Source organism: Triturus cristatus, chromosome 1_2 (assembly GCF_964204655.1).
Source record: "Triturus cristatus chromosome 1_2, aTriCri1.1, whole genome shotgun sequence".
Taxonomy (NCBI): domain Eukaryota; kingdom Metazoa; phylum Chordata; class Amphibia; order Caudata; family Salamandridae; genus Triturus; species Triturus cristatus.
The window spans coordinates 1168553637-1168697815 of record NC_140580.1 but is presented as its reverse complement, the minus strand read 5'-3'; the positions used below and the strand labels follow the sequence as shown (position 1 = coordinate 1168697815).

At 48.5% G+C, this 144179-nt stretch overlaps 1 protein-coding gene across 1 annotated transcript; it reads left to right on the top strand.

The window, feature by feature from the left end:
• The first annotated feature begins 92076 nt into the window (after positions 1–92076).
• Positions 92077–138067, top strand: NTMT1 (N-terminal Xaa-Pro-Lys N-methyltransferase 1). Its single transcript, XM_085614004.1, has 4 exons — positions 92077–92334; positions 99652–99939; positions 130078–130330; positions 137018–138067. The coding sequence occupies exons 2-4, from the start codon at positions 99778–99780 to the stop codon at positions 137272–137274; spliced, it is 672 nt and encodes a 223-aa protein (XP_085470130.1). The 5' UTR covers positions 92077–92334; positions 99652–99777; the 3' UTR covers positions 137275–138067.
• Positions 138068–144179: the final 6112 nt, after the last annotated feature.

Genomic DNA, 144179 nt, shown 5'->3' with positions numbered 1-144179 from the left:
AAAAGACATTTCCCCCTCTCGGTCCCGATTAATGGACTGATTTGTCTTAGCACAGTATTGCGCAACATCATTGGCGTAACGGTTTCCAACCGTGATAAAATCTTCTCCCTGTCCATGGGCAGCACATTTTACGACTGCTAACTCTTTAGGCAGCTGTATCGCCTCAAGCAATTTACCAATCATTTCAGCATTCTTTATTGGAGTTCCACTCGATGTCAAGAAACCTCTTTGTAGCCAAAGCTGGCCAAAATCATGCACAACTCCAAATCCATACTGACTATCAGTCAACACAGTCGTCCTCAAATCCTTCCCAATTTCGCAAGCTTTTGTCAATGCTATCAATTCAGCAACTTGTGCAGACTTCACTCCTTTCAATGGTGATGCTTCCATGACCTCTGAAACTTTGCACACCGCATATGCTGCACATAGCACACCATCATCATTTCTCAGGCATGAACCATCCACAAACAACATATGATCACTCTCATGCAAGGGAAGATCCCTTATGTCTGGTCTCGGTTTTGTACAGTACTCAAGCACATCCAAACAATCATGATCATCTTCCATTTTCACACCCACGTTTTCAATATCCGGCAAGAGTGTCGCTGGATTCACATTCACACATCTTTCAAGAGTCACATTTGATGCTCCCAGAATCACTTTTTCATATTTAGTCAACCGACTATGTGACATGTACTGGGTTCTGCTTCTTGTCAAAAGAATTGCCACATTGTGAGGTACGAATACCCTTACAGGATATCCCATTATGATTCCCTCACTTTGTTCCAGACTCCTGCATGTTGCAGCCACGGATTTCAGACAACCTGGTAAACCCACAGCTACAGGGTCAAGTGTCGATGAGAAGTACGCAATAGGCCTTCTCAGTAATCCATGTTTCTGAATTAACACTGAAAGTGCACATCCATTTCTCTCACTGCAGTACAGCTCAAATTCTTTTTCGTAGTCAGGCATACCCAAAGCTGGAGCCTCACACATTTTACTTTTGAGCTCTTCAAATGCTGCCATTTGTTCCGCATCTAGATCCAATGGATCTGTCATCTCACTTTTTGTCAGTTTAATCAGTGGCTTTGCTATCAAGGAAAAATTAATTATCCACTGACGACAATAACCCACCATACCCAGGAACATTCTCACTTCTCTCTGAGTTTTTGGGGCTTTCTTTTTTTATTTTTTTTTATTTCGGTCAGTGACCATAAAAGCACAGGTAAAATATGTACAAGCATAAAATACATAAATAATTCAGGATTTAGATAAAAAAATTATTAAACAGCAGTTATCAAAGTGAAGACAATAAGAATTACAGTATACATATTCGATCTCTAGTATAAAAATAAAAACATTTAAGAGGGACCCAACGCCTTTAAAATCCGGTTACGCGTGTGCCAAACATTGGTCAGAAATTTTGCTAATGCAAAAACACTTGGGCCAGAGAGATCAGTTTTTAAAATTCTATACATTGGTGCGTATTCCCTGCAACCCATATTCCTTATCAACGGGAGAAGCCAATATTTTCGTGCTATTTTGTAGGCTGGGCAAAAAAGAGCCACATGCAAATCAGTTTCCTCCGTGGCTTCACAGGCCGGACACTGCTTTAGGGTGGGAGCCGGCAACCAGGTGCTTGTGAAAGACCGGAACGGCAGTGTGCCGTATCTCCATTGGAGGAACAGCTTCCGTGTCAGTACGGGGGAGATAGGGTCCAACACCCTCTCAAATCTATAGAAATCCTTGCTCTGCATAAACACAGAAGCTAAGGACCCTTCTGCCTGGGTAGCTTGAGCCCTGGCTAGTTTGTATTCGTGATAGACCTTGGCCAGGGCCTTTTTAGATATATTTAGTGCGGCTTTCGCTGGCTCAATCCATAAGTCGGGGAGCCCTATTCCCATGCAAATGGCTTGGATATTTTTGACCCAAGGGATATTAAGCGCCATTGGGTGATTCAGAAGTTCAACCAATTCCGCCCTATAATCTACGAGATCGTTGCTGCTCCACAGCCTACGCCAGAATGCTAAAGGTCTCAGGCTTATTTCGTCAGCTAACGGTTGTAGGCCCAGATCAAGCCTCAGGGGGAGGAGCGGAGTACTGGGCGGGAGTGCGGCTATCTGTCTTATAAACTTGTTTTCCACTAATGACAGACTCTGGCAAGACGTGTGGCCCCATATTTCCGCCCCATACATTATCGCTCCCCTAGCCTGTGCCTTATATATCTGGATCAGTGCCCCCAATGGGCGATATGATGAACCAGTCATCATCCGGGCAATACCCCCAGTGATTTGCGTAAGTTTAAGGTTAGCCCTGCTCTGATGGGATCCCCAAGTCATGGTTTCATTGAGAGTCACACCGAGGTATTCAAAGGTGGTCACTCTCTCAAGCCGTCCAGCTCCCAATTGCGGATTTGGCCGTAGTTTTTGCCTCGGATTCAAAACCATGAATTTGGTTTTTGCCGCATTAATTTCCAGCCCCCTATCAGTACAGAAGGCCACGAAGGAGTCAAGAATCCTCTGAATACCCATGGGGGTTTTGGATAGCAGCAGGGTGTCGTCCGCAAACATAATTGCGGGCACCCTGCTGCCGTTCAATTTCGGGGCGTCAGTATATTCGGTGGCATTCAGATGGGTGATTACCCCGTTGACAAAGAGGCAAAACAGGGTCGGTGCCAACACACAGCCCTGTCTTACCCCCCGGTCAACGGGGAATCTGTCGGTCAGTTCCCCCGACCTCCCACACCTCACTCGGGCGTAGTTATTATGGTGCAATCTCTGTAAGATCAATAGGATGTCCGGGGGGACGCCCATCTCTGCCAAGATGCTCCAAAGTTTCCCCCTGGGCACCAGATCGAATGCGGCCCGTAAGTCCACAAAAATTGTGTACAAACTACCGCCCTCGATTTTTGCTGCCCGCCAGTAGATCAGATTCAATCTAAAAACCTGGTCCACTGTGGATACCCCCTTCCTGAATCCCGCCTGGTAGGGACTAAGGGCTCCCGCCTCCTCCATCCAGTCCTGGAGCCTATTCAGCATCACCCTACCAAACAGTTTCTGTGCCACATCTATCAGACTGATTGGTCTGTAGTTGGCTGGGAGGAGAGGTGAGCCCTTTTTAAAGATGGGAACCACCTCAGCCCCCAGCCAAGTACTAGGGATTTCCATGCCACCGAGGACTCCGTTGAAGAGGGCGGTAAGATAAGGGGCCCATACAGTAAGTTCCTGTTTAAACATATCCCCTGGTAAACCGTCCAGTCCCGGTGCCTTTCCAGAAGCAAGTCCTGAGATGGCAGCGGTCACTTCACCGAGCGTTATCGGCTCCCCTTCATAGTCCGGGCGGCCTACCCCGTCAACAGCAGGAGATTCTCCCGAGTCAGGACTGTATAGGGTCTGGAAGTGAGCCTGCCACACCCCTGGGGCAATATTGGGCTCAAATGCAGATTTGAGGTTCCCCGACCCCCCATTCACAATCCTCCAAAACAACCGTTGGTTTTGGGTCGCTAGTGCCTTGGTGAGTTCTTCCCACTGTTTTTCCTCCCATTCTGCCTTAGCATGGGCAGTGAGTTTCTTATAAACTCGTCTGCTTTGTTTTAGGCCATCCCCACCTAAACCCTCCTTGATTAGTTTAAGGAGCTCTGTTTTTGCCCTTCTGCAAGCAAGGTTGTACCATAATGTTTTGCCTCGCCGCCCCCCATTTGTTTTTCGTGGGCTACAAGTGAAATGAGGTGCCGCAGCTTTTATGAGTTCCTCATGGGCTTTGAACAGTTTACCCTGGGAGTCTTTGTTGTATGGCTCTGTGTCCAAGCAACCCACAGTTTCCAAAATGGGAATTATCCCATCATAGAGCCTGGGGAGTTTATTCTTGCTTGTAGCCAGGTGCTCCCACCTGATCCTTCTCCTATTGTTGTCAAGGAGAAGCGCCGGGGTGTTACCTACCACATTATTCACGGGAGCTTGGGGGCCAGGATGGACAAGGTCGAGCTCAAGTGCGTTATGGTCACTATCGGACCTTTCCATCACCCTGAAGTCCTGGATTGTCGGCCACTTCACTATTTGAGCCAGGACATAATCCAGACGGGACTCTCTTCCCAGTCTGTTATAGGTGGTTTTGCTGGGTATATCAGATTTTGTTCGCCCATTACAAGCTCTGAGTCCAAACTTCAGGGTGAGGGCTGTGATTTGCACCGCTAAGGGGGTCCACGCCTTTGAGGGTGGGGCTTCCACCATAGGGACTGCCCATCTAACTTCTTCATCAGACGATAGCCCATCCAGAAGACCAGGGAGAGGCTCAAAGTGAGAATTTAAATCCCCTCCCACAACATAGTATGAATCACTCGGTAGGTCAGCTAAGAAATTATAGAGTTCATCTATGGTCGGCGATTCCTTTACATTCCCCATTGGCCTGGAATAAATATTAATGAACACCAGTTTAACTTGGTTGGGCCATAATAGAGAAATCGCAAGGATGTCCTCAGAGTTGGTCGGCATCCGAATTGCCACACAGCCCCGATGAGATGCAACCCAAGTCGTAAGCCCTCCTGACGGACGGCCTTTGCCTTCCCATCTCGCTGGAATGAAGAATGACATGTATCCTTGGTGACCATAGTCCTCTCTGGCCCAGGTTTCCTGGAACATACATATGTCTCCAGTCTCGATATAGTTTGTCCAGTCCGAGTCCCCCAGTTTGTTAGCGAGGCCAGCAACATTCCAACAAATTAGCCTCAGAAGTCCAAGGGTGTTAGATGCCGGGCCAGAAGAATTGGAGAGTGTGATTCCGGACTCTACTGCAATCGGGGATTCTAACGCACTACCAGCAGTAGGGACCGGTAAATCGGAAGGTCTACTGTAGCCATTCTCCACCAGTGTTGGGTCGATCAGAATTCCAGAGGCATTGGGAACATTATGGGCCGACAAATTGTCCAGTACCGCCCGGTTGTTCAGTGGTCCATGAGACTTAACAGCTGTCGAGATAGGTAGCTTGAAAGAACTACAGACGCCACAATCCAAAGCCATTGGCGTATGAGCGGAAAGTCAATCAACCCCATCCAAACTATTCAGGCAGTTAAAGCGATTGGGATGGAAATAGGGCCTATCCTGCACTTGGAAACTTGGGCGTTGTACATAGTCCTTTTGTCTGTATCTGTGTTCCACCCTTACCCACTCGTCCTGCGTTGGAATGTGGTGCATACGGGTAGGGGGGAAAAAAAAGGATACTGGAAGGGTCTGAATAGTAGAATCCAGTGATCTATTTGTTCCTTTACAGATGTGCAGCACAGTGCCTGGATCCTTAAAACTTGCCAGGATACAGTCCCCTATTATTGTTTTCCTAGTCTTGCCTAACCAGGGGACCCTTCTGACCATAATGATCTAATTGTTAAAATGAGAAGGTAAAGGTCGATTCCAATTTAGCCATTTAATGACCTTATTCTTTAGTGATTGATAATCTTCATTCTCCCCTAATCTTAAACGGGGGGCACCTGCTAGGACCACCGTTAAACTATTAGCCTCTGGCGGCAAGTCTGGTCTCCGAAGACTTGGGGCCGGCCGGCCCGGGGAGGGTAGAGGGATGCCACCAGCTTCCAGGTGGCCGCCATTAATCCCCGACTGGGGACTTTGAGGGGCAGAGTCTATTGGGTGTAAGGGCCTATTAAATGAATTACAGCGCGGTGCCTGATCTAAGGTAGCCATTAATGGCTGCAAGGGAGGGGCAGTGGTCACACTCTGGGGAGAAACTTTATTATCGCCCTTTGTAGTTCCTTTTTTAGTAGGGTTTCCTGCGGGGAGGTGAGGTCCCATATTATTGGATTGCTTACTAACTAAGGTGTTCAAGGTAGTAAGGGATGTTTCCAATAGGGTGAGCCTGCTCTCCACTTTATTCAAGCTATCATTGATGGGCTGCAGAAGGGAGCGTAGTAGCGATTCTATGCTCCCTAAAGATGTAAGAGGGGAATTTCTATTGGATGTGTCGGCCACTAGGTCATTTGTGTTAGCAGCTCTATTGGGACTGAGGGCCTTAGAGGGAAGAGCAGTAGGGACAATCTCATTTTCCCTCCCAGGTTGTGGTACAATTGTGTATTTTTTGCCAAAATCTAAGTGGGACGATTTGGCTTTCCCCCTCCCCCCCATTGACTTTCTGCTACGTTTACTCGGTGGGGGCCTATGCAACTCTACCACGACACTTTGTTTTGGCTTGCTTTTCTTAGTTGCATGCAGAGGGGGGGTTTGAGTAACCAAATTAACAGGGGTAGTGGATGTCATGGGAGGGGTTACATCTAGAGACTTTCCAGGGGCCAACTCAGGGGAAGTAGGGATATCCCGCAATAGGAGAGGGAAGTCCTCAGGGGTCAGAGGTTTTAAACTGATGGGGGGCGTGCCTTCCTCTTGAGTAATAGGATACGGGATAATCTCTGGCGGGGGTCTGCTCTTCATAGAATCAATGGAGCGCCGCCGCTCCGCCCTACGTCTCTCCAAAGAATTTTCCTTACCTACGTCTTCTTTGGTAGTTTTGAAGTACTTGTCCAGTGTCCCTGCGTTGCAACCCCCTTCCCTGGCAGTAGATTTGCATAGTCCTGGTGAGGGCATCCCCCTAGGCTGATTGCACTTGGGAGGAAAGGGATATGGCCCAGCCCGGCCTCCTTTGGCCCCTGACGGCCACAGACGGCCCGCCCTCTGCCCGGGCTCAGCCCGGCGCTGCTCGCGCGCGGACCCGCGACGCGGAGGGTGGGCTTGAATTTATGGCGCCTCCAGGCGCTGTTGGCGGGTGGTAGGCGGGACTTCCTCCCCAGGAAGCCGAGGATGCCGGGAGATGTAGTCCCCTTCCAACCGCGGCCGCGGGAGTGTCAGACGCGGCGGCGGGAGGGGGACGCAAACGGAGGCAAGCCCACAGCAGAGTCCGCTCAAACCAGGGAGCACACGCAGGTCTCCTTCCACAGGACAGGTAATTTGGGGCTTTCATTTCTCTGATTATTCTGATCCTGTCATCCGTCACTTTTCTCAGACCCTTTTCAATATTGTGTCCAAGATAATGTACTTCTTTCTTGCAAAATTGCAATTTGGCTGGAGATACCTTTAACCCTCCATCTGCCAGATGATTCAGTAAAGCTATGGTATCTACTTCACAAGCTTCACGTGTCTTTGATGCCACAAGTAGGTCATCAATGTATTGCACTAGTACTGAGCTCTCAGGCATGATCAAACTCTCTAACGATTTCTTCAATAACTGATTGAATATCGAAGGACTCTCCGTATACCCCTGTGGGATTCGACACCATGCTAAGATACGCTGGCCAAACCTAAATGCAAAAATCGGCTGGCTATCATGATGTAATGGAATTGAAAAGAACGCATGACACAAATCAATTACTGTATACCACTCGGCATCATGTGGAATTTGATACAGGATCACTGATGGATTTGGCACGATAGGACAACATGCCACCACAATTTGATTAACTTTTCTCAAATCCTGTACGATTCTAAATTTCCCATTAGGCTTTTTTAGTCCCATTATCGGTGAATTACACGGACTACTCAGTAGTTCTCTCAGGACTCCCTGCTGAATCATTTTCTCAATTATAGGAGTTATCCCTTCAATTATTTCTGGTGTCATTTTGTATTGAGGAATGTTAGGTTATGTAATTCCCTCTTTTACTGCAATTTTCACTGGATCTACATTATTCATCAATCCCACATCCTCTCCAGTAAAATCCCAAACTGTCCTTTTCACTGTGTCTCTCAGCTCTCGAGGCAAATCCTCCGGATTAAACACAGCAAATGCACCAATTAACTCACTTTCTCGATTCTCTAGAGTCACTCGGTACAAAACATCCTCATCTGGTGTCTCAAAGGCTATCCCATCCGGTGTACAAAAAATTGTGCAGTTCATCTTGCACAACAAATCCCTACCTAACAAGTTCACTGGACTCGTGTCACAGACAATGAATCTGTGCATGTCTGAAAATTTCCCTATCTGTACTCTTACTGGTTCAGTAAGACGTGTTCTGATTTGCGTATTGGCTACACCAACTACTTGGATTGCTTCATCCGAGAGAGGAAGATTTCTAACATCTGTTGACCTGACAGTTGATCTTGTCGCACCTGTGTCTACCAAAAAAGTAACACTCTCCTCATTTATTTTCCCATCCACAAATGGTCCTGCCTGGTCTATTTCTAGAGTTGCACCAAGTATGCACTCTTCTTCCTCTCCTCGGCACCGTCAATAATCACCCTCAGATTCACTCCCTTCACTCTTTAACAAGTACTGTTGTACCTTGTTTGAACGTCTTGGTTTGTTTACCTGTTCATCATTGTAGAATCCTGAATCCTGATTATACTTTTGTAACCCTTTATTCTGCGGCAAGGGCGGTTTTGGCTCTTGACTCTGCTGTCTCACAACTTTCTGTTGTTGCTGCTGTTGATTATTTCCTTCATTCTGCACCTGTTGATTTAAGGATTTATTCTCATTACTCACTAATGGTGGATTAGGACACTCCGATCTCCAATGCCCCAATTGGCCACAGTTGTGACAAGGAAACTTTTTCTTCGCTTCCTCAAGACTTCCTTTTCCTTTCCCTGCATATCTAGGTCTATTCCCTGCATTATTTCCTGGATTATTCGCCTGTTCCACTAACTGTGCTTCCTGTCTTTCCGCAACTTTCACTTGTGCCCACATTGCTTCGTCTTTCAGCTTTCTTTGTTTCGCTTCAATTTCATCACTGAAGTATTTCGCATGTCTCAGAATCTCATCTACTTTCTTACTCTGCCAATCCACTGTATGCTCACGAATTCTCTCACCAATTTCAGGTCTAAGGCCATATACAAATCTGTATACAAAATGACTCAAATCTTTGTCACCCAGGTGTTCATCTCCACTGAATTGTTTAAATGCCAGTATCAGCCTCTCATAAAAAGCATGAACTGATTCTTTCGCTTCCTGTTGTGTTCGATCTATCTTTACCCAGTCTGTCTCTTTTGCAGGAACTTTACTCTTCAGGTATACCATCACCTGATCATACTTTCTCATTACCTCTGGATCTGGTGCCCCTGTTCTTGGGTCTCTTGGATATTCCTCAGTAGGCCAACTCACAACTATTTTACACTCAGTCCACAAGTCTGCTGGAACAATTATATCAAACAGACTATTCAGGTCAACCCACAGCACTTTTGACAATTTCACAAACCTATCTACCTGCCTATACCACTCAACGGGCTTTTCTCTCAATCGAGGGAAACCATTCGTGAATGATAAAATATCCTGTCTGGTCCATGGAACATGTACATATCCTCCTCCAGGTATTTCTCTCATAGGATAATTATCCACCGGTTTCTCTTTTTCTCTCACTGGAAATGCTGAATAAGTTGTTCTATCTTCAGCTTCGTCTCTTTTCTTATACCACCTATCCTTCCACTTTTCTACATCACCCCATCTTCGCAATAATGCTACCATTTCCTTAATCTGTCCTGTTCTGCCAGTAGCATTCATATTCTCAATATCCTTCTCTGTAAAATCCATCCTGTAGGTTTTTTGTAAAGCTTTCACTTTATCAATGTCAACTCCCTGCTCATTCGCTATTGCTCTTAGCCTGTCATGTGTATTTCTTGCTCTCCAGGTAATGTTCTTACACATGAACATTAGTTCACCATCATGATGACTCTTCAGAATTTCTGTTGGAACTGTTCCTGTAACAAGCTCTTCTAGTTCTACACGTAATCTAGCCACATCAATTACTTGTGAATCTTTATCCTTTTTCTGTAGAACTTTCATCCAATCATTCAAATCTTCAACTGTTATTTCAGCAGTTTTTCTCACTGGAACCACTCTCTTCTGCGGTTCTAAAATTGGCATCCCTGAACAACTAGCTTCACTAGCATCCAATATTTCACTACCTATGTCATGTCTTGATTGTCTCAGGTCACTTCTTTCTGCTCTTCTGCCTGAATCTCCTGAAGGACCAACTGAATTTGTCAAATTATTCCCAACATATGGAATCACCAGTCCATTCTCACCTGTCCTCTGTTTGTCAAACACAGGCATAACCGGACCTATAGTTACAGGCACTGTAACAGCTTCTAGATTCTTCGTTAACTCCCTAATCTTCTCAGTCAACTCTGTTGTAGTTCTGGCTAATTGTCTGGCATTCTCATCAAGGTAATGATCACTTCTTACCTCAGGTGTCTCATTTTCTGTCTCACTGACACAAACTGTATCTCTTATCGGAGAAACAACTGGTGTACTTTTGTCTGGTTCTGGTCTATATGGAGGTGGTCTCTTGTAAATCATGTCATTCAAGACCTCATCCTCATACTCATTATCTCCATATTTTCTCATTTCTGACTCAGGAACCCTTTCTGCTCCTCCTTCAACTGTTCTCATCGGATATAATCCCTCTGACATACTAACATCTCGCCACCTTTTCATTCGATCATGATGAGTCTCACGATCATGTCTCCTCCCAAACATGTACCTGTAGTACCCTCCAGATCTGTTTTTCTCGCTCATGTACTTCCTCTTCCCATTCCACTAAAGCCTCGAACTGTGTAGGTCTCGGCTTCGGGTCTAGACATAACATCTTTTCCCGTAAATTTCTCAACACGGCCAGATTAAATGAACCATGTTCTGGAAATGCTAGAACACCATCTTCTTTAGTATACCTAACCCAATTCTCCAACCATATACAGGTATGAAACCCATGTCTTGCAGCCATGAAGGATGCAGGTGTTTTCGGTGGAGGTAACAACTCACCCTCTCTCGTTTTAACATCTTTATCCTTGTTAAACCACTTCTTAATTTTACCAAAAAATGTTTTCTTCTTTTTCTCTTCTTGGTAATACATTTTAGCGTTTACTAAAAACTCTCTACTCTTTCCGTATTATAAATATACAATACGAATTTTCAACCAATAGCAGCGCGACTCACACTAACGCACCAATCCTGGAGCGTCTACGTCACTAAATAGCTCTTCCAATCCTTGCGCGGCTCACACTAACGCACCAATCCTAGCGCGAGCACTATTCTGATCCACTATCCAATCAGAGCGCGGTTTTTCTGACGTCAACAGTCGCTGCAGTCGCTTGTCTCCTGTCTTCTGTCACTCGTCTACCCCTCCTTTACAAAATCTTTTCAGTAGACTTCGTGTCAAAATTTCTACAAAATCTATTAGTTACAACATAAAAACATCTCCATTGTCTGCTTCGCTAACCACAGAATAGTAAAAGAGAGTCTATTTCACAAGAAACCTCTCGTTGACACAGTAGCACTTCCCTCCACTCTGCCCTTCAAACATACATTCATTAACTGTTTCCTCTAGGACTTGTCCAAGGAGTCTTACAATCAACTAAATATACGAACATTCACGCACATTCATACTAGAAAATATAGGTCATACATACAGAATCCTGCTTCCCGAGAACAGCGAACAATCTGCTCCACTACAGAATTATAACATACATCAACTATACAGCTCTCCACTGTTCAGTTTCTCAAACAAGTTCAGAGAATACCTATTACTTCTCCCGCAATAAGCTTTAACGGTAATCCTTACGGATCCCTGGGACTTAGGACCAAAGTTTCACAGATAACCTTCACTATCATACACACTCCTTATATACCAGAAATATCTAATAGTAACATACGACGATGTCACTGATTCCGAACCCAGACAATGTGACGCGCAACTTCAATTGTCACACGTTATTCCTTACAATTCCGTCTTTCCCGAGAGCAGCATATACTTCCCTCTGCCCTACTACGGAACTGCTACCAGCTCCCAAGTTCCAGAAGCACTACATATAACTCAACATTACGACTCCAACATATAGTATTAGTACATATACCAACATCAACCAATAATCAATAATTGATAAGCTAATGTACATGCAATCTTATCAGATCAAGACAATCATCAATAACCATCCTCTGCTACCAGGAAATTGATAGAGATCAGGGTGTGTATAATATTCCCACTACCACAGATAGAGTAATCTCACAGTTACACGCACATACATTCATCATACGCTAGGGCTCATTTCACTAACATACGCTCAAATACTCTACCAGCAGCAATAAACCTGTGGAAAGAAAACTCCTAATCACCCTGCATCTATATCGAGGTCGATAAGACCTGGTTATTGTGACTGTCCATAAACATAATCTATACAACCTATACAGCAATAATCAAAATATAATACACAATAATTGACAAGAAATAATATCCAACACCATGTTCAAGTTATATTGCTTAATCTAAAATTATTCAAAGAAAATCAAGCAGCATAAATCATTTTTCTCATAGTTACCTATTCTAGCTAAATGTCAGAACAGGTCAGGACAAGTCTCTCGGTAAAGTCTCTCAAGACGAAGTCCCTTCAGCATCAATCCTCAGCAACGCAGATTCGGTACGCGGCAAAGGCAAATGGCAAGTGGCAAGACCCTCTCTAGGCTAACAATTCTTATACTGAATCGAACAAAAGAAAGATACATAAAAAAGTTGTAATGTCCGCTGGACCGCTGAGCAGAGCGAGAAGGAAAGGATGTAACATTGCTACATTCGAAAATCTCCGCTCAGGAAAAATCACAAAAAAAAGACTACGGAACAGGAACCAAGAATCACAAATGTATCTTGTTAGTTCTACTTCTCCTCGGCAATGAGACCAATGCTCAGAGTCTTTCTCTAAGGCTCCTTTGTTTTCCCAAGCTGCCAAGGACGTTCCATTTCACTCGAAGATTACCCAGGCTGCTGATGTCCTCACGGAAAATTTCACAAGGCAAGCAAGGACTGTGGTCAGCTGACTTCAGGACCATATTCAGCAGGGCTCTCTTCCATCACAGTTTTCTACTTTCAAATCGAGGCCAGGCTTACAAAATCGTCCATCTTTAACTAGGCCACCATAGGCCACAATAGACCATCTTAATTAAAAGAAACAAAAACAACGTTACCACAGCATAGTGATTAAACAGTGTTAACCCCACTAATACCCTTATGTGTATGCATCTATCTAGCACTTGCAACATAGAAAAGCATTAATTCGGAAAGCGTTTTGTGCTCAAAAATAAACAGCACATAGCAACGTTTAAACATAAAAACACGCACGTTATTGTTAAACAGCACATTTATGCGCACCCACGTGTAACTCTCTCTTATCAGAACAAACGGATTGATTAATATAAACACACTTGCACAAGACAAATAATTAATTGCTAGTAATTAATAAAATTAATATGACAAATAGACATGCCAGAGCTTCAAAAACCAACGAATTTTCAAACAGAAAACTCTGCTCCAGCACAATCTCCACGCTCACTGGTCGCCCTTCACCCTCTCTGATGGAAGAGCCAGGTGTCTGAAACCCCTGGGGCGCCTGTTCCTTGATACTCATGGTGGGGCCTCCAAAACAATCCGCCTGTTCATAAACTCCTGTCCTCCCAAACACTCTCCTTGTAGAGCTGTGAAAGTCAATATATATCAATGTGCACCAAACCCTCACCAAACAAGCCGTTCCCCAGGCTCCTCCGCAGCAGAGTCACATACTGTTCTTCAGTTTTCATCAAATGAGCCCACTTTGTGTCTAACAGCGGAGGTTCCTTGTAGAAACATTGACACTACCCAACCCTTTAACAGATGTAAATCTACCGGAATCCCTTTCATGGTCCGTCCTCAAACTTGCCACGTATAGGGTACACAGGTCTGAAGCAGCAGGGGCATTGTTGAATCACACAAATACAATGAATCCTCGGGTCTGAATTAACTAAGGGGAGACACTAGAGATTGTTTCACGGTGTTTATAGGGGAATCCCTCCTTTAGGACGAAATCCCATCACCCACCAATGGTGGCATGCTTCATCATCTGGGTTTCTCCTCTTGGCTGGAAAACCTGGCCCCGCGCACGGCTGGAGCACCTCCATGGCAGGGTCCTGACGCTGGGAGCGACGGAGGTGGAGTGGACGACGAGGGGGAAGTGAGGCCTGATTGGACTGTCTACCCCGCTGGGCTCTGACACTACAGCTGCACACCACTACCTTGGCATAGAGGTTGGTCGACGGGACTGTGGCCCTTATCACCTTGATTGTTTGCCCGCCCTGTCTGAAGCCGGGAGGATCGACTGGGGCGGCCTGGTGATACACTCCACAGCTGGGAGGTTGCTCTCACACCGGGGGATAACCGGATCGCCGCACTGCTGTGCTTTGCCGGCTCCCGCATTGATTCTGACCCCCGGGGCACCCATTCCTGAGCGGCGCTGCGGATAGTCCCATCAGGGCTCCAGGCGGACCGCGAGAACACCCATGGGCCCGCATAAGGTTCACCAGTAGGGGGATGAGACAGGAGCCGATGGTCTAGCTCCTGGCTGGAATCGGACAGAGAGCCTAGACTGCGCCCCGACAGCCGGTCACCTATAACGGGAGCCTGGAGAGGCCTGGTTGGCCCGGCCTGGGCCCTGTGGATTACGCCTGGTCCCCTAGCCTGCTAATAACACTAAGTGACTTGCACAAGGAAAAGATGGGCAAGCCCATGACTAGACACGGCGGGGTGGACGCCAGTGGCCCCTCTAACAATCGGGTCCCTGATGCTAGACCCCTGGGAGCAGGCCCCACTGATGCGGACAAAGAGGGAGCGGCTTCGCTTAAGTTAGACCTTATACTGCAGGAAATTAAAGATACACGCAAGGCCCTTGAGCAACAGATAGGTACTCTTACCACCGGCCTTACCCTACTTAAGGCAGATTATGGCAAACTGGTGGACACAGTGACAGACCAGGGGCAGACGCTACAACTTGTGGAACCTGCAGTGACCGAGCACACTGCCCAGATCCGTGAATTACGACAGCAGGTGTCAGATCTCCGTGACAGGACTGAGGATGCGGAAGGTATAAACCGCCGCAATAATATAGGCGTTATTGGCTTGCCGGAGCGCAGCGAGGGAGGCAAGACTGCGGACTCTATGGAGACCTGGTTTAAGGAGTACGTGGTAACCAAGGGCCTATCACTATACTTCTGCGTTGAGAGAGCACACAGAATTCCCACAGGACACCCTAAACCTGGAGCGGCCCCCAGACCGCTCATAGTCAAAATATTGAACTACAGAGATCGTGATATACTACTACAAAAGGCCAGAGAGAAAAAGCAAATCCTTTTTGAAAACCACCGGATAACGTTGTATCCGGATTACACCCCTTTAGTCCAACGGCAACGTTCATCATTTCAACCTGTCAAGAAAAAGTTCCAACTGGCCCAATTGCCATATGCCCTACTTCTCCCGGCCCGACTGAAAGTCATTCACGATAGAAAGACATTCGTCTTTGACAGCCCGCAAGATGCGGAAGAATGGCTGGAAGTGTTGAACCTGGAACCTAGTCAAAGCGGCTCCTCGGGCCTACAGCGAGTGTTTCCGGAGCGACCCGGGAGCCAACCACGACGCCGATCACGGCAAGGAGGGTCACCACGCGGCAAGGGTCGGGGTCCACCGAGGGAACAACAAATGGCTGGCAGAGCAGAGGCGCTGGCTGCGGCGGAGATCTTCTGCGATGACATGAACAAAACGCAGTCTGTCACGGAGGAGGATACTGTCCACTCGGGCTCTGAATACAGCATTAATGTATTCCCATCAGTGACACCGCAAACCGTGGATGAGCTGATGGACAACTGACCAATCCCTGAATGCTCCTCCTGATATACAGAGTTACCCAAGATCTACAATACTGACGGAACCATGTATTGCTATAGACATGCCTCTGGCCGAGAGGATCGCGGGGTTGGCCGTCCTATGACCTCCCCGCTCTCTGATATAGTGGGGGTTGTTCGGGGCGGTGGGGGATAAAGGGACTACTCCAATGACAATATGCTCTTTTATTGTAATACAGATATTTGGAATTATATTTCTACATTATTTTTAGAGCCCCCTTTCGTATAATGATACTTATGTTGTGGACTACTATAGGCTGCCATAGTACAAGCCGTAGCAGAGAATTTCTGACAGGGATCATGGGATTGCCTATGCCAGACAGGACACTTTGACAGGGAATTATGTGCTTGATGTTTCCCCCGGGCTCTGTAGAGCCGTCAGGCGCCTGCCACCATATTCACCACAAGGCCCCAAGTTAGCGAACGCACCGTTATGCTTCTTTGTTTGATTTGTTACATTATGTTAGGCCCAGCACAGTTCTTAGGCTGCGCCACAGAAGGTTGGGGACATAGTTTAGGGGAGGGCTACTCCAGGTCTACGCTAGATACCAGGTCCCAGGTCAGCAGGGAGTCCACATGCATGTCGTCGCCATGGCCGGCACTCGTAGGACCGAGGGCACCTATAATATAGTATCCTGGAACGTCAGGGGACTGGGAGCCATACAAAAAAGACACAGAGTACATGCATACCTCTTAAGGATCAAGACCCAAATTGCTTTTCTTCAGGAAACGCACCTTGCCGAGCCCGAAGCCCAAAAGACACACAGGAAGTGGAGGGGGCATCTCCACTAATTACTCAGCTTTTGCGCGGGGGGCGGCGATTTGGATTAGACACAGGGTCCCATTTGTGGAGACGGAAAGGCGAATAGACGATCAAGGCAGATACGTGCTGCTGAAGGGCACACTAGATGGACAGCCGGTGGTACTGGGCTGTTTTTATGCTCCGAATTTTGACCAGGACAAGTTTTTTCATAGGCTGGGTATTGCCCTAGCGGGATGGGTCGCTATTCCATGGATACTGGGGGGAGATTGTAACACCATCCTTCATATAGACTTAGACCGCTCTCACCCCCAGTAAATGGCGCGGCGAGTAGCAAACAGGCAGAACCCCTAAACTCGTGGATCGATGGGTGGGGAGTGTCTGACGCCTGGAGGTGCATGCACCCCACATACAAGGAATACTTGTTCTATTCACCAGTACATTTATTGCATACACGAATAGACCGTTTTCTCTGCTCCAACACGGTACTTCCCCAAATAAGCCACGCAACATACCTAGCGAAGACCTTCTCTGACCTCAATTCCATACAGCTCACATTACAATGGGGTCAAACACCTACCTCTATCTCCACTTGGAGATTATGGCCACAGCTACTGCAGGATGCTCCGTTCCGAGCCCAGATTGCAACGACTATCACTAACTATTTTACTGACAACTGGAATACGGCCTCCTCCAACTTAGTAGACTGGGACGCTTTGAAAGTGGTAGTGAGGGGATCAACAATGGGTCAACTTGTGGGAGCAAGACAGGAGATACATCAGAGCCTAGTGGACGTTGCACTCCAACTGAATACACTAGAATCTAAAGCGGTGACTGACCCCCAGAAGGCAGAGGCCCTACAAGAAGCACGCATTAAGCATGCTGAGACTCTAGAGACCCTGCGTCTCCTTGACTATAAAGCCTTCACGCAACGTAAACACGCTGAAGCTGACAGATCTGGAGCGCTACTGGCCCGCCTAGTGCGGGACAACCCAGAGCCACCCACGATCACGCAAATCATGACCCCGACTAACGGACTAGTCTCTACACAGGGAGAGATCAATATGGCCATCACTGCTTACCTCAGTGAGCTCTATGCAGCCCCAACACAACTCGATGCTACCCAACGGGATACATTTTTTCAAGAGCTCATCCTGCCGGTGCTATCGGACGAGACCCAAATAGGAATAACAGGACCTGTTACCCGGGCGGAGATCCGGACAGCGATCAAAGGACTTAACCATAATAAGGCCCCAGGGCCGGATGGCCTACCCCCTGAATTCTACGATACGTATCAGGATACATTAATCCCGAATCTTGAAGAAATGTATTGGGAGGCCCTGGAGAGGGGACACTTGCCGAAGTCCACCATGCAGGCGACGGTGATAACAATTCCCAAGCCTGGACCAGATACCACTGTCATGGGTAATTATAGACCGCTATCCCTCCTGAATACCGAGTACAAAATTTTAAGTAAGGTGCTTGCTAATTGCCTACAACCGCTGCTGCATCGCCTTATACACCAGGACCAATCTGGATTTTTGCCAAACCGCAGTATATCCCTAAACACTAGGCGATTATACTATATCATGACAGCAGTCGCTGACGCATACCCTGCCGCGGGCTGCCTGACCCTTGATCTAAGGCAGGCATTTCATTCCATCGCTTGGGATTACATGTTTATGGCTCTTCAGCGGTTCAGACTCACGGAAGACTACCTCAAACTAGTGCAGCTACTCTATACGGACCCTACGGCCAGAGTACACACAGGCAACCATATCTCCACTGCATACACCATACACAGAGGCACCCAACAGGGATGTCCACTCTCCCCTTTATTGTTCGTTTTAGCACTTGAACCGCTGGCGATAGCGCTGAAAGCCAGAGCATTCCACATAGGTATACCATTGGATGGTAACACTCATGTCCTCTCAATATACGCGGACGATATCCTCCTCTATATACGGGATCTAGACTCGGATATCGAGCCAATTCCGTCCCTCTTCCGCACCTTTGAAAGTATCTCGGGATTGGCCATTAATTACCAGAAATCATATGGCTTCCACTTTCATGAGGGAGTCCATCCAGACATGATCCCATTTGGTGGCGCTATACTCTCGACTGCACACCACACGTTTAAGTATCTTGGGATTCAAGTCTACCGAGCACACAAGGACCAACTAGATGGTAATCTTACGAAAGCCATTACGGCTCTACGCTCTAGCGTGATATTCTGGACCTCGCTACCATTGTCAGTGATGGGTCGGATAGCCATCTCAAAAATGGTGGTGCTCCCCCGGCTATTACACTACTTTGGTAATCTGCCCTTAATAATACCACAGGCCATGTTCAACCTACTGGACTCCATTCTCTTGGACCTCATCTAGGGAGGGGGCAGACGCAGGATTAGCCTCAAGAAATTGCAACTATCTTCACGGAGCGGAGGATTAGGGGTATGTGGAAATGTGGATTTTCCTGATCAGTTATGTCCCCTATCTTGGACCCCAACGGTTCTATATGCATGTTACAAGTACATGTATGTTCCCTCTAGTTCCAGTTTCCAAAACGCAAACATATGTGCGTCCACCGTCAACATGTTCTCTGTCAGATCCGCCATCAATGGGCTGGATATTCGATTCCTAAGTATGAAAGGCCACCGACTTTATATGGCTAAGTTACTCCATTTTTACAGTTCAGGCAAGTAGGCCCGATTCTGTCCTCAAAGCCTTTCCCTGCTCTCTGTCTCTGACAGCTTCAGCTTGAGCTCGCATCTGTATCCATGAACTTTGTCCTACTCCCTGTGCAGCTAACGGTGCCTGCCTCGGCCAGTTTCGCCTGCCTGCCAAGAAGCTGTATTTCACCTTCGAATTATCTACTTTGCTCTTCAGCCGATGCATTCCTGTCTAGTGATTTAGGTAAACATTTCCTTTAGCTCACAAGCAAAGGACTCGGCCTTTCCGTCCTTCTGCAAGTAATTCATAGCCCTGTTGCCATGGAAAGTTTTCTGCCCCTCGCATCTCATATAGACACTTAGACGCTTGTACACGCACACACAGTCAGTATAGAATAGATTCTGTCCGAGAGTCTTTCCTTGTGGATAACATAGTTCTCTAAACATAGGATGTTAGATATGATTTGGGATTAGGTTGACTTGACCCCCCAGACTTCTCGTCTCCACATGTAGAGCTAAATGTCAAGTCCCCTTCACCCCCTAGTTGCACGTCAATAAAACGTCATGCTGCTGCGCGCGCATCTATGTTAAGTATTATCTTATAGATCCACCTATGTATGATAATCAGAGCCAATCATGTTTCTTTTTTTGCTCCTTATTACGCCTAGTTTCGATTACGTATCACTATGTCATTTCTCTTATCAATTGTTACGCCTTTTGCATTCGTTTCATTGTAATGTATGACCTATAAAAGTTACTTCTTGTCAATAAAGTATTGTACTTCACTTCCTGAACCCTCGTGGTGACGGAACCTGAAGGCCGCCACTCGAGTCGGCCATTTTGGAATAAAGCCCATTCAGAAAATCTCTTATACCACGGATTCTGCCTCTTGTTATTCTGAGCTATTTTACTTTATTTTAGATTCCGTATGAAATTCAGTCTAGGTAAAAAGAATATTTACCACATAATGGCGCCCGAACAGGGACACTTTCTCATCTCACGCGCCGGCGGTGCGTTGCAGGCCCGGTCTCCTGCCACAGCTGGACGGACCATAAACGCGTACCAGCAGGATTTCCTGTAGCTCCCTCCGGTCAAGCGGGGGCGACTGAGGCTGCGATCAACCCAGACGAGGCGGTGAGAAGTGCGAAGTATCCCGACCAGAGCCTAGCTGAGAGAGCAAGATCCGAGGTATACAGAGGCCCACCAGGTTTTCGAAATCCCGATGTCCAGAGGGTCCGCTGTCCGCAGTCATCGAGTCCCGTCCATTCTCTGAGGCCTTCCGTTTCAAGGAGCTACTCGGTGAGTACCGTCGCCGGGGAGGCGTGTTGACGCGCACATAGGTTGTGCCGGTCAAGACGGATTTGGGTACACAAATCCGGTCTGCACTGTTTAGCAGTGTATATGTACTGTTTAGCAGTATATCAAGTATTCCGAAGTATTCAGTTATTGTCAAGAATTCAGCTTGGTGATTAGTTATGCAGACTGTCATCATTGTCGGTCATTTTTAAAATGTTTAATGTTTAATGTTTAAAGTGTTCAAATGTCTTGCATATTGTGGTATGAATGATTGTTCATTGTTCACTGTTCATTATTGTGTTTTTTTCGTATTAAGTGAGTTCAAGAGTAAGTATCAGATCAGTTGTCAAGATGCCGCTCTTCTCGAAGTTAAGACAGATTACTACCAGAAAAGGGGTGCTTGAAGAAGCAGTTCCTATTCCTCCTAGGGACACTCCAGGGCATTTTATGTATCACAAGCATGGCTTAGATGCCATATTGTTTCTTGATTTATGGGTAGATTATACCAAGGGATTGCCGGAAAGTCAAAGGTGGCCCGCAGCGGGAACCTGGGATGCAGAGTGCATCATGAAAGTGGAGGAAGAGTTATGGAAAAGAAAAGTCAGACAGTCGCAGAAAGACGCTGTTGAGTTATGGCGTAAAGAATCTCATAGACGTACAGAAAAAGCACGTAGACAAGAAGAGAGGAGTAAAGAGAGTTCAAAGGAAGTTCAAGAAAATCTATTAATTGAGGAAGGTATCCGAGTGAAATCAGAACAAGTAGATAGACAAAGAAATGCTCTTATGAGTGGTATGTATCCCCTCCTAGCCGAAGGACTACCTAAGGCTGTTCCAGAAATGCCAAAAGACTTGCCACCCCCATTATTTCCAATTAAGGTACATCCAAAAGGGCATCCCAGAACCGCAGAAGATGTTTTTCTTTCCTCATATCTAGATGACGCAGCTCCCGAGTATGCTAACCCCACACCACATAGACCGACTGGCGGAGGGGTTCAACGTCAGGATCAGGTATCTGTCCCCGTGCAACAGCAAGTCCCGACACAAGCTCCGGCAAGCACATCTGTTTCCGCATCTGTCCCCGCAATCGATTCTACAGTGGTATCGACACCTATAGTTGCTGTGTCACGTTCGACGAATCCATTCACACCCGACGCCCCTGAAGGGGCCACGGGAGGTGCTAGCAATACTTTTACGCCACCTAGAATAAATAAACTTGTTTTTCAAGAATCAGCGCATTCACGTACACCCAAATTCGTAAGTGAACGTACGCTTAAGGAACTCCTTATAGATTGTAGATATGACCCGGTGGTCGGTAAAGAGGACGAAATGGTCCTGGCATCATTACGTATCAGACGAGCCGCAGAGTATTTAGCGAGGTTACCAGGAATGACTACGCATCTAGATAAAATATATCATTTTGTCCAAACAGGGCGAGACCCAGAATGTATTAACAGAGCTATGGAATTCCAGAAAGTAGAGATACAGGGGGAACTGTTACGTTTCCTCATAAACTGTGTGATCAGAAATCAAGACCGTCCGGGGGTAGACCCGAATGCAATGCTTATTCTTACAAGATGGAGCCAGAATATATCAGAAGGGAGACACGATAAGAAAAACTGTATAATAGCCATGTGCCGAAAAATCCGTAGAGAAATAGAACGTATTCATGAAGAAAGATTGGAAACAGACGAGTTCGAGCAAGATGAAGTGTCCGAATCAGGGAATTCCGCAAGACAGTCAGAGACCATAGCCTACGTAGGCAGAGGAAGATCCTGTGATAATACTAGATGTTTTTCTGATCCCATACACTCTGTATGTCCAAAAAATAGCAGAACGTATCCGACGCCTGTAATAAATCTGAAGTCTCCTGAACATTTGTTTCAAGCCGCAGATAAAATACTACGAGAACGAAGGGGTTATCACCTCCTCGATTCCATGGATGAGCAAGAATTGGCCAGATCAGCCGTTCACTGGATTGACAGTCCTGAAAAATACGGTGATGAGACCGTAGCACACACGTTTTTTAACCTCAGTGCAGATGAACAACGTTTAGCTGGAATCTATATGATTCAGCAACTCCTTATATTATATAAGAGCCAACATGCTGACCCTGGTCCTTTACCTGATATATTAACGGAACTACTCACGAACAGATGGAGAGGTTCTAGTAACAAGTTAATTAAAGAAATATTAGTGTCACGTAAACAGTATGTCCTTTTTGTAAGTCCGGATTCTTTCTCGCTGCCCCGCAGAGAAAGAACGCCGTATTATATGGATAGACAAAATCCCTTACGAGAAGTGCACCCAATAAAAGGCGAAGACAATCAGTTTCACCGTGTATTTGTATACACACCCATATCAAAAATTGAATTGTTAGAAATGAAGAAAGTAGTACCAAGTCATGACAAAGACCCAGCGGGTTTCCACCGAGAAATTAAGGACATGTTACTGATGGGAGAGTATACCTATCCTGATATTATGACGATATTAAAGGTGCTCTTACCTGCTGGCATTTATGAAAAACTGAAAGAAAAAGAGTGGGAAGTGGGAGACCAAAAGATAGATTGGACAGCATTAGAAACGGAAGAAAAGGCCCGAACTGCAGGTTCAGGGCTCGGGGATAAAGTCAAAGCATTACCAGGTTTACTAGTACAAGTACTGCCACGTTTATTAACTACGAAAAAGGAAGATTGGGGTGCAATCACGGCCTGTAAACAAAAGCATGATGAAGACACAAGTGATTATTATGCCCGATTTGAAAAATGTTTTGGAATAAATAGTGGTATAAAAACAAGTAGTGAGTCGTATCCACATTTATTTGTGACAAAATTAGTAGAAAATGCATTACCTCCAGTAAAGAATAGAATACTGAAATTCGAGAGTACCTGGCAAAGTAACACTCCGTCACAAATGTTACAAATGTTACAGTATCATCACAATAGAATTAGAGATGAACAAGAACACGAACAAAGACGTATGAAAGATACAAAAATGAAAATGCTAGTGTCTCAGACAGTACCGGCTGAAGGACATAAAAAGGGTATGACACAGTCCGATTCAGCAGGACCGGTAAAAGGGACATGCAATTATTGCAAAAAGCCAGGTCATTACGTACACGATTGTCCAGTTTTAAAACATAATATCGCCATAGGTAAAACACAAGAAAGATCACGGCCACTCAGACAAGATCAGAATGAACAAGGAGCTATGCCGCATCCCCAGGCCATGCCAGCCGCACAACAGCCAATACAGTTTGTGCCAGCTGCACCACCGTTGCCTGCTACTGCCACACAAACCACAACACGACAAATGTATCAGACTGCACAGTATGAATATCCTGAGTATCAGCGTTACGCATGAACCAGCCTAGAGAGGGAAGTTGACTTACCCCTTATCGAGATTCCTGTAGATCAAGAAGGACCTTATGTACATAGTGAATTATTAGGTCAAGATAGAAAATTCTTACTCGATACAGGGGCAAGTCGAACAACTATAAAACGTAGTGAAGTTCCAGGGGCACCCCTCTCAGGCTCTCAAAATGTTTCCCTTGGTTTTTCAGGAAAACCTATTGTTAATGAAGTATCACAGCCTCTTCCACTTACGATAGGACCTTTGACACGAACTACAGATTTATTGCTTACTAAATCATGCCCAGAAAATCTGTTAGGAATTAAAACTCTGAAAGCCCTAGGAGCCATAATATGTTGTTCTCCGGAAGGAGTAAGGTTGTTTTTACGTGATTTTAAAGGTCACTATGTGTCTAGAGACATGGATCCCCGACTACAGACTTTACCAGCACATCTATGGGCACAAGGCCCTACTGATGTTGGTTGCATGAACATTACACCATACCGAGTTACACTCAAGGCAGGAGTGGTATTACCACGAATGCGACAATACAAGTTACCGCAAGATGCTGTAGTGGCTTTGCTGAAAATCATTGACGAGCTAATTGCCCAAGGAGTAGTTGTAGAAACAGACTCCAATGTATGTAATTCACCGATAATTCCGATTCTTAAACGAACTGATCCTACTGCTCCGCCAGTATACCGATTGGTTATTGATTTGCGTGAACTAAACAAGTGCATTGTGCCACAATTTCCTGTGGTCCCCGATATATCATCATTATTGACAGCAATTGATTCCGAAGCAACATTCTTTACTGTAATTGATCTCAAGAATGCCTTTTTCAGCGTCCCAATAGATCCGGAAAGCCAATATTTGTTCGGATTCAGTTTAAATGGGCGCAGTTTTAAATTCTCACGCGCTCCCCAAGGATTTACAGAAAGCCCCAGCATCTACAGCCAAGCACTGAAACGAGAACTTGACAGTATCCACATGCCAGTCAATACTGCACTGCTTCAATATGTCGATGATCTGCTGATCACCGCGAGAAGCGAACCTGAATGTGAAAAGGCTTCTCTGACAGTTTTACATTTTCTAGCCGACAAGGGGCACAAGGTGTCTCCTTCTAAGCTGCAATTCTGTGTCCAGCGAGTTATTTATCTTGGTCACTCGCTGTCCAAGGAGGGAAGGCAGCTTACACCAGATCGCATCCAGTTAATTGCTAACATGTCAATACCCCAGACACAAAAGGAGGTGCGGGCTTTCATAGGCCTCACTTCATATTGTAGGCAGTGGATCCCTCAGTACGCATTTCTAGCAAAACCACTCATTCAGTTAACCACACAGGAGGCAGCCACATCAACTGTTCTCCCTTGGACTCAGGAACATACACAAGCTTTTGAAAGCTTAAAGAAAGCTTTATGTCAAGCACCTGTTTTAGCAACACCATGTTATAGCAAACATTTTACACTCTTTGTTACAGAACGCGAAGGTACTGCTTTGTCAGTACTCACTCAGGATCAAGCAGGATCACGCAAGCCATGTGCTTATTTTTCCAGTACATTAGATCCCGTAGCTCAGGCTTTGCCCGCGTGCCTGAAATCAGTGGCAGCAACAGCTTTAGCAATCAGACAAAGCGATGCCATAGTGTTAGGACATCCATTGACAGTACAAGTACCACATGCAGTAGAAGTTCTTGTGAACCGAACACAAACACAACACTTGACCATAGCAAGACTTACCGGTTATGAACTGACATTGTTTCAGCCACACATAGAGATCCGACGGTGTAATACATTGAATCCTGCTACACTATTACCTGTAATTGGAACAGACCCACTAGCTCATGATTGTGTTGAAATTATTGAAATAAAGACGAAACCTAGACAAGACTTGACAGACGTTCCATTGTTAGATCCAGACCTGACGTTGTATGTAGACGGATCGTGCATGAGAACAAGTACAGGAGATTTAGTGGCCGCGTATGCAGTCACAACAGACACTGAAGTTATTGAGACAAATTGTATAGATACTTTGTCAGCCCAAGCAGCAGAACTTATTGCTCTAACACAAGCCTGTATTCAAGCCACAAATAAGAAAGTTAATGTATACACTGACTCACGTTATGCATTCGGAGTTGTACACGACTTCGGCGTGCTGTGGCGAGAGAGAGGTTATTTAACCTCCCATGGTGCCCACATTCAGCACGGACCCCTCATTCATGCCTTGTTAGACGCAATACATCTACCAACTGCTATATCGATTATGAAATGTAAAGCACACACGAAGGTTACTGATATCATTTCTCAAGGCAATGATTTAGCTGACAGAACAGCTAAACAGACTGCTCAGAATCGCACATTAGACATGACAAAGCCAATAGTTCAGACACCAACACAGTGTATGACAATTAAGGATCCCGCACTTGACGTAATTGACATACAGACACATGCTACTGCAGAAGAATTAAAGAAATGGACTGAACTAGGAGGGATCCAGACAGATCAGGGATGGATGACGAAGGAGAAATCTGTATGGTTTCTTCCTGACTCTATGGTCCAAGCCATTATAGCTACAATTCACAGCCCAGCGCATTTAGGAGAGAAAGCTATGCTAGATAGCATTCAACACATTTGGTTCAATAAACATTTACGAGCAGCAGCTAAACAGAAAGTCCGTACCTGTATGATATGTTGTCAGTTCAACCCAGGAAAAAGTGTTCCCGTAGAACAGGGTGGATTCCAGACTCCTGATCATCCTTTTGAAGTGCTCCAAATGGATTATATCCAGATGGAACGATGTCGAGGATTCAAATATGTTCTGGTAGTTGTCTGCGCTCTCTCCCGATGGACTGAGGCGTACCCAGTATCAGATTACACGGCCCCGACTACTGCCAAACAGTTAGTTCGAGAATTCTTCCCACGGTACGGTTTACCACGTGTTGTATATTCAGATAACGGCCAGCCTTTCTCATCCGAATTAATGAAACATGTCTCACTTTTGTTGGGATATCAGTGGAAATTCCACTGTGTCCGACACCCCGAGGCAGCAGGTCTCGTGGAACGACATAATCAAATTTTGAAAATCAGATTGTCTAAAATATGTAAGGAGAAAGGTGTTGACTGGATAGTAGCCTTACCAGTTGCACTATTTTACATAAGAATGGTAGCACACTCTCGAACAGGGCTATCCCCGTATGAGGTGATCTTCGGAAGACCACCAAATATGTGGGGGACGCCAATACCACGTAAAATAACTGATGTTAATTGTGATATGCTAACAGATTACTTGGCTTCCTTGATGTCTGCACTACAATCTTGTCGTTCACAGGTAGCTGCAGCTTTTCCTGACAACACTGAGGTGAAACCCCATGACGTTGCTCCGGGTGATCTGGTGTTTGTGAGAAATTTTGATCGGAAGACCCAGTTGGAGCCCAGGTGGAAAGCACCGAAGCTAGTCCTGCTGACCACAAGAACAGCCGTGAAAGTTGAGGGCCGCAAGGGCTGGATACATTCCAGCCACATTAAGAAATTTGATGGACTATCCTCGGATATAGACACTGTGCCCTGCACTCCCTCACAGACTGATTCAAAACTTCCCTTTGTTGAACAGAATGACTCTCAGTGCTATAAATTAAAGCTTAGGCCCAAACAGTCGAGCAATTTGATTGTTTAAGTCCTCTCCAAGGTGAAGCGGTTGAATTGTCTCTGACAGGTATCCCTTGGACCTGAGTAGAGAAAATACCCGAGAAATGTTGAAACGACAGGCGTATTGTAAATCACTGCGTAGCTACTGTATGAGGACATTATTAATTCTGTTTTTATTGAGTGTTTTAATAATTATTACGAGTGTGATTTTGCACATATATCATCCTATTTCTAGACATGTTTATAATGTTGCTGCTGAACATTCTTTTAGTGACCTACCGCCACATGAATTATCTTATAGACTTGCGCTGCGCAATAAAACTTTCATTAGTATGTTACATCATTCCCATCAGACTAGTAATGCCACAAATTGTTGGGTGTGTGGCCGACTCCCTCCCTATCAGAATAACAAAGGAGTTCTGCCTTTCTTTCCACATCCGTTCACACACAATGGCTCCTGTGGAGCATGGTTTAGTTTACTAAATTCCATAGACCCAGACACAGCAGTTTATCAACAACATTGGATATGGGGAAATCTGAATCTAGTTTTATTCAAAGTCTGTCACCCTAATAAGGAGGGTCACCCCAGTAGAACAGGGACTGATCTAGAAAATGAAGTGTATAAATTAGGTAATTTTACGCCTAATCTTATGATTCTGAATGTCAAATCCGAAGTTGAACTAATTCTGCCCACTATGTCAGTATTTCCAGTTAAGGGTGAATTATGTGTGAGAAAAGTTGGTTCCATACACATGGGCCATAGCCAATGCGTTACTACAGTAGAATATAGTGATCAAGGCAAATCTTCATTTAGAGCTTCTCGCCATTCTTACTTTATATGTGGTCAGACGGCATATATGCGTCTGCCTCTAGATTGGGATGGTACCTGTTACATAGCATTCCTTTTGCCACCTGTTTTCCTAGCTCCCCCTGATTATTATCGAAATGTTCATTTAGTACACAATAGAGAGCGAAGAGATCTCCCAGTTGTCGATTATACTGAGACGGCATGGGACAAGTATGTAGATTTCAATAAAGGTATCTTTCCCTATATAGGTACAATATCAAATAGTAAGCTGATACGCAGACTAACCAAGACTCTTGAAGCTGTAGTAAACGAGACTATAGCCGCCCTAGGCAATCTGACAGAGGAACAATCAGTGATGAGAATTGTTGTTCTCCAGAATCGTCTTGTCCTTGACGTCATCCTGGCCGATAGGGGCGGAGCTTGCAGGGTCATCGGATCCAGCTGCTGCATATTCATACCAGAAAATTCGCCATCTGTATATAAAGCTATAACACGCCTTCATAAGATTGTAAGCCAGATACACGAGAATCCAGGCACTTGGACGTGGTCCGGGTGGTTTTGGAGTGTGATATCAGCCTGGGGATGGAGAGTTCTATCGTTCCTAGGTATTGGCCTTCTTATGCTCTTCAGTTGTTGTTTATGCCTACAATGTGGAGCAGCGATTTGTGGTCTGTGTGCCACATCATGCATTCCATATCAAAGTTCTCGTTCAAAAGGCCGGAAGAAGAAGAAAGAAGAAATGATGCTCCATGAGCAAATCGATGGAATGATGAAGATTGATATCTCTTGAAGGGCAAGTAGGGGACAAGGAGGGAATGTGGAAATGTGGATTTTCCTGATCAGTTATGTCCCCTATCTTGGACCCCAACGGTTCTATATGCATGTTACAAGTACATGTATGTTCCCTCTAGTTCCAGTTTCCAAAACGCAAACATATGTGCGTCCACCGTCAACATGTTCTCTGTCAGATCCGCCATCAATGGGCTGGATATTCGATTCCTAAGTATGAAAGGCCACCGACTTTATATGGCTAAGTTACTCCATTTTTACAGTTCAGGCAAGTAGGCCCGATTCTGTCCTCAAAGCCTTTCCCTGCTCTCTGTCTCTGACAGCTTCAGCTTGAGCTCGCATCTGTATCCATGAACTTTGTCCTACTCCCTGTGCAGCTAACGGTGCCTGCCTCGGCCAGTTTCGCCTGCCTGCCAAGAAGCTGTATTTCACCTTCGAATTATCTACTTTGCTCTTCAGCCGATGCATTCCTGTCTAGTGATTTAGGTAAACATTTCCTTTAGCTCACAAGCAAAGGACTCGGCCTTTCCGTCCTTCTGCAAGTAATTCATAGCCCTGTTGCCATGGAAAGTTTTCTGCCCCTCGCATCTCATATAGACACTTAGACGCTTGTACACGCACACACAGTCAGTATAGAATAGATTCTGTCCGAGAGTCTTTCCTTGTGGATAACATAGTTCTCTAAACATAGGATGTTAGATATGATTTGGGATTAGGTTGACTTGACCCCCCAGACTTCTCGTCTCCACATGTAGAGCTAAATGTCAAGTCCCCTTCACCCCCTAGTTGCACGTCAATAAAACGTCATGCTGCTGCGCGCGCATCTATGTTAAGTATTATCTTATAGATCCACCTATGTATGATAATCAGAGCCAATCATGTTTCTTTTTTTGCTCCTTATTACGCCTAGTTTCGATTACGTATCACTATGTCATTTCTCTTATCAATTGTTACGCCTTTTGCATTCGTTTCATTGTAATGTATGACCTATAAAAGTTACTTCTTGTCAATAAAGTATTGTACTTCACTTCCTGAACCCTCGTGGTGACGGAACCTGAAGGCCGCCACTCGAGTCGGCCATTTTGGAATAAAGCCCATTCAGAAAATCTCTTATACCACGGATTCTGCCTCTTGTTATTCTGAGCTATTTTACTTTATTTTAGATTCCGTATGAAATTCAGTCTAGGTAAAAAGAATATTTACCACAGGTACCAGAATTTAAGGCGTATCACCTGGCCAGCCAGCTCCAATGGCTGTCCTACTGGACGGCTGGACGGAATATCCAGGAGATAGGGTACACTCTGGATGATTTGACGCGAGGCTCCCTGCACATGCTTCTCCTGCCTAGGGCACGGATACCACGCAATCCCCCCTCTACTACTACTAGCATTGCAATGTTGGAAAAAGGCCCTACAGTACACTGGAAAGTACACCCCATATGCTAAAAATATACCACTGCTGGGTATACCTCTTCCTACTGGCAGACTGACAAAAAATCGATTGCGGGTCTGGGAGACAGCTGGGGTAGAAACAGTGGGATCCTTCTTTGGGGACGGTAACCTTCTGGACCATCGTACTTTTGTGCAGGCTACGGGCACTACGAACTTACATTATCTACTACACGCAACAACAGCACATTACATTAAAAACACATGGGCTCCCCAACGAGCGGAACAGACACAGCATGAACTGGTACATTTGTTATACTATATGGGGGCAGGGGGACATTTAATAAAATGGCTTTACGCCGGTATCCGGGCCCAGGTCGGCACCCAGCTGCACGATCTCCAATCTAAATGGGCGGAGGACTCGGACCGGGAGATCAGGGACAAAGACTGGGCGTACATGGTGGAATACCCAAAGAAAGTGTCACGCAACGCTAAACTCAGGTTCATCCAAACGATGATACTACATAGAGCCTACCTCACTCCTAAGAGGCTACACCTTATGTTCCCGACGGCACAAGATAACTGCCCTAGAAGCTGGACTGAGGGGGCGGGATTCGCCCATATGGTATGGAACTGCCCACGCTTACAAACGTACTGGCAACGCATTCGACAGACACTACACGGAGTCACACATATAGACGTAAAAGACGAAATCCTGGACTGTCTCTTAGGACTACGTAAACGCACCAAGACTCAAGGAGCACAAATGCGCTTCCTCGACCTCTCTTTAATCCTTGCGATACGTACACTCACTAGACAGTGGAAGGCCCCTAGGTGCCCCACTCTAACGGCCTGGCAAGATGATGTGATATTATGGGGGTGCTGCATTGAGGCGGGAAGAGGAGAAAGGAATGCGTAAGCAGCCCATAGCGAAAGACTGGGACGTAATGCTCTTAGACCTAAAAAACGTGGATTTACACCCCACTGGACCAGGGCACACACAGTAATTGGCACGGCCCCTGACCCCAACACGTACTAGACAGGTAATCCTAGCTGTGCTTGCCCTATGGCGATTGAGATGGCCGCGACGATCTAACAATCGACACTATAGACATGATAGTACGTACAACCAAGGACCTCATACACTGACACCATAGGAAGATCTAGAGACCGGGGAGTGGGGTAGGGGGAGGGGGGGGTTATTAAGTTAAATGTTAGATTGCCTTATAATCCTGGTGGATACCCGAATAGTTTAGGTATGAAAGAACCCTACGAATGGCAGTATATACTTCTAAACGGATAGCGAGACAAGACTAGGTTTTACTTGTATATGTACGCTTCAAGTACCATGTTTTTACATAATGAGTACAATGTTTTTTAGCGAACATTAGAAGATGTATACCTGTAATGTTGGTATGGTTGATACATTGGCAACAATAAAGGGTGTTAAAAAAAAAGAACCAATAATGGCTTCATTATAGAAAAAGCCTTTGAGCACACAATGAATGGTAGTCCACAATTGAATAATGTTGTCTTGCATCTTTTATTGGTAGTCTTCACGCTTTCAGTCAAACCTCCAGCCAACACGTGTTTCAGCGTACTGGTGTTGTGCCTCCGACTTCATAAGGGCTAAACACAATAAAACACATGTAGTTCTAATCATTCTCTCTAAACAAGTATAAATTATACATCTTAATGATAATACGTAATAAAACGTAACCCATTGTCAGGGTTTTCAATGGTCACAACACAGTAAAGTCCATAAAGAGGCAAAAGTTAGAGTAAGTTAGACACTCCAACCAAGGTAGCAGCTATTGCCAGCAGGAGTCTGACAAAGCATGAAATAATCTATTAGAAACCAGAAAATGAGGGCCTGGGAGTGGTTTGGGATTACACTTTCTCATATTTGTGAAGCCCTCAACCTTTCTCTTGAACCACCAGACCCCTGTTTCCAGATTTTGGAACTTGTAGGCACACATGCCATCCAGAACCGTGTAATGGGGGTCTGTGTCTCCAAAATGATTGTTTCTGCGCATCTTAAAAGCCAGACCTGGACCCTCACCCAGCTGACTTCTTGTTTTTTTCTTTAGACCAGATCCTTACTGAAGCCTTCGATTGATGAAGAAAAATGTGTCACACAGTGAAAAAGCGCCTTCCAGAGCCTGTACGTTGATGCCACCATCACAGAACCTACACTTAAAGCGGTGACAGAGCTCACTGATCCCGACGCTGGAGAGATATGGAGTCAAGAAAATCCATCATAAATGTGAACTCTACAAATTGAAGGTGTTTTACCTTGTTTGGGGTGTGTAAGTCAGAAAAGGCCTCTTTCTGCGTAGCACGCCTGCATCGCTGAGAATGCATGTAGTATATTCAGAGCATGAGGGTAAATGTGGCCACCAAGAGACTATTGCAACAAAAGGAGTGGTTTCCTTTTTTTTGGGACAGCTTGTTGAGGAAGTACTCGGTAACTGCACGAGTCAGGGCCTGTACAAGGACACTGCCCATGGCCACTTCAAATGTCTTCTTTGCTGGATGCCCCCTGGAGAAGAAGGTGCTGTTTTTTCTTCCCCTTGCCTCTGGTCAATGTCGCCAAGTGGTAATGGACGAATATTACAGATTTCCTGGAGATGTACCAGGACCAAACACTGGTGGTGGCATGGTCCATCCATCACTCACCAGAATAGCCTCAACACACGACAACTTGCACTGACAGGTTGGGCAACTGTCCCATTCAGTTGGAGAGATTTTGAGGAGTTTGCCATCTACAGGGGTCTCCCACATTGCACAATGTCGTCACTTTGGCCACAAGCAGGGAGGATGGTGGAACATATAATGACCACCCTAAAGACCACAAGGCTATGATCTAGGATGGTGGAACATGTAATGACCACCCTAAAGCCCACAGGCGACGATCTATGATGGTGAAACATGTAATGACCACCCTAAAGACCACAAGGCGACGATCTAGGATGGTGGAACATGTAATGACCACCCTAAAGACCACAGGCGACGATCTAGGATGGTGGAACATGTAATGACCACCCTAAAGACCACAGGCGACGATCTAGGATGGTGGAACATGTAATGACCACCCTGAAGACCACAGGCGACGATCTAGGATGGTGGAACATGTAATGATCACCCTGAAGACCACAGGCGACGATCTAGGATGGTGGAACATGTAATGACCACCCTGAAGACCACAGGCGACGATCTAGGATGGTGGAACATGTAATGCCACCCTGAAGACCACAGGCAACGATCTAGGATGGTGGAACATGTAATGATCACCATAAAGACCACAGGCGACAATCTAGGATGGTGGAACATGTAATGACCACCCTAAAGACCACAGGCGACGATCTAGGATAGTGGAACATGTAATGACCACCCTGAAGATCACAGGCGACGATCTAGGATGGTGGAACATGTAATAACCACCCTAAAGACCACAGGTGACCATCTAGGATGGTGGTTCATGTAATAACCACCCTAAAGACCACAGGTGACGATCTAGGATGGTGGAACATGTAATAACCACCCTAAAGACCACAGGTGACGATCTAGGATGGTGGAACATTTAATGCCACACTAAAGACCACAGGCGACGATCTAGGATGGTGGAACATGTAATGACCACCCTAAAGACCAGAGGCGACGATCTAGGATGGTGGAACATGTAATGCCACCCTAAAGACCACAGGAGACGATCTAGGATGGTGGAACATGTAATGACCACCCTAAAGACCACAGACGACAATCTAGGATGGTGGAACATGTAATGACAACCCTAAAGACCACAGGCGACGATCTAGGATGGTGGTTCATGTAATAACCAACACAGGCGACGATCTAGGATGGTGGAACATGTAATAACCACCCTAAAGACCACAGGCGACGATCTAGGATGGTGGAACATGTAATGACCACCCTAAAGACCACAGGCGACGATCTAGGATGGTGGAACATGTAATGACCACCCTAAAGACCACAGGCGATGATCTAGGATGGTGGTACATGTAATGACCACCCTAAAGACCACAGGCGACGATCTAGGATGGTGGAACATGTAATGCCACCCTAAAGACCACAGGCGACGATCAGGAAATAGTCTGCGTGTGTTTTGAAGACTTTGAAGATATTTGGGGAGTGCATTTTTGTTCATTTCCTCAGTGATCTGAGACATCGCATTAAACAGACGTCGATCACATGACTGTGCATGTTCACCATGTGGGATGAAGACGCTCTCCTTGGAATGAATCCGCCACATCTGGAAGCGGTAACCTCCATTGTTGAGGAGCAGGTGAAAGCGTCCAGACAGCTACCCTTAGTTCCAGCAACTGACCACGGACACCAAAGCCCCAATCCTTTTATCTAGCACCACATTCTAAAGCACGACCCCACCCATTCGACAGAAACAGCACATACTTCAAATCACAGTATGTGACAGAAGAAGTAACACAAAGACTCTTCCTGAATGAAGACTGTGGCACTGGGAGTCCCCACCATGTGAACCAACGCAGCTTTCTGCTCATACTCAGTCATAAACGCCACCTTCACTCCTGTCACCCCACATCAGCCGCTCGCGGGGGTGGCCCCGCAGGACCCTTGAAAGGCTCAAAGTCATGAACCGCTGTTGGGAGTCTCTTCACAGGAAGGGGAAGGGGTTAGAGTTCACACTGGGACGGTGTCTCCAACAAACCTGCGCTCATGCTCCAGTAACAATAGAACAATAAGAGAGAGGAAGTAAGGGGACGGGGCAAAGTTATGAAACAGGAAGGTCCAATTTCATCGCATCCCCAGCGAGCCGATGAGTCACTGCGCACAACAAGCTTCAAAGATATCACTCAAGGCAGCAGGAAGTCTTACAGTCAAGCCCGCACCACAACGATATGGAAAACCTTCGTTTTGTAATGAAATATTTCATAAACACCACTCATTATTTTTGGTTGTGGTACCAGGTGGATTGTAAGACTTCCTGCCGCCTTGAGTGACATCTGTGAGGTTTGTGGTGCTCAGTGACTGAGGGGCTTGCTGGTGATGCGATCATTTCCTGAGGGGACATTTGACCTTCCTGCCGATGCTGCAGTTCCAGTTTGCACGTTCTGCTGGTCCTGCACAAAGCCTGAATGCCCTCACGTGCTCAGCTCGTGCTGGGTGCAGCGGCCACCAGGCACGCACGTCGTCACCCTGTCACACGGGACAGAAGTGCAGTGCCGACGCGGAGCTCGCGATCTGGCTCCCATGTGGAGTAGAAAGGCAAGGGCGCTCAATGGCCCAAAACCAACCCTGAGGGAAACCTACCTACATGAGCACGAGGCGCACCTCAGCAGGGGCGTGGCTTGTGGTGTTACACCCCCTAATAAATGTATTTTGTGATAAAAAGTGGGGTCCAGGTGGTTTCAGTCAGGTGTGGTGCGGTGTCTGTCAGATTTCACCAGGAACATTTACTCACACACACTTCACTAAAAACGCACACACGCGTGCACGCGCACATACACACACTAAAAACACACACACACACACAAAAAGGCACACACACTCTCCCTCTCTTTGGAAAGAGAATGAAAAAACGTTGGTAATTTCCCAAAATAATGTATTTTCTCACTTAGTGTCCCTACCAATCCACACTGCCCTCTCGTGCCCCCTGCTTGTCGTATAATGTATTTGAACATTATAGGGCAGAGGTCTTCAAACTTTTGTAGGTTGAGCCCCCCCCCCCCCGCTGAATTTTTTGAAATGTCAGCCCCCCCACCACCTGACAGAAATTTGTGGAATCTGGTACGCCATATCCGGTAAATACTGTTGAACAAAATAAGAGTTTAGTTAACTGTAGGTTTGTGAGTGGGTGTGGTGAAATGGCAGGGGCTTATTACACAGCTCAAAACACAATTTTCCAAGAAAAAATGTGCGCAAATTGTTTTTACTAGGATGCCTTGTTTTACACATGACAGATTGATAGTAACACCACCAACATTAATGTGACGGGTGTGTCTGTTTTTCGCCACAGAGACGGTCAATCTGTGAATGGATGTTTGTTACTGCCATCCTCGGGTTGTGCTCCACATTCAGTCTTGAACGGTACTTAGCCTCTAATACTGCAAGTGCTGAGAACCCAATCCCACATACATAGGACGAGCTGAAAGGCAAGAGAGTTCTGATAGCAGCTTCTCTCAAAGCTGACTCATCCTCAAAAGCCCGGCATCTCACTGGACAGAACATGCACATTGACAAGATCCCACAAACTATCAAACACGTGGGTGGAGCAGATGTAATCTGCACTGGCCAAAGTAACAGTTAAAGAGGAACTCTGTGTAATAAAGACAGAGATCGTGGACGCCATTAGCAGTTGATACGCCCCTCACAATGCCGATAAGCCCCCAAAGAAAGCAGCAATGACAAGAACAACTACATATATTGTGCCCTGTCAACTGAGTGTCCGGCCCACGGGTAAATGTGCTCAAGATGTGACCTCATCAACCACTTCACCAGAGCATGTAAGGGCGGAAGACTCCAAGGACCTGCTGGACCATGGATTGTCCCTGGATGAGACCTAGTCATGGTCACCGGAGCATGGCACGACGGAACACTCCAAGGACCTGCTGGACCTTGGATTGTCCCTGGATTAGACCTAGTCACGGTCACCAGAGCATGCCACGGCGGAAGACTCCAAGGACCTGCTGGACCGTGGATTGTCCCTGGATGAGACCTAGTCATGGTCACCAGAGCAGGCCATGGCAGGAGACTCCAAGGACCTGTTGGACCGTGGATTGTCCCTGGATTAGACCTAGTCATGGTCACCAGAGCATGCCACGGTGGAAGACTCCAAGGACCTGCTGGACCGTGGATTGTCCCTGGATTAGACCTAGTCATGGTCACCAGAGCACGCCACGGTGGAAGAGTCCAAGGACCTGCTGGACCGTGGAGTCCCCCTGAATGAGGCCTAGTCATGGTCACCAGAGACTGCCATGGCAGAAGACTCCAAGGACCTGCTGGACCATGGAGTCCCCCTGGATGAGACCTAGTTACGATCACCAGAGACTGCCACGGCGGAAGAGTCCAAGGACCTGCCGGACCATGGAGTGCTCTGGATGAGACCTAGTCATGGTCACCAGAGACTGCCACGGCGGAAGACTCTAAAGACCTGCTGGACCATGGAGTGCCCTGGATGAGACCTAGTCACGGTCACCAGAGACTGCCACGGCGGAAGAGTCCAAGGACCTGCTGGACCATGGAGGGCCCCTGGAGGAGACCTAGTCATGCTCACCGGAGCATGCCACGGCGGAAGAGTCCAAGGACCTGCTGGACCATGGAGTGCCCTGGATGAGACCAAGTCACGGTCACCAGACCATGCCACGGCGGAAGAGTCCAAGGACCTGCTGGACCGCGGAGTGCCCTGGATGAGACCTAGTCACGGTCACCAGAGACTGCCACGGCGGAAGAGTCCAAGGGCCTGCTGGACCGTGGAGTCCCCCTGGATGAGACCTAGTCACGGTCACCGGAGCATGCCACGGCGGAAGAGTCCAAAGACCTGCTGGACCGCGGAGTCCCCCTGGATGAGACCTAGTCACGGTCACCAGAGACTGCCACGGCGGAAGAGTCCAAGGACCTGCTGGTTCATGGAGTGCCCTGGATGAGACCTAGTCATGGTCACCAGAGACTGCCACGGCGGAAGACTCTAAAGACCTGCTGGACCATGGAGGGCCCCTGGATGAGACCTAGTCATGGTCACCAGAGCATGCCACGGCGGAGGAGTCCAAGGACCTGCTGGACCGTGGAGTCCCCCTGAATTAGACCTAGTCACGGTCACCAGAGACTACCACGGTGGAAGAGTCCAAGGACCTGCTGGACCATGGAGTCCCCCTGGATGAGACCTAGTCACGGTCACCAGAGACTGCCACGGCAGAAGACTCCAAGGACCTGCTGGACCGTGGAGTGCCCCTGAATGAGATCTAGTCATGGTCACCAGAGCACATCACAGAAGAGGACTCCAAGGCCCTGCTGGACCATGGAGTGTCCCTGGATGAGAACTAGTCATTAGGCCTGGGCGGTAAATTCCGTTCCGTTCGCGGAATTTGCGGATTTCGCGTTCCGCGAAGAACGCGAAATTGCCCAAAAATCTGCGTTCCGCGACTTCGCGAAATTTTTTGCTTGTTCGCGTTCTCAATATGCGTGTTCGCGAGATATTTCACCCCGAGCACGCAAACAGCGATCGCGAACAGGAAAAAAGTATCGCGAACAAGCAATTCCGCGTGTTCGCGGAATTTCTGCGTGTTCGCGGAGATTTTTTACCGTTTCGCGGAGATTTGCGTAACGCGATTACGCAAATTCCGCCCACCCCTACTTAGTCATGGTCACCAGAGCAGGCCATGGCGGAAGAGTCCAAGGACCTGCTGGACCATGGAGTGCCCTGGATGAGACCTAGTCATGGTCACCAGAGCATGCCACGGCAGAAGACTCCAAGGACCTGCTGGACCATGGAGTCCCCCTGGATGAGACCTAGTCACGGTCACCAGAGATTGCCATGGCAGAAGACTCTAAGGACCTGCTGGACCGTGAAGTCCCCCTGGATGAGACCTAGTCATAATCACCAGAGACTGCCACGGCGGAAGACTCTAAAGGCCTGCTGGACCATGGAGGGCCCCTGGATGAGACCTAGTCACGGTCACCAGAGCATGCCACGGCGGAAGAGTCCAAGGACCTGCTGGACCGTGGAGTGCCCCTGGATGAGACCTAGTCATGGTCACCAGAGCAGGCCACGGCAGAAGACTCCAAGGACCTGCTGGACCGTGGAGTGCCCCTGAATGAGACTTAGTCATGGTCACCAGAGCACATCACAGAAGAGGACTCCAAGGACCTGCTGGACCATGGAGTGTCCCTGGATGAGAACTAGTCATGGTCACCAGAGCAGACCATGGCGGAAGAGTCCAAGGACCTGCTGGACCATGGAGTGCCCTGGATGAGACCTAGTGATGCTCACCGGAGCATTCCATGGTGGAAGAGTCCAAGGACCTGCTGGACCATGGAGTGCCCCTGGATAAAACCTAGTCATGGTCACCAGAGACTGCCAATGCAGAAGACTCAAAGGACCTGCTGGACCATGGAGTGCCCCTGGATGAGACCTATGCACGGTCACCAGAGCATGCCACGGCAGAAGACTCCAAGGACCTGCTGGACCATGGAGTGCCCCTGGATGAGACCTATGCACGGTCACCAGAGCATGCCACGGCAGAAGACTCCAAGGACCTGTTGGACCGTGGAGGGCCCCTGGATGAGACCTAGTCATGGTCATCAGAGCATGCCACAGCAGAAGACTCCAAGGATCTGCTGGACCGTGGAGTGATCCCCTGGATAAAACCTAGTCATGGTCACCAGAGCACATCACAGCAGAGGACTCCAAGGACCGCCTCACTATGGAGTGCCCCTGGATGAGACCTAATCATGGTCACTGACAAGAGAAGTACAGATAAATGGAGGCACAAGGGCTTTTACGATCTAGGTCCAGCATACATGCCCGTTAATGTGTAAGTCAAACAATTGGGTATGCAGTTCCTAAGAAAGGGGGGTGGTCAGAAGAAAACGGAACACCAGGTAAGAGAAGGAACAGGGGGAAAGAGCTACAATAAGGAGCAAGGGCCCCCACATACCCCGAGAGGTGTCATACTTTACCATAGGGCAGCTCCTCGTTGGGCCGGTGCTGCAATGCCCAACGTGCCCGCAGGGGGGCTCTTTGCTGGAGATCTTCAATGTTGTAAGCTGGGAGGCCCTATGTGATGAGGTAGATGTGCAGGTGTGTATAGAGTAGAGTGGGTGCAGTGAGTGTGTTGAAAATAACTATGAGCGCCCTTAAGAACCTTTAATGGCTGGACACTGATGCTTTAGCTAAAAACAGACTACGAGAGTCGTGGCTGGCTCGGAGAATTAAACCTACTGCAGCCTAATGTGTGTGGTGAAAGGTGGAGGTAGTTAAAAGGTCAACATGTTTCACGCCTATAATCTCCTAATGGATGAGTGGAGTTTCATGAGGACCGGGGGACAAAAAACCTAATCTACTCTGAAGTAGAGGAGACGCTCAGATGGATGTCCTAAGGAGTATCGTCCCTGTATCGTGGATACCAACGGTATCAACATAGGAGATCTCCAGCAAAGTGTAGAGCCGGGTATACCCACTTACTGGGTCTCGGTGGCGGGGGAACCGCCCAAGTCTACCATACCCTCCTTATATTGTAAAAGGAGACACAGGAGCCTTCATCTGCAGGAGGAACAAAGTTGTATTCGAATAGCCCGGGCTATGGAACAGAGTCCCAAGCTCGTCGGTGACAAGACAGAGGAGGCTGCTGCTTTACTCCGCAGCTTACAGGCCTTATATACATATTTCCCCACCCTAAGGAACCAGTTCGGATGAGGCTGTAGTTACGCCATTCTTCGTTCAGGCAGGACTGGTGCTGCAACAGATGGTGCAATCGATTAGGACAGATCTTGCCAAACGGGATATGTACGTGAAAGAATCAAACAGATCTTGACAAACAGGATATGTGAAAGAAACAAGTTCTGGGACAGTGTCGTGACCAAGTCTTGCGAAACAGGATGGGTGCGTGCAGGAGTTCAGTCCGAGGGCGGTGAGAGGCCAATTCTCTGTTCCTCTTTTTGGAATTGGCTTAACCACAAGGAGCAGGAAGGGCAGGGCGGTCGTGACAGTTAGAACTTTGGCAAGCATCAGTAGAAATGACCAGGAGGGTCATGCAGAGGTGTTTGACATGAAATGGCAACGCTAAAATAATGGAGTCTGACACAAAATGGATGCCGACAAGAAGGACACTTTTCCTCAGACCCACCTTTTGCCATTGAGTGGCAAAACCATTACGAAATGTCTATATTCATGAGATCATCTGTTTCTTGTTGGAGTATCATCTTCATATTGGTGTCTTGAATGTTTGAGGGTGGAAGCTTAGGAGCCTGAACACACTTTGCACAGAGCATTGGCAGGCACTGAACACACAAACAGAAGACTAGGACAGCCACTCCGAAGGCAAGGAAGGTGAGGACCCTCCATCCCCATTGGGAAAGGAAGCCCCAGATCCAGCCTGTGAGGGACCAGTTGCCTTCATCCTGATGAATTTCAGAGGAAAGGTGATGTAGACGTTGGATGGCATCATATACTGTAGGTGCGTTATCTGGAATATACACACAGCAGCTGGAGCCAATCAATTTACACACACCACCACGATCATCGAGGATGATGTCAAGGACCATGCGATTTTGAAGTGTTACAAGGCGGTTCGCCTGTAGCTCTGCAGTGACGTTGGAGAGGGCACCAGCTGTTTCTGTGATGGTGGTCTCAAGGACCCTGGTCAGTGCTCGTATAGCCCGACTGTTTGCCATGGGGCCCCAGAATGGGAGGAAACCCTTAAAGAAGTCCCCGGCTTCCTGGCCTACTGTATCCTCAGCCGATATGACACCCCTACGTGAGCGGCGTAAAGCACCCTTCATCAACAGATGGTAACCTCCATGGGTAGAATACGTTGGTGGAAGGAGGAAGGCCAGATAGCATGTGCCAGACCAGTTGCAGGGGAGCCAAGTGTAGGCTGCTGTGCCACAGATAAAATAAATGTTGGGGGACGCCACCAACTTTGGAGTAGACTTAAAATTTTTAATGATGTCACATATACTAGTACCAACTTTCTTAGTTCCCAAGCCATGGATGCAGACACGGCCCCGCACATTGATACCATTCAGAGTGTTTCATACATCAGGTAGTAGCCTTCTGGCGTGAAATTTGGTAAATGTTTGTCGAGAATTTGAGTTAAATACCACCATCTCACCGAGTTCATCCGTTGATAATAGCAATGTTGATGAGTTGGTCGGGCAAAAAGGGGTATTGGTATTGCCAGACCTGTTCCGCCAGAAGTCATCTCGAAATGTTCCAAGTGCAGAATTGGCAGTATCATTGACAGTATAGGCTTCCTGTATCAACATCCACCATGCAAGACAGGACCCAGAGATGGAAAAAGGATAAGGAAAGAATGGGACAGGTTGTGTCATAGCATGCGGCATCAGTCCACATACCCAACAGTTGGAAGTATTTATGATCAGCTGATGATGATGTAACATTTGGACGAAGGTGTTATTGAAAAGTTCTGCACGGCGGGGTAATTCGTGGGCGGGTAACGTGAAATACTGATGCTCCGCAGGAGTCGGGGTAGGAGTTGGTGGGGTAACAGGATAGTAGATCAGTAACATCCAACCGATGATAGACAAGATGAGGGAGACAAACAGTGTCACCACGGTGGCCAGGAAGCACTTGCTATGTAGGAGACTGACATATCATTTCTGGACTTGGGTGTATTGAACGGCTGCCATTGTACTAAGCCAGGGACCACTAGCGGCTGTCTATGATTGGTGGTTGCTTCACTGGATGCAGGTGCCAAGAGCCCTAGGGACGTACCTTAGTCTGACACACCAGCACCGGTCTCACCCGGGAGATCACAGCTATACGGCCTATAGGTACCCGGGCTAAGTCAAGGATAAGCCTTCTTTCTGGAACACAAGTTATATCGGTTAGAAGTAGGGACAGTATGGTCGGGGAATAATTGTTCCTGATGCTGAGCAGAGTAAGGGGAGAGTTCCACCTTTCCCTTCAGAATACTGTCACTTTCTGCTTCTGTAGATGTAGAATGCAATCTTGCATCGCTGAATGGAACAAACGTTGGGACTATTTCTGTCTCTGAGTCTCCTTGTCCTTCTCTCACCCATTGAACATAGGGGAAAGGCAGAGGCACTCGTTTACAGTGCGTTGCATGTATCTAGTTCTTCCGACCTTCAACTTTCACGGCAGTGCGGGTGGCCAGTAACACCTAGTGAGGCTGTGTCCAGCGGGGTTCGAGGCTCTTAGTATGTTGGAAGTTGTGAATCAGAACCCAGTCGCCAGGTTAGATAATGTGTCCTGGGCCCTCGCTTTTTTCAGGTATGGCCTCATGCACCTGGTGGTAAAGGGTACGAAAGGTGTTAGTCAAACTGTACAGATAATCAATCAACACAGGGCATTCAACATCAGACAGTTTCTTAGGGCATGGGACACCCCACACATTGGCAGGCCTCCCGAACACAATCTCATGGGGAGATAATCCGATCCTGGTATGGGCCGTTGTCCTGACAGACAGTAGAGCCAGGGGCAGAGCATCAACCCAAGTGACACCCGTCTCGGCTACAATTTTGCCCATTTTAGTCTTCAGGATGCCATTGTACACCTCCACTAGACCTGCTGACTGGGGGTGGTTAGCTGCATGAAATTTCTGTTTCATACCCAGTGCTGAACAGACATACTCCATTATTTGAGCCGTAAAGTGTGTCCTGTTGTCACTCCAGATCAAACGGGGCAAACCAAATTGTGGGAAGTATTTTTTCAATAGTATTTTGGCGGTAGTGATAGTGGTGCAGTCTTTGACAGGGTCAGTCTCCACCCATTGGCTGAAGGTACAGACCACCACCAGGACATATTTTAAATTGTTACATCTGTTCATTTGGATGTAATCCATCTGGAGGGCTTCAAAAGGAAAGGTAGGAGGAGAGAATCCTCCTTCAGGAGTTACTGTAGCTTTACCCGGGTTGTACATAAGGCAAATCATGCATGTTTTGACCAACTTCTCAGCATACGCTTGTATCTTTGAGTTATACCAGGTAGGTTCCAACAGCTTACATATCCCTTTAGTACTAATGTGAGCAGGGCCATGGGCCATTGTAACTACTGGTAGCACATGACTGTCAGGCAACATCCATTGTCTCTCCATAGTGATACGGGCCCAACAACCATCTATTTCCTTTACCACCAAATGCTCCGTCCACATCCTCAGCTCCTCAGGGGTAGCATGGGACTGAATATCAATCACACTCTGTACTGAGTCTTCAACCATGCCCCCTTCTGCCACCCACCTAGTGGGACCTCCCACGTACATTCCTTCCTTTTTCTTAAGAGCTGTCTGTCTGGCCGTCTGGTCAGCTAAGACATTGACTTTATCAACATCATCCGTCACTTTCTTTTGCGCTTTACATTTTATAATGGCTACCTTTCTGGGAAATGTCAGGGAGTCTAATAATCTGTGAATTAGGGGGCCATGTTGAATTTTCGTACCATGTGAAGTAAGGAAATTCCTTTCTCTCCACAGTCTTCCAAAGTTGTGAGCCACCCCAAAAGCATACTGACTAACCGTTATTTCTTTGCTTAACTCACAGACTCTAGTGAAGGCCACTAATTCTGCAGCCTGAGCAGAGCACTGTGGAGTCTGAGCTGTTTCTACTACTTGCTCTAATGTCGTGAGGGCGTTGGCGGCTGATGTGTTACCATCTGGCCCTCTGAGACATGATCCGTCCACATACAGTGTACCTTCTGGATCTGTTATCGGGGTATCCTGTAAGTCAACTCATCCCTTCGTCTCCTCCTCTGTCCTCAATATACAGTCATGTGTATCTAAACGGGCATCCTGAGTATCCAGTGGGAGTAATGTGGCGGGATTCAGTACAGTGCATCTCTTGATGTTAATGTGGCTGGAAAAGTGTCAGTTCATATCCTGTGAGTTGTGCGCTAGTGAGGTACTGTGTCTTGGTGTTATTAAGGAGGGTATCCACAGAATGGGGAACCATCAGAGTCAAGGGGGAGTTCATGACGATCCCCGCACACTGACGGACCATGAGTGCGAATGCAGCTGTCGCCCGTAGGCATCCTGGGAGAGCCCTCGCAACAGGGTCTAAGGCAGCTGAAAAATAGGCACATGGCCGATGGTGATCTCCGAACATCTGGGTCAAGACAGCGCATGCACAACCGTCTGTCTCATGCACAAAAAGAAAAAATAGTTTGTTATAATCAGGGGTACCGAGGACTGGGGCAGTACACAGAGCTCTTTTTAAATCCACGAAGGCCTGCGTATGCTCTCTAGTCCATGGAAAGGAGCTGTCTGATATGTCATTAGTGGTGAGGGCAAGAAGAGGTTTGACCATGGCCGAAAAATTGGAAATCCACTGTCTGCAGTATGAGGTTAGGCCTATGAAGGCTCGTACCTGCTTTTGTGTTCGTGGGGCCGCCATAGCATTGATAACGGCTACACGATCAGCGGTGAGCTGCCTTCCCTCCTTCGAGAGGAGATGACCTAAATAGGTCACCTTCTCTTGACAAAACTGAAGCTTTTTTTAAAGAGACCTTGTTGTTATGGAGGGGAAGGTGGAGTAACAAACAGAGAGTAGCCTCTTTACATGTCGGGGCAGAATTTGCAGCAAGGAGGATGTCATCAACATACTGCAGCAGTGTGGAATTATCAGGGAGTTCCAAGGAATCTAGTTGACTTTTGAGAGCTTGACTATAGGTACTGGGGCTCTCGGTGAAGCCTTGAGGGGCGCGGCAAAATCTAAAGCTCCGCCCACAAAGGGAGAAACCAAAAAAATGTCTGCTGTCAGGATGTATAGGAATACTGAAAAAAGCATTCTGTAGGTCTATGACAGAAAAGTGTGTGGCATCAGAAGGGACCATCGTCAAGAGGGCTGTAACAGGGTATTGGGAGATTGTTATTTTGTTAAGGGCTCTCAGGTCAATCACAAATCTGTATATTTTAGGGGAGAGAGCATCTCCTTTGGTCTTCTTAAGAACCGGAATAATGGGACTGTTACAGATATTACCAAGTGTCTCCTCCACTACGCCCTTGTCCATCAATTCAGATATTATTGTTAAAAGGGCGACTTCTCCTTCCGCAGGTAGTCGATACTGCCGGAGGCGGGGGAGAAGGGCGCCTGGCTGAATGCGTACCACATGAGGGGGTATGTTGAGACACCCCGCATCAGTGTCTGATGATGCCCAGAGGGAGGAAGGTAATGACTGCAACTCTGGTGGGAGAGGCCCGGACAGATACATATAGGAGTCGGGGGTGGGGGAAATTGTTAGAGACACGCCTGGAGGACTACATGATATAGTGGCATACAGAGCTTTCAGTAAATCCATGCCTAATAAGTTTTCACTGCAACCTGTAGTAAGGACCAAGGGAGCGTCAACATGGGCGGGGCCGATATCGAGAGGGAGGGGTTCAGAAACAGGGCTGGTCACGGGTGTTCCTGCAAAACCCATGGAGACATTCAAATTGCCAGAAAGGGGTGCCTCCGGGACCGATAAACGTGCAATAGAAGACCTAGTTGCCCCTGTGTCCAAAAAGAAAGACCGAGCATTCCCTGCAACTGACACGTGAACATATGGGCCCTTCTGGTCGACCGGAATTTGCACTTTCGAAATACCCCTTCCCTGGCTATCCTATGCTTGATAAAACCGTGTCTATTCTACCTCTTCATAATCGTCATTGTAATAAGTACGTGTGGCTTCATACCCATCAAATTTGTTAGCAGGGCGTTGTCGTATGGTGTTGTCATCCCTATGTCTCCCCTCTCGGTCACTAGGGGGGTGTTGCCTTTGGTCTTTAGCAATCACCCCATCCTTGTGAACACGAGGCCGTGTTTTACCTGTCCGTATGTTTTCTGTCAAAACAGGACACTCATCCACCCAGTGGCCGTAACCCTTACAATATGCACATTGATCTGTCTGGAGAGGCCCGGAGGGGCCAGAGGGAGTCGATTGCCGTGCTCCTGGCGGCCGCTGAGGGGGCGGCCGGAAATTGCCACGGGCGTCAGGGCCTTTGGGAGGATAGGCCTGTTGCAGAAGTACTTTCGTTTTAAGGTCTTGATTTCTCTTGACCTCTTTCTCCTTATCCTCGTTTTCCCTATTCTCATGGTATTGGGTCATGGCCAAGATACCTGCCATAGTCTGAGCGGACCATGTACTCTCAACCCTCTTGAGTCTGGCAGAAATGTCAGGGAGCAAATTGCTGACAAATTTGTCAACGAATACCAGGCCGGCTCCTGGGACCCGAGGGTCCAGGCCGCTGTGTCCCTTGTATGCAGTTTCAAAACGGATGAACAAATCCGGCACACTCTCATCCCTACGCTGTCTACAGGCGTTAATTTTATCCTAATTAATGACCGTTTCTGGCAACAGCGTCTTTATGAATGTTATGATTTTGCCAGGCAAGGCTGTGATGGCGTTCGGTTTCGTCCCTCCCACTCTATTACCTTCCATGGCCTCTAGATCAGCCCATTTACCTCCCAATTCTACTTCATGGTCGGAATGTCGTATTTTATCCCACACCTCAGTAGGGACAACCGTACCAAAAAGTAAATCTATGTCTTCGAGAATAAGGGTACCGGCAGATATTATCTGGCTTAATTCGTTATAGAAGGCAGCCGGATTCTTCCGAGGATCCGGCAATTGTCCCTTTAATGTATCACTTCTGATCTTTTTCAAGGAACATGAACCCAATGCCTGCGCCAGTGTGCTTCGACCGCCCCTTGGCCATTATTTTGGGCATCGGTGAGTGCGTTAACAAAGACCGGGGGCCGCCTCTCTCATTGGCATAGCTGTCGCTAGAGTGGGGCTGGGGAAAGCGGTCATATCACGGTAAGCTATCAAAGCAGGCATAGCGCCAAACATCCCCTCTCCCTGTACATCGTCTCTTTTTATTTGTGACCTGAGGTCCACCAATCCGGCGGGTATCTGCATAAATGAATTCTCGAATCTCTGCACAACCAAGGTACACATGTTTTCAGCCCAGGTGGTCTGTTCCATAATCGTTCACTGGGAAAAGGAGGACCATATTTCTTTAAATGGATAAATATTCCCGCTATTTATTCAGCATTCACACTGTTGCCTTTGCAGGTCACCTTCTCGAAGGAACGAAAAGCTGACTGCAGAGCGCAAGGAAGCCAGTCGGGGGGAATTCAATAATCTATATAAATCCTGCTTAACCGTAGACCACGGGGAAGAAGGGAGGGGGCGGGCAGGGGTAAAGCTGCAGGTATTGGGCGGATGGGGACTCGTTGCCATTCCCGCGGCGAGGACAGGGGTAGTGTGCGCAGTCGGTGTAATAGGCGTCAAAATAGGGGGGGTTGGTGTGACGGAGGGAACAGTAGGAGGGGCAGTGGGGGCAGGAGTGTGTAGCACGGCTGGTGCAGCTGCATGCGGTGCAAGGGGGGTCAGTGCAGGGGCTTAAGCAGGAGGACTTTCCAACATGGTATCGAGCAGGGAATCGCCCTCTTCTCCCCCTTCCATAAAGCCTTTTGCTTTCTCTTCACGAGCCGGGTAGCACTTCTGCACACGCGCCCTATGTTCCCTATCAGCTATCTCTACAGATTTTTCCATTTGGCCCTGTAAGTGCTCCCTAGCATGGTCAGCCATTGACATCCGCTCTCATTTCCTTTCTAGTGCCTTTTCCTTCTTTGCTCTCTGCTCAATTTCCTTCCTCCACAGCCTGACAGACTCAAACATAGAGGGATGAACCTTCCATTTAAATAGCTGTTCCTCTAGATTTGCAAGAACCTGTGGATCAAAGGACCCATAAGGGGGCCATTGTAAATCGGGAACGGCTCATTTGGTATACTTAGTCCAAAGGAAGGAAAGCGTTATGGCAGCTGGGCCATGTTTTGCGTACATAGTGTGACCAGGCGTCCCTTCTGGAGGAAGCGGGCAAGCCGCCTCCAGCTGGGAGTCCTGCGTACACATACAACAACATAATTTCTTAAACTTACTATTCGCCGGCATACTAAAAAGGACCGAAAACAGATAATGCAAACAACAGCGGGCCTTAAAAAACTCACCTCGCTGGCTTGGCTTTTGCAAAAGTCAATAAGAGCGCAATCATACAGACTCGGTGGGTGATCAGCCCACCCTTACCTGACAGGGGTAGTTCTCTTCTGCAGACGTAGGGCCATGTCCTGTTCCAGAAATCACTGTTAGGGGACCCCAGCGAGGACGCGGTCATGTGGCCCAGACCGGGCGGGGAGGAACAGCGGGTGAGTCATTCGGCTACCGGACTGCAAGAATCCCTCGGGTAGGGTACCTCCGTCGGAGTCTCTCCGTGCACCTCCTCACATCCACCGGGCCTGACCTTCGTGCTCGTGGGGTCCCTGTTCGGGCGCCATTTTGTAGAGCCGGGTATACCCACTTACTGGGTCTCGGTGGCGGGGGAACCGCCCAAGTCTACCATACCCTCCTTATATTGTAAAAAGAGACACAGGAGCCTTCGTCTGCAGGAGGAACAACGTTTCATTCGAATAGCCCGGGCTATGGAACAGAGTCCCAAGCTCGTCGGTGACAAGACAGAGGAGGCTGCTGCTTTACACCACAGCTTACAGGGCATATATACATATTTCCCCACCCTAAGGAACCAGTTCGGATGGGGCTATAGTTACGCCATTCTTCGTTCAGGCAGGACTAGTGCTGCAACAGATGGTGCAATCGATTAGGACAGATCTTGCCAAACGGGATATGTACGTGAAAGAATCAAACAGATCTTGACAAACAGGATATGTGAAAGAAACAAGTTCTGGGACAGTGTTGTGACCAAGTCTTGCGAAATAAGATGGGTGCGTGCAGGAGTCCAGTCCGAGGGCGGTGAGAGGCCAATTCTCTCTTCTCCTTTTTGGAATTGGCTTAACCACAAGGAGCAGGAAGGGCAGAGCTGCCCTATGATGATGAAGCATGACACCTCTTGGGTTGTGAGGGCCCTTGCTCCTTATTGGAGCTCTCCCCCCCTGTTCATTCTCTTACCTGGCATTCCATTTCCTTCTGACCTCCCCCCCACTTCCCTAAGAACTGCATACCCAATAGTTTGACTTACACTGACAAGAGAAACAATGAACAACCAGAGCAGACAATGGCTGAAAATAAGCTGGGAAGATGACAATGACATCTTCCTAATCTTGTTCGCCACCGATACCTCCAGGATTAAAAGGAGCCAGCCCACATGGAGAGTTAGAGTGCAAGGGGGAACCATTATGGCACTCATCGACACAGTGGTATCTGTGAATGTGATGACCACAGATCAATACAACCAATTAATACCCACTGGCAGTGGTAAACACATGTTACACTGAAATCAACCACGGTGTATCCACCTTCTTTGTAAATACTGAGCGAGCAGGCATGCTGCTCAGCTACATGATGGCTGAGGAACTGGAACTCATACAGTGTGAGCACAGCATTCATTCACAAAAAATGACTGACTACCGATTGACTGACCATCTTTTCCAAGACCTAGGCTGATTGAAGGCCCTTCCACCATGAAGCTACATACAGATTCCAGGTTAAAGCTGACAACCCTCTAGCACAGAAGGATAGCCTTCCACCTGCAGCCACAGGACGAGGCCAAACTCATGAAGCTGAGGAAGATTTGGGTAATTGAAAAGGTGATCGGCGCCACCACAAGTGCATCTCGAAACAACTAGGTGCTATAAGACTGTGCATGGACAACAGGCCCCTGAATAAGGCCTTAAAGTAAGAAGACAACCTCATGCTCACCACTGATGATCTTATCGACAACGTGAACAGGGCCCATTGGTTTTCCAAGCTAGATTGCAATTCCAGCTATTACTAGCTAGCAATTAGACAAAGGGTGCCAACAAATAACAATGTTCTTAACCCATGTTGGCCTGTTGCGTTTTAAGAGGCATCTCATTTGCAGACAAGTTTTTAAAAAAATCCCATAAAAGAGACTTTTATCAGCATCAGTAGTGTCTTAAGTTTTATTGGCGACATTTTAATCTCTGCATGCAGCGCTCATAAACATCACAAGTGCTTGATAGTGACCCTGCAACGTCTGACAGACTTTTGATTGACACTACACCAGCAGAAACATGTATTTCTAAAAACAGAAGTACATTTCTATGACTACATGTTCTTTGGGGCAAGGGTGAATTTGGACCCACAGGAGTTAGACATCAGAAATACCGCCACACCCCTTTCTGTGGCAGAAGTGTGAAGCTTCTTCAGGATTGCGACTTATTCAAAGACGTTCAGTTCCAACTTTGTGACTTCATCAGAACCCCTAATACTTTTGGCCAAGGCAAACATGGTGTGGCCATGGGAAGACACAGAACAGCAAGCATTTCAATCCATCAAAGACTTCACCCTACACGACAAAACCATGGGCTTCTTCGATCCAGCCAAGGAGTCTGAACTTTTGGTTTATGCTAGTCCAGCGGGGCGGCTCCTCCATTAGGGAGGAGGAGCGTTGCCCCACTGCTTTCTCGCAGTGCAAGAAGCAGAAACATAAAATAGTATTTTAAACAACTTTTCATGTTTCTGCTTCTAGCGCTGTGAGAAAGCAGAACGGTATGCCTGGTTGGGAGCGGGCAGGTGGGAGAGGAGTGGCTTTCCCAATGCTGTGGGCCCTAACTGTTTAGTCGGCCCTCTGGGGCCGACCAAACCAGTCATGCGCACTCTGTATTTTCTCTATGTAGGCTGCATGCAGCCTACGTAGAGAACAAGCATTGGCATAGCCAATAGGTCTCGCTTTTGGGACCTTATAAGTATTTAGTTATGCAGCACAATATCCTTGGTGCAACAACATCAACTGTTGCATGGCTAAACACTTATAAGGTCCCAAAGGCGAGACCTACTGGCTATGCCAATGCTTGTTTAATCTAATGTGGGTCGTGAAACTTCTAAAGAAATGATTTTAAAGCTAAGAAAATAGGAAACAAGTAATGCTGGTGTTGATGAAAAATCAGAACATAGCTGCAAGCGCATTTGGGGAAGCATTTGCAATGCAATAGTTCTCGCATTTGTGAGAGTTTAGGCTATTAGTATTCTAAATGACAATATCTTTTATTTACGTTTTGAAACCCAAAACATAAATAAAAGGCATTGTCATTTACAATGTCAATAGCTCAAACTCGTGTAAATGCGAGACCTACTGAATTGCAAATGCTTGTTCTTTTTAGCACTCCATGGCATCAATGTGTTTTTTTGTACTCTTTTCCATGTGCTTCTTACCCCTTAAATCCTTACTCTCACCATGTTGCACCTCATCCCTTCCAGCCTGTCCCTAAAAGCACAGCAACAAGTCTATTTTTCCCAGATTTCACTAAAGGGCAGACTTTATCCTGTTGAATTTCTGTATCTTCTGCTTTCCACATGTTGCATGCAAGCCTTAGCCATGACACACAAAGCCATAATTTCTGACTCTGGGAAGGGGGCGGGGTTCTGCACTCAGCCTTAATTTGAGGCGAAAGAGTGACCGGAGAGATGTGTACTCCATAAATCTGGTGCAGGACTGCTGCAGAACAACTACATCTGGAGCATGTATTCCAATTCCTAGTCGTGTGGAAAGTAAATGGTCAATTTACATTTGCACATTTCCCGGTTCTTTTAAGTATGTGCAACTAACTCAATGTTTTATTATTAAGCTGAATATCATGCAATTGGCTTTTTAAATTCTGTTGGAGTTTCCTGGGTAAAAGTTAAAAAATAAGCTGTGCATTTCTTAAAGATTGAATATGTTGAATTCAGTGTTCAGTTTTGCGATACCTGTGTTTGCGTTACCGCCAGCACTTTGGTTTTTTTAACAATGCTTTCCAAACAAGCATTGGCAAAGCATGCAAATATTAGAGGTTTCTGAGAAGCAATTGCCAAATGGCAGAGACTCCAGGTGCAGTTGCTGAGCTTTGTATGGCACAGGTCTCCAGATGTTGCACCCTTAAATAACTTTCAAAGGCCAAAATGCAGCACTGATCTATTTCAATGTGAAAACCTAGTGGTGGAGGCTTCGTGCAGCATCTACAGATTTGAGAGGGTTGCTGATTGCTTATCTGGGCAGGACAACACCTTTCTGTGCTAGAGTGATTTTTTGGGATTTTCAAAACATAATTGGGTGGATGCTGGTAGTGTCCTGGAAAGCTGGTAACATGCAACTGTTTGACTGACCTTGATAATTAAATTGTTACTCCCTTAGTAGCCTGGAATTGTTATATTTTGATGATGACATTTTGTAGGAGATTACTTATTTGACAATGTGTCAGGAATCGTAGGCAAACGCGCCTACCTAGCATGTAAACTACATTTCCCAGCAGCCTCGGGGGCCCGGAAGTAGACGTCCATAAAACAACGCCACACCCGGCCGGAGGTGTGCGTTATTCACCTTACAGGAGGAAGATCCGAGGAAGTCGCCGAGGAGCTTTGCTGCGCCTTTTCAAAGAAGAAAACCAGTTTCCTGAGCACCCGGCAGTCAGACGCCCGCATTGGGGCGTATTTCCAGTGACACGCGACTGCCTCGATTTACACGGAGCAGGTAGGAATCTCTTTCCCTGGCTCTATTTAGTCCTGAACTCCCGCTCGTATCCCCGTTGGCGGACGAGCGTACAGACTAATCTTCGTGGCACCATAGGAGGTGCACATTTCATGATTTCAAGGAGCGCAGCCCACCTAACGACAACCCTCCCTTTCCACAGAGGAAGGGGATTTTCACAGGCTCGGAACGTCTTGCTCGGCTGAGCAAAGAGACACAGGGGGTACTTACACCTTAACCTTATAGGCAGGGGGAAGACAATCCCTTACCAGGCGGTGCTCTTGGTGAGGGAAACCAAGGAGTACTGGGGTACATTCGGATGCACAACTCTTAGCGTGTTGATCCTCACTTGGTGAAGGAGCGCTACCAAGGGGAACGTACAGGCGGCGGTTATACACCGTGGAAGCCAACATTGGGTTCGGGGAGTACAATGCCTATCCAAGTTTGGGATATACTTCCTTAGTCTGACGGAAGACTAAGGCGAAGGCCATCGAGTGGCTAGACCTGTATGGAGTGGTGGAAGTGAAAGACATGGAATATGTCTGGATGCTGGCGTAATATGATTTGGTGGTCTTGAGAGAGGTATCTCATAGATCACGGGGAAAGATTCCCGATACACCTGGTAATTATTGTCACTAGTGAGACCTATATGAGAGTAGATGTTAAGTATTGCTCATATATGAATGGTATTCTTTGTTTTGTCTTTCAGGTTCTATTCCCTGCTGTCCCTTTCCCCCCCTTCCTGTTTTCCCTCACCTGATCACCTCTGGGCTCTGTAACCTTCTGGTTGGAGTCCGGGGATATCGGGAGGTGGACCCCTGTTACGTCGCCCGGACCCTGAGGAGCTCTGTAATCCTAACACAATGACTGCAGAGCCCCTAGAATGTCAAATTTGACTACAATACCTATTGGTGTCTCCAAGATGGGACAGTGACACAGAAGGCTTATCTTGGAAATGATACTCCAATCCAGTGAAAACCTGAAGTCCCTGTGTTGAGAATGGAGTTATCTCACGTAGTCGAGTTGAGGCCCCCAAGAATAAGAGGAAATAAGAGAATCATTAATACTTACTCCCAAGTTTTGGGCCTACTTTCCTGATAATAATTGACCACATATTGTCTACCGCAAACCTAAAAGAAGATTTTAGGAAACTGATTAAAGAATGAATCAGAACCTCCCAGACTTACCTAATAGCAGCAGTAAATGAGACCACACAAGACATACATACACTGGTTGTAAATGAGTGATCAAGGGATCGTGCAACTAAAAAGTGGTATTATCGACAAATGAACAAATGCAAGGGCCAAAAGAAATGAGTCCTGAGAGAAAGTATAAGAATCACATAATTGGAAAAATACGAAGTTGTGGCCTGTATTTAAAACCTTCGCCACGCAATACCGAAAGATACTGAGAAAAATAAATAAAAAATGCAGAGGTCCAAGTTGGAAATTCCTTAAGCAATGGCGAATGTAGCCAGTTTCAGAAAACGTTTCTGACGTAAAGATGAGATATGGGCTTTAGCGTTTTGAGGTTAATTTAAACTGCGAGGTAAGGAGTAATTATAACCACGACTTGGGAACTTCCCCATTCACACACATTCGGGAGCACCACCGACCAAGGGACCCAGAATTTGAAAGTAATGCAGGTTGGTGCCATAGAAATGGAAAAGTTCTTAGATGAAGGGAACCAGTGCCGCTGACCAAACACACCAAGTGCAGACAGATGGAAAAAAAATAGTTGGGCCAGGAATGGTTCTAATCAAAGCAACAATGAGCAGTTTATTCTCCCAATCTCCCTTTGTGGAGTAGCATGCTCCTTACCTGTTGACAGGGGAGCTGCGAGAGCCACTGTAGCTGCATTTAGTTGAACTCCCCAATTGGGCAATATGTAGAATGAATTTCAAGCCTTCAAACATGTGAGAGGTCAAAATAGCAGGAACGGGGGCCGTTGTTGCACTAAATGTGTAGCGACTTATCTTAGATTGTTGTCATTTAATGATGGAATTTAAATTTTGATAGTGGAGTGTGCAGGGGTTGTGTTGGGGGAACCAGTATTGTGGACAAAAATAAAGTGCTTCTTTAAAAAAAAGTACCTTTTGACAAGTTCTAAAATAATTCTCTGCAGCAATAATAATTATCTCCAATATTGTCTTGCACAACTGTTTTTATATTACTATAAAGCCAACCCTACTCGATCAAGAACACAGTCCATTGAACCTCAACCCTGCCGCTTTTGCATCATGAAAAGTACTTGTATAACACTGCTTTGTGAAGCGTGCTCCCTTTAAAATCTGAAATATGAACTCTGAAACAGTGTCATCTGCATGTGTTTCCTAGCAGACCCAGCTGCCTCACTGCTCTGAAAGAAAAATCCAGGAGCTTGAGGAACACATAGAAAAACTAAGAAAGGACTACAGAGTCACCTGTGGAAACTGAGGTGTTTGGATCCCTCCTGTAAAGAACATCCATGGAAACCACGTGGCTACACAAGAACAAGATTCTGGTGCAAATCTATACCGCAATCAGTGTCTAAAAATAAGAAAAAAGAAGAAGATTAGATATACCCCACTGGTAATGTTCTGGTATAAGACCGGAAATGCCATAACCGAGATGGATAAAGCTATGTCCTGTAAGAAAATGCAAACATAAGTCTGGCGCAAATGTCTCACCTCGGTAAATTGGAAAGAGCATCAGATTTGGGCCACTTGGATTATAACAATATGTGGCAAATATGGTTGGCACACGGGCAAAAATAATTCCCGTGATCAATATCTGAAAAATGAACGGGAGTCAGTAAGAAACCAGTCTGGAAACGTCCCACTCCAGTGAGAATGACTGTGGCACGGTCCGCAGTGTCAATGCGTGAGCGGCATGGAGACGGAAACAAAAGCGGCCGGCAGCCATATGAAAGCGCGCCGTGCAAAATCGGGTGCCAGCTACCATAGCTAGAGGAAAGACAAATGGCGGCGCCGCAAAAGTGAAAGTAATCGCGGCGCCGCGAAAGTGAAAGAAATCGCGGCTGTAAGGGTGCCCGCGAGATGGTGCATGTGCTCGTAAGCACGCGCCCGCTCGCGTGAATGCAAGCTCTAGACCACCACCAAATACGTGTGGTAGCATTCTTTTGCAGCCCTTACTAAAAGTCTCACCAGAGCAGCGTATGCGCTGGCTCAGGCGAGACCTAATGAATGTCCTCACGTAACGAAACTGGTACTCGTTTAAAGCGCTCTGATACCCAATACCTTTGGGTCAAGTTTGCACTATATAAAACTCCGCTAAAAATAGCCAGTGATGGTTGCCATTTCAGATTGGTTCAAACAAGCCACAATTTGGAGATACCAGGAAGGTGAATGTCAAGCTTCCCAAAGTACTACTATAGATGGATCCTAGCACATGTTGCCCTCCACTTTAATATATCCCAGTGATTGAATTTAGAACAAAGTCAAGCATAGCACTCAAAACAGAGTGAGTTGCGAATAATTACTGCAGTCTATCTTGAAAAGATGTTTCAGTCCAGGTCACTTCTCAAAAAGAGGACCTAGGGTGGAGCAGCAGCCATATACATAAATATTTAATGTTAATGTACCTCTTGTGGGTTCTAAAACTGCCAATAAATCGGCCCTTCTCAACAGAAAGAACCAAGGTAAAAAGACATGGTGGCAATAGACTGGCGCAGTCCCATCACAGATGCCAGTCCGGCTAACATGGGAAGAGAAGAACCATCAATGTTCCCTCTAATTCTTTCTTGGCGTGCGGCAGTCTATGGTCTGTGTGCGCTATAGCCAAAGCTATGTGCACCAAGATTTCAACTGTGCATGTGAGTAGCTACAATTCAGTGGCAAATACTACTCCATACTGGTTTACAAAAAAAGTGAAAAAAGGTGCATTTCCACACATACAGCTCCACGTCATAGAATCTTGAGATCATTAGTAAGTCAAATTAGAGCACCGCACTGAGATATTTTTATACATAAACCATCAGCATTCTAAGTCACGACAGCTGTCATAAGCCCTGTACACGACCCAAATTATTATAGAGCAATATTAAGAGTTTGTTAAAGAAAACAATAGGTTTTTGTACAAATCGTATTCTGAACTCGCCTACTTGAAAGTGCTTTCCTACCAGATAATGAAGAAAAGGGAGGCGTTTTGGTAAAATAAAATATTTGCCTAAGATCACGCAATTCAAGCAGGAATGCTGTGATTAACCAGGGTTTTCTGGTTTCACTTTGTACAAATCGTCCTGTAAATGAGTATATATTGGTCTTTCCTTATGTTGGCAGAATGTATCACCTTACACTACATAGAAGGGAACACCCATTCCTAAAGAGCAGTAACACCAATAATTACCAGTATGAGATTGACTAAACTAGACCCCATTGTGACACCCTACTGCTTGGGACAGGCAAGGACAGCTGGAGGCACTCCGAGGTTTCTACCTACAGATACGTTCTCTTTATTGTCAACACTTAAAAGGGTGTGTGAGCTGCCTAATGATCCCTGACTGACAAGTAAATAAAAAGAAAGGTCATTTTAATAAAAATGAACGCAGATTACTTCATTAGTTCTTTTGAAATACCACGACTGGGCCCTTGTAGGGTCTTAAACCTGAATAAGTATCCAGCATTTCCTTTACAAAGGTGACAGCCGTAATGGTTCCGAAAATTGCCACGACAACTACATCGGGTACGGCATGTGCCCTAAAGCACAAAAAGTGGGTAGACTACTCATTATCTCCGAGCATCAGCTGGATGATGAACAGAAGACCTTGCATCGGCTGTCCTCTCGTAAAACACAAGAAATAATCAGAGTACCGAGAAAAAAATGCCTGTTATCTGCAAGTCACGGGGCGCGCCTTCGGACGCCAAAATGCATATTTGCGAAAATATATTTATACCCACGTTTCCTGCACAACCGCTCTTCCCCGATTAAGGTGCCTTGATGCGATGTTCTATTGAGCATTTTTTGGAAGCTTGTCTAATCACACAGCTATTCCCTCATTCCCTCTTCCTGAGCCCACCTTTACTCTCCCCTGTCCACCTTTGAAGCAGCTTCAGCAAGAATTCAGGCCACATCAATCAACATAAAACTTTATCAACACGCTCAATCCATCAAAATACACGAAAAGACATTTTAAGGACAATTAATACGAAAACCTGGATCATGTAACTTACAGGCACTTAATGTACAGAACACAGGTTTGAAACTAAGAAGCAACGAGGCAGTTTGGCAGACTGATATAAACATGAGGTGAATGGCAATCAGTGAGTCAGAGGTCGAGCTACATCATTCTTTATGGCTCATTACTCCAGACATGCACTCTGCATGGGAATGCACCCATCGCTCTTTCGAGCTCAGTGATGCCACTGGCACACTCCATGACTAACACAATCACAGGCCTGTCATTTGGAGGGGGAGTGGGACAGACAGAACGAGCTTGTGCACGATTATTGCACAGCATTAAAAAATATATTGATCAGTAAAGCGAGCGTCATGCTGCGAGATGCCACTGCTGCTTGTCCAGATGACACTTGCAACGCAACTTTGCACCCTTAACAGACTGCCATGGACGAGCAATACTTACCTGCTGCCCGTACCCTCCTCTTGCACGGCGTTCTCCTTCACCCGAAACGTCCTGCATTGCTCGCCTTAAACAAGAAAGTGAGTTTGTTCCCGTGCCACAGAAGGCAATCTCGCGTGAAGAGGATGTACAAATGTGCGCGCGCTTCACGACTGAGGCTGCGCGCTCGAGATGAAAAGAAATCGCGGCTGTAAGGGTGCCTGCGAGATGGCGCATGTGCTCTTAAGCTGGCCCCCCGCTCGCGTGAACGCAAGCTCTAGCCCACCACCAAATGCGTGTGGTAGCATTTTTTTGCAGCCCTTACTAAAAGTCTCGCCAGAGCAACACATGCGCTGGCTCAGGCGAGACCTAAAAAGGCCTCCCCATAGGCACCCGGCTGGGCGCCGTCCTTGCCAATCACACCGCTGCCATTGCAGCGTTGTGATTGGCTTAGGGGAGGGGAGGGAGGATGCATTCTTCCTGTTCCTGCCGGAGGCAGGAGAGTAGGAAAGCAGCAGGAAAACACGGGACCCTGCTAGGAGCGGAGGCTGCGCGGGACCCAGGTAAGTTTTCATTTTTAAATCCCCCCCCGCGTGAACCCCCACATGACACACCCACCCGTGAGTCATGTCGACCGCGACTGCAGCCCAGTAGGGTTGGGTGCTTTCCCCATGCAAGATCAAGGGCAGGATGAGTGAAAACCAACTGGCCTTGACAGTCCCGCTGAGGGATGGGGCAGAGATACTCCCAACAAACAACCCAAACATTGGAAAAGAAATACTCGTGACATTAACCGAAATGACCTAACATCCCTCACCAACAATTTTCTATTGCCACCAGCGGACCTCACATATGTAGATGAACTCACAAGCCACTACAACAACTCAATGACCAACATTCTTGACACAGTGGTGCCTCTTCAACTTAAAAGGCCCTCCTCTAAAGAGTCCAAACCTTGGTACAATGGGAACCTAAGTGATCTACGCCGCAACCTGAAACTAGCGGAAAGGACCTGGAGAGCTGCACCGTCCCTAAAGCACCTTAAACAACTAAGATCAAGGAGGAGGAATTACAACAAACACGTCAGAATCTCCAAAGCTAACTTCTTCAAAGATCAACTAAACAATGCTAGAAATCGACCAAGAAAACTATCCAAAATTATTTAACTTCAATCCGCTCAACATCACACAGACTCCTCTGTAGGCCCCAACCCGCAACCCAGCTGCAACACTTTTGCTCCCCACTTCTTAGAAAAATCCAAAATGATAGAAAAAGAGCTTCTTACAGCAAATTAACAACTCTCATTGTCGCCCCCACCTAACCCCATCGGGCCACAATCGGCACGAACATCTATCCAGCATGAGCTTACCCTAAAAAAGAATGCATCCTGGAAAACTTTTAAAATCTTCGATGAAAATGACATCCTCAAGTTAATAACAACACTCAAACCATCAAATCACTTCTGCGATCCGCTTCCAGCCAACATCTTCAGTGAGATCAAAACTGCTCTTATACCCATCTGGACAAAGATAGTGAATGCATCTCTATTGCAAGGAAACCTTCCAAGCTGCTTAAAAGAAGGACAGGTAACCCCTATTCTTAAAAAACCCAATGCTGACCACACAATTCCAGATAACTACCATCCAATATCCACTATTCCTACACTAGCAAAACTACTAGAGAAGTGCGTCCACTCCCAACTATGCAACCATATAGCCCAATTCCACCTCATTGACCAATTTCAATCAGGCTTCAGGCAGAATCACAGCACGGAAACGTCCATGACCCACATCGTCGATGACGCACTCAGAATACTAGATCAAAACGAATCCTGCCTCCTAATCCTCCTAGACCTATCATCAGCCTTCGATACGGTCAAACATATCAGTCTCCTAGACGTACTTGAACACAGAATGGGTTTATCAGGAGCTGTCCTGAAGTGGTTCGCCTCCTTCTTAGACAACCGAACCCAAAGGATCAAGACTAACCAATCGCTATCCTCGAAAACACCGGTCACCTTGGGAGTCCCTCAAGGTTCCGCCCTATCTCCTACCCTCTTCAACTTATTCATGGAACACTTAACCGAAATTCTGAAACTCTCCAACATCAACTACCACATGTACGCGGATGATACCCAACTTTACCTAAAAATATCATCGCCGGATGACATCTGCCTACTCAACACAACTTTACAAAAAACCCACATCTGGCTAACAAAAAACCGCCTCAAACTCAATGCGCTCAAAACTGACTTTCTCCTACTCTCCCCACCACAAGGACAAGGTGACATAGTAAACTGGATGAAACATCTAACAGCCCTCAAATGTAAACCTCATATTATCGATTCCACAAGATCCCTGGGAATAATACTGGATAAAAATCTCAACATGAAGGAACACATCAGCACAGCCACCAGAGGAGCCAACTTTCGTCTGAGCATTCTCAGAAAACTAAAACGCTTCCTCAACGACAAAGACCTAAAAGCAGCCGTTCAATCATTAGTTCTACCCAGAATAGACTATGGGAATACAACCTTATGTGGCCTGCCGAGATCCACTCTTGCTCCTCTAAGAGCCTCACTCAACGCGGCTGCAAGACGCGTCACTGGCTCCATCACCCCGGATCTAAAGCAACTGAATTGGCTCCCTTATGAGGCAAGAGCACAGCTAAAAATTGCATGCATAACGCACAAAGCCCTACACCTCAATACACCAAAGTATCTAGCCAATAAACTCGAATTATCAGGCAATAGCAGAACTCTGAGAAGCACCAACACCCTGCTATTGAAACCACAAAAATTTAAGGAAAAGAAAAAGAAAACCTACACACGCACTTTGTCTGGCCTAGCACTGAGAATATGAAATGCCCTGCCCCAAACAATCAGACTGAACCCCTCCACCACCTCCAGCCAGCCATGAGGCAAGTTGTTACCAACCTGAAGCTGCTCATCTACCAAGATACTTGATGATCTCTAAATGAGAATGACCAACACAATCCTGACTTTCAACGAGAATGCACAATCTACAAGATCGCATCTTAAATGCTCATTTATATGTGACTAGCGCCCAACTTTTCTTGTGATGTAAAGCGCTCTGATACCCTCAGCGGGTCTAGTCCGTGCTATATAAAACTTTATAAATAAAATAAAATAAAAAACTCACACTTTGAGAAAGTTATGCTAGCCATCAGTGGGGGTGCAACTAAAAGCAGTTACAGACTCCTCCTACCCCTCCTTGCTGACACACAACCACATCCACATCTCGAAGCGCTAAGCAGACATTTCAGTAACAAAATATCTGTTCTTGTTGTTATACTGACTGGGATGCAATAAACCAGCAGACGATTTATCATGCCACCCGTGCCACAACACCCAGCAATAAACTGAATATACCACGATACCGGACTTCTACACCAGGATCATCATGCAGATGATGTGCCCAGAAGCACTACATAGAGAGACATCAAACAGAGTACACATCACGAGTGCCTACAGATGCTCAACGTAGTGGCTGCATTAAAATCATGGACAGCATTTTTCTCAGACTCCCAGCACAAGGATGGAACAAGCTGGCCCTATATTTCCCAATCCAAGATGGTGGCCTGTCACTGTTGTTTAACTCTGTGTTCCCAAGACATCATGGCGACAGTAACTTCCTGGGTCACTTATTTTCCTTCTGAGTCCTATGAGGGTATTTAAGGTTGAGTGATAGGGGAAATTGTGTGTCACAATTGTTTCTTTTATTCAGCACGTATAAAGGGCGGAGCTGGGTTGCCATGTGGGGAGTCAGTCAGTCAGAGGGTGGACCTGAGAGAGAGGGGACCTGCTGCCAGGGGTTACAGCCACATGGGCCTGCGTGCTGGGCCCTGAGCCTACCTACCCCCCCCTCTACTGTCCCCAGGGCGAGGGAAAGCTATAGTTGGGGCAACGCCGTCCTGGAGAAGCCTTCGCAGGAGTTTTAGGCGGTAGGGTTAGTCAGGGACCTATGCCTCTGAAAGTGACAGGGCGTAGGTGCTGCCTTTCAAGTGAGTGAGGGATCCTGAACTGCCCACTGATATGGCCCGGCGAGAGGCGAACACAGGGGCGACCGGCAGAGACTAGTTAGTCTACCGTCAGCCCCCAACGCAACTTCCCCCCCTCCAGAAACCCTCAACCCAGGGGCAGGAACCAGAGAGCGCTATTTACAAGCTGCTTGCAGAGAGAGAGCGCTATATCCAAGCTGCCCCTGGAAGGAAAGCGCTATATTTGGTGAGCGCTATCTTTGAATTGACTGTGCACTGCCCCTAAAGCTGGTGGGACCGTCTAGCGCCTGCAAAGCGCTATACATCGTGGCCCAAAGGAGGTGAGGAGCGTGTGGCCAGGGAGAGCTGGGCGCTGAAAGATATACCGGGAGCCTACCCCGCGTGCCAGCCTAATTGGGAGCCCACCCCGCGTGTGTGCCGCCTTTGAAGATTTAAACTCATAGCGGGAGCCTACCCCGCGTGTGTACCGCCGTTGAATATTTACACTTATAGCGGGTGCCCACCCCGCGCATTGCCGCCTGTTTCCTGTCTGAAACCGGCAGGAGCCTACCCCGCGGTTCTTATACCCAGCAGGTGCCTACCCCGCACTTTGTCGCCGCCAGAATCACCGCCGCTGCCCAGGGTGCAGTTGGGGATCGTGAGTTGGAGGAGGCGCTGGGCCTGGGCCGCGTGAGCGCGCGTTGCCCAGCAACCCGGACGCTGGCCGCGTCATCGGCCGCGCCCCCCTCGAAGCCAGGAAGAGGTCCGGAGCTCGACGGAGATGTCGCTCCGTGGTGGGGGCTCCCCGGAAGTGGAGGAGAGCCCCGAGTGCTGCCTCGAAGTCCCGGGTCCCAGGAGGGGGCCCGGGTGAAGCCGAGGGAAGCCCCGTGTGGAGCCGTGAAGCGGAGCCGGCCCCAAGAGACCCGGTGAGTGAGGGCCTCAGTGGGGGACTGTGGGAGAAGGAGTGGGGGCAGCGGGGCACAGTGTCGGTGCCCGCCCCGTCGGACCCTCCCCAGTGACCCCGGGAGTGCCCGTAACGGCGGGGGTGTTTCCCAGCTGCCCCACTTGACAGCGGGCAGCTGCAACGAGCCAGCCTAATTGTTTTGAATCCCCTCCCCGGAGTGAGGGTTCCCACCGACGATATTTTGGGGCATATTTCGTCCTTCCCTAGCCCCGGAGTGGGGCTCGCACCAATGTCCCAGTTTTAATTACTCACCGCAGATACCACGTGTGGGGGTACTCGTGAATGTAGAGGCCCCTGGTGACTGGGCAGTGGCGCCAGCAACGCATCGGCAGCATCGGAGGCAAAGACTGTGGGCGTTACAATGCGTGCACTGCGACAATGAGAGTAGGCATAATGACTTCCTGCCAATGTACCTGTGAATATGCCTAGATGCCCTGACCGAATGGAATGCTGAAGGCTATAATTAAATGCCATGGTTAGAGCTTTGATTTTGGGCCTCATGTTGTGCTATGTGCAACGCCATATTTACAGGCCATGTGTAAGCGCTATGTTGAACTGCCCTAGTTACAGCGCCATTCAATTCCTATGGGCGGCGCCAGGTTAAAGGCTATGTTTTAACGCGCTAATGCATTGCTATGTGCAGCGCTATGTTTATTTGCCATGCTCTGAGCGCTAATGCCTTGCGTTGTGCAGCGCTAAGGTGGATGCACTGTTTTAACGTGCTACTGTCGTGCTTTGTGTAGCGCTATGGTAAATATACTGTTTTACACCAGTCAATTGTTATGTGCAGTGCTATGTTCGCATGGCCTGGATTTTAAGCGCTGTTTACTTGCTATGTGCAGCGCTGTGTTGAGATGCCAGGGTTTGATGTGTTGATGCACTACCTACCGTACTTTCTGCCTCAGGCCCAGGGGTCCCTCCTATTGGTGATGCATAAGGGAATGTCAGGATGTTTTTATTACAGGTGTTCCGGACCTATGCCTAATGTTATGCCCATAGGTATTCTATTGCAGGATTGAGGCTGATGGACTTTCCCTTTATTCCGCACGTACATTTATGTTATCTGAAGGTTGCAATGATTCCGGCAGGGGCCCGATTGGCCCTGCCCTGTATATAATTCCCCCCCTGTAAATTTGAACCGAGCGCCAGTTGGCGCAGTGTAGAGATTACCTGACATACTGTGTTTGGACAATACAAAAGTTGTTTTTACCTAAACGGGTGTGGTGTCTCTTTTTGTAGTGTGCCTTGTGTGTCGCCTGTGTGTACTGCGTGGATGCACATTTCCTCCGGACTTTGGCCCACCCGCTCTGCACCACGCTACCCGTTTCCAACAATGCCTGAAATGCAGGTGTGTAGTCGACGGAGTTCAATTGTCATCTGCAAATCAAGAGAAAACAAACAAGTTCTTTGTGAAAACTACGCAGACTTAAAACTAAAGCAGTAACGCCCTGTCGGACGAAAACCATGCTACGCTTACCAAAGATGACGAGTTTTCAAAAGTTCCCCAGTGTGGATCGCCGAACCTCCGTGATATCGTGTTAGTGAGTGCCGAAACACGGTTTTCGTCCGACAGGGCGTTACTGCTTTAGTTTTAAGTCTGCGTAGTTTTAACGAAGAACTTGTTCGTTTTCTCTCTGATTTGCAGATGACAATTGAACTCCGTCTACTACACACCAACCAGGACTTGAAACTCCACGAGATTGCAGTCTAACAAACATTATAAAACAAAGGCAAGAGTTGTGCTTGTGACTGTACATCTATAACTGAACCAGGTTTTACAGCAGACATATGCAATTGAAACATAAGGACTTGAATCCCTAATCTTTATTAATAGCCAAAGACGTTTAATCAGATGGAAAATGGGCTGATAGAGCAGGTCCTTGCACCCAGTACACTGTGTGCCTGACCACTCAAGCATGTCTTAGGGCCACGCATTGCTTTGCATGATCCCATACATATTCAAAATATATAACAATAAAAAATTAGCTAGCATTCGCGCCAAGAATTTTCAATTCTATTAAGGACACGGAGGCGAGGATTATGCTTCTCTTTCTTATTTATTGCTACTCACAGCAGCCAATGAAAACTTTTCTTATGCAAAACAAACTACATTTCCCATGATGCATGCACCACATCACTTCCTCCAGAGCCCCATAAGAGCCAGTAATACCGGAACCAGTCCTCTTTCTTTGCTCCGAACAATAAGTCCAATAATTATAACAAAGTTCAACAACAGCTTCCAACGTGGAAGAAACCATACCAGTTGGGAAGAGCGTCAACTTCAAGCAGGATTACGACTAATCCATATTCTTTTCGGATCCTGAAAAAACAGAGATAGAACAACCCGTAACTTCTGTATAATCAGAGTATATATGCAAAACGGGTGGGCAATAATTACAATACTGTAATTTAACCGGGTGGGATAATCCTCGCCTCCGTGTCCTTAATAGATTGAAAATTCTTGGCTCGAATGCTAGCTTATTTTTTATTCTATTACAGGACTGGAGGCTTCGTATTATGCTAGTTTAAAGCTGATTAAAAACAACAGAGGATATGTCACCCACCGGTTTATAATAAAACTGTTTAAACGTTGACTCAGATGACCAGTCTGCAGAATGCATGATATCCTGTACAGTAGAACCCAACATGAAGGTCTTAGAGGCCATAGCGCCTCGAACCGAATATGCACCAAAGACATGAGTATCTACACCCGCCTCCTGCATAACATTTTTGAGCCATCTGGCTATAGTAGCCGCAGTCACAGGTTTGTACGGTTTTTGCAGAGCAATCAACAATTGTACCACACCATCAGGCCTAGTAGGCCTGGTACATTCTTCATAAGCCTTAAGGCATTGGACCACACAAAGTTTAGCATTGTCGGGAAAAGCATGATAATCCACACTGCGTGACATGGTTTTAGTTCTGGACGTAATATTAAACGAAACTCCCTCCGGAGTAAATACTCTACCTGTAATATCAAGAGCTTTAACATACGAGGAACGTCTACAAGCCGCTAGGCAGAGCAACATGGCCAGTTTGGCCGACAATTGTTTCCTGGACAACATATTGTTGTCGGGCCATCTGTTAAACAGTGACAGAACCAGCGAGACATCCCACAAGGAAGAATACTTTGGTTTGGGTGGATTAGCTACTCTGATACCCTTTAGTAGTTTACATATTAAAGGATGCATTCCGACAGGTTTGCCCTCGATCTGAGAGTGGCCTGCCGATATGGCGGAACGGAAGTTATTAACAGAGCGATAAGCTAAACCTTCCGACGCTTTTTCGGACAGGAAGTTTACAATAAAGGGTAATCCTGCCCCCACGGGATCCACATGCTGTCCCATGCACCAATGAACCCAGCATCCCCAGGCTGAAGAATATCGCTTCCTGGTAGAGAGGGCCCACGCTTGGTTGATAAAGCCTGAAGCTTGTTCCGAAAATCCTGGCATTTGCCAACGCTGCCTGAAAGTCTCCAGGCCATCAGAGACAGATGCCCCGATAGAACTATCGGGTGTTTCTCTCGATGAGGGCCCTGGAGCATCGTCGAGGACCATGGGATCCTCCTGGGGAAGTCGCAACTCGCCTCCAGCAACAACGGGACCAAGGCTGCGACTTCCACTAATATCCATTGCATTGCATTGATAAACTTTATTTCGGCGCTATGGCCATAAAAGCAACATAGATTATCACAATACACAATATAATAAAAGGAAAAGTAAAAGAAAAACCAGTCAATTCATAATTAGAAAATATTGCAAATACATTCGGATAAAACAGGGAAATGTTTGGGCAAAGTGGTTAGTTACAAAAATTTCCTACGTAATATCCATATAGCATTGAGGAAGCGGGAAACTGCAAAGACTATCGGGGGTTTGGTATCGTACTTTAGGACTCTCATTGCTTTTTCGCACTCTCTGAAACCAAGATTATTGCATAAAGGCTTGATCCAACGTTTTCTTTGGGGTAAGTATATTGGGCAAAAAAAGAAAACGTGTTTTTCATCCTCCAATCTATGGCTACAAGCCGGACAGGCAATAGTATTGTTGACATCCCACCCAGATGTGAATGATCTGAGCGGGAGACAACCCATTCTCAATTGGCAATAAAGCTTCCTCGCGGCCGGAGGACTAACCAGATCTAGAAACTCCTCTCTCCTGTAGTTGTCTTTGATTTGGAGGAACACAGCCGTCAGCCTGCCGATCTTAGGGCATTCATAAAGACACGCAAGATGGTAGTTATTAAACTGTTCGGCCAATTTTACTTTGGATAGAGCCGGGCATGAGACCTCCGGAGAGGTCCATAATTCAGGAAGGCCAATCTTAGTGCAGATATCCCTAACGAATCTCAGCCAAGGGATATTCTTGCTCTTTAGTTGAGGCCAAACTCCCTTAAATTCCTCACGGTAGAATCCCAACTCTTCATTGGACCATAGTCTCTTCCAGTGTATCAATGGACGCAGCATTGCCACTTGTTCCATGGGTAGCAACCCACAATCCAGCCTGATAGGGGTCAACGGGGAGCTAGAGGGAAGACCCAGCAGACTCCTCACGAATGATTTTTCAGACCCAATCAGGCTGTGTATTCTAGAGTGGCCCCACAGTTATGCTCCATAAATGGAGGCTGCTCTTACTTGTGTCCTATATATTTCTAGTGCTGGGGACACTGGTTTGGAGATCGAACCTCTGAATACTTGGGATATTCCCCCGGTAGTTTGGGCAAGTTTTAGCACAGAACTGGCAATTTGACCACCCCAACCAAAATTTTCTTGTAATAAAATCCCCAGATAGCCGAATGTAGCTACCCGCTCAAGGTGAACGCCATTCAGGACTGGGTTTGGCCGTGTGTGTTTGGGGGGATTAAGGATCATGAATTTGGTTTTAGCTAAGTTGATCTCTAAGCCTCTTTCTGCGCAAAAATCCACAAAGCCATCCAAGATACGCTGGATGCCAGTTGATGTTCGTGACAACAAAAGAGTGTCGTCAGCGAACATCAACGCTGGCACCATACCCGTGGCATGTCTTGGCGCATCTGTGTCCCTAATACCTTCCAGGTGTTTAATGAGCCCGTTGATATATAAACAGAATAGAGTGGGTGCCAACACGCATCCCTGTCGGACTCCACGGTTGACAGGAAAGCGGGAAGAAAGCTCACCATATTTGCCACATCTAACCTGGGCAAAGTTTTGCATATGGAGTCTGCACACAATATCCAAAAGATATAAGGGGACATTGAGGGCCCGAAGCACCTTCCACAGATTTTCTCGCGGGACCAGGTCAAATGCCGACCTCAGGTCAACAAAAATGAGATAGAGGCTGCCACCCTCTAAACTCACGGTCTTCCAATGTATGACCTGAAGTCGAAAGATCTGGTCAACAGTGGAGGTGCCCTTTCTGAATCCTGCTTGCAGGAAGCTTAAGATGTTATTGTCGGTCTCCCAGGCCTGGAGTCTGTCCAATATTATACGCCCAAACAGCTTCTGTGTGATATCAATTAGGCTGATGGGCCTATAGTTTGACGGTTTTAAAGGACAGCCTTTCTTGAATATAGGCACGATCTCCGCACCTAGCCAGGACTCTGGGAGATCACCACCCGTCAGAATAGAATTAAATAAGGCACAAAGATACGGCGCCCAAATCTTTGGTTCCGAACGGTAGAGGTCGCCAGGGATTTTGTCCAATCCCGGCGCTTTGTTGGGTATCAATAGATGTATAGCCATTTCCACCTCCTTTGTCGTTATCGTCATTGTAGCTTCAGCTTGAGTAGGGAGTCTGGGAGGAGAAATGGGCGAAGGTGGTACATTGTCATTTGGGCTTGAATAAAGACCCCCATAATGAGCTTCCCATACCGCTGGGGCTATGTTTGGGAATGAGATCGTTCCTGCTTCTTTCCTGCCCTTGCTGACAATACTCCAGAAGCCCCTAAAGTCCTTCGCTACCAAAGTCGATCTTAGTTCTTCCCAGATGTCAAACTCCCATGATTTTCTAGCCCTTTCTAAGGTTTGTTTATGTTTAGCCCTCAATACTTTGATCCTGCCTCTATCTAGGGCCTTGATAGCGATAAGTAACTCGCTCTTCGATTTCCTGCACTCGGCAGAGTACCACAATTGCCTTTTAGGCAGATGGGGCCTCGCGGACCCAGTCAGATAAAACGCCTTCGAGAGTTTGTCTACTAACTGTAGGTGAATGCCTGTTGGTCCAGTTGCCTGTTCTGGTGGAGAACGAGATAAACCCACCTCAGACATTTCGATAAGGTGAGGTAGGGCAAGGCTATAAATTTCTGAGATTTTATTTGGGCTTGCGGCGATACGTGGCCATCTCACCCTTCGTTTATTATTGTGTAATATGGGGAGTTGTGCGATGGGGGATGATGGTATATCATAGGTACTCATGCCCCAACAGCCTGGTTTAAAAGTTACAACTAGAGCGTTGTGATCGCTATCAATTCGATCTAACACCCTAAAATCGAGCACCTTGTCCCAAGATCTGGTTTCAATGAGAATATAATCAAGGATAGAGGTATGTCCGGCCCTGTTAAAAGTAGCTCGTCCTGGTCTGTCAGAATCAAATCTCCCGTTGCAAGCCCTCAATGACAGGGAAAGGGTGAGAGCGGAGATCTGGAGGACCAGAGGGGTCCATGCTTTGACCTTTAAAATCATTGGATCGGGGATATTCCGGTATTCATTCTCTGTGGTTGGGTCGTCTAGAGTCGACACACAGAGTGGTTCGTATTGGCAATTAAAGTCGCCACCTACAACCACAGAATATTCTGGATCCAGAGTCGGAATAAATTTATTTAGCAGTTCCATGGCCTCAGATTCCCAACCACCCTGAGTAGGTCTTGAGTAGACGTTCAGGAGAGCCAAGTGGATGTTATTTGGCAACTCAAGTAAGGTACATTGAATATCTTCTGAGTTGGTATGGATTTGCCTTGCCAAGGCACCCAAATGGAGTGCCACCCAGGTAATAAGGCCCCCTGAAGGTCTACCCCTACCACTAGTTACAGCCAATATATTAAAGGATGCAAAGCCTACCCTATGTGAATTTTCTAATGCCCATGTCTCTTGCATTAGACAAATATCAAAATTGTCTATAAAGGCGCCCCAGTCCTCACAGTCCAGTTTGCTCTTAAGACCTGCCACATTCCATGACAACAGACAAGGACTCGGCTTTGATTTACTTAGAGTTGAAATCTGGTCAGCGACAGAATTGGTGGTAGATGGTGAAGTCGTTACCCTTTCTATACTTTCCCGCATGGGCCAATTTGCCAGCCCTTCCATTACTAGCTTTTTCCCCGGGACTAAGGGCAGTTTCAAAATACTAGGGTTCGAGCGTCAATCCACTTGATCGAGGGTGCTATATCTATTAAAGTGGTGGAAAGCTTCAAGCGGGGGTGGGCAAAGTCGGTCTTGACCTTGAATTATGTTAAAATCAAGAGGGGGTAATCCAACCCTACCAATTCGCACATTGTCCACCCTTCCCCTGTTGGAATCATTAGTACTAAGGTACTGGGGTCCTAGGTAGAAATGGATAAGGGGGAGAGCTCTAATTACTGAGTGGGGACTGGAGTTGGGTCCTGGCTGGAATGTACAGATATACCTAACCGTATTTGGGTTCCTAAAATTAATGACTACACAATCTCCTGGAACGTCTTTGGCTCTATGTCCAACCCAATTGATTCTCCTCACGAATAGAATCTCACTTGAGCACTGTTTCGGAAGGGGTTTGTTGCAGTTTAACCAGTGCGTGCATTTATTCTTTAAATCGAGAAATGTCTCCCTTGATCCTTGGTTCAAAGTAGGAACACCAGCAAGGATCACCACATATGGTGCAGATTCAGGAGGGAGATCCAAACAAGGTAACTTCGGGTCAAGGGAGAGTTCTGACTGCTTGCATGGAGATTGGGCGAGCCCACTAGACTTTGTTAATGGAATATTGGGTGCATTAGTAGTTGCAGGGCTCGCTCTATTCCTGGAACTCCCTATACTGGCTGGGACATAGGGGACTGCTTGTGGGACAGTAAGCAATCCCTGGCTCTGACCCTGTACGATAAGTTGTTCAGCAGTAACTGTCTGAGCAGTAGGTGGGTTGGAGACAGGGGCGCCAGTTTCAGCAGAGCTTTCTATATTACCCCCTCTATCCCCTGTACCCTTGGTCCTAGTAAATGAAACAATCATTGATTCCAAATTAATAAGACTGTTTTCTAAGGAATCAAGTCTGTTAAAGATAGGGTGACAAATCGCGGTAAATAGCTGTTCCATCTTTTGCCAAAAGTCATTGTTCCGTACGGGGCCCAGCGGTGTCTCGGGGCCTTCAGCCATCAAGTCTGTGGTAGGCACGGGTTCAGATGCCCCACCGTTTGTCCGTTTTTGAATTTTAGGTCTTTTATTGGTCAACACTGGGCCACCCCTTTTACGTTTCACTGCCTTCTCCGAAAGCTTAGTAGGGATAGCATCGGAGCGTATGGGTTGGCCAGATCTGGTAGTGCCTTCGAAAATCGTAGGTATAGAAGAGGCAGGGCAAGAGGAGTCACCGGGTTCAGTCACAATACAAACGCTGCTGGTTGCAGCAGCATCGACATTTTCAGTTCCGCTCAAGGATGAAACATTGATATCGTGGAGCAATGTAGATAAGTGGTTTGTAGCTACCGGTGATTTGACTGAAGCAATATTGCCCAATGAAGAGCGCTTGTTGAGCACTAAATCGAGAGACAGTCTTTTCTTAGTAAGTTCGATTTCCCTCTGTAAGACTGCCGCAGCTCTAGTTATAAAATTATCCAGAGTTCCGACTACTCCGGACCCGCTCAGAGACTTTCGGCCCTTCTTGGTGCCGGCAGTGGCCATTATCTGTTAATGTCGATTAAAAGAATAGCAGCAAATCTGCACTGTGGTGTGTCTACGAAATCGCCCGGGGTTGTAGATTAGGACTCAGACCACCACACAATATATTATAATTTCTCACTGGCGCACGGCTCACCTGGTCACCTGTAGAACCAAGAGGTGTGTCCCGTCCCGGGCTCAGACGGGCCCGCCCTTGTCCCGGGCTTCGCCCGCGCTGCGTTCTGCGCTGCAGAAATATGTGCGCGGAAAGATATAGTCACGCCAGGGGGCGGGTCCTAAGGAAGAGGCAGCAGCAGGAAGTTGGAGGGCTGCTGGACCTCGCAGTCCTCAATACGGGAATCCCAGGGCACCAAAGGTCAGTTTTTCCACGAGTGGCACCCGCGAAGCGGGGGCCGCGAGGTTTTATCCTGTGTCCAGGGGCGGGTCCTGAGGAAGAGGCAGCAGCAGGAAGTTGGAGGGCTGCTGGACCTCGCAGTCCTCAATACGGGAATCCCAGGGCACCAAAGGTCAGTTTTTCCACGAGCGGCTCCCGCGAAGCGGGGGCCACGAGGTTTTATCCTGTGTCCAGGGGCGGGGCCTGAGGAAGAGGCAGCAGCAGGAAGTTGGAGGGCTGCTGGACCTCGCAGTCCTCAATACGGGAATCCCAGGGCACCAAAGGTCAGTTTTTCCACGAGCGGCTCCCGCGAAGCGGGGGCCGCGAGGTTTTATCCTGTGTCCAGGGGCGGGTCCTGAGGAAGAGGCAGCAGCAGGAAGTTGGAGGGCTGCTGGACCTCGCAGTCCTCAATACGGGAATCCCAGGGCACCAAAGGTCAGTTTTTCCACGAGCGGTACTCACTTCCTCTTCCTTCAGTATCTCCCGACCCCGTTTTCAACTTCTAACCCGAAATACTTCAAATTCTGCAGGCAAAGACAACCCCACTAATATCACTTCTGCTTTCTGGCGCATCACCTGAGTGAACACGCGAGGAATGAGAATGAAGGGTGGAAACGCATAATTCAACTTTTGAGTCCACTCCTGCGCAATGGCATCCGTCGCCAGAGCCAATGGGTCCGGCCTCCAGCTGAAAAACTTTGTCATTTGACGGTTCAGCCTGGAGGCAAACAGGTCGATCTCGCAAAACCCCCATATCTCCTGCAACCACCGGACCACCCGTGGGAGGAGTTGCCAGTCGCTGTAGTCCCTGAGGTGACGTGAGTTCCAAACCGCCACCACATTGGACTGACCCGGAATGTATTCTGCTATGACTGAAATCTGATGACTCAGGCAATAGTGCCAAAAGGCCTTCGCTATCTCCACCAACATTGAGGACCTGGTGCCCCCCAGTTTGTTGATGTACCGTACCGCCGATATGTTGTCCATCCGAAGAAGGATGCAACATGAGACCTGCCTGGGAGATAGTGTCCGGATCGCAAATGATCCTGCGAGGAGTTCTAGATAATTTATGTGAAGATTTAACTCTTCTAGGGACCAACGTCCCCCTGTGGAAATATTTCTGTAGCGCGCTCCCCAACCCCAATGGCTGGCGTCGGATTCTATGACCACCTCCGGTAGAGAGCCGAAAATCGCTCTGCCGTTCCACGCCTCGACGTGTGCCAACCACCACTGCATCTCCTTCCTCACTTCCTGGGAAAGAGGGACTACGTCCATGTATGAAAGACCCTTCTGCAAGTGTTGAATTTTGAGTCGTTGAAGGGCCCTGTAGTGTAGGGGTCCCGGAAATATTGCTTGAATGGACGACGCAAGGAGTCCCACTATCCGGGCAATCCCCCTGAGAGAAACCATTTGTTTGGTCAGGAATGAGCGAAGCTCTTTCTTGATATCCCGAAGCTTGGAATTTGGAAGACTGAGCTGGGCCGTCTGAGAGTTTATGACGAACCCCAGAAAATCTATCGTCTGCGTGGGGCACAGAACCGATTTTGGTTCATTGATCACGAACCCGAGGTTCTGCAAGATACGAATGGTCATGCGCAAGTGCTGAACCGCCAACGCCTGAGACTGCGCCATGATGAGAATGTCATCTAGGTAGACAATCATGCGAATCCCTTGTTCCCTGAGGTAGGCTACAACAGGTTTCAGAACCTTGGTGAAGCACCACGGTGCTGAGGAAAGTCCGAAAGGAAGGACCAAATATTCGTACCACCGGTTCCGCCATTGAAATTGAAGGAATCTGCGATGGGGACGATATATGGTGTAGCATCGTGCTACAAATAATAACAGACGCCCTTTAAGGTTTCTCAGGAGCTTTATTCTCTACTTCTTATCTCTACCTCGTCCCTATTCTAACTGCCTCTATCCTGTCCGGACTCCTCCTCTTCCTCCCACTACTCTCGCTCCGCCCTCCCCAACTACTAGTCTGCTAACTCCATTACATCTCCCCCTTTCTTAATAAAACAAACAAACAGTGCTTCAGTCTATCTCTACAATGAGTCTCTTAGGTGGCTGGATATCGCGACATGGCCGCAGCGACATGTTCCCGGTGGACACGCTCGGCACAGACCCACTCTGTTGACCTCTGCCCCCTGTATCACTAGGGTCAGGTTCTTCAGGTGCGGGAGCGTCAGTCGGGCTCACCCCAGGTCTTTTTGTGTCTCGCGGACACCTCTCGAAGTGGGATATGTTCCTGGGATTCCCTTCATGCAAGGATGGAGACCTCGCCCTCCTTTCGGCATCGGCATGCAGTTTCTGTCTGTCCTTGTTTTGCGATGCCACTTGCAGAATGCCTTCCCCTGTCGGGAAACAATTTCTCACTGGCCGCCCTAACATGAGGGTCGCAGGGCATTGTCCGGTTGTTGAGTGAGGAGTTGTCCTGTAGGCTCTGAGAGCTTCATTCAGAGCTGCTTGCAGTTCTCTCCTCCCAACAGTGACTTGCTGAAATGTCTTTGTGAGCGTAGCTCTAAATTTCTCAATGGTGCCATTCGCTTGTGGCCAGGGTGGTATAACTTTCTTGTGCTCAAAGTCCATGTATTTCGCGAAAGCACTGAATTCGTGTCCATTGAATGGGGGCCCATTGTCTGTTTTGACTTTCTTGGGGACAACCCATGTTGCAAATATCTCATCAAGCACCTTGAGAGTGCAGGAGGTACTTGTAGACGATATTATTTGTGCGATGGGAAATTGTGAATATTCGTCAATTATGGCAACCACATATTTTCCAGACTGCAGCGGTCCATAGAGGTCCAGGGCGACCTCCTGCCACACTCCACTGGGTAGGATAGTCATTTGTAGTGGTGCCAGTGGATTGCTTTTACTGGTCACTTCCCGAATGGTGTCCACGGGAATGGCGGGTGGTAACGCTTGGTCCGCCACAAGGTGGATGTATTCCTCAGCAATCGATGGTGACGACGGCAGAGGGTGGCGGGACACGTAGTCAGCCGGGTTCTCCGCCTTCCCCGGTTTGGGAAGTGATTTGGGAACCTTGCTGACACAGTTCTTGTTGTCGTTGACTGTGAATAGAACCGCCACTAGATGAAGACGCTCCGCAGTGGGGAGGCTAAGCAGGCAGTCGGCTTCAGGCCCTTTGATAACATGTATAACCGCCTGTACGGTGATGTCGTCATGGGTAAGAGTTGTGAGGAATTTACCCAGACAGGGGAGTGATTTTCTGGACATCCACGTGAAGACGCGGACCGGTGCAAAAGTTAGTGGGGGTTTCGGGACCATTTTCTCGTATTCCGTAACTGGAATGTAGTTCAGCGAGGCTCCGCTGTCCCATATAAATTTGGTATCGTGATTCCCCACTCTGATGTCTAAGCGTGGATACCTTTCCAGTTGATCAGGGTCCGCAATCATGTTCACGTATTCCACAGTGTACGTCGAGTCTTTGGAGGACGATGACCTCGAGTCCCGAGATGGGGATCGGCGTCCCCAATGTGACCGGCATGATTCCCGGCTGGAATGTGATGAACCTGGGGACCACCTGGGCTCTCCTTGAACAGCTCTGATGTGATATTTCTTTGTGTCAGAGCGGGACGATCTTGTTGTCCCCTCTCGCCTTTCTGTGTGATAGTCCCCACACATGGCGGGGGGGCGTGGCTTGGGCGCCGATGGCGATGGTCGCCTGAGAGCTCGGCTCCGGGACTGAGCCCGTGATTATCCTGTAAATCGGCGGCTGCGGGGCACCCCGACCCCCGCATTTTGGTGACCGGCCCGACGGAGGCCTGCCGGGGCCCCCGGCGCGATCGGCAAGAGCGGTGACCCGGTGAAAATCGCAGTTAAGGGAACTGCGGAGTGTGACCCAACATGGCGCCCGGACTTCTTTGTCCCCTTGGCCGGATCCGATAGACTGGAGGACCGTCGCTGACGGCGGGGCGCCCCCTGCTCGGCAATCTCCCGGTGGGGATTGAAGCTGGACATCGGTCAGAGTGATCTCTTTCCCTGGGGATTACACTCGGATGAACGGATGCCCTCGCCATAGCGGATCCCACGCGGGGACAACTGGGGATCCCGACGGTGGCCCCACTCCCCGCATCGCACTTGGCTACTTTCTCCTGGCTGACCCACTCCCATGGGAGGCGCAACCCTTTGGAGCCGCGAGTTATCCGATAGAACTGGTGACACTCGCTCCGGGACTCGGTAGGCCGTGTGGGCTTGCCCGGCCCGGCGACGATTGTCCCCGCCTCCTCCACGGTGCCCCCGGACGACACGGTGGTGGTACGGGCCGCGGCTGGGACGATCCAACGGGCCCTGGAGACGGGGATCTCCGGCACTCGACCTGAGGCCTAGCACCCGAGGGAGTCGTAGCCGGTGCCGACACTCGGGGACGCCTGCTCCGGGGCCCGGACGAAGGGCGGCCGACGACATGGGGAAACCTAGAGGCGCCAAGGGGACTGCCCCGGTCGTCTCGGACCTGGAGACCCAGGACAAGGAGGAACGCGGGGGCCCAGAGGAGGCCGGCGGTGCACCTCTGCAGCAGCAATTCGACCGCGTTTTGGAGGCAATAGCGACCACGCGCTCGGCCCTCCAGCAGGACATTGCCCAGGTGGCGACGAGCCTGGGTCTCCTTAGAGCGGACCACGGCAAACTGTTGGACCGGGTCAAGGAAGTGGAGGGCTCGGTGAAAACCTTGGAACCGGCACAGCGCACCCTGGCCGCGGAAGTGAAAGAGGCCTTATCCCGGATCGCGGTCCTCGAGCAGAGAGCGGAGGATGCGGAAGGCCGTAACAGGAGGAACAACATTCGTGTGGTAGGCCTACCGGAAAAGATCGAGGATGGCGACATGGTGGCGTATCTGGAGGCCTGGCTCCGAGACACGGTGGCCCCGGAGGGTCTGTCCTCCTTCTACACCCTGGAGCGTGCCCATAGAGTCCCGGCAAGGCCGCCGCAGCAGGGCCGTGCCCCGCGGCCGGTGGTGGCGCGGTTGTTGCACTTCAGGGATAGGGACCTGATCCTCAATGCCGCCAGACATAACGGGCCATTCAAAGTGGCGAACAGCCAGGTGAACATCTTCCCGGATTACACCTATGAGACTCAACGCAGACGGTTCTCCTTCCTGGCGGTCAAGCGCGAGCTCCGGAGCGAGGGCATCCAGTACTCGCTCTTCTACCCGGCGAGGCTCCGCGTAATTGTCGATGACAAGACCCAGTTCTTCGACACCCCAGAGGACGTTTGTCACTGGCTCGAACTATATAGAGCGGGGAAAGGTGGACCCGGCTCCTCGCCTCGACGGATGGCAGAGCCGGGACAGAGGCGGAGATCCAGGAGGCCTCGAGGTCGTGGGGGCCGATCGGGGGGTCCCTCAACTGTGGAGACATCGACGGAGCGGAGGGGAGTGCTGGAGGTGCTGACGGCGCTGTCTGGGTCGCGGGACGATGCCACTGTGGAGGAAGGGGTCCCGGGTGATGAGGGGGGTTCAACGGACTCCGAGGGATCTGTGCCGGACAGTGGCCATACGCCGGAGATCACACCACAATCGGTGGAGGACATACTAGATGGACAGGGGTAGCAGGGTGTGCTTCTTCAGTTTGGGTGGGGGCCCGGCGGGGGGATGGCGGGGGACGGTAAGCGTTGCTGTCTATCGGGGTAGGGTGGGTGGGGTGCCCTGGACTGGCCCCCTGGGGGGTTTTTTTCGTGACACTGTTTTGGGCTTGCTCTAGTCCTGGTGGCCTGGGCGACGAGGGCCCATTGCCTCCGTCCAGCCCGCACCTGGCCCTTAAGGCCTTCCTGTGGTGGCGACTGCAGGATTAGTAGGGTGTAGTGGGTTGTTAGCGAGTGTGGTTTGGATGGGAACTAGATGGTGCTATTTGGGTCCTGTTCTGGGGAGGGTGGATGGGGAGTTGATTAATTTTTGGGTTGTTCAGTTTTGGTTGGGGAAAATGGCCGCCATCAGTGCTATGAGGATAGATGTCCTTGCATGGTTGGGACCCAGCTGGGGAGACTTTGCGAGACTGATATGGGACAATGGCTGAGGTTGCCAATCTGAAATGTGTTACTTGGAACGTACGGGGGCTTCACACAATGTCCAGGCGTCACAAGGTCCACGCTTACTTAGTGCGTAGGGGGATACAAATGGCGCTGCTACAGGAAACCCATCTGAACAAGGCGGAAGGGGCGGCGCTACAGCGTAGATGGAGAGGGCAGGTCTTTTGCACCTCGTACTCCGCGTATGCCAGAGGGGCGCTGATCTGGGTTAGGGCTGGGGTCCCCTTCCAAGTCACGAACACAGTGATAGATCCAGAGGGGCGCTATGTGGCCATTTCGGGGACTTTGGGAGGGAGAGACCTAAACGTTTGCTGTGTGTATGCTCCTAATGTCGACCAGACTGCCTTCCTTTCCAGGTTATCGGGCTCGCTGGCCCACTGCCTCTCCGGGCCCATCCTGCTGGGTGGAGTCTTCAATTCTGTGGTGGATATAGACAATGACCGCTCGCACCCACCCCTCCCTGACTCTCCGGTTCGTCGTTTGGCTAGGGACCGTCGGGACTGGCAGACTCACTGGGGTCTAACGGACATTTGGAGGGCGCAACACCCCACAGCTAGGGACTACTCCTACTTCTCGAGCCTCCATGAATTGCACGTTCGACTGGACGGATTTCTTGGCTCGCCCGAATTGGTTTCGGCGGCGGTCCGGTCTGAATATTTGACCAGAACCATTTCTGATCATAACCCCCTCTTGTTGGACCTTCGCTGGTTTCCCGGGGTACCAGCGGTGCCCACCTGGAAATTGCGTCCCGAGACCCTTGAGGACAGTGTCTTCAAGGCGGATCTGGGTGACACGATCTCGGAGTACTTCGCGTCCAACGGTGGCACCGCGAGCACGAGAGCGTTAGAGTGGGACGCTTTTAAGGTGGTGGTGAGGGGGTACTGCATTTCTAAACAGGTCGGGGTGCGGCGAGTTATCCTCGCAGACCTGGAGACAGCGGATCGGAAACTCCGCGAGTTGGAATTACGCCGCCCAGACTTACAGGTACGCACGGCGGAGGCGAGAGAGGCGGTGGCGGCGGAGGTCGAACGGCTCCGCTGTTTTGACTATAAAGCCTATACGGTTAGGTCCATCGCAGAGGGGGATAGGTCGAGCGCGCTGTTGGCTTGGCTGGCCAACCCTACGCGGCAGACTTCACTGACAACGTCCATGCGTAGGGCAGACGGAACCCTGGTGTATACTCAGCCTGCGATTCTGAGCTGCTACCGGCAATACTATGAGTGCTTATACCGCAGTCGCTCTGGCCGAGACCCTGACCTGCTAGATAATTATTTGCGGCCCCTAGAGATTCGAACAATGGAGCAGGAGGTGGCGAAAACCTTGGGGGCCGACATAGAACTGGGAGAGATCCGTAGCGCCATTAAAAAGATGGCGAGAAATAAGACCCCGGGCCTGGACGGGCTTCCTGTAGAGTTCTACGCGGCCTATGCCGACCTCCTAGCCCCTAGGCTGTTGGTGGTATATAAAGAGGCGAGGAGGCTGGGGCGTCTTCCAGGCTCGATGTGTGAGGCCTTGGTGGTCCCGCTCCTCAAGCCCGGCAGGGACTCATCCGATCCGGGGTCCTACCGTCCCTTATCGATGCTGACGGTGGATTATAAAATACTGAGCAGCATCTTGGCCACGAGGCTGCTTGGGCACATGAGTTCCTTGGTGCATGAGGACCAGGCTGGCTTTATCCCCAGGCGTAACACGACCATGAACATTCGCAGGTTGTGCCGCCTGCTTGGGGAACCGCTTGTAGACGCCCCGTGTCCGGTTGTCCTATCAGTGGACTTAGAGAAGGCTTTTGATAGCCTGGAATGGGACTACCTTTGCACTGTGTTGCGGAGGTTCGGCCTCGGGGAGGGTTTCGTCAGATGGACCAGGGTGCTGTACGCCTCGGCGTCGGCCAGGGTCCGGGCGGGACCGCTGATTTCCTCACGTTACCCGGTGGAACGGGGCACGAGGCAGGGCTGCTCGCTGTCCCCACTGCTCTTTGCGCTGGCGGTGGAGCCTCTTGCGTTGCATCTCCGGTCGGGGGCCCATTACGCGGGCCTATGGACCCTGTCGGGCCCGCACTACGTCTCACTATACGCAGACGACCTGTTGCTCTTCCTAGAAGACCCGCTTGCTGCTCTACAGGGAGCTGCGACGGCGCTCACGGAGTTTGGGGAGGTCTCGGGCCTCCGAGTGAATTGGACTAAGACTTGTCTTTTCCCGATTCGCAGGGGCACCCCTACACCTGCTTTAAGTAGGGAGATCAGATGGGAACCCGACTGCTTCAAATATCTAGGGGTGTATGTTTATCATGAACCCTCTGGCCTCCTCGATGGGAACATTGCCCGGGGCATCCGGGCACTTCGAGGCAGTATGGGCTTTTGGGCCACGCTGCCGCTCTCGGTGGCAGGGCGGATTGCTCTGCTTAAAATGGTGGCGCTCCCCCGGATGTTATATTATTTCCGGACACTACCGATCTGGATCCCACCGACCACGTTTCGACTATTACGGTCACTGATTGTCGGATTCCTTTGGGGCTCGGGCCGCCGGCGGGTGGCCCTCAAGACCCTGATGAGGCCGAAGGAGGAGGGTGGGCTTGCGGTGCCGGATTTCGAAAAGTATTACTTAGCGGCGCAGCTCCAGACCTTCACCCAGGAGATCGCTCGGGAGTTCCGGGGCCCCGAGGATAGGAGGGGAACGGGTATGGCCAGGCATGTTCTCTCCTTCATAGTGATGAGGCAACGATTGGCCTTGCAGGACTTGTCAATGGAGGAGCGGACCGTTCGCCTGTGCTGGAACCAAGCTCACGCCCGGGGCCACCAGCGAACACCGTATGCACCCGAAATACCGCTGGGGATGCTAACGGCTTTGCCCCATGGGGGTGATTGGTCGCGCTTGGCGACCTGGGAGGACGCAGGTCTGCAGCTCATCGGTGATCTATATGAGGACGGGACGATCCTGCCATTCCAGGAGCTCATTGATCGCTTCGGGATTCCCCGCGGCGACTTTTTGCTGCACTCGGCCCTTGTTCGAGCGATCCAGGCGCACTGGCGGTCCGGGCAGGCAGAACCCCCTTTATCCCCGGTGTGCCAATACGTGATGATGTCCGCGGGCACGGTAAAGGCGGTCACTTGCCTTTATGGTAGACTGCTCAACGAGGGGCTGGCTCCCCTCACCACCCTGAGAAACCGATGGGAGGAGGACATTGGCAGGGAGATCCCGGAGACGACCTGGGCTCAGTTGGTGCGGCGAGCCTGGAAGGGCACACGCCACGCCCGCTTCCAATTAGTCCATTATTATGTGCTCCATAGAGCATATTTGACCCCGGTGAAAATCAGGCGATATTTTGCTACGGCATCGGCGGAATGCCCCAGGTGCCCGGCCCAGGAGGCGGACCTTCTCCACATGCTGTGGGCCTGCCCGGGACTGTCGGCCTATTGGGAGGAAGTGGGGAAGACCCTGGAGGAGACGACGGGGCGATCCCTTTCGTTGGATGCGGCGGTGGGTCTCCTGCACTGGTTCCCTCATACCCCCAAGAATAAAATATCTAGTAAATTCATTGATTTGGGGCTGCTCCTTGCTAAACGGGAGGTGACCAGGAACTGGAAGGCACGGGCCGGCCCGACGGGGAGCCGGTGGCACAGCGAATTTTTGAAGTGGGCAGCAGGGGAGAGCACGCTTAGATACCAGCTAGCTCGGAGGCAGCGTAACGAGAAGGCCGAGGAGACAGCGCTGGAGTGGGAGGTGCTAGTGCAGGCCCTTAGGGATTATTGCGCCCCCGGCGACGCCGAACGTGAGGAAGCGGCGCGCCCTGAGTCCCATTAGATGGTTGCACTTCTCAGCTTTATTGGTTTTCCCTATGGGTCCTCTAGAAGATCCGGTTGCGGTTGATGCCGCGCACTGATGGCGGGGGGGGGAGGGGTTTTCCTGGGATTGGGGTGTTTTGAGGGTGGGGGGTTCTTTTGGAGTTATAGGCTTGTTTAGAAAAGCAGATGAAGGACAATGGATCTTCCGGGCCAACCCCGATATCCTCCGGAGCCCCCATTGAATTTCGCCGCCCGACCCCAGGGTTGTGGGCTGAATGGCTGTGTAAGCAACATCCGGAGGGGGATGGAGGGTTGTGTTTCAATGCTTTGGTTTGAGATATAATGTTGGCCGATCATGTAACGATTTACTGATTCCTGCAATAAAAATAATTTTAAAAAAAAAAAAAAAAAATAGTCCCCACACATGGCTTCGAAGTGATTCGATCGCCCACATTTCCTGCATCGCTGACCCATGGCCGGACAAGTGTCTGTATGGGGATAGTCATAGCCGCACCGATAACATCGGCCAGTCCTTTCCGGCTTTTGATCCCTTCGCCCTGTTTCTCTGCTTCTGTACTCGGGGCGTCGTTGGTGAGGCGACAGTCTCTGCCTCCATTTATTCTCCCGCGAATACTTCCTTCTGCTACGAGGTCGGTCTTGAACACGGTGCGCCTGCTCGTGACTGACTTTGTGTCCTGTTTCGATGGTGGCGGCGTGTTCTTCCGCTTGGTCGTATATGCGGGTTATTTCTTCGATCTCTTCTAATTCGTGGGGTTTCCTCAATAGCCGTCTCCTGAGTGTTTCTGAGTGGCAACCGGTTATGATTTGCGATTTGATGGCAGCGTCAGGCGAGAAGGTCTCGAATTCGCAGTATCGCGACAGCCGTCGTAGTCGAGTGATGAATGTGCTCATCGCCTCCTCCTTCCCTTGGCACACTTGGTGGAACGCATGGCGCTCGTAATCTACGTTTCGTTTATGAAGAAACTTTTTATTTAGGGCTTCCCGCACTTTGTCGTAGGTTCCCGTTTCAGCAGGCGGAAGATCCTTGATGATTTTGCTTATTTCCCGGCCTGCCAAATTTCGGAGGGCAATTAGTTTCTCCTTGTCTTCCTTCACCTTGGAACCCTCCATGTAATCTTCAAAGTCTTCCACCCATTCTTGCCACTTGGGGCCCATGCTCCCTCCTGTGGTCACGGTCAGGGGTTCCGGAGCTCGCAGGTGCGATCCTCCCGCAACAAGGAACTTCCGCTGTGGTGAGGTAGTCATTGCGTCGTTGTCTCGTTTCCTTTCTTTTGTTACGACCTGCTTCTTGATGGGTGTTCACCAATGTTTGTTTATTTGCTCTTGCAAAGGCTTGTTTATTTCTGCTCACCAATGCTTGTTTAATTCTTCTTGCCAATGCTTGTTTGTTGGCACGTCCCAATGTTTGTTTGCTTGCGCTTATTAATGCTTATTTTGCGCCCCTTCGCCAATGCTTGTTTATTTCCTTTTGCCAATGCTTGATGGTTTGCACATACCAGTGCTTGTTTGCTTGCACTTGTTAATGCTTATTTTACATCCATTTGCCAATGCTTGTTTATTTCCTTTTGCCAATGCTTGCTTGCTTGCACATACCAGTGCTTGTTTATTTTGCACTTGCTAATGCTTTTTGCTGGGTGCCTGACTTCAAAATGGCCGCTCTTCAATATTCAAGGGAGTGTCCCGAAAGCTGCCTGATTTCAAGATGGCCGCCGTCCCTGCACACACGCGCGAGGCTCTCTCCCGGCTCATTCAGTCTACTACAAGTTGGACTCACCGGCGGGCATCTTCAGGGGTGGCACCCTCCAGTCCCTGCTCATTCACGGCGGCGACAGCTACCAGGTGAGGTCGGGGTGGGCTCCCGCCTTGTTCTGCAGCTTCCCGCTCTTCTTGCGCGCCGACCCTGCCAAAGCTCACGCATCGGGCGTGAGATTAGCCGGCAGCGAGGGATTTTCAGTCTTCGTTTTTAGCGCGCTCAACATCGCTTGCAGGCAGGCTTTTGGAGACAGCGTCTCCAGCGTCAGGCACCTTCTCCTTCACTCTGGGGGCACGAGGCAGGGTCGGGGTAGGCTCCCGACTTCTGTAGTCACTGGTGGCATCCAGAGGTGCTCAATCGCCTCAGGCAGGTCCGGTTCTTCACCACGCTCCAGGGCTCTGTGACTAGTGTGAGCTTGCTCATCCCACCCTCGTCGCCAGTTGTAGCATCGTGCTACAAATAATAACAGACGCCCTTTAAGGTTTCTCAGGAGCTTTATTCTCTACTTCTTATCTCTACCTCGTCCCTATTCTAACTGCCTCTATCCTGTCCGGACTCCTCCTCTTCTTCCCACTACTCTCGCTCCGCCCTCCCCAACTACTAGTCTGCTAACTCCATTACATCTGGGAACAGACAAATAGGCGTCCTTCGGGTACAGACGGACCAACCAGTCCCCCTGCTTCAATAGGTCTGCCAGCAGATGGATGCCCTCCATCTTGAAGTGCTTGTAAGTCAGATAGTGGTTGAAATCCTTCAAATTGAGTACCAACCTGTAACCACCGCCTTTCTTCTGCACCAGAAAAATATTGCTGCAGAAACAGCGAGGTCGCAAGGAGCTATTGCGTGTTTCTGCAGCAATCCTTCTATTTTTGAATCTATGAAATCGCATTCTAGTTGGGAAAAAGAAAGCTGTCTGGGCCGATGAACCTGACAAGGTGTGTGAAAGAACTCTAGATGGAACCCCTGAACTGTCTGCAAAACCCTGTGATAGTTGAACCCAATTGTGATAAAACTGCTGAATACGTCCCCCCAATGGAAGAAGAAATAAGTCTGGAGCGCTCACCTGAAAACTCGGTGTTCTGGAATCCTCCCCGATAGGATCCCTTGTTAAAGAGTCGCTTGTTGAAGAGCTGCCTGGTGGGGTAGAAGGTGCCACCGCGGGTGGAGTCCCCCTCTCCCTTGCCACGTCCGAAATCTCCTCGCCGAGGACCTTGGGAGAATTGACGGCCAAACGAGCGTCCCCGGCCTCGTCTGGCCCTGTTGAAAACCCCTGCCTGGAATACCCGTTTGATTCCTGCCTGAGCTTTGTCCAGGGTCGTGAAGGTGCCCACGTATTTCGCCACATCTTTGACGAAGCGGTCGCCGAATAGGTTTCCGTCCGCCAGTGGGCCAGGCTCCGCCGCCGCCAACTTCGTCAGGTTAGAGTCCATGCGCATCAGGATGGACTTCCTGCGCTCCGTGGAGATTGCGCAGTTGGCGTTACCCAATAGGCAGATAGCCCGCTGGGTCCAGCCCGCCAATACATGGGAATCAATAGCAGTTCCCGATTCATGCGCCTCTAGAGCCATCTCCAATATCTTGGCCAGGGGACCGACCACATGAAGAAGCTTGTCCTGGCACCCTCGCCAGGCGCGATCTATACCCTTCTTGGGGTCCTTGGCAAACTTTTTAAGGAAAGTTAGCAGACTGGAGTCAATTTCTGGCGTTTCCGCCACCTTGTCCGAAAGATCTGGTCGGGGACATTCAGACCGCAGTCTGTTGCGCACTTCCTTGTCAAATCTCTTGCGCAAATTCTCATGGAGGTACGCTGCCACCTCCGGAGCAGGCAACCAATCCGAGGATCTAGGGTGAACAATATCCGAGGGGTTGAAGGTGAAAGGCGTAGGGGCCGTCTGTGGAGTCTCCACATTCTTAACCTTCCGAGATTTCTTCTTGGGAGGGGAATCATCAGGGGTGTCCAATGAGGTGGAACCGGGTTCCGAATCCGTATCCTGAACCCTCTCCGTCGCAGAACGCGGGAGTGACGAGTAAGAAGCAGAATGAGGCCAGGACTTAGGCCGTGGCTCCTCTGCCGGACCTTCAGCTGGGGTAGTGAAGCCATGATGCTTCGCGAACCTCTCCAATTGCCTAGTAATAGGCTTCAATGTAGTCGCCAATGCCTGCTGCACAGTTCCCGGAACTGCCTTTTCCAGGGCCTTGTTGACTGACTCCTGCACGGAAGCGTCCAGGGCCTCAACAATATTTTCCTCGATGGAAGGTGTACCCACTTCCTCCTCGTACAAGGTGTCATCCTCCTCATAGTGCACCCAATTTTCCATGGTGGAGCCAAATTTGTACACGTAGTTGCTCATAAGGCAACAGTAAGGAGGAGTAACAGGGGGGAGCCAACCCACAGCACCACAGCACCGGTACCTAGCTCCTCAGCCAAAGCTGTATTTCAATTATTACAGCCCACAGGGCGTAGTGGAGCCAAAAAGAGCAATAAAAGTCCTAGGAGGTGTGCTCCCTCCAGGCCCAAGTCGTTTTTGCAGCCAGCCAGGCGTAATGGGTGCTCTCTGTGTGGAAGTCAGCCTGGAATGGCTAAAAATGAAAGAAAAACGACAGAAAACGGGCAGTTAGGACGTGCGTAGCCCAAATCCTACCAAAATAGCCCAATTGGGCTACGCACGTGGAAACCTGAAACAAAAGCAAAAGTGACTGGCTCCCAGCGCACCGGCTTATTAGGAGAGCCTTCGCGCTGTGTTTAATAATGATATGCACCCACCGAAGTCGGGGCGGTACCGTGCTGCTTTATAATCAAAGCGCTCAACGCGCTGACATGCAATATGCAAGACGCGCTTGCTAGAATGCCATAAATCGGCGCGATGCTCCCACGCATCGCTCGCTGTACCCAGGGAACACCGCTAAGCCCTGAAATATCCCCGCTCCCAGCTGGAGCTCCGTAGCGCCCAGGGCACGAAATCCAGCACCTCCCGCAAAGTCGGGTAATTGTCAGAAATGCAAAGCGGCGTTAGTGAAGACTTTAAACCATATAACAGTGCCCCGCTGCCAGCAAATAACGCATCAATCGTTAAAATAAAACGTTTAGCATGTCAATAATCGAGAGCTCAACTTATCTGTCTGCGTGAGCAGCAAAGAAAGAGGACTGGTTCCGGTATTACTGGCTCTTATGGGGCTCTGCAGGAAGTGATGTGGTGCATGCATCATGGGAAATGTAGTTTGTTTTGCATAAGAAAAGTTTTCATTGGCTGCTGTGAGTAGTAATAAATAAGAAAGAGAAGCATAATACGAAGCCTCCGGTCCTGTAATAGAATTAGCTTGGCAGAATAATATTTGTGTCTCAAAAACAAAAATACAGGAAGTTTGAGATGACGATTTCCTCTGTTTGTATCGGTAACAGGAAGGGGAAGTCTGCCACCTTTGTAGGTTTTTTTTAATGTTTTAGCTTTGGCAGAAACCATTTCTGCCCTCCAGATTCATTCTCACCCAGTAAGGACTGTGACGAGGAAGACGTGAACTCTGAGCAATGAAGATTACCGGTAAGTAACCGAGGCAATTCCAGACCCGCGTGTTGTCTTGGTCAGCTACCATAGTCATTGCTTCTATTTTTTGGAAAATGACATCTTTGGTCATATCTCTACACTTCTCCTAGCCCTAATGGTAGCAGACATGGAAGTACTGAACGAGTGCGATGACTTGACTACTGAGTCACCCGTTCCCAAAGTCCTGCTAATGCACCACTAAAGTCCTAGATCAGATACCCACAATTCGGACCCAGAACCTTCAACAACAGAATATGTATTTGCCTCTGCAACATAGTGACGATAGATAAAATTGCCAGTTGAACCGGTGCCCATCCTAAAGGCTGCGGTACAATGCATGGCTACCCAAGCTAAAAATGAGGTACAATGGAGAAGTTTGTCCTCTACTATGTTTATAATGTATGCTGGGGAGGAATGTAGTGTGCCACCAGTTACCTGAGTAACAGCCTACACGCATCCCTAAACTCTGATGCACAGATGACAATTTTTCTAGGTCCATGCTTGATGAACTTATAGACCTGGTTTTATAATGGAATTAAAACTACAAGTCCCAGAATTCAGAGAAAAAACCTGGAATGGAGCAACCCACCACATACCTGCTAACATGAACAACAAGCATTGGCATAGCCAATAGATCTCGCCTTTGGGACCTTATAAGTGTTTAGCCATGCAACAGTTGCATAACTAAATACTTATAAGGTCCCAAAAGCGAGACCTACTGGCTATGCCAAGCGGCCGTGCGGCCGCGAATGTGATCGCGATCAAACATCAAAGCGCCCGCGAAAGTGAAAGTAATCGCGGTAAAAGCGGCGCCCGCGCACATGCACTGTAGCTCTAGGCTGGCCTGGTAGCACTTTTTGGAGCCCTCTCAAAAAGTCTTGCCAGACCAGCGCATGCGTTGGGTCAGGCGAGACCTAAAAATCTCACTGTGTGATGAGGGGCGGGCCTCGTGTGGGGAGCTCTTTTGGCAATTCCAGTCCCCAAGCACCCTCCCAAAAAAAAAAGAACATTGGCATAGCCAATAGGTCTCGCCTTTGGGACCTTTTAAGTGTTTAGCCATGCAACAGTTATTGTTGCACCAAGAATATTGTGCTACATAACTAAACACTTAGAAGGTCCCAAGAGCGAGACCTATTGGCTATGCCAATGCTTGTTTTATTTTGGTTAACGCTGCATACCGTTTACTGTTTGCATTTTATCTTTCCCTCCAAACAGCTAATATTGCTATATTTTACTAGTAAACAGGCAGTTACAAGGTACGTGGCCAAGTGGGCAACTGGAGCAGATGCTTGGTGACAAGCTCTGTCCTTGCCCGGTCCCAAAATCCTGAAAAATACAGGGAAGAGGCTATTTCCGCATGTGATCGCAGCTGATTCCTTATCGGAACCGAATTCCTGCTTGGCGGAGGGCACCGACCCCCAAAAAGACCTCAGAAAGGGTGAGCAGGGTCTGCTGCGTGGGAGTCCGCTGGGGCCCGCCCTCCGTGATCGGGGACCGAGAGGTATGCAAGGGTGGTGATACATGCAAGACAGAGAGGTGGCCAGGTGAGGAGATGTCGAGGACGGTGGATGTGCTGCTGGAGTGAAAGAACCACGTACCCTCTTGGAGCGACTAAATGAAATAACGGTGCCTGTGAAGCGGCCTAGCTTTTGAGGACAAAGGGCTTCTAAATGATGCTAGCAGCCACATTACAGAGCCGCAGACCGGTACAAGCCGACAAGCGAAAGCAGCAGCCGCCACTATATCATCTGCAAAGCGATGGCCGAAACCTAGTCTCAATTAAAATACAAAACGATGTGACCGGAGCGGAACTTCGGTGGAAACGCAGAAACCGCCTTTCCAGTGAACCCTGGCAATTGCCTTGATGGCCCGCAGACGGAGGGGGGGGACCCTTGAAGAAAGAATCTGCGCGGAGGCGGTAAGATGAGGAGCGCTGCTCAGAGGTGCGAGTCCTGGGCCCAGCTGATGATAGTGGTGCAATTGGACGCTGGAGACCATTCACCGGGGACCTGTACAGCAGAGGATTGCTGGGACACCCTGAAAGATATTAATGACCTGGAAGCGTGTGGTCAATGGCGCCTGGAGCAGCAAGCGCGAAGGAGCAGGGACATAATCCCCAATAGAACAAGCACACACGCCTTGCGCTGCAAGTTACGAACAGTAGTTGTGTGCGCGCGCGAGCGAAAGAGATTAGCAACAGAACATTGGAGAGGTGGAGCGAGGCGCGCATGTAACAGTAACAGACATGCCAACCCTCCCGATTCAGGCGGAAGACTACCGATTTGAAGGCTAGTCTCCCGCCTCCCGATTCCTGCAAGCAAAAACCCGATTCCTCGGGGCTTTCAGCAGAGTATTGTGTAACGTGCTAATTCTTCCAGCAATAGTCAGGGCGATGCAGGGGCTCTAGAAGGTGTGACAAACCAACAAAGCATCATTAACAAGCGAATGGTCTTTTAAAGAGCTGTGAAGTACTCAGGTGGCTGTGTGTGTGCCTGGGAAACTGTTTCAGCCCAGGATGCCATAGGGGTGGGGGGTGGAATGCAGGAGGTTGGTATATGCACTGCAAACAACCTGCCAGGCCTGTGCAGAAGACTTGCATCACCCTCTCTCTGCCTGCCATTGCGCTCCATGCTTCTGAACGGTAAGGAAAAAAAATGCATTTGCCTTTCAAGTGTCCGATCCTGCAGCGGCGCACTTCCAAAGCCCATACATGACAGTATCCCGATTCAAGGCCCCATTCTCCCGATTTTTTTAAAAAAAATCTCCCACTTTGCTTTTTTGAAATGTTGGCATGTATGCAGTAAGCTGGTGGCCGCCTTTGGTAGCACTTTAAAAACCCGCTTACTAAATGTCTCGCCAGAGCAACGCATGCGCTGGCTCTAGCGAGACCTAAAAAAGCTCACTGAGGCTTGTGCAGATGTCCTGAGCTGTTTGCACACCCCTTAATGGACGTCAGCAGTTCAAAGCCTCAGAAAGCCCTATTATACTGTAGTTTTCTGCTTGTTTTTCCTGCCACCGTGTGATATCGGCTCCTCGCCGGTGACCGTGGGATGGGAGTCTAAGTTGTGTGTTACAATGTGGCGCCTGAGAGTTGGCAGGTCTGTCATCACCCTGAGGGACCGGGGAAGGTTGGCAGGGCTGCTGACGCTGGGGGCAGCATTAGGGTATATATAAGTACAGAACGACATGAGGCCCCACACAGAGCCCAGCTCTAACAGGTTTCCCAGGCACATGCGTGAGGTGCTACTCCTGTCCAGGGTTTTCTCTTTGGGATTTGTAGTCTTCGTTTAATTATACAACCAGAACTACTAAGTGCCAGAATGTAAAGAAGTAAACAAGGACTCGTGAAACTTGGCAGCTGTGAAGCCCACGCCTCCTTCCTGCGCCCTCGTCTCACGGGACGAACCTCCACCCTCGATAAGGGACCCGGCGAGTCTCGCGAGCCTCACAACCAACAGCTAAGGCGAAAACATTTTAAGTCTTAGGAAAAGGGAAATACACCAGCTGTTATTGGCTACGAGACTGGTGGAGTTTATGGTGGCCAGGGATTGGCTTGAGAAACGTTTGCCAGTCGTTCATTGGTTGTGGGGCGCCGGATTGGTCACGTACTCCTTGACTCAAGCCGTCCGGACTTCCGTCAGTGGGCGGGCTTTAGTTATGCACCCGTTATGCTGACTTCTCATTGGGTGACAGCCTGTCCGTTCGCTGTGACTGTGGGAGACCGGGAGCAGCTGAAGAGCCCAGTCCCGGTGACCGAGGGGGACGGGGAGAGGCAGCTGAATCCGGCTCTGCAGGACCTAGTGTAGCGCATCAGCAGCCGAGAGCCACCCAGGCCGTGTGTGCGTCACATCCTGCGGTGTTCTCATCCCGGCTCTCCCGGTACTGTGGCCGCTGGACGTGGCACTTGAGCGCCGGGGCTGCTGTCCGGGCGGTGAGTAGGGCTATCCGAGGTCTGCATCCTCCGGAGAGGTGGGGCTGAGCCCCTCCCCTTGTCTCCGGCTCTCTGTGCTTTCATTCCACCCGACAGTGCATGCTGGGAGTTGTAGTATTGGTGGATTAAGGCCCCTGATGATGATCTGTTCCAGGAAAGCGCAAGACTTGTTTAGCGCTTGCTACCTTCATATGCAGCGCAGAAGCAGGTTTTCAGCATGCTAACCCGTGTGGGGTTTGGTTGAAGGGTGTTTGCTGCTTTTGTTTCGAGTCTCGGTGAGAAGTGCTTGAACACAGCGCCTGGAGGTGAGATCGGTGGGTGCCTGGAGGTGTGATGAGAGTGCAGGATGCAGTCGTGATTCTGAGAGAGAGAGGGTGCAGAATACAGTCGTGATTCTGAGAGAGAGTGCAGAATACAGTCGTGATTCTGAGAGAGAGAGAGTGCAGGATGCAGTCGTGATTCTGAGATTGAGTGCAGGATGCAGTCTTGATTCTGAGAGAGAGAGTGCAGAATGCAGTTTTGATTCCGAGAGAGGGCAGGGTGCAGCCCTGGTTCTGAGAGAGGGCAGGGTGCAGCCCTGGTTCTGAGAGAGGGCAGGGTGCAGCCCTGATTCGGAGAGAGAGGGCAGGGTGCAGCCCTGATTCGGAGAGAGAGGGCAGGGTGCAGCCCTGATTCGGAGAGAGAGGGCAGGGTGCAGCCCTGATTCGGAGAGAGAGGGCAGGGTGCAGCCCTGGTTCTGAGAGAGGGCAGGGTGCAGCCCTGGTTCTGAGAGAGGGCAGGGTGCAGCCCTGGTTCTGAGAGAGGGCAGGGTGCAGCCCTGATTCGGAGAGAGAGGGCAGGGTGCAGCCCTGATTCGGAGAGAGAGGGCAGGGTGCAGCCCTGGTTCGGAGAGAGCGGGCAGGGTGCAGCCCTGGTTCGGGGAGAGCGGGCAGGGTGCAGCCCTGATTCGGAGAGAGAGGGCAGGGTGCAGCCCTGATTCGGAGAGAGAGGGCAGGGTGCAGCCCTGGTTCGGGGAGAGAGGGCAGGGTGCAGCCCTGGTTCGGGGAGAGAGGGCAGGGTGCAGCCCTGGTTCGGGGAGAGAGGGCAGGGTGCAGCCCTGGTTCGGAGAGAGAGGGCAGGGTGCAGCCCTGGTTCGGAGAGAGAGGGCAGGGTGCAGCCCTGGTTCGGAGAGAGAGGGCAGGGTGCAGCCCTGGTTCGGAGAGAGAGGGCAGGGTGCAGCCCTGGTTCGGAGAGAGAGGGCAGGGTGCAGCCCTGGTTCGGAGAGAGAGGGCAAGGTGCAGCCCTGGTTCGGAGAGAGAGGGCAAGGTGCAGCCCTGGTTCGGAGAGAGAGGGCAAGGTGCAGCCCTGGTTCGGAGAGAGAGGGCAAGGTGCAGCCCTGGTTCGGAGAGAGAGGGCAGGATGCAGCCGTGATTCTGAGAGAGAGTGCAGGATGCAGTCGTGATTCTGAGAGAGGGCAGGGTGCAGGGCAGGGTGCAGCCCTGGTTCTGAGAGAGGGCAGGGTGCAGGGCAGGTGCAGCCATGGTTCTGAGATGGGGCAGAGTACAGCCCTGGTTCCGAGAGAGGGCAGGGTACAGCCCTGGTTCCGAGAGAGGGCAGGGTGCAGCCCTGGTTCCGAGAGAGGGCAGGGTGCAGCCCTGGTTCCGAGAGAGGGCAGGGTGCAGCCCTGGTTCCGAGAAAGGGCAGGGTGCAGCCCTGGTTCCGAGAGAGGGCAGGGTGCAGCCCTGGTTCCGAGAGAGGGCAGGGTGCAGCCCTGGTTCCGAGAGAGTGCCAGGATGTGGTCTTGATTCTGAGAGTGGGCAGCGCTCGCCAGGGTATGGATAAGAGGTCGCCATGATTCTGAGAACGGGCAGCGCCCGCCAGGGGATGGATAAGAGGACGCCATGATTCTGTGAGTGGGCAGGGACGGCCAGGGTATGGATAAGAGGTCGCCATGGTTCTGCGAGTGGGCAGCGCCCGCCAGGGTATGGATAAGAGGTCGCCATGACTCTGTGTGGGCAGCGCCCGCCAGGGTATGGATAAGAGGTCGCCATGATTCTGTGAGTGGGCAGCGCCCGCTAGGGTATGGATAAGAGGTCGCCATGGTTCTGTGAGTAAGAAGTGCCCGCCAGGGTATGGATAAGAGGTCGCCATGATTCTGTGAGTGGGCAGGGATGGCCAGGGTATGGATAAGAGGTCACCATGATTCTGTGAGTGGGCAGGGACGGCCAGGGTATGGCTAAGTGGTCGGTCGCCATGATTCTGTGAGTGGGCAGCGCCCGCCAGGGTAAGGATAAGAGGTCACCATGATTCTGTGAGTGGGCAGGGACGGCCAGGGTATGGATAAGAAAGAGGTCGCCATGATTCTGTGAGTGGGCAGGGACGGCCATGGTTCTTACTTTGTGTAACCTCTAGTCATGATTCTAATTCTAGGAACGGGCATGATGAAGCCATGATTGTGACAGTGGGCAGGCTCAGCCATTATTAGTGGGAGGCTTGGAAGGGGCTTCCAGGATTGTGAGAAAGAGGTATGTTATTTCTTCGATGCCAATTTTCGTGATCCTAAAAGCTGGTAGGGTATCCAGGGCTTGGGGTCTGAGTATCATCACAGAGACCCCAGTCATAAGTATGTGAAGTCGCCCTGCTGATGCTAACTAGGGGCCTCCTGGCTCCTACAGGTCCCTCATGCCCATAGGACATCACTCTGTATCAAGCTGAGCAGATATGGGCGAGTAAGGGCGCCTCGTACATCATCACAGAGACCCCAGTCCTAAGTATGTGAAGTCGCCCTGCTGATGCTAACTAGGGGCCTCCTGGCTCCCACAGGCCGCTCATGTCCATAGGACATCATTCTGTATCAAGCTGAGAAGATACGGGTGTGTAAGGGCGCCTCGTCCATCATCACAGAGACCCCAGTCCTAAGTATGTGAAGTCGCCCTGCTGATGCAGGTGTTCGACCTATGCCTAGGGCAGCAGTACTTAACCTTTGGACTTCTGTGGCCCCCACTGAATGATTACTGAGTTCTGGGGACCCCTACCGAGGCATTATCGAAAGCTGGGCATCCCTGGCGAAGCAAATTCAATTATTTGAATCTCGAAACAATCTACAGAAGCAGGTATGCGCCAAACGAATGCTCAGATTTTGAATTATTTTAATTTACGATTAAAGAAAACGTTTTCCCATTGTCAATGTTTCTTCATTTGTACATAAGTGATTAATTTAAATATGTAATTTTATAAAACAGTCACGGACTCCCACGGACCACAGGTTAAGAACCGCTGCCATGGGGCATTTAATCCTGCGAAGGGTCGGTTTCCCCCTTTTTAGGTCTCGCTCTCGAGACCTATTGTCGCCGAGATGCCTCTCAAGGGAGACCGACTGGGGCACGCGCGCGCAGTGTTGTGGTTGTGGTGATTGCTGTCTGTGAACGCGCTTCTCATGAACAGCATTTGCGCGTTGAGTGCTCCTCTCCGGAAGACCTGCTGAGTTAATTATAGGTCTGCAGCGTGGGGCGCCTGTCGGCATGCTGTGAGAATGACCTTTTTAGGTCTCGCCTGGCGAACGCAGCACGAAGCGCTGCTGTCGCCAGCGAGATCTATTGTTGCTGACTGGCCTCGGAAGTGGGACAGGAGATGTGCACGCGCAGGCTTTTGGCGGATTGGAGCCTGTGAACGCGCTTACAGCCACGTGGCGTGCACATCTCCTGTCCCACTTCCGAGGCAAGCCAGCATAAAGTTTCACTTTCGATTGTTTTATTATTCTGATTAAAGTGCAGGTTGCACCTCTGTCACCATTAACCCCATGGTCTGCTCCACAGTCCCGTGATTCCCGCTCCCCATGGTTTATCCTCTTTAACAGAAGAACGTCTGGATACCTGCCCCCACAAACCAGCCCTCCCGCGGACGGAGCTCAGGCAAGAGCGCAGCTCACAGTCCAGTGATTCCCGCTCCCCATTGTTTATCCTCTTTAACAGAAGAACGTCTGGATACCTGCCCCCACAAACCAGCCCTCCCGCAGACGGAGCTCAGGCAAGAGCGCAGCTTCTGCCCCCCACCCCCATTCCTCGCCGCCTCACCTCTGGGGGCAGACTGGTCGGCGTGCTCTGCCGGTTGTTCTTGGTTCTCTGGCCCCGGCCCGCCTTCTTACCCTTGGGCTTCAGAGCGGCGCTGATCTCCAGGCCCGAGCAGAAGAGCTCGGCCATACGGACCTCCATGGCGCGGCTCCGACCCCCGGACTCCCCGCCCCCCACCCGGCAGCAGCGGCTCAGTACCGCAGGCATCTGCCCTCTGACACCCGGCCGGAGCCGGGCCAGCGACATACACAAGGGGGCGGGGCCACAGCAAGCACGCTGGAGCATTTAAATCACTGCTTCGACTGGCACTGATTTTACATCAGACTTGCACAAGATCTCTCCCAGGATTCCTGCCAGGTTCCGAGCGCACACAGGTGGGTGCCGTCGGTGGCTGAGCGCTCTGCCGTAAGAACGGGCTCGCGCACTGATAAGACGACGCCGCGCGGGCTTTCATCGCCATCTACCGGTCGTTGCAGGAATAAGGTAGTATACCGCGTCTCTCAACCAGGCGCTTCAATGAGTAACTAGTAAGGAACTCGACCCGAAGGTATTGGAGCGCTTTACATAGCACCGTATTTACATTACACATTCAGGCACGGGGAGATTAAGTGATTTGCCCAGAATCACAGGATGTGGACGCGACCTCGAGGCTCGAACCCTGGTTTCCTGCACCAGAGGTGGCAGCGCAGCCGACGGACCACATCCTCTCCCCAAAACCTTCAAGATCCGAAGCGGGTGCCAAGCCCAAGGGCCACTGACCCTTTTCCTATAGGTAGCTACAATGGTTTTCACTGTCCATATTTAAGCTGCGTTTACTGCTAGTTCATTTGTACCATTACAAGCTGCAATGCTGCTGTCCGTCATTGCGCGCACAGATGGCTTACCGTTACATACTTGAAATGTATGTCCGCAACAGACATGAAAATAATGAATAAGTATTGTATTGTATTGTAGTTGCATTTATATAGCTCCCACTACCTGCAGCGAGGCGTCGAAGTAGGTGCTTTTTTAATGTAAAAGGTATACACTTGAGATATTGTATTTTTCCCACGTTGCAATAGATAGTATACAACATACTCTACTGATCTACAAATGCCTCCACCACCTTCCCTAGAATGACATACGCTTTTGTTCACAAGCCATTTCAGACCTGCACGTTACCTTGGTACCTGTTCATTATCATGATCTGCCAATCTTCGTCAGTGCTCCATATCCCACTGCTTCAGCCTACCAGAACTTGGGCGACATGTCCTTCTTTGGTCTCCTACACCCAGTGAAGGACGTGGAAACATTTTATTTACTTTGGGACCCCACAAATTGGGTGCGACAGAAAGGAGGCAGAGTGACGAGGGTTGCGTCATAAGAAGAGCAAGCAAAGACAGTAAACCTATTTTTATATATATATATATATATATATATATATGTGTGTGTGTGTGTATGACTGAGGGGTTAAAAAGTGCCCTAACAGTGTTGCAAATGTCAAGAACAGGCCTTCTATGAGCCAGAAACTACGCCAGACGCCATAATGTAAGTGGAAATGTGGTATTGAGATATCCAGAGGGAAGTAAAAACAGATGACTCGGAAAACCTTCCAGCTGTCAGGCCCAGCAGAAAGATGAACATCAAGAATAACAAACAGGAACTGGGGATTAAGCCTGAGAAATGCACAGGGTCTAATAAGCGGCGCGTTCTGATGTGCACTTGCCCAGACAGCCGATGTTCACACGCGTACGGGTCGCGCGCATGGCACGCTTTCGCTTTCCCTCCCTCCCCTCATCGGGCCCCTCCTTCTTCGCTCAGAGCACCGCCGTACTACATTTTCTTCTTCTGCGGCTAAGGTTCTATCTCAAACATTTCATTTGGTCTTTGCAATAGAGCATTGGAAACATTTTGAAAAATTGTACGTGCAGCCATGTATTTGCTTGCAGAAAGAGGGAAGTGTCACTTATAGTCGTTGAATGTTACTCATAATTACACTGAAATTATAAAAATGTCACAAGTAGCAATCTGAAACTGTCGGAGCTATGTTGCATACACAAGTAGCAGGTGCAACGTTACCCCTCCAGTGCTTTCTTTAAAATGTAAACAAGTATTACGTGTGCATGTGTATGTACATGGTGGGGTAATGTACTGTAACTGCTCTCCTGTGAAGCTGTGCTATAACTCAGTATTCATTTAAAATCAATGTTTTGTTGGAAAACAGTGACCAGCACTTTCTGGGTTCTAAACAAGCATTTGCAATGCAATAGGTCTTGCATTTGCGAAAATTTGAGCTATTGGCATTGTAATGACAATGCCTTTTATTTATGTGTTCGTAAAAGCTGCAAGCGGTGCGTAAACACGCACTTATAGTCCCTGCTTACGAAAAGAAAGACTGGCAGTAAAAAAGGCATAGTTACTGCCAGTGTTGCTTTTCGCAAGCAATGCCTGCACAAATATGCTCAAAGTGCGTGTTTACGCACCCCTTGCAGATTCTTAACATATATAATTAAAAGGCATTGATATTTACAATGCCAATAGTACAAACTCTTGTAAATGCGAGACCTTTGCATTGCAAATGCTTGTTAATCCCAGGATCTGTGTCGATCGGGTGAGCCAGGGGCCCCTTCGAGGACCCTCCCTTCCTTGTTTGAGGCCTCCTTGGTGCCTTGGCTTGTATTTCTGCCGGTCAGTGATCCCTCCTACTATTTCTGCCCTCCTGAGGGCCAGGGGCCCGGAGTCGGGGCTGTGGGGTGCCTACAGAGGGAGGGTATATTTAGCCGCTGGTGCTGCCTCCAAGTGGCCCCTCTCGGCTCTCACCGAGCCACGTCCCCCTGTACATCCATGGCCTGTGGCCCCAGTGGCCAGCCCCCTCGCAGGTGTGGTTGTGGTCAATGCCCCAGCCTGCCCTCTGCAGCTCCAGCACTGGGGAGAGACCCCCCCCCCCCCACCTCCGGCCCCCAGCTCCACGTCACCGGTCCCCCTGATGTACCTTCCAGCTCTCACCCACCTGCACTGCTCGCTGCCTCAGTCGGTGGCTTGGTGGAAACAGTTTATCTAGATTCATTTCTGCTTGCGTCACGGAGCCCCCCCCCCCTTAGCCCCCCGGACAGACCTATAGGTACCCTCCCCCCGCCGGGCTTGAGCTCTGGGCCCCTGTCCCCTCCCCACCCCACCCCTGCAGCTGTTCTGGGGCCTTGATTGGCCTGTCTGAGCCTCCTGCTCCATTTTAAGTAACACTTGTGCTGCGGGTGTGTTCACTCACTCACTGCTGTCCTTCCCTCCGCAGAGTCCAAGGCGCTGGGCAGAGAGGCACCGCTTCAAGGCGCTGGGCAGAGAGACACCGCTTCAAGGCGCTGCGCTTCAGAGGCACAACTCCGAGGCCTGCGGCCGGGAGGGAGCTGTCCTGGGCACCATGACGAGCGAGGCGGTGCAGGACGAGGGCCAGTTCTACAGCAAGGCCCAGCAGTACTGGAAGGAGGTCCCGGCCACGGTGGACGGCATGCTGGGGGGCTACGGACACATCTCCAACATTGACATCGCCGGCTCGCGCAAGTTCCTGCAGAGGTTCCTGAAGGTGAGTGCACGCGAGCTGTGGCTCCACAGTTCTCCTCCTGGGCAGTCCTTTGTTCCCTCCTCTCAGTACTCTGACACCCCTGGAAGTGACCCCCAAGTTCCTGAAGGTGAATTCCCGCGAGCTGTGGCCCACAGCTCTCCTCCTGGCAGTCATTGGTTCCACCCCCTCAGAATTGGGACGCCCCTGGAAGTGCCCCCCCCCCCCCAAGTTACTGAAGGTGAGTATACACGACCTGTGGGTCCACAGCTCTTCTCCTGGCAACTCCTTAGTTCCACACCATCAGAGCTGTGAGTGTGACAACCCTGGAGGTGACCCCTGGAGGTTCCTGGAGGTGTGAGCACTCGAGCTGGGCAGTCCTTGGTTTCACCCCTTCAGAGCTTTGACACCCCTGGAAGTGACCCCCAAGTTCCTGCAGATAGTTCTGTGGGTCCACAGCTCTCCTCCTGGGCAGTCCTTGATTTCACTCCCTCAGAGCTGTGACACCCCTGGAAGTGACCCCCAAGTTCCTGCAGAGGTTCCTGTAGGTGAATGCACACGAGCTGTGGGCCCACAGCTCTCCTGGAGTCCTTGGTTCCACAACCCTCAAAGCTGTGACATCCTTGGAAGTAACCCCCAAGTTCCCGCAGAGGGTTTTGTGGGTCCACAGCTCTCCTCCTGGGCAGTCCTTGGTTTCACTCCTTCAGAGCTGGTTTCACTCATTCAGAGCTATGACACTCCTGGAAGTAACCCCCAAGTTCCTGCAGAGGGTTTTGTGGGTCCACAGCTCTCCTCCTGGGCAGTCCTTGGTTTCACCCCCTCAGAGCTGTGACACCCCTGGAAGTGACCCCCAAGTTCCTGCAGAGGTTCCTGTAGGTGAATGCACACGAGCTGTGGGCCCACAGCTCTCCTTCTGGTCAGTCCTTGGTTCCACCCCCTCTGTGTTCTTACACCCCTGAAAGTGACCCCCAGGTTCCTTCATAGGTTCCTGGAAGTGAGTGCACGAGAGCTGTGGGTCCACAGCTCTTCTCCTGGGCAGTCTTTGATTTCAGTCCCTCAGAGCTATGACAGCCCTGCAAGTGACCCCCAAGTTCCTGCAGATGGTTCAGTGGGTCCACAGCTTTCCTCCTGGGCAGTCCTTTGTTTCACCCCTTCAGAGCTCTGACTGCCCTGGAAGTGACCCCCAAGTTCCTGCAGATAGTTCTGTGGGTCCACAGCTCTCCTCATGGGCAGTCCTTTGTTTCACCCCTTCAGAGCTGTGACACCCCTGGAAGTGACTCCCAAGTTCCTGCAGATGGTTCAGTGGGTCCACAGCTCTCCTCCTGGGCAGTCCTTTGTTTCACCCCTTCAGAGCTGTGACACCCCTGGAAGTGACCCCCAAGTTCCTGCAGATAATTCTGTGGGTCCACAGCTCTCCTCATGGGCAGTCCTTTGTTTCACCCCTTCAGAGCTGTGACACCCCTGGAAGTGACCCCCAAGTTCCTGCAGATGGTTCAGTGGGTCCACAGCTCTCCTCCTGGGCAGTCCTTTGTTTCACCCCTTCAGAGTTGTGACACCCCTGGAAGTGACCCCCAAGTTCCTGCAGATAGGTCTGTGTTTCCACAGCTCTCCTCCTGGGCAGACCTTGGTATTAAATTCACAAAGCTTGAATTTAAGATAAGTTAGATTTATTCAGCATGGCACGGCAGACCTGCTTCCAGCTCCAGACTCCAACAGCAACTGAGTCTTACGCTGGAATCTTACAATCACAGTTCCACATTAGAACATAGAACAACACCTAAAGATAAACACAGCGCATGCCAGGAATACAGTGAATGTTACATACCTAACCAAATAAGAATACAACACATCCCCCTCCTTTGAAAGAAACAAACACAAAACAAACTAAAAAAACAAAACTAAAAAAACCAAAAATACAAATAACAAGAACCAAACAAAGCACAATCCCCTTATAAGCAATTAAACAAAATCATCCAATTTTTTTGGAAAATATTTTACACGACTTGACGTTCTGACATTTAATCCAACAGGAACTTTTCCTCCCACACTGTTAGAATCACAGGAATCCCCAACAATGTGCTCACTGTCACGAACACCATTTCCTGACACCGGATTGGAAACCAACTTGTTTATACTGGGAGGACACTTGGCCACTCTTCTGACATTCCAAACCTTCCCGTCTTGAGTAGCTACAGAATTTCTAAAGACTCTTTTAATTTGTATAGCTTTCCCAAATCTACTAGAACCCTTACAAAGAATACCAGGTTTTTTGATCCTAACCCAATCACCCACTGCAAAAGAAGGAGATTGAGTTTTCCATTTTTTATCAAACCACGCACAAGTCTTGCCTTGCTTACTCTTAACCTTCAAAGAAATGTCATCCACACAAACATCATTAGAGACTACTTTCGTGCACTTTTCTCTAAACCACCACGGACAAATCTTTGATGCTGGCTCCCTTCCCTTCAACAATTTAAACGGACTGACTTCTGTGGTGGTATGAGGGGTAATTCTGTACAACCAAAGTTTCTCTCTAACCCTGTTTAACCAATCATTTCCAAACTTAACTGAATCAACCACAAACTCCTCCAACACTCTATTAAACCTCTCAACTTGACCATTTTCATGCGGTCCATACAGGGAAGTGAAAACATGTTTTATACCACATTCACCAACAAAATCCTTCATCTCAGCCGACTTAAACTGCACTCCATTGTCTGTGACCAAATACGAAGGACAACCTTCACGTGCAAACGTCTCTTTTAAAAAATTAACAACAATATCCGTTGTAATCCTATTTACAAACTTTACCTCCGGCCATTTTGAGTGGTAATCCACCAACACCAAAGCAAACCTGCATTTTCTGGAAGCATATTGAATGGCCCTGAAATATCAAAAGCTAACCTTTGCCAAGGTACTTTTGGCCATTCCACCATTCTCAAAGGTGGAACTCTAACGCACAACATTTTTTCACTAGAGACACAAAGCTCACACTCTCTTACTACTCCATCAATAAATCTGTCAATTCCAGGCCACCAAAAAAAATTCCTTACTAAACGTTTCATAGATGAAATACCAAGATGTGTTTTATGTGCAACTCTTAAAATAACATCCCACATCCCTTTTGGAGGGATACATTTAGAATTCTTGAAAATAAAATCTCCTTCCACCTCCAGATCATCTGCAACCTTGCAATACGACAATAATTCTGATCTTATTTGCCTTTTATTAGGCCAACCCTCCATCACAAACCTCCTGACCTCCAACAAATCCTCATCTTTACACATACATTCTTTCCATAATTCCTCACTGATATCATTAAACTGCACTGGAATTACATCACTAATCTGAAGCACAAAATCGACCTCTCTCACAAAATTTACACCACTACTACCACAAGGAAGTCTTGACAAAAAGTCAGCCGTAACATTTTTTTTTCCTGGTACATACTCTGTCTTGAAATTGTACTCCTGTAGCCTTGAGGACAACCTAGCAATCCTAGCAGTAGAATTCCACCCTCCACCAGAAGAAAGGATGTTTACTAAAGGCTTATGGTCCGTCCTTAACGTAAACTTGCTACCCCACACATACAATTTGAAATGTTCAATACCCCACACACACGCAAGTAATTCTCTTTCAATTACAGCGTACTTCCTCTCAGTCTCATTAAGTGTTCTAGAGGCAAAAGCCACGTTCCACTCTTCCCTTCCATGCCTTTGCGATAACACACCCCCAATACCATACAAACTTGCATCTACCGTTATGATGCATTCTTCCTTAACACAAAAAGGCTTTAAAGTTGGTGCTTTCACAATATCTTGCTTGATGTTTTCAAATGCCACTTGTTGTGTACCACTCCATTTAAAATCAATATTCTTCCTGAGTAACTCTCTCAACGGCTCCATTTTGTTTGCAAAATTCACCACAAACTTACTATAATACTCGCACATGCCAGCAAAACTCAATAATTGTTCCTTGTTTGTAGGAGCCGGAGCATTGATAATAGCATCCACATTTGACTTCTTAGGAACTACACCATTCCCAGATAATGTGTGCCCCAAATACTCCACAGACTGCATATACAATTTGCATTTACTCTCTTTTAAAGTGAGACCGTTCACCTCCAACCTTCTGCAAACTTCCTTAAGGTGTGAATCATGTTCTTCATTATTCTTAGAAAAAACTAAAATATCGTCTTGAAAACACTTTACAAAACGGTCAACATCTCTAAAAATTCTAAACATTACCCTTTGGAACACCGAAGCCGCTGAGGCTAATCCAAAAGGCATTCTGGTGTAACGGAAAAGCCCTTGTGGGGTAATAAATGCTGTAAGGTTCTTTGACTCTTCAGCAAGACAAATCTGATGGTATGCAGAACGCAGATCCAAAGTTGAAAATACATTAGCTCCTTCCAACATAGATACCATCTCGTTTATATTTGGGAGAGGATGGCAATCAATCACTATGTTGGAATTAAGTGATCTGAGATCAACGCATACCCTCAAATTTTTATCAGTCTTGCGTACTAAAACAATGGGTGAAACCCACTCTGAAGATTCAATCTCTTCAATAATACCCTCATCTGTAAGTTGTTTTAACATCTCTCTAAGTTCTTCTCTTACATTAATGGGTACTCCTCTTAGTTTTTGTACAACTGGGCGAGCATTTGACTTAAGAATGATCTTGTGTTCAAAATCTTTAAGTTTCCCTAAACTTTCACAAAATACTTTCTTAAATTTGTTTACCAAATTCCTTACTCTGACATTTTGATCAACCACAGCAATATTTCCAACTTCCCACTTTTCCCCTAAAATGACAGGATCTTCTGCTCGTGGATTTAACATAATGCCCAACTTCCACTGATCGCGCCATCCTAAAACATTAACTCCTTTTTTCGCAATGTACAATTTAATATCTGCAAATCTGCCCTTGCACTGTAACGATACCTTGAAAAAACCTTCCAAATCAATCCTAGTGCCATCAAAACTTTCAGCAACCACATCATTAGCATGTAGAATTCTTCCAACACAAGCAACTTGCAATCTTTCTCTGAAATAATCTCTTGAGATTATGGTCCATGGCGAGCCAGAATCTGCCATAAGATGAAGTTCAACCCCCAAAACCTCTACTATACATTTTGGAGCCTCCAACCGTAACTCTTCCTCTCCTACCGACTGCTTATTAATGATAGAAACTACAAACCCTCTTTCACATTCGTCAGAAGACCCTTCTTTCCCTTCTCCATCCTGCACTATATCTGTACCACTAATGGTCGAGACAGAACCAGAAAAAGATGTTGAAGCATTATATCTCCTTATCTCCCTGCAGACAATACTAAAATGGCCCATTCTCCCACACTTCCTACATTGTCTATTTATGGCGGGACAACCTCCAAAAGACGCAAAATGTGACCTACTGCCACATCTGAAACACATATTATGTCCTCCCATATTCACATTGCTTCTGAACTGGCTCCCACCATTATATTTATTGTTTAAGCTTCTCTTTTGAGCAACTTCAACACTGTCTTTCTTCAACTGCGTATTGTTCCCAGAACTACTCTTCAAAGCACATACCTCTTCCACACATTCTCCCTTCTTAGTACTCTGCTTAATAGTTTGCATCCAGCTCTCTGATTGTTCCACTGCTTTCGCATTAGCTATTGCTTCAGACAGACTAGGGTCTCCCATGACCCACAAATTTTCTTGTACTTTTTTGTTTTTTACATGTACAATAATCTGATCTCTAATCATTTCGTCTGCCATAACCCCAAACTTACAGTGTACACATAAAGATCTTAACGACGTTAAAAAATCATCAAAGGATTCCTCCTCCTTTTGTGCCCTAGTATAGAACTTGAATCTGTTAAGAGCAATACTTGTCGTTGGTTTGAAACGTTTTTCTAGCCTCAGTAAAGCCTCATTGTAAACATTCAAATTTTCTTCCCCCACTTGTGCAGTCATTTGTGGAAGTGCTCTGAACACGTCTTGTCCTTCCGATCCCAAACAATGTAGAAGAATACTTTTTTTCCTCTCTGCACCCATACGTTCTCCGTCAATAGCTTTCATGTAGGTCAAGAACTCTTCTTTCCACCTTGACCATGGTAGTGGTGGATCTCCTTTACTTTGCAAAAACTTGGCTGGAGGATCAAACTGCATTTCTTTTACTGCACTAACTGAGTGTCAAATGACCAAACACCAAAATAATTTACACAAAAAAAACGATTGAGACCCAAGACCAAACTACTTTAGACCAGGTTAATAGTTCAAAACACAAACTAAGTATGTAATTTAAGGTTCATTCCAAATCAAACATCTCGTATGCTTCCTTAAACCAGAAAGGAAGAATGACTCTCAACTACAACATGTGTAGTCCTGACCCGTGCTTAAAAGGTGCTAAATAGAATGAAATCCCACCTTGACATCTTCCTTTATGTTCAAAACTTCCTTCCACACAAGGCACCCAACGATTACCGAACACTTTATTGGCTTCCTTGCCAAAACAAAATGTTTCCTTGCTCGCGTTACACTCCTCGTTGCGCAGGCGCTCTTCTTCTTTCCTTGATCGTGACGTTACTAGGCAACCACTCCATACACCATTAGACGTCACAACGTGAACGCCTGACGTGCGCTCTCACCGGTTCCCTTGTCAGCGCGTTGCCAGGAAACGCCCACTGACGTGCAGACTCTCTCGTTCCTTTTCCGCCTGTCGCAGTCGTTACCAGGGAACGCCGAACACGTACTTATGACGCGCTCCTGTACGTCCTCGTCACGCTCGCTCTCCTCAGTGCCTGGATACACCGAACGCTCCTTGAGCGGTAAAGTACGTTACCACTTATGTTTCCTTTTGAAATCGTCGACAAATATCTTCAGTGAATTCTCCTCTTCACACTTTTCCTCTTGCCACAACGAATCTTCTTTCTTCCTTTTCCTTGCTCCTCTATACCACGACGTCCTTCTCTTTAATTTTGCTTTTCCTTTTTTTTTCCGTTTTTTTTTTTGTTGGTTTTATTTTCCTCGTGGATTCTTCTGCTCTCCGTACCCGTGCCTTCCTGACAGGAGAGACTTAAACTCGTCGCCAATATTAAATTCACAAAGCTTGAATTTAAGATAAGTTAGATTTATTCAGCATGGCACGGCAGACCTGCTTCCAGCTCCAGACTCCAACAGCAACTGAGTCTTACGCTGGAATCTTACAATCACAGTTCCACATTAGAACATAGAACAACACCTAAAGATAAACACAGCGCATGCCAGGAATACAGTGAATGTTACATACCTAACCAAATAAGAATACAACACTTGGTTTCACCCCTTCAGAGCTTTGACACCCCTGGAAGTGACCCCCAAGTTCCTGCAGAAGTTCTTGGAGGTGAGTGCACACGAGCTGTGGGCCCACAGCCCTCCTGGAGTCCTTGGTTCCACAACCCTCAGAGCTGTGACATCCCTGGAAGTGCCCCCCTTTACTGTAGAAGTTAAAGCCTTTATTCTGCGCTGACCGGTAGGGCGCTCCACAGAGGTCTGTATGGAGACAGCTTAGATACAAAGGCAGTCTGGGGGTTTCCTCCGCAGGGTCCCACTGCGTGTCTCTTCAATTTAGGGTGGTGTCTCTGTGCGCCTGGTTAGTTACTTGGTGCATGTATGACTGTTCTGCTCATCTGATTAAATAAAAATCTATTTTATTAATCTTAAAGATAAAAAAGAACAATTAAGAGCAGACGTCGTGTACAAGAGACATTCCAGTGTCAGGCCTCATGACAATGAAGCCGCGCTCCCTCCCCCGGCAACCTTCTCTTCCACATTTGACCTCCCGCCCCCCCCAGTACCAGACTCATCCTTCTATGGGACGTTAGGTGCGGTGGATTTTACAATCCGCATCTGTCATTCGAGTCATTACTGCAAGAGCCTGACCGGGCCCCCCCACTTCTCGGCTTCATGTAGGGTCCTCCCACCATACACCAGGGGTCGTTAAACCTTTTAAAGCTGCTCGCCCCCCCGGTGCAAAAAGAAACAAGCATTGGCATAGCCAATAGGTCTCGCCTTTGGGACCATATAACTGTTTAGCCATGCAACAGTTGTTGTTGTTGCACCAAGGATATTGTGCTGCATAACTAAATACTTATAAGGTCCCAAAAGAGAAACCTATTGGCTATGCCACTGCTTGTCTTCACTCCTCCGGTTGTTTAGAGTGCTGGGGTTTCAGAGCCTACTGGATCTAAAACAAGCACATGCAGCCTTGCACGTGTGCCAGATGAGGGGACGCGCAGCTGGAGGATGGGAGCTACGCGGTTTGTTTTGAAAAGTCACGGTGCACCGACAAACGTGTGTTTTTGGGAGTCGAGATAACCTAGCCTGCCCAGCATCTTTGTTGGCAAATAGGCTAGTTCAAAGATACAGCAGTAGCAGCCACTTTGGTGGCAGAGGCGGGGTGTGCTTACTGTACCAGCAATCGTAAAGCAGGGTTGCCATTGTGCCCACTGATTCCTTCCCAGAAAAGCTCCAGGTTCTCTTTTGTTTCCTGTTCAGAGAGTAATTGTTGCACTCAGACTCCTTGCCCTGCCACATAGTATTCCCAAATCCACCAAGTTCATTGTTGGGAAATCCGAAATGGTTGCTGTTTTTTGGCCACTAGAACGGTCGGAACAAAAAATAATTTAAATACATTTGGGCACCATTGCGTGGCGTCGGGGTGAAGCCGAAAGTAAACGTATCTGGTATCTTGTAAACTATTTATTATTACTTTTTTTGTTGTTACTGTCTTCCTCCTGAAAGAAACCTCACTACTACAGGGCAAGTATATGGTGAAAGCAGTTCTCACGCTATCTTCCTCCAGGGTGTTCCAGGATGCCGTCATGAAAAACCCTGTGACGATAAAAGGTGCCCAGATGGGGGTTACACCACAGCAGGAAGCGTAGCAGGGGCACGCGTCCTCCCCTCGCGGGAGGCAGGCTGCTGCTGCGACTGATTTAACCAAGTGACCACTGGAACTTTGTGTCCGAGATTAAAGCATGCATTTACAAACCACCTCGGTAAATGAAAGCTTATGCTAATATTCGTGAAACAAAATTTCCCAGCCATACATGCGATATGTAGTTTTGTATTATTTTTTGCTGAGGTGTTTAATTTACAGATATGCAAAATGATAAGTGTTTACCTAGAATGAATTCTGCAAGGTTTTCCGAAAGTGAACAGTTGCCTGGATGCTATTATGCTGAGGTTTCACAAAATTGAGCAGTTGTATAGGAACTGTTCCTATGAGTTCAAGCAGTTCGCTGTCACCCAGATTGTAAGTATCCGGCATTTCCGGGAAGTGACTACACCTTTAGAAACAATTGGGTGAAACTTCTCAGAAATGCATGGTCACTAGTAAAGTGGGAAGCTTTCCCAGACAAGCACAGCACAAAAGTGAATGCGGCGAGACAGGCAAATGTAAACAAGCGCTGCCACGCTAATTAGAAACAGATGGCCCCTGCGCGCCGCTGCTCGCTCCCGCAAGGTGAATGCCGCCACACGCACAAGTGTTTGAAAAGTGCAGATTGATTCCAAAATGTCATCGCCTAGCGCAGCACGCATGCGCTAGGCTCAACCTAAAAATGCCATGGGGCCCCCCAGAATTTTTCACAATTATTCTATTAAACTGGCAGTGTTGAAATGTGTAAACATTGCAGATGAGTTCTGTCAAATACATGATCGCCAAACACACTGTTCTGGTCCTCCAGGGCTTACTGACGTGTACGTTTATCCACAGTGTGATTATCAGTAATGGGGGGGGGGAGGGAGGGGGGGAGGAATATTTGGAGCCCCTCCCCTTTCACATCTACTCCCAGCCAGAGTATAAATGACACAAGGTGTTAGTGATGCCTGTTAAAAAGTGGCTCACGGTCGCTCTTTTTTTCACTTAAAAAGTAGCCCCATTCTCAGCTTGATGCTTCGCTTGGCAGGAATCGGGGCCCCGCCCCACCCTAAATTCAGCTTACACCCCAGTCCCCCAGTTTTAAGACCTCTGCCATACACAGCCATCCCACCCCAGTCCATCATTGTATCACGCTGTGCTAGGGACCCCCAGAGTCTTACCATGGCCCACCTGCCACCATCACCGCTGAATTACAGAAGATCTGTGACCCGCCAGCGCCGGCAGAGGGCACTTCCTGAACTTTTCACCCGTTGCGCTCTCCATCCGACGGTTGATGCCCCACGAACGCTTGCGCATCTCTACAGGGTATGAAGGAGCGCACCCCCCATGCCACCCTCCCACCCAGAGACATCCACCATTGTCAGTTTCCCCCTTTCCAAAGTGGGGTTCATTTATTTATTATTCATATTTGTTAAGCGCAGTGAATCGCCTTCAAAGGGGTCTCTCAGCACTGTAGCACCCCCACACCGGTCACAATAAACTTAGCAGAGATACAAATTTAGAAGAGCCAGGTTATCAAGGATTTAATTTTTTTAAAGAACTAGGTCAGAACACGCGAGCATATGCAGGAGAACTGGTTCCAATGCTGGGGGCAGAAAGGAAAAGGAACGGCCCCAATGCCTGGCTGGGCGTATATGACGGGGGTGCAATACGAGTTGCTCACTGGGCCTAAGGTTGTGTGTAGGATCATAGGGTTGCAATTCATTTTGGCAGTAACCTGGGTTCGTATGCAGTACACCCTCTGCAGTATTTGTAGTTGGAACAACCTAAACCCTGCCCTAAGAGCCGCCTTCTGGGGACGCGTCCGCTTGTCCTGCATCATCCACTCCTCCAAGATCTGGCCCCTACTTCTCCCATCAAGGGCGTAAACCCTGCCCTAAGAGCCGCCTTCTGGAGACGGGTCCGCTCGTCCTGCATCATTCAGTCCTCCAAGAGCTGGTTCTCCCATCAAGGGCCTAATCCCTGCCCTAAGAGCCGCCTTCTGGGGACGCGTCCGCTCGTCCTGCATCATCCACTCCTCCAAGATCTGGCCCCTACTTCTCCCATCAAGTGCGTAAACCCTGCCCTAAGAGCCGCCTTCTGGGGACGCGTCCGCTCATCCTGCATCATCCACTCCTCCAAGATCTGGTCCCCACTTCTCCCATCAAGGGCCTTGTCTGTGGTCACGGAGCCTACAGTGTACTTGTGAAGCTGCCTGCCTGCGAAGCGAGGCTGCCACAGCCTACTCCAGCGGGGCTCGTCCTGGACCTCACAAGTGGGATTCTGTATTCCAATAACACATGCTTGACTTGAAGATGCTTAAACCTCCGGGTCTCCGACCGGTTGAGCAGGAGTCCGTCAAAGGCTGAACGATGGCCCCAGGTAGGCCTAAGGGTTCAGACCTTCCAGTTTATCTAAGTACGGCAGAAGTCTGGGGTCCCCAGTGTAAGCCCACTCCTCCGTCCAGCAGCTCACTGCAGCAACTGCCAATGCCTGACTACTGTCGAGGTGTGAGCTGCCCGGGTATGTGAGCCCTCCCACCATAGAGTGCCTCTGGGCACCCCTTGGCTCCCGAGCTCTCCTCTCTGCCTGATCTCAGGTTCCCCTACAGCCTTCAAGCAAGTGGCTCATGATGGGCCACAGGGCAGTTGCAAATTCCTTTTGTTCAACTCCTCCCTCTACACCTACATGCCCACATCTGCGCACAGACCCACCACTTCCACCAGATATATATATACCCGGGCATCTATTTACCCAAGATGTTCCTTCACCCTTTGCGCCATCACACTGGCCCTCCTGTAGTACCTCCAAGGCTGCCCCGCCCTATGGTCAGTGTTACGTGGACTTGGAAACAAGTACTGGTGTCTGTACAGTGGCTGACAGTACATTGAGCTGCTCTTCCTCACAGCTACTAGTAATAGGGAGACCAGAAGAAGGCCAGGCAGGAAGGCATCTCCTGGCAGCGGTGGCACTCCCAGCAGGGTCCGTATCCACCCGCCCTGTGGTGGAAGAGGGCTCGAATGGCAGAGTGTGGCGAGGGATTATCAAACCACCCTCTGAACCATCATAGAAATCAGAATCTTCCGACGCTCTAATGCATGCAATGTATTTTGCCTGTTCTTTAGATACTTTTACCAAATCCCTTTTGCTCCACCAACCCTTTCCATTTAAAAATGTTGAACCTTTAGACACCTTCTCAACACACACTGGAATAGGCCATCTGGATTCACCCTTCTTCACCCTCGTTGGAATCCTCACTAAAACCCAATCACCTGCTGACAGTTCACCTGGGCGAGCTTTATGCTTCAAATCAAACAACTGCCTGGTGTGCAACTGCCTCGTGGCAACACGATCAGCAACATCCGCCAACAAGTTACCAGTTCTCTCTTTGTTAGGTCGCCTCACCCAATCAGGACAGAAAGAGCATCTGGGCAACAACCTCTTTCTCATAAAAGGAGAAGGAGACACTCTCGTGGTGCTTTGAGGAGTAAGAAGATATGACCAGACTTGTTTTAATAAACTCCATAGCATCATATCCCATTGCTACAGCAGTCTGGATGCGCTCCTTAAGGAAGCAATTAATTCGCTCCACTAAACCGTTAACAGAAGGAGAATAAGATGCAGTGGTAGTGTGTTTGATGTGGTGTTCTTCCGAAAATGCACACATTCTTTTTGAGACAAAATGAGTTCCATTGTCGGAAACCAACACCTATGGAGCACCGTCAGTGAGGGAAAATACTGCTAAGAAAGCCAATAACGGACTCCGTGTCGGGGTGTGACTTAAATTCAAAGAACACCCATTCACGGAAGTAATCCACTAACACCGTTGCATGGCGATGCCCCGCAGGCAGTAGATCGAATGGCCCTGCACAATCCAAAGCTCCTTTGCTCCACTCCTCCTCAGGCAAAGACAAAGGAATAAGAGGGGGTTCATGCTTCCTCCAATGCTCATCAGAACCTAAACAAGCAGAACACCCTCCAATAAACATTTCAACCTGAGCTTCCAATGATGGCCACCAATACCATTGCTCCAAAGCTTTGCACGTACTTGTTACTCCCAAATGCCCTCCATGTGCCTCACAGGGATGAAGGCGGCACACAACGATCACCCCTCACTACAACTCCTTCAACCGTTGCCAGCGCATCTGAAACTTGAATGAAAGGATGCATGGAAGCCTCAACGCACCTCTCCCTGGGCCATCCCTTCGCCATAAAACTTGGCACCTTCTGCAAAATGGGATCCCTAGAATCTGCGTGTAACCCTTTTTTTCGTGTGAAATGGGACCAGCACTAGAAACAACTTCATTCACTAATTCAATGACCCATTCATCTCTCCTTGAGTTCTCACCAGAATCTTCCTGAATAGGAAGCCTTGATAAACCGTCCGCTCTAGTGCTCTTAACCCCTGGAATGTACTTCAAAACGAAATTGTATTGCTGTAACTTAGATAACAGCCTAACTAAACGTGATCACGCTTAGCCAGTGTCCTTACGATTCAACAGATTGAGCAATGGCTTGTGATCAGTGAATATGGTGAACTGTGTGCCCCACAAACGCATTTTGAATCTTTCCGCCGCCCAAGAACATGCTAACGCTTCGCGTTCAATGGCGCTGTACTGAGCTTCAGCTAAAGAGCGAGCACGTGACGCAAGTGCAGCCATGCGCTCCTGACCATGAATGGCGTCGGCCAGCACAGCACCCAACCTGCCTTGCATCAGCTGCTGCCACGCCCTCTTTATCATCTTGAAATGCAGCAGGGGCCGAAGTAATTACCTTTTTGACGGAATCCAATGCAGATTGAATGCCGTCATTCCATATATACTTTACCTCTTTCTTAAGAAGATCCCTCAGGGGTTGTACTCCATAGGGGTAACCATCCAAAAATCGGGACTAGTGCTCGCTAAGACCAAGAAGTGATCTGAGCGAATCTTTAACTCCCGGAACTTGAGCATCCTGAATAGCTTTGATGAAAAACCGCTTGGAAGGAATTCCTTCGGGGCCAAAAGAATGACTTAAGTTGTCAAACTTTTGAGCATTACATTTACATTTATCAGACCGTAATGTGATGCCATAATCACTAAATCTGTGTATAACTTCATCCAGAATTAAATCCTGCTCAGCCAGTGTCTTTGCTAAGATCAGAAAATCATCCTGAATGCCCCCCCCATGACGTCCTCCAGAATGGTGTCCATTAATCATCGGAAGACACTGGCTGCAGAAGCAAGCCCAAAAGGTAATCTAGCAAATTTGTATGCTCCAAAGGGAGTCACAAACGTGGTAAGCAACTGGGAACCAGCGTGCAAAGGAACTTGGTGATACGCCGACTTCAAATCAAGAAGAGAAAAGTGAGACGCAGCACTGATATTGCCTAGCAATCCATGTATTTTAGGTTAAGTGTTGACTCTCAACCACAATACAGTTGTTTAAACTGCTCAAGTCGGGACAGAGCCTGATGCTTTCATCCTGTTTGCGCGCGATCACGATGGGACGAAGCCGTTCAGATGCTTCGGGTTTCTCAATTCTGCCCTCCGGAACCGTCTGATCAAGCAGGGATTTACGTTCATCTCTAATGTTCAGAGTGTCAGGACGGGCCTTGTGGGACACATGTATGGAGTTTCTTTTTTTAAACCATGGAATGAACGTAATTTTTCGCACCACCAACAGAATTTCTGAAAACCTCTGGGAACGTTTTAGTCCACAACACCATACCATCTTAGACCGAACACAAGCAGAGGTACATCAGAATCCGCTCGGCTACTAACATCATACCAAGCTTTGCTAAATCCTTCCAACCCACAATAGACCTGCCCTTTCTTGCGACATACGTTTTCGTCACAGTAGATCTTCCTAAGTAGGTTATTCAATCACTTAAAAATCCCAACATGTCAATCACTTGATATCCATATGCTTTAGGTCGAATGTCAGGAGCTTGTAACTGTACACAGTCTTTCCAGTTCGAATAGAACAAAGTATCCGCTATCATAGGTGATGGCAGCCCCGGAATCACACTTCGTGTCCAAAGCGAGTCACTTGGCAGATGGGATTCTTAACTTTGTCTTCGGATACCTGGGACACATCCAGATTCAGACCTAGGTTGGATAATTCCAAAGTCTCAATATCCAAAGCAACTTCAATACTATTCACACTGGAGTGGTTTTTTCCCATTCTGCAAACGCAATGGAATCGCCCTTCTTTCTTGCATTTAACACAGTTTCCCAATGGCCTGACATTGAGGGAAGTTTCCCAGGTGTGATTTCGACCCACATCTATAACACAACGCATTAGATTTCCCTACAGCTTTTTAAATGTATCCTTGAGTTTCACAACACTGATCTGCATGGGATCTTGTACAGCGAGCACTGCCTAGGAAGCAGAAGACACTGCCTCGTGGGCCATGACGCGGAGATGCCACAGAACGTTCAGTGCTCTTGGCCACCATTGATGCTTCCTGTACAGAAGGATCTCTGTCACATAAACGTTTCTCCTAAACAAACAGGTCACGTGAATAAATGTCTATGGAAGCACCAAAATTGCAATTAGTTGCCAAAGTTCTTGGGGCTGATAGATATTCGGCCATGGATTCGTCTACAGCGGTTTCCTCTCCAAAAGAATGCTCGGTTGTCACAGAACATGTTCGCAAGCGTGCTTCGGCCGCAAGAATTGCATCGCACTCGCTTTCCTGATCTGTTGGTGCGGGTATTCTGGGTAAGTTATCCAAAACTTGTTGCCCTTCTTTCCTTAAATGCCTGAACAGGACAGCTGCTTTTAATTTGGGAATGTATTAATTTGCTCCAACATCGACCAAATAATGTTCTCAGGATCTCGCCCAGATTGCCCCTTTTAACAGAACGGTTTCCTGGCGTTCTACAATTAAACTGAAATAAGCCAAAGCCTTTGAAGATGAACATTAACCATAAAGTAAAAACCCAAAATAAAGTGAAATAAACGTGCTGTAAATAACATTAAATGGATGTGTTCCAGTTAATAGTACCACTACACATTTTAAATGCAAACCTACATCTGCGGGCACACGCATGTTTGAGACAAAGCAAAGAACAGTAAATGGAATGCTGCTCTCGCGCCTGTTCCACCCAGAGACACGAGAGCGGGTGACCCAGGACAACACCGAGCCTGCTCCGCTGCGGCTGTAAGGAGAGTGGAGGGCTCCATGAATGCAGGGGTGCCCCCCAGCATGGCTGGAAACGTGCAGTGCTGATGTAGGGCGCCCTTCGTTTCCTTCAAATGTGTCGCCGCACTTATGCCTTGTGACCTTGTTCCCTGCACCTTCAGGCACAACAAAGACAGTGGCAGTACATAGCAAGGAGGAGGGAGCACAGGGACTGGCATTCCAGCACACAGATTGCCCCAGTGCATTGTGGTAATTGCAGTGCCTGGTAACACTCGCTTCAGTTAAGCCTTGAGTTTTCACCATTGTTGGTGCAGACAGTGCTGTGTATCTCAAGGCACGAGACTCTGCCTTTCATCAGCTTAGAGCAGAGGTCTTCAAACTTTTTGATGCCGGGACCCCCTTGCCAAAAATGTTTAGGCGTAAGATCCCCCTTCTGACAAAAATCTCTAGAACCCAGTACTCCTCATCATTGACAAGTATCAACAACCATAAACGCCCCCAATTCCTACAGCAAATAACTATTACAGTGCGGAAATAATATTAAACGGTATATAGCAAACCAAAGGTCAGTGAGCGTGGGGGTGTAGTCAAAGGTGAAGCTAAAAACAAAGGCCCTCATTTACGAGGAACTGGCCTAGGGCAGCACCGCAAGACTTCTTGCTGCCCTGCCCTACGCCAATGTGAAAGGACAGGGATGCATCGTATTTATAAAGTACGATGCGTTACTGTCCTTTTCCCTTATGTTGGTGCACAACTTGCTGCCTAGCACCAACATAGGCAGGATTGTTTGTGTACAGGAAGGGGCACCGTCCTTCACAAAAAGAATCCTGAGAGGCGTTTTCCTCTTTCTATGTGAGCTGAAGAATGTAGCACACATTGAAAGAGGTACAAACTAGGAGAAATGAAAACATTTCTCCTCCTTATGCCTCCGTCAGGGAGGCGTCTGTTTTTGGAGCTGCCCCAGGTTTACACGATTTTCTAAATATGGGGCAGCATCATAATCCATGGTTGTTGTGTGGGAACCCCACGCAAAGCCCATGGAATCCCTCCTTGACGCAGAGTAAGACAGCGCAGGGAACTGCGCTGCTATGTCTTAGATTTATGAGGCCATGTAAAGCCACGCAGGTGGCTTTGCACCACCTCGTAGGTATGCTTGAGACGCTTGCGCCACCATAGCCTCGAAAAAAGAGATGCTCTGGTAATGCAAGCCTCTCATTATTGAGCCCCAACATATTCTGCACGTTTTTAGGTCTTTCTCCATCTGATAACTACATATAAAATAATGGGCAGCATAAATGATTTTTTTTTTTTTGTAAAGTTGTTACTCAGTGGGAAATGCACTGTAGTACATTATGAAACATCTATTAGGTAATGCACTGCAGAGGTCTGTGTTCAACCAGAGAGCCACAGAATTAAATCTTGATTTGTGCAGTGGAGAATAGTGGCGTCTATTTTTAGTGCTACGAGCTCACAGACTGTGACCGAAAGCACTGTGACTATGTAATTCATTCTTTTAATACTTGCATTACACACAGTGTAAGATAGACTGCTACAAAATGCGCAAAATGTTTTACGATAAAATAGTGCTTACAAAATGTAGATTTTAGTAATACCAGTGCGTATGTAATGCACTTTCTTTTTTTACATAACTGCCGCATCAGCACCTCCTTAGGGGTACTAAGGGCTATGTAAATGCAGTTACAATTAAACGCACGCACATCACAGCCCTGTTGTTAACTCTTTGCACTGCCACTCATAAAACCCAAATCTTTGTCATCCCAAAGCTTGGAGCGATTGCATCAATTAAAGTCAGAACCGGCTCCCAAGCACCCTTTACACTTGCAGCTTGACTAATAGCTCACATCTGCAATTCATTCAGGCGAGCAGGCATCCTGGCATGACGGCTTTTCACACACAAGACACTGAATTGGGGAAACTTCATCTGATAACGATCTAAATTGGCCATCCTGAAACTACAGAGTTCCCACGAAAATGAGAACTAGTAACAGAGCATTTTTGGGCATTGCCCCGAAGATTAGGAACTCTCCTCCTCCGAAAGTCAGTCGAATCTCTTCCCCCTTACCAGGACTCCACGACCCCCCTGCACCCCCCCCCCAGATTGAAGGTCCTCTAGCTTAGAGGTTGGAAATTTGTAGGGCACACGCAGAGAAATTTGACTCAAAGTTTACCTTTACCATGTAGCGCTTGTTTTCACCCAACACCCAGTGCCTTTCCGCAGAAGCCAAGTGCCCTCTTGACTTGGTGGTGAGGTAACAGGGTGGCCTTCCACCTTCTCTGGTATTTATGTGGAGACCGGCAGCTGGGGGTTGTCACTGAGGACTGGCGGGGTCTGTAGATGCCGTTGTGGGGTCCGGTGGTGACGTTGGGTGGGCGCTAAGTCATTCCATTAGTGACTTGTAATTCCACGCAAGCCTGAAGGCATGTTTCTTTTTGTTTGGGGGGGGGGGGCGTTTGGATGCTCATAGACTGGTTGAAACTTGTGTGACCTCCAGGGTGTTGGAGGCCTCGCTTTAATGTAGAGTACATGTCCCACTACTAGTTAGTGCCCCTTCCTCTGCTCTTGCAGGGTCACTCTCCAAGTAACGGGGTCTTCTGTTGTATTTCGTCTGAGGACTCTCCAGAGTCGCCATTTTACCAGCCGAGACTGGTCTGACCATGGACTCTACTCTGGATCCTGCAGGACCAAGATGGGATAAATGCTGGATCTCTGGGCGAGCACTTTGTACCCTGCTTGGACTTTCAGGGGGTCCTTCACCATCCTGGGAACTCATTGCAGACCACGGACCTGATGTCATTGGGCCATTAATAGACACATGCAGATCATTCTGTAAATGCTTGTCTCTCCAGGGATTCCGTGACATCCCAGGAAATCATTGGCAGACCACAGAGGTGATGTCACCGGGCCATTAATAGACACGTGCAGATCATTCTGTAAATGCTTGTCGCTCCAGGGATTCCGTGACATCCCAGGAACTCATTGGCAGACCACAGAGGTGATGTCACCAGGCCATTAATAAACACGTGCAGATCATTCTGTAAATGCTTGTCGATCGTGGGACTGCGCCAACCCTGGAACTCGAGTCCTGACGGATTTGTAGCTTTTCTTTCGAGGCTGGGGACAAACCTGAGCTTGGGGTGCCGGCCTTGTTTCCTCAGGCTCTGGTGTGAGGAGGAACTGCCCTGCCATGAAAGAACATTCGCTGGATGTGAAACTCCCACAAGTTGATGAGGGGTCCCTCTCAAGCCCTGCGCCCCACATAGGATAAAGGGACCCTCTCAAGCCCTGCGTCCCACAAAGGAAAAAGGGTCCCTCTCAAGCCCTGCGCCCCACAAAGGATAAAGGGTCCCTCTCAAAACCTGCGTCCCACATAGTATAAAGGGACCCTCTCTAGTCCTGCGTCCCACATAGGATAAAGGGCGCCTCTTTAGTCCTGCATCCCACTTGGGATAAAGCGTCCCTCTCCAGCCCTGCGTGCCTCAAAGGATAAAGGGTCCCTCTCTAGTCCTGCGTCCCACATAGGATAAAGGGTCCCTCTCTAGTCCTGCGTCCCACATAGGATAAAGGGTCCCTCTCTAGCCCTGCATCCCACATCGGATAAAGGTGCCCTCTCTAGCACTGCATCCCACATAGGATGAAGGGCGCCTCTCTAGTCCTGCCTCTCACATATGATTAAGGTGTCCTCTCTAGTCCTGCATCCCACATAGGATAAAGGTGTCCTCTCTAGTCCTGCCTCTCACATATGATTAAGGTGTCCTCTCTAGTCCTGCATCCCACATAGGATAAAGGTGTCTTCTCTAGTCCTGCCTCCCACTTGGGATAAAGCGTCCCTCTCTAGCCCTGCGTGCCACAAAGGATAAAGGGTCCCTCCAAAACCCTGCGTCCCACATAGGATAAAGGGTCCCTCTCTAGCCCTGCATCCCACATCGGATAAAGGTGCCCTCTCTAGCACTGCATCCCACATAGGATGAAGGGCGCCTCTCTAGTCCTGCATCCCACTTGGGATAAAGCGTCCCTCTCTAGCCCTGCGTGCCACAAAGGATAAAGGGTCCCTCCAAAACCCTGCGTCCCACATAGGATAAAGGGACCCTCTCTAGCACTGCATCCCACATAGGATGAAGGGCGCCTCTCTAGTCCTGCCTCTCACATATGATTAAGGTGTCCTCTCTAGTCCTGCATCCCACATATGATAAAGGTGTCTTCTTTAGTCCTGCCTCCCACATAGGATAAAGGTGTCCTCTCTAGTCCTGCCTCCCACATATGATAAAGGTGTCTTCTCTAGTCCTGCCTCCCACATAGGATAAAGGTGTCCTCTCTAGTCCTGCCTCCCACATATGATAAAGGTGTCCTCTCTAGTCCTGCATCCCACATAGGAAGAAGGGTCTGCTCTTTCTGGGAAGGCTGCACTACTCCGTCCACCTAGTGAAATTCGAGGCTGTGGGGGCTGCTCACAAAACCTATCTTGCAGCAGCACATGGGATGGCCAATGAGGTGGTCTTCAAAGGCACAGGGTGATGGGATGTGGTGTAAGGACAGTGTATGTTTCAGGCACAGACAGCAACCCTGCTGGCAAGCAAAAAAACTGCAGATTCCAGAAACACACAACTTCCCACCACCTTCTGTGGTAACTGAATCCGCACCAGGCTCCTGCAAGGTTGCTTCGCACTGCTCCAGTGTGGAAAGGCAGGGTGGGTTTCTGAACAAGATGCCACCAGAACCACACAGGGAAAAACAGAATTCACTTCGCCCATCTAAAAAAAATCCCCTCCGCCTGCATGGGCGCCCCAACTTCCCTCCATTTAGAGAGTTTGTTCCTGAAGTGATACAATTTGCTCCCCTTCATCTGCCAGAGCAACGTGTAGCCTTAGGGGGGGTCCCCTGCGCTACAGTGTGCACCCCTTATGCAGCAAACTGGAAACACTGCTCAGCATTGTCCTTCCTGGGAGGCTGGACTCATGGAGGCTCCGAGCAGAGGACCCTGCTATGTTTATTAATGGTTAAAAGAAGCAGCTTGGCCCGTGCGCCCCTTTGCGTAGATTTAGCAGCCATACTCGCGTAACCATGAAGATGAGAGATCTATATATATATATATATATAATATATCCCCAGTTCTAGATGCATTCTTAGGAGTGCTCAGACCTATGTATCTGTCTCTTCCAGCTCTAGCGTGGGATGCTACAGTCACTCCTGTAAAGCTCGCGCGAGATCCTTGCAGACCTGCCATAGGAGGTAGTGTTCTTGGTCGCCATTACTTCACTTTGTAACATTTGTAAACTACGAGCCCCTCCTAGAGAATATCTTTGCTTGCAAACACCCATTCAAGAACTGAGCATCTGCAAAGATAATATTCCTCGGAAGCAACATATGTTTATGCCATGCCTGCGATAATAAAAGAGACCCAGCCACTAGTTATGTGGAATAAGTGTACCAATTAACACATTTATTACTACAGTACAAATGTTATTGCCACTGAAGCGCACACCTCGGTGAGAAAATGATTGCTGTCTCATGGATTCCATTCCAGATAATACTGATTGTCTCCCAGATTCAATTCCAGAAAATACTGATTAATGTCTCCCAGATTCCATTCCTGAAAATACTGATTGTTTGCCAGATTCCATTCCAGAAAATACGGATTAATGTCTCTTGGATTCAATTCCAGAAAATACTGATTAATGCCTCTCGGATTCCATTCCAGAAAATACTGATTGTCTCCCATATTCCATTGCTGAAAATACTGAATGATGTTTCCTGGATTCCATTCCAGATAATACTGATTGTCTCCCAGATTCAATTCCAGAAAATACTGATTAATGTCTCCCAGATTCCATTCCTGAAAATACTGATTGTCTCCCAGATTCCATTCCTGAAAATACTGATTGTCTCCCAGATTCCATTCCTGAAAATACTGATTGTCTCCCAGATTCTATTCCTGGAAATACTGATTGTCTGCCAGATTCAATTCCAGAAAATACTGATTAATGCCTCTCGGATTCCATTCCAGAAAATACTGATTGTCTCCCAGATTCCATTCCAGAAAATACTGAATAATGCCTCTCGGATTCCATTCCAGAAAATACTGAATATGCCTCCCGGATGCCATTCCAGAAAATACTGATTAATGCCTCCCGGATGCCATTCCAGAAAATACTGATTTAATGCCTCCCGGATGCCATTCCAGAAAATACTGATTAATGCCTCTTGGATTCCATTCCAGAAAATACTGATTAATGACTCTCTGATTCCATTCCAAAAAATACTGATAATATCTCCCGGATGCCATTCCAGAAAATACTGATTAATGCCTCCCGGATTCCATTCCAAAAAATACTGATTATGTCTCCCGGATGCCATTCCAGAAAATACTGATTGTCTCCCGGATTCCATTCCAGAAAATACTGATTAATGCCTTTTGGATTCCATTCCAAAAAATACTGATTAATGCCTCCTGGATTCCATTCCAGAAAATACTGATTAATGCCTCTCGGATTCCATTCCAGAAAATACTAATTAATGACTCTCGCATTCCATTCCAGAAAATACTGATTAATGCCTCTCGGATTCTATTCCAAAAAATACTGATTAATGTCTCCCAGATTACATTCCAGAAAATACTGATTAATGTCTCCCGGATTCCATACCAGAAAATACTAATTAATGACTCCCGGATTCCATTCCAGAAAATACTAATTAATGACTCTCGGATTCCATTGCAGAAAATACTGATTAATGCCTCCCGGATTCCATTCCAGAGAATACTGAATAATGCCTCTCGAATTCCATTCCAGAAAATACTGATTAATGACTCTCTGATTCCATTCCAGAAAATACTGATTAATGTCTCCCAGATTACATTCCAGAAAATACTGATTAATGCCTCCCGGATTACATTCCAGAAAATACTGATTAATGCCTCCTGGATTCCATTCCTGGAAATACTAATTAATGCCTTTCGGATTCCATTCCAGAATTATATTACAGAAGGAAAAAAAGAGTCCATATTTCACTGACGCCTAGTTATTTTGGTTTTTCTCGTTGCATGGATGGAATCGTTTGTAATCTACCTGCGGTTAAACTCCTTTCTTTATAACTACAGAACTCTGGAAACAGCTGTATAAACTATTCACGCAGCTCTGCAGAGAGAAATATTCGATTTTTTTCCGCTGATGGAGGACAAAAAAACTTAAGGACCCTTAACAGAGCAGGAGGAGCATACCCTAACTCCTGGCTCAGGTGGGGGAGGGGCCCAAAGTGACCACCCCTGAGGTCACAATGAAACAAAGTAGTGAGTCATCAACACCTAAAAGCAAAACGTCATTCAAATAGCACAGACTCAAATCAATAAATACTACATACATGGTATATGGTTGCAGACAACGGCGGACAAAGTGACCGCACTATCCTATTGTGTACCCTTAGTGTGACGGTCCGTAATTCGTATGGAGAAGGTGTGCGTTAACCACTTCCAGCACCTGCCGTTGTTTGGTGCTAACTTCTGAGCAGAGAAATGCTGAATCCAAATTGTTGGAGTGGCGCACCACCAAGGTATAAACAAAGTTGTTTTGACAATGAGTCGCAAAGTCTTATGGTGGGTGATCAAATAGTGTCTTTAATTGGAAAAGGTTTGATATTTTAGGGGATTGTCAGCCAACGCGTTTCGTTCATTAAATGAACTTCTTCAGGGCTGAAAGTTACAATATAGGCTGATATAGCCTTATCTATCACCTTTTGGTTGTAGCCCCTGGCTTTGAAGCGTTCTTTTATGTCCTTGATGTTCTTACTAAAGTCCAAACCCTGCTGCATGTGCGTCTTGCCCCACTCCAACAATTTGGATTCAAATACTACATACATAGTCTTGTAGGATTATTTATGACGTTTGTAATGCCATTTCTCGCATCAGTGGTGATTTCGTGAGCACTGCTCGTGGTGTGCAGGTTCTGGTTTGCGCGGCTGTTGTACGAGTTGCGTGTGCGGAGCCCACCACCCCTGTTGAATTTCATTGGTGTTGTTTTGAGGCCATAACGTCATTTTAATTGTAGTCCTTGTAATCTACTTCATATGTGTTTATTTAATATGGGCTCGTGTTGTTTGTAGAGCTCGTGGTTTGTAACTTGCATGCGCGTGGTGATGTTACACGCACATGCTGTCTAATGTTATTTAAAATTAGCATCTCTCGAAGATGCATCCCCATGCGTTTAACCTCCTTTCTGAACTACGACTTGAAGATCAACTTACTTCGCGTTTACATTGGATTAATTTATCATTTTACATAAGGATCTTCTACTTTACAGTCCTTTACATACAAATATATTGTGTTGGGTAATAGCAAAACTGTTCAAGATAAAAACAAAAACCTCTTAAACGTTTGGTAATAAAGACGAGCGTTTGCGAAATGCCGTTAGGACCTGTTGACTTTGCCAGGGCCTTTTGGCCTCCCCCCCCCCCCTCCTACCCCGCCCCTGACCTGCAGCATTAATACAAAGTGTGATGGGCCCATTCTAGTGGCACATGTATGTATGAGCACCGACAGGATGTACACGCCCCATGGATCTGTAAATGTCAAAAAATGAATCTCTTTCAAGTGCCAGTGGGGGCCAAGGTGAGAAGTGCATGAGAAACGCAGAGGCTGGGGGTGGGCATTTGCGGGGAGCACAGGGTGCAAAGAGGGAGAGAGTTTGACAACTCGTGCACTGTCTTGGAGTGCTTAACAAAAAAGCAAATGTTTCCTAAAAGTGAGCAGTGGAAAGCTAGGAACCAGCCAATCAGAAAGAGGCTGCACAGAAGGGATAAACATAAGATGGACTAGGAAAGCCACTGATTATGAAGCAAGCAAATAAGTGACAAAGCAGCCAGCCAATGGTAAGCGGGCTGAAAGTACTTGGGACGCCCATAAACGATCTTGTGCTGTCGGACAACTTGCGCTATCTGGTTGGCTCGACCTAACAAGCATTGGCATAGCCAATGGGTCTCGTCTTCGGGATCTTATACGTTTTTAGTTATGTTTAATATACAATTTGATGCATGTGGGGCACACATTTCTGGGGACCGACGCTAATTTTTCTCAACAGGCTTTAATCCAGAACAAGAGAGAAAACACAGAATGAGGAAAGAAGGAGGAAGTGAAAGAAGGAAAAACAGTGATAAAAGTGAAATGCAGGAAGACTGGTTGTCTGGTGGTTGATAAGGCATACGGTGAGAAGTTTGGGGCTTCGTCATTTTGAAAGCGCGTGTCTCTTCATTCAAAAAACGTAAATGACAAGGACCCTAGCTCTACACGCTCCTCGACCCCTACAGGAATGGGATCAAAACATTGCAGGAAGTGCAAATACAAAGACTACTAAAAGAACTACTCACCACAGCATAATCTTTCATCATAACCGACTCACGCATGTGAAATCAAAACGTAGTTACTCTGCGGAACTGCTTCTCAAAGACTAGGTTCAGTCAATAAGACATATCCTGGGTAAAGGCGATCCACATGTTTGCCTCTGGTAGCGGTTCATGAAATATCGCTCAGACTTCTCAGTGTCCAAAGAGGCTGCGATAGCGTGGTTTTGTAGGGTAGGCCCCCTTAAATCAATGTAGAGTGAAGAGTTACGCAGTCCTGCTCACGCCAGTCAAGTTGCTGGGAGTGTGCCTCGAGCCACTAATGCACACGCATTCACCAAAAGTACAAAACCACGAGCTGTATATAATCTAACACTGATAAGATCTTTTACCTCTTTATCCACACATAGGTTGCTTTCAGTAGAAAAACGCATTGTGTAATCGGATTCTTCTACAAACGAAATCACCAAAGTTGCTTCTTTCTTGTACTAAATTGCCGCACATGTCGGGGCAGTATCGGGTTGGGCGAGGGGGGCAGTCGCAAAGGTTCGTTGTGCCCTTTGTTCGGATTGGCTGCCAGGAGATGCTCCTTTAAAAACGCTTGAAAAGGTAAATGTGGGGCCTTTTGTCACCTCTGGTGGAGAGCGAGGTGCTGGATTGAAAAGGTAATGATTTATTTTTGCAATTAAGCGCGGTTTTATGGAAGCGGAGACGATCCTTTAATTAAGCAGACGGGGATTCCATTACACCCTTCGAGAAGATGGTGTTTCTTGCTTGCCATTTCAAGGGATGAACATTAGGATGAACAAGGAGCAGGGCAAAGAGTAGCGCCTCCGCCTCTATGGATACTTGTGCGTGCTAGGCGCTGGACACCACTACCCACTAGAAAACACCTGGACGTCCTCCGACTTGCATGCCACGCCCTGGACCTTTTCTCCCCATTTAGTGTCCACAACCGAAGTTGCCTATTGTCTTTCAGGAACGTGCTACTGTGTTTTTAATATGTACAGACTCCTCTCTCATAGCGCCTTGTTTAGTTTCCAGCAGCTGGTGCGTGAGTGGGAGCAGCGAATGAAAATAATAATAGAAGGTGTCAATGTATTTCTTAAACCCAAACGTTGAGGATATGCGCTTACGGCGAGAAGCATTTTACTTGTAGGTAAAATATCAAACACCTTGATACGCTGAAACCCAAGAGTGAACCAGCTCACCGCCTGTGGAGTATCGACCTAAGACTGTAAACTCAGCCACCCTACTACACAATACCTGTGACACTCCACCTTACACTCACCCAGCCCACACCGCCTACCCTGCCCCCCAGCTTAGTTCTCCGGGTTGCAGTTTGCTTGCCTATCCGGGCTGCGGCTGGGGGAGGCAAGGCCATGCATTTATAAGAGACCCATAACGTGGGGATCGCTACTCACCAACATGGGATTCTTGCTTAACGGGCACACCTATGCTTACGCCTATTTTTAAAAACTCAACACGAAAAGAAGTAGACGGTGAATGGCGAGTATGGTGACGCATCAGAACCGACTGATGGGAAATGTAGTTCCTCATTATAGCACCAGACACAAGTTTTCAAATGCCCACACAGGCTTCCTATGGGAAAATGGGGGGGGGGTCCTCAAAACAGATGTCCGTTGATCCAAGCCTTGTCCTGTCTGCTGCTCCGGGACAGCAATAATCATCTGAACTGAAAGGTTGAGGCATGAAGGAATTAAAATAGCCATTATTAGGAACAGCAGAGAGGAAAGACTATCAGGTATCATCAGTGACTTTAACATCAACATACGGGCACATCAGCAGGATCCCTGCACCGCGGGAAACTGCACCCTGGAATACGCTCCTACGGAGACAAAAGAAGCCTGGAAAGAGGAAGCAAGGAGGGGTGGGAAGCAGGAAAGGAAGGTGCGAGAGAGGAGTGGGGGCGAGTGACCGAGGAAAGATTGGAGGAATTAAACCTGTGAAGTTTAAAAGGTGGTGCGTGCCTTAGGCAGCTGTGTGGTGCAATATTGAAGTAGTGGCCAGGAAGCAAGGAGGGGCGGGAAGCAGGAAGAAAAGGCGCAAGAGAGGAGAGGGGGCGAGTAAGTGCAGCAGCGAGGTGAACGCGCTAATAAGAAACAGATGGTCATTATTACAAACAGTTGCCGCTCTGCACGTATGACTGTTTTGAAGCACACTCGTGCTTGTACCGGCATCTGCCTTGCGGGAGCGAGCAATAACCAATTAACACACGCACCGCTGCTCGCTCCCGCAAGGTGGATGTCGCCACAAGCAGGAGTGTGCTTCAAAATGAGCAGACCGATGGCTAAAGGCCCTCCTAGTGCAGCGCATGTGCTCTGCCTAGGTGAGACCTAAAAATAAAGGAAGCAGCAGGAAGCTCCCGGCTCCCAGTCTCACGATAGCCAATCACAACGCGATTGGTCTGAGCGTTGTGGCTCAGCGCTCATCCAGGGAATGGGGGTCTGGGCATTTCCTCCACGCAGGCTATAATGCAGCCTGAATGGAGAGAATATGAAGTGCACATGAATGGTTGGACGGCCCGAGAGGGCCGTCCAAATAGTCATGTGCACTTAGGAGTGGGCAAACCACTCCTTTTCTGTTCCTCTTTCGTCGGAGCAGCCCCGCCCCAAACGCAAAGTGACATTCGAAGGAAACATAAAATGATAATAACATGAGTTCTTTTCATTTTATGTTTCCTTTTCTATACTGCTGCAAAGCATTGGAGCGACGCTCCTCCGCCTTAGCCGAGGAGCTGCCGCTGCTCTCCATTTAATCCTGCGTTCCTCCTCCTCTGTCGCTTCCCCGCACCCAACCCTCCTCTTGTTGCTTCCCTCCCTCCTATGTTGCCCCCCTCATTGCATCTCCCCGCCCCCATATTGCTTTCCATACCCCCCTTCCGTTGCCTTTCCCCTCCATTTTGCTTCCCCCCCCCCAATCTGTGTTGCCCTCCCATCCCCTAAATGCTTCTCCCATCCTGTGTTGCTTGCCTACATCTGCGTTTTTTAAAAACACAAATGGGTGCCTGTGCCATTTTGTAAGCGCTTGCATGCATGGCGGACACTTACAAAATAACGTGCCTGTTTTTCTTTTTTAAAAGCCATGCTGCATAGCATTGGGGTGCTGAACAGTACGGCTAGAACCATTGGCAAAGCCAACAGGTCCCACAAGTGAGACCTATTGACTTTGCGAATGCTCGTTCTTAAAGCTCCCATTCACTTGTAGATGGCCTGCAGGAAGGGAGAATTAGTGTGATTTGTCCAATTAATTACAGGGGAACGACTTGCATGCGCACACCTCTGATCTGATGAGCTGCCATACGACATACATCGGTCAGTCTCATTATGTGAATGTTCAGTCAGTGCTTAATTTGAGCTGGTGGTTGCCAGTGGGGCCCCCAGGCATTCATTTTTGGGGACCAGCACTTAAGTTTTTTTTCATGGAACATTATCCGAGAAAGAGAGGGATAAATAAACAAAGGGGATAAATAAAGGGGAAAGAAGGAGAAAAAGAAAGACGGAAATACAGAGACAAATCTAGAAGCTAGACTCTGCGAGAGTGAGATAAACAGGTAGGAAGCGAATGGTAGTGAGTTAAAGCGCTATGAGGTTGACTCCAGACTGCGCAGCATGGTATTCGGCAGCCTAACATGTAATAGTGTCGGACACAGCCTTCCGATCAGCGCTTCGGGCACCGAGCACGGAGTCTTTCATTAATTAAGCACTGTCAATGTTTAGTCATTTGCGAGGGCAGATGTTTCACTTCACTAATATTGCACTTTTATTAATTTCTAGCCCTTTTATTGCACGCAATTCAATTCATATAACTTTAATATCTGCATAGAATGAATGAATTATACATTGCGTTTTTAACCTTGTGTCGCTCGCCTTTTACGTTGACCGCAGCAACACATCGTGTAAGTGGCTAATGCTAAGTACACTTGTGTGGCTACTGGTGGGTTAATAATACTATTCTGTGCCATTGGAAATGTTGGGCAGCCGGTCCATGGGATACATGCTGGATCATCTACCATTGTTTTAGGAAGGGAGGCTTGCATGATCAGTTCCTGGAACAGCATCAAATCACAACTCACTTAAACAAACATGCTGTTTAGGGTACTTCCGTAATAGGGCAAAACAAGTAATAATCATAAGGGTGTAGGCGAGAAATCCTCAAGGTGCTTGGCATGGAAACAGGCTTCCCAGTCTCCAATCAAACAAGCACTCGCCATGACGTTTTCGTTCGGCTTTTTCTGCCATCCCACTTGGACGTCCTCGCCTGCTTTCCTTCTTAAGTAAAAGGTTTCTTATCTTTATGGGGCCATGTTTGGCCCCATAAAGATAAACCTTTTACTTCAGATGTAAAGCAGGCGAGGCCGTCCAAGTGGGACGGCAGAAAAAGCCGAACGAAAACGTCATGAACAGCTCTTTTCCAATGGCTGGCCACCGTTTAGCCTAAACGGTGACGCCAGCCAATGGAAAAGAGGGGCGGGGCTTAAACCCTTTATAGAAAATACCTAAAATCATTAAATCTCGCCAGCGAGACTGCGCATATGTGCAGCCCACGCTAGCCGAGACATAAAAAGGGCCATTTGGTGCTTCTTCAAGGTGGTGGTAATTATCATCAGTGTGTGTGCACGAGTCAAAGTGAACTGACCCACAAAGCAGTAACTCGTGAACAGGCTAGGTAGAAGCAGGTCAGTGCTGCACACAAGTAAAACTCATACTATATGGATCCCAGGGCCTTTCATCCAGGACACCGTTCCCCTAAACCTTCTCACTGTTTCTTGTAGGATGGTCCAGACCAGATCGGCACCACGTACGCCCTGGACTGCGGCGCGGGGATCGGCAGGATCACCAAGCGGCTCCTGCTGCCAATCTTCAAGACGGTGGATATGGTGGATGTGACCCCGGACTTCCTGGCCAAGGCCAAGACCTTCCTGGGGCAGGAGGGCAAGCGAGTGGGCAAGTACTTCTGCTGTGGCCTCCAGGACTTCAATCCTGAGCCGAACCACTACGACCTCATCTGGATCCAGTGGGTGATCGGTGAGTGCACACCTGGAAGCCTTGCGCGTCACCCGTGCTCTTTGCTAGTTAGGGCTTCATAAAGTAGCTCAGTGGGTTATGTGCCTGGTGCAGTGACGTGTTTGTAGCCTGACGGTCATAAGCTCACACACTGACTGGCAGACACCGCCTTCGATCCGTCCATTGTTTATAAAATGAGCGCCTTTCAATGGATAATAGTAGTGCATGCAGCCTCAACAGTAATCCCAGACAGCGATGGGAGGTCTGAACCAGCTCGGGCAATGCTCGGATTACTTATTGATAACAGGGATTGGTCCAGTTCCCTCTTGCTTAGTCCAGTACAATCATTAATGGGGAGATCGACCCAACCCTCTCGTTGGACACAGCATTTTTATCCCCAGCCTCTCCATTCTAGTGTATTAGCCCAGGAAGAACCCCTTCACCCCAGTAATTTGAGTAAAACTATAAACCACAAAAGAACAATATTCTGAGGGGAGGGCGGGTTTGTAGGTACTGGACAAGGAAGGGAGAATGTGAGTTATGAAACTCAGTAATGAAGATGAGGTGCCTTCACCTGTATGTCTGGCTCAGAACCTTGGAGCATCGGTGGACTCGCGTGTGTCCTTTGTGGGATATGCTAAGACTTGTGCTCTACGGGTTTCAGCCTTTTGGGCCTCTTTAAGAAAATCCACCCTTTCTACATCAGAAAGAAAATATCTGATCAGATTCAAGCCCTTATCCTGGCTACGAGGGATTTTTATAATTCCCCTGGGGTAGGGCCACTGAAATATCTGGGACACAGAATACAGTTGGTACAAACTGCGGCAGTCAGATTAATAACCTAAAACTTGCGAGGTGCAGTTTTTATTCTGAACTGATTAGTGATGCAAAAAAATAGGCCTAAGGAAATGTTTTAAATTGTCTCGCACTGCACTGATTCCACCGTATTTGTCTTGCCGTGGAAAGCTAACGTAAACCCATGTAGCGGGCTTTTTGAAGATAAAATTGCAAAGATCCAATTGAAACTTCCTGGATACGACGGCCTTAGCGAAATGTCCATCGGCACCACAGCCTGTTGGTAAGCTTTGACTTGTCCTAGCTCCTTCAGAGGAGAAGCTGAGAGTGCTTTCAGCACTGGGACTCTGGCTCCCCTTTAGACCAGTTTCCTCCTCACGGTTTGAACCAGATTTCTGATTCGATCTGTCCAGTTTATTGCGAGCTGTTTACTGACTCTTTGCAGGCAGGCTAGTGCCCAAATTCTGGAAAAGGGCCAATGTTGTCTCCCTGCTAAAAATCCAAATGCTGATGCTGAGTTATCGAATTTCAGACCGATTTCCCTTCTACTAGCTGTCTCAAAAGTTCTAGAGAAATCGGTCAACACACAGCTCACCGAATTTTCAGAGACCTTTTAATCTTTTGTACCCCTCACAATCTGGCTTCAGAGCACAGCATAATACTGAAACTGTTGTGTTGAAAATTTCAGAATCCATAAAGTGGAATCTGGATCTCACCTATAATGTTGCATTGATTCTGTTGGATCTCTCGGCGACATTTGATACTCTCTCTTCTAAGACATTACTACAACACCTTCATATATCGGGGGGGGAGGGCGATGTTCCATCCCTGGCGTGGCTTAGCTCCATTCTTGATCTTAGAAAACAGGCAGTCCGGATGAAACCATATTACTCTGATGTAAAAACTTAAAAATGTGGTGTACCTCAAGGTTCAGCTTTGAGCCCTGCCCTCTATAACATTTATATGACCTCCCCCCCCTTGCATTCCTACTGGAGTCCTTTGGCATCAAAATTAGGTCTTATACGGATGACACACAATTGCTGCTTTCCTATAAGGGCGATTTAGCTGAAGCCAAGAAGTCCTTTTCACTATGCATAAAGACAGTGATGAGTTTGCTCATAGACAATAATCTTCAATGTAATCCTGAGAAAACAGAAATCCTGCTGTTCGACCTGGACCCACTATTAGGATGAACAAAGCGAACACAAGGAAATGATGGACGGAGGGCTGAAACTTTTCAGACACTCACCCCCAGTCGCAGATCTGGGTTGAATCCATCAACATCATTTCTTTAGCTCACTTTGCCACCCCAGTTCAGACCCAGCCATATGCAAATCAGTCTTGATCCTGTGCCTCATCGGAACAGTCCAGTCTGAACTGCCAAGCCAGGTCTTCCCTGGACCTGAAACAAGTTTCCTGAGACTGTTGTCAGGGTAACACCCCTCATCAGCCAGGCAAGCTTGAATCCAGTGGCAAAGTGAGCAAGGGACCCAAGTGTGGGCATACCCTGCCAACTTAGGGCGAACAAAGCAAACACAAGGAGATGACGGACGGAGCGCTGAAACTTTTCAGACACTCACTCCCAGTCACAGATCTGGGTTGAATCCATCATCATTCTTTAGCTCATTGCGCACCTTAGTTCAGACCCAGCTATATGCAAATCAGTCTTGTCCCTGTGCCTCATGGGAAGAGTCCAGCTAGAACTGCCAAAGTGAGCAAGGGACCCATGTCTGCCCTAATTTGGCAGGGTATTCCCAGACGTGAGTCCCTTGCTCACTTTGCCACCGGATCCAAGCTAGCCTGGCTGATGAGGGCTGTTAGCCCGAAACCGGTCCCATGATGCTTGTTTCCGGTCCAGGGTGACTTGTTCACATTTGGACACAAGTCGTAGCCTTGGCTTTCATCCACTCCATGTAATCGGTTACGCTCTTTCTGGAGCGTGGACGACCAGTGACTGTTTTTCTGATCTGTTTTGCACCAGGACACTTTTCCTGAAGCGGCTGACTGCACTCTACCAAGGCTAGATTAATTCATTCAGTTCATAAAGAGGGGAGGTCCCAGGCAGGATATTGTGGCCTAACTTCTGAATGCAGCAGCAGAAAGCCTTGTGGTACTGCTATGGCACATAGACAACATTCTCCAAAGTTAGCGGGAGGGACAGATGGCTTCCATCATTCCGACGAGAAGCCATTAAAGTGTAATTCCAGCTGTGAATTTCAAGCCCACGTTTTGCGGTCCTACTTCAAGCATCACACTCGGTTGAACAAACTATGTTGGTCATATAAAATCATTGTGGAGACCATGTGTCAAGCCCGTTTGGGCAAGACCACCAGATAAGACCATCCTAGAAGCTGCAGCCTGTTCTCCGGTTGCTTGCTTTGGCGAGTGAGTTGAGTGACGGCATGGCAGAGAATAAGGAAGGACTGGTAGTATCTATTCTGGAGTTACTGCCAACTGGGGAAGTAGGGAAGCCACATCACACATGACCAGATCGTGGCTGCCACCGACCTGTATCTCCTCCCTGAAGATCTGGTCAAGCAATCTGGGAATGAACGGGAAGAATGCAACTGGTGGCCAAGGTGATGAGGGTGATTCCCCACTAGCGTCCTGCAGTGGAAAGTGGGTCATAAATGGAGACAGCAGCTCACTGATCCCTGTGTGAAAAGATCTACATTCCTTTCACAGATGAGCCTTCAGATGGACATGAAGATCATTGATGTCCGACGGAAGCCCTGAATGGACAGAAAGAACCTGAGCAGGTGATCTGACTGTTTCTTGTCCTCCAACAAAAAGTCTGTGGTTGAAAGAAATAAGTGATTGAATTCTACCTGAGCGAGAAGGAGATCCTGTCCTGCTCGGGCAGTGTAACTATGCCCTTCATCACGTTGGAATCCATTCCATTGGCCACTGGCAGTCACCTAATTGCTAAGGAGAATGGGGTCGAAGCCCTCTGTACCATCAATAGGTCCAGCTAGTTGGAAAAGCAGATTCTCGGAGAGAAGGCAGAAAGCCTGTGATGATATGACCCCCCACCCCCCCCCCCCCAAACACCTCTGGACTTTCTGGGCAGAGTTAATGTTCTTGATGCATTTGCTGGAAGTAGCCACCACTGTACAGCCACATGTAGTGCTGAGATGGTTGGAAGCTTCCAGAGGTGGTGAGCCTTCTCCCCCTTCGCTTCCATCACAGCCAACCCCACCTCTTTCCACCACTTAGGAGTCCCTTCACAAGGTTGAAAAATCAGAAGGCAGGTGGCCAAGTAGGACTGCGATTCTTTACTGCTCCCTCCATCTTGTTCTTGCTCTATATTTGCCTTTGGTTCAGGTCTGGCCTGTGCTCATTCTGTTCTTGGAATGATCAGGAAAAGAAAGATGGAGATCCTGCAGAATGAGTCCGGAGGGGGGGTGTCATGTCATGAACTTGTCATGGTCTATGAAGGAGGCTACATCAAGCCCATCATTTTCTCCAGCAATATCCTAGTCGGCTTTTTTGTCTCCTCCTTGCCTCTGAAGGCCCTTTTTAGGTCTCACCTGGCGAAAAGCAGCGCATGCGCCGCTCGCCATGGAGAGCACCGTTTTTTTAATCAAGTCAGCCAAAGTTGAAAGCACGCGCTTACCGATGGAAGAAATGGCTGCTCTCGCCATTCACAATGGTAAACATACACGCGTAGGGACAAAGAAAAGGCACGCGCATGTGGACAGCCCGACGCCATCTTTGTGCACACGCGCGTGCATTTTTTTGTCCCTACGCGTGCATGGCGTCGTGTGCGCGCAGCCACCGCTCAACCCTAGGAGCTGGCGCGAGGCTTCCCTGCTCGGCACTCACTGAAGGCGTCTCCTCCCCGCCCCTGCATGACTCTCACCCCGGGGGTCTTCTTTCCACTCATGCCCGGGTCTCACTGAGGGTGCCACCTGTTCAGCCGTGCACGAGGGCTCGCTGTAGGTGCCTCTCTCCAGCCCTGCAGGGTGCCCCCCCTGCTGCCCCGCGCCCTCTCTGCCAGCTCACATGGGCAGCAGCGGAGTGCCTGCCAGTGCCCCATTGCCCCTGGATTGGCAGCAGGCAGTCAGCTGATGCGCCTCATGAATGAGCCGCAGCGCGTGCAGCTTGGCATGGGGAGGGTGGGCGCTGGGGCTGACGGACGGCTCTGCGGACATGTGCGTCTGGCACCAGTGTCTGCAGTGATTGGGAAGGGTGTACGTGCCGCAGACATCGCATCAGACCCTGCAGCCAATGCACGTGTGGCGGTCACTATCAGAGCGCCTTAACTCGGGAGTATTCTTTCAAGCGCTAGGAAGCTCTGCCCATCAACAATCTTACGGCTTCTCTTTAATGACAAAGGTGCGTGGAAGCACAGAGCTGTGACCACCCAATGGAAAGACCTGGGCATACGTCACCAAACTGTGGTCGAAATATCGACTTACAAAAGTATTCCATGAGCAATGCCCGGCGTCGCTATATATTGAAGATAAATATACAGAAGGACGTATAGATTCACTGTTCTTTCATCCACATCTACTTAGTGCTTCATTTGTAAAAACTTAAGTGCCAGGGCCCCCATCGGGAGCCCGCTGCAGCTTGCACAACACATTGCTCCAAACATCGCTGCCAATGACTGAACCAACACAACTATTAACCCTCACACTCCCAGAAATTTAATAATTCAGACTATTCCAGGCCCTCAAAGCTGTAAGAATGGCTTGGACATCAGGTATTAGTCACTTTTAATGTATATTGAACTAATAAACAATGATTGTTGTGTGAAAGTAGACAAACCGTGCGGCCATGTGGCAGACTGTTATAAGTGCCGTTGCTGACAATTAATTGCTGCTACCAAGCACTGGAAACCACAGGCTCAAATTAAGCACTGCATCTGCTTACCTTGTGATTTACTATTCTTCGCTCCGCATCTACAAAACACCTTTGTGGTAAAGCGCCGGCGGATATTCTGAATGGGACCTTTTTGTAGCCTGGTATCACACGACAATATTGTGATCCCTGCCAAACAAAACAAGCATTTGCAATGCAATAGGTCTCGCATTTGCAAGAGTTTAAGCTATTAGCATTGTAAATGACAATGCCTTTGATCTATGTAAATAAAAGGCAATGACCTTTACAATGCGAATAGCTCAAACTTGCATAAATGCGAGACCTATTGCATTGCAAATGCTTGTTTTCTCCTGCTATCCCCTTAATTCCTTAAGGGGATAGCAGGACTAATTCTCTCCTACACTCTGGAGACCGTCCCAAAAAACATGTCCTCATATCTGCAGAGTTGCTAATGCAATGGGCTGTTGTATGCATCTATCGCAGATGAGTTTATTGGTAACCTCCGCTCCTGTCGTCATGGCTCCCGCTTACCTCTAACACACACCAGGTCTCGAAGCACACACCCTGTTTCTTATTTACTTGCTCCATAAAGGATGTGCAGTTCTTCCCAACAGTGAGGGTCCTGAGCTAGTACAAAGCAGCTCAACCTAGGCAAGCCTGGCAGATATCCAGGGTGTGCCATACTACAGACCAAACCCCAAGCTAGGAGCGCCACACAAGGGGCAGGGTCATGCCAAGCCCGGCGTGCCAACTCCATTTATCTTCGCTGTGAATCCAATCAGTAACAGGCCTGGGTTTTCATTGCTGAGGAATTCTCGGAGACGGGCTGAGAGGATTATGGGCCTTCGCTCTCCCAGGAGTGGGGCATATACTGCCTGTTTTGGGAGAGGGTGCCTTCCTCACTAAGTTAAATGTTGACAGTGGCGGGCAGGAGGGGGGCGGAGCCTCATTTCACACACATAAAAGATCCTTGATCCACTTTTCCCCTTTCTTGCAGTTCTCGCTGGCAGCCTTCTGGTAGGGCATTGAGGGCGGCATTGGGGTTGGTGTCTACTTCTGGTTTCTCACTGCTTTGTCCTTCTTCAGGTCATCTTACAGACGAGCACTTGGTTGCCTTCTTAAAGCGGTGCAAAGCTGGCCTTAGACCCAACGGCATTGTGATCATCAAAGACAACGCTACGCAAGAAGGAGTCGTCATGGACGAGGTGGACAGCAGCATCTGTCGAGATGTGGAGGTTGTCCGAAAACTCATCAAAGAGGCGGGGTTGGCGCTTTTGGCGGAAGAGAGACAGAAGAACTTCCCTGATGAGATCTACAGTGTCCTCTCGTTCGCCATGAGATGAACTGCTCCCAGGGAAGAATCCTAGGTGGACAGCGCAGGCCAGTATTTTGCACCAGTGCGATATTCGCTGGTGAGCTTTAGTGCGGAGGTCAGTTTGGCCTCGAGACAACGATGCTCCATGGGAGGGCAATGCTATTCAAGAAGCTCTCGCTTCAGGACTGCGGATGTGTTTACAGCCATCCCCGAGAAGACGCAGCAGGCATGCCATGTTTGTGCTGCTCCTCGCTCTTTGGCACTTCCACAAGAAGTGTTCTGAGAATGGCTGCTAAGGGTTTGTACATGTAAGTATTCAAGTGTGACGTCTTACAGAGTGGATGTGGGTAATGCAGGCTCTGAAAGTATCTGCTCCTGCCAACAACGGTTTTCCTGCTTTGACTATCTGGAGGTGTATGTGGCAGCGCTATTGGTGAACGCATCAATTTACCGAAGTACAGACACTTCTGTAGCCCAGTGCATGGGGCTGTGCTGCACAGTAGGAATCACTCTTAGCCTGGTTTTAAAAGTATTTAATCAAGAAGTTAGATCAAACATTATTTATCTGTTTCTGGCAAATCATTTTCTGGCCATATTGACAGGCAGGCAGCAGTTACACAACAGAGCCGTGGTTGACAAACGGAGACCTCCTCTGTTCTTCGTTCATTGTTACCAGTCGGATTACCTCCTTTATATGTGAAGGCTGAAAGGAACGCAGCCGTGCATGAAACCAAATGCAAGATGAATAACTATTGAATCCTCCGATACTTCCTCTAAAATTCATAGTTCTTAAAATAAAGCCTTACTGTTTTTGTTCTGTATATTTGTTTGATGTGATCTCTGCAGCACATGGTCTCTTCGGAGGCCTCCGAGTGACTTCCAGCCCTGACTGACTTGATGAAGATTACCAAAGAGAGATTTTCAGATCACGTGAGCTGATTCTGCTCTGTTGCGCCCTCATTTTACCCTTCTCCATAGCTTTGGAGCCTGAGCATACATTAAATGGGGGTTTACAGGCTTGCAGGGGGGTGATTAATACCACCCGAGGTGTGTGTGGTCTGTTTTGTCTCAAAAACAACAATTTAGGTCTTCTAGCTCCACAGGATGAATGCTACATCTAGTCTGTAAATTAGAATGTGAAAATAACTATTGTTTGCTGCAAGCAGTGTTCATAGACTAGCAAATCATTCTTTCAGAGGGTATGGTGCCCACTGAGGAATAGACACTGATCTGTCAACATGTTCAACAGCTTCAGTGGTTCACATCTTGGTTAAGTAGTGTCCCACATTCCACTGAGTCATGCAGACACTCGTGCATCCGCACACAGGCAAGCAGCCACACAACCCCTGTCCCACAATCCACTGTGTCGTGCACACGCTCTTACATCAACACACACAGGTAAGTAGCCACACAATTCGTCCCACAGTCCACGGAGTCATACAGGTACTCGTACATCAACACACACAGGCAAGCTGCTACACAACTCCTGTCCATGTAAACAGCTACACAACTCATCCCACAGTCTTACTGAGTCATGCAGACACTCATACATCAACACACACAGGCAAGCACCCACACAAACCCTGCCCACAGTGTCATGCAGACCCTCCTACATTAACACATACAGGCAAGCAGCCACACGACACCTGGCCTACAGTCCACTGTATCATGCAGACTCACGTATATAAACACACAAAGGCATGCCGTCACACAACCCCTGTCCCACAGTCCACTGTCATGCAGACACTCTTAAATCAACACACACAGGTAAGCAGCCACATAACTCATCCCACAGCCCACTGAGTCATGCAAACATTTGTACATCAACACACATGCAAGCAGCCGTACAAACCCTGTCCCGCAGTGTCATGCAGACACTCGTACATTAACACATACAGGCAAGCCGTCACACAACCCCTGCCGAGCTGTCACAGAACCCCTGTCTGAGTCCACTGTGTCATCACACCCTCTGGCACGCTGTAAACGCAACACCTGACTTTCATAGAATGGTAAGTCATTGCTCGCTGGAAGACTGACAAAACTAGCTAAAGTGCATTCAGCTAAATCTAAAAACTTTTTTGGCATGATCAGGGGTTTCAAGTCACAAGAATCTACCAGAACGTGATGCTGTGCAGATCTCAGTCAAGTGTAGAATGTGCTGTTAAGTGTAGCAGCAGAGGGGGGGTGCACTCTGGCGACCTAGTACCGACACATTACCCTGCCCTCTTGATGGCAGCAAGAGTCTGTGCTCATTTAATCCATAATAGTATGCATGTCTAGTGTTGGATTTTTATAGAGCCCTTCATAGCACACGTGTGCTCCTTCTAAGCGATGGACCTAGCAGGTGTTACGTTTGCCCCATAAAATGATATTCAAGAACTTCTGAAAGCTGAGATCCCGAGCTGCTCTTGCTCGACTAGTGATCACCAAGCCATGTATGGAGCGACACCTTACTTCTCAGGCTGGCACAGCACTGGCCTTGCGTCCATGCTGGAACCCTTCTTCGACGTTCTCAGTTCCTTTGTGAATCCTTTCAGGTCTGTTTCTTCCTCACTTCTCAAATCTACTCTTGGATCAAGGTTAGTTGGTAGTCACCAAAATAGGTATTTGTTTCTCTGTTTATAAATTCGCCTCAGTCACCAGCCTTGTCTACATCTTCATAATAGCCAACCGTTTGTCGTGCTATCACAGCAAGCACCTGGAAGTGTATTACAGCCATTGTCCTCCACTCTTTGCAAGCCTGCTTCATTTCAGCGATCCCAAGATTATGGTGGACTGAGACTCGGTTTGCCAGAACCCTCCTGTTTACTCAATACACGTGAGCTTGGTGAGCACTTCATGTGTCTTCTTCCACTGTTCCTGTTCTCCCTGGTGTTGTGCCCTTGTTACTTGTAAATAAATGTGTCCCTCCAGGGCATCCCTCCCCTTGAGACTGGTTTTCCTTGGCCGTCTTGTCTCACTTGTTCCATGATTTATTTGTTCATTACCACAGCACTCCTCATTAATGCTTCAACAGCAGTGATTATTTTCTTGATCAAGAAATAGCTTCCATTTATACTACTACATTCCACTACCATTCCGCGTTCATACACTTCAGCGCTCCTACTATGAAGCTTCAGAAAATATGTAAAGGCTCCAAGAGCGCCCCCACTCGACCTGTGTCTCTTCAACAATGGCTAGGAGAGCTCACTGGGCTATGATTTGCTATAGCAATACATTTAAATACAGAAATGCTTTATTCATATACAAACTTTTTTAAATTAAATTCATTTTTTTCAAAAGATAAAAACATTCTTTAAATATAAAAACATTTATTTTTTTGGCTTTATACACAATATTTTTGTTTGTGATTCAACATTTCATATTTGTGTACATTATGTACATTTGTGCAGAAACCCTGTACTATGCTCAACCTCACACCACTGCTAACTCACATTGCATCACAGCCTTACAAGCCACACTCACATTCATACCTCACACCCAGCTTCAAAGGCATACACAGTTCGAATCATGGGAAAAACACATCATTTGATAGCCATAAGTTCGAGGCATATGAGCTGCAGATCTACACACTTTTGCATAGATCGCCATCTGGTGTTGGGCCCGGATGTTTGCAGTTGTTTTTCTTCTTGGAAAGTCTTTGGAAGTCACCAGGTATGTAACTCCTCCTTTGGATCATACTGCGCATGGGCTTCGGCTCCATCCTCAGACTGTTTTTTTTCCGCCATCGGGCTTGGATGTGTTCTTCGCGCTCCAGTTCCGAACCGTTTCCAGTTACAGTTCTCCTAATCGGCGCACAATCCTTCCCTTCCACGGTATTGATCACGATCTCCCCACTCGACGAGACTCATCATTAGCCTTCCATTCCGGTCGTCGACGCAGGCCTTCGGGCCTCCCTCAGCTCCGGTCCTGGCTCATGGAAAGGACTCCATTTAAGAAGTGTCCTCGATGTGGGTCCAAATTTCCCCACACCGATCTCCATGAGGTGTGCAACCTCTGCCTCTCCCCAGAACACGAGGCACGAGACTGTCCGGCTTGCAAATCCTTCCGGTCCAAAAAGACCATTCGGGACCGAAGGGCGAGGAGAACCATGGCAAACGCTTCGACTGCAATCCCCGACGCCATCTTCTGAGAAGGCGTCGATGTTTCCGAGGACCAGCACACAGAAGAGGGCCTCGTCAGCGCCTCCGAAGCCGACGACTCAGATGTCGAGGACATCACTCCGGCACAGAGGGACGTGAGTACTAACGTCGATCCCCCACCCCCCCACGGCATTGAAAAAGGCTTTGGTCACGCCTTCGCCCTCGGGCCTAGGCACGACCAAAGACACTGCTTCACATACCTCACTTTCGGGCCCGGTTAAGAAGCCCATCAAGCCTTCTGGCAGCTCGGGCTCGAGCCATCCTGCCGTCGGTGCCGAGAAACACTCCGCACCGTCAGCGAAAAAGAAGATGGTTTCCTCTTCCTCCTCCGCGCGGAGCTCCACACCGAAGCACTCGGTGCCGAAGACAGCCACTAGCTCCTCGGTACCGACACCATTCCCGGAACCGAGCAAAAAATCCATAGCCATCGACACCCACACCTCTAAGCCGAAAGTCATCTCGGAACCGAGGAAACAACCAGACATCTCTAAACCACACAGTTCAAAACAACGAACTGATGACTCCAAGACTAAACAAGCATTTACAATGCAATAGGTCTCGCATTTGCGAGAGTTGGGGCTATGGGCGTTGTAAATGGCAATGTCTTTTACCCATGTATTTTTGTTTTGACTGTTGTGGCTGTATATGGTGTACTGTAATTGCAACTGCATTTATTTATTTTTATATATATATGATTCGAATCCCTTTATTCCGTAGCAATTCTGTGAATAAGAGGACAGCACACCAGGAAACCGCACATAAGTTTATTGTGCGCTAGCTTTAGAAGGGTGAAAGTGACTGCGTTATGAGTCTTCCATTCGAACTAGTGACACAGGCCAGCCGGAAAAAAACACATGCGAAGCAACAACTTAACAGCCTGAAAATTAAAATCAATTACAACAGCTTTTAAAATAAATCTATTTGTTATGTTATGTTATATAGAATTTCTATAGCGCACGGCTACTCCGACAGAGTGTCCCGGCGCTTTTCACTTGCAGCTCAGCGAGAATAACATAACAACATGGAAACAAAACGGAAAAAGTCAGGAAAAAAAAAAAAAAACCTAAAGATTAAAAAGCCAGGTCTTAAGGCTCTTCCTAAACAGAAGCAAATTAGACGTGCTCCGTAGAACCAGAGGCAGCGAGTTCCAAAGCTGGGGGGCTTTCAAACTAAAAGAACGCCCCCCAGTACGGGCTTTCCTTACACGTGGCACCAAGGCCAGGTATAGAGCTTCTGATCGTAGAGAGCGGGCTGGGCGATAAAAAGTCAACCTCCGCTGCAAGTACTTTGCCCCTGTGCCAAACAGAGCTTTATGCATCAGGGTCAAGGTTTTAAACATGATCCGTTTCCGGATAGGCAACCAATGCAGCGCCTGCACCAGCCCCGAAGCTCCCGCTCGCCTATGGAGTCCAAAAATAGCGCGAGCTGCAGGGTTCTGCGCCACCTGCAGGCGCTGGACCAAGTAGTCCGGGAGCCCCAGAAAGAGGGCATTGGCGTAGTCCAGTCTAGAGCCTATTAGAGCCTGAACAGTGATCCGCCTGTGCTCCTCAGAGAGCAATGGTAGAAATTTGCGGAGCATCTTCAAAATGCCAAAACAGGTGCCAACCAAACCAAGGATATGTGATCTTAACGTAAGCTTGTTGTCCAGCTTAACTCCCAGGTTTTTGGCGACCAAAGAAGACTGAGCAGGGGGACACATATCCATAGGCCACCAGACCTGCCATTCAGGGTCGGCGGTGCATCCGAAGAACAGGATCTCTGACTTGCTGGAGTTGGCCTTAAGGCTGTTCCGCTGGAACCAGTCAAAGACCATCCCCAGACAGCCCCGAATGCACTCTCCATCGAATGCCTGATCTTTCCCGCATGTGAAGAGCAGTTGAGTGTCATCTGCGTAGAATACAATCTGGGCCCCAAAAGCCTCCACCAATGCCGCCAGAGGGGCCATAAAGATATTAAAAAGAGTCGGGCTCAACACAGATCCCTGTGGAACTCCGACTCCCAATGGCGGCATCTCTGCGGTGCTTTGGGAAACCCAGACTGTTTGGCTGCGGCCCTCGAGAAAAGATGTAAACCATTTGAACACCGTCCCCCTAAGACCGATGTCATAAAGCCTGGCGAGAAGCGCCTCATGGGGGACGGTGTCAAAGGCCGCCGACAGGTCTAGCATGACAAGCATGGCCTTGCCGCCTACATCCAGCGTCTCCCAGATGACCTCCGAGACCTCCAACAGTGCCGTCTCAGTACTTAAATTGGGACGGAACCCGGATTGTGATGGATGCAGGAGATGGTTGGTTTCTAAGAAACCAGACAAGATGCCATGGACATGCTTCTCCGTGATCTTAGCTCGGGCCGGGAGAAGGGAGATTGGCCTGTAATTGGCCAACACCTCGGCGTCTAGTCCAGGCTTCTTCAGGAGGGGGATCACCATCGCCCTCTTCCAGGCGCATGGGACCCTTCCCTCCCTCAAGGAGGCATTAAGGAGAGGATTAACCAATGAGTTCACCACCGATGCCACCCTGGCCAAAAATTTGGCCGGGCAGGGGTCCAATGGCGAACCAGATTTAAGATTGGTTAGCAGCATCAGGGAAGCTTCGTTGGAGATAGCGGGGAACTCCTCCAGCACAACAGCTGGCATGGACGATGAAACAGATCCCACCCCAATGCTGCACCCCCCCTCACCAGACCTCTCCGGAAAAGAGGCCTGGATGGCCTTGATCTTCTCAGTGAAGAAGCTAGCAAGATCACAAACCCATGTGTCAGATGACGCTGGAAGGGGCTCGTTGGATCTCAG

Coding starts and splice junctions, on each gene's coding strand:
- NTMT1 (XM_085614004.1), top strand. CDS start 99,778: ATGACGAGCGAGGCGGTGCAGGACGAGGGCCAGTTCTACAGCAAGGCC. Junction 99,940..130,077: donor TCCTGCAGAGGTTCCTGAAG/GTGAGTGCACGC, acceptor TGTTTCTTGTAG/GATGGTCCAGACCAGATCGG. Junction 130,331..137,017: donor CTGGATCCAGTGGGTGATCG/GTGAGTGCACAC, acceptor GTCCTTCTTCAG/GTCATCTTACAGACGAGCAC.